Raw genomic sequence first — 144,179 nt, 5'->3', positions numbered from 1 at the left:
AAAAGACTAATGGCTAACATAAAGGGAAATTTCAAAAGTATTCTATTGGCATATAAACAGTAAAGGGGAGGGAATAGGAGAAATGTGCTGATTAAGGAGAGAGGGAATTTACCCACGGAGACAAGGAGCACAGCTAAGATATTAAATGAATACTTTGCATTTGTCTTTATCAAGAAGGATGATGCTGCAAAAGTCAATTTAAAATTGATAAGAAGGAGGTATTTGATAGGCTCTCTGTACTTCAAAGTTGATCAAACACCAGACCTGGATGAGATGCATCCTGAGGGAGTGAGGGTGGAAATTGCAGAGGAACTGGCCATAATTTTCCAGTCTTTCTTAGATTGAAGGTAGTGCCAGCGGGCTGGAGTATTATAAATGTTACACCCTTGTTCAAATGAAAGGGTCTAAAGGTAAATCCAGCAACTACAGATCAGTCATTTTAACTTTGATAGTGGGGAAGCTTCCAGAAACAATAATTTGGGAAAAAATAATAGTCACTCGGGCAAATGAGGGTTAATTAAGGAAAGCCAGCATTGTTTTGTTGAAGGCATGTTGTGTTTAATTAACTTGCTGGGAGTGTGTTGAAAAGATAACAGAGAGGATTGATGAGGGTAATGTTGCTGATGAGGTGTACAAAGACTTCCAAAAGGCATAAGAGTCACACAATAGATTTGTGAGAAAAGTTACGGCTCAGAGAATAAAAGGGATTGTAGCAAAATGAATACAAAATTGGCTTAATGACAGGAAACAGAGTAATGATTAATGGATGTTAATTGACAGGAGGAAAGTTTTTAATGGAGTGCCCCAGGAGTCAGTGTTCAGATACTTTTCCTGATATTTCTTAATGACCTTGATTTTGATGTACAGGGCTAAATTTCAAAATTCACAGGTGATTTGAAATTCAGAAGCATTAGGAACTTGATTTGATCTATTACTGTCACATGTATTAACATACAGTGAAAAGTATTGTCTCTTGCACACTATACAGACAAAACATACCGTTCATAGAGAAGAAAACGAGAGTGCACAGAAGGTAGTGTTACAGCCATAGCTAGGGTGTAGAGAAAGATCAGCTTAATGCAAGGTAGGTCCATTCAAAAGCCTGACAGCAACAGGGAAGAAGCTGTTCTTGAGTCAGTTGGTACGTGACCTCAGACTTTTATATATTTTTCCCGAAGGAAGAAAGTGGAAGAGAGAATGTCCAGGGTGCATGGAGTCCTTAATTTTGCTGGCTGCTTTGCTGAGGCAGCAGGAAGTATAGACAGAGTCAGTGCATGGGAGGCTGGGAAACAAAATTACTATAATTTCAGCCACATTTTTTTCTTTCCAAATTTTTACTTCATTCTTAAAGTTACAAAACTTGAGCAGACAAGACAAATCCGAATCCATCTCATTGCTCCAAAAACCAAATTCAAATTGAATCTAATTCATAGCCCCCACAAGAGAGATATGCAAGATCCAAGCTGATAAAAAGATGCATTGCATCTCATCTTGAGCTTGATCTGATGCTTGATCTTAGCCAAAAGGCTGAGAAGTGATTGCCAGCCTCCCCCACCAAATGAAAATTGCATGTGACACAAATTGTGTGATGTTCCAGTGCCACTATTTCCTACCTTCCTTTTTAATTGAGATTGTCTTTATTTGCACTCATTCAGATAAATCAATCCTGATTAAAAAATGTGGAAAGGAAGGATCAGTTGGATCAGGTGCAGAGCTTTGATATAGTGGCAACACTCCTCATGTCAACCCCAATGACAAACATGGACATGGTTTGCATTCAGGTAATCGCTGGACATGTTTGCTGTTATCCATGCAGCACCTGTAGATATGGCAACTCATTTGAAACAGAAAATAACTGGTGGCTCTTAGAAGCACAGAGCTGTCCTCTTCAAACATACATGCTGACCCTAATGAGAAATTTCTTATTGTCAGAAGACCACCTCAGGGTGCAGTTGCAACCTGCAAGAAGTGTGTGACAATGATTGTATACGGTGTTATAAACTAATGTGATAGTTCCCACTTTAGATTTATGTGATGATTCAAGAACTGTAGAGAAAAGTTTATAAAAGTGAAGGCACTTTTCTCCATTTTCCTCCTGGTAAAAGCAGCTTTCTTGTTCATTTGTCCCCATTTGCAGTGGACCTTAGTAACTACTTCAACTTCATCAGCTACCTATATCTATGCAAATAGCACTTCAGTTTTCACAGAAGGGTGGCCATATATTGCAACCAGGACTATCCTTCTTTGGTTTGCCTGCTGGGCAGACCAATAGTTCTTCAGCATTAAAAGGAGCAAATTGCCTGTTTCTCCATTGTGGCTTTGTGGAAAATTAATCAACTTTTCTATCCTTCCTAGAAGATACCACATTTCATTCTCTTCAGTCATGTGTTCTGCAAACCAAGCTCTTTTGTCATGCATTCATTTGCCAGTAGCTTATTCAAGTTAAGGGGGAAGGTTATGTTCTTATGTTCTTATGTATTGCCATATTACAGAGAGTATGGACAGGGTGAGTAGGGAGCAGCTGTTCTGTTTGGTTGACAGTGTCAATCACAAGGGGGCATAGTTTCAGGATGAGGAGAAGGAGATTCACTCAGGATTTAGGAAAAAACCTTTTCATTTAGAGGGTGGTGGGAATCTAGAATACACTGCCTGGGAAGACAGCAGAAGCCGGAAACCTTACAACCTTTCAAGTGCTCATCCAAGCACTTGAAGTATCATAACATTCAAGGGTATGGGACAAGCACAGGAAAATGGAATTAGCACGCTGTTAGTGCAAGTTATCGTTGGTGCAGGCTCGATGGGCTGAAGGACATTTTTTGCATTGTATGACTCTATGGGTGGGATTTTCCAGCTGCATTCGACCCAAACCGGAAAATCCCACCTGAGGTCAACGGACCTTTGCATAGTCATTGGCCTGGATATTAGCAGTAGCGATTGCATTGACAGGGAAGTGGAGTTTTGCTTGGAGTTTTAGCTGGACAGCGATGGTGGTAGCTCAGATGACAGTTAGATTTTGGCAGATCAGGGAGGCAATCCACTTCTCCCGACCCAAAAGCAGTGCTGTAAAAGGCACTTCTTCCTAAGGTGCCCCTTGTGTGCCCTTCAGTTACTGAGTTTCCCAAGGTCTGGGGAAATCGGCTGCAAAGCAGTTTCAAATCAGAGGCTGCCAACCTCAACAAAATATTTAGCATTCCAGCCTGCCTGGGAGCAGGTCAGTTGCCCTCCCCTTGCTCCATCTCTATTAACACTGGAAGAAGATGGGTTGGCTTCAGATTTGAGATTTTCAAATTTTAAACTGAGCCCAATCCATTCCTTTTTTGGGAGTTAAAATTCAGCTGTCCTCACAGAATCAGGGTAGCCGTGTTGGGTAAATATTTACCGATAACAATTTAGAACTTCAGCATAATTAAATTTGACTGGATCGTCTTTCAGCAGATGGTTAAACTGATGTTTTCAATTCATTGACATGACAGATTCACTGCAATGTCAAAATTTGCGAACCAGCAATTGTACTGCTCAAATGTGCCTTGATGCATAGGATGCAATTTTCTGCAGGGCTTTACTCCAGCGCTGAAGTGACTGACATCCAAGATATTGCTCCGTAGAAAGTTTGATTGATTTTTTTTCGCTTTGCAGTAGAAATGGTTTCTAAAACTGGCAAAATTGATCTAACAGGTTTAGGCCAACCTGCAGTTTTCATTCAATGGTTTCACCGTAATGAGGAACCATTACGCTTTCATGCCATTGAGAAAGCACCTTGCAGCCAAAAGAAAAGTACTGACTTAGTTTGTACATTTCGTTCCTCGCTCCTTTGATAAATTGAAATCCTTTGGAAAAAGAACCCCGCAATAGCATTCACCGCATTTGAGATGTTTGTACTTTCTAGGGTTGTTCTCCACTAGAGCATTAAGCAGCTGGTATTATGAAAAGAACAGTGGCAGTATAGCCTGGCTGATTTGGTAGTTTGATATAGGAATATAGTAATGTATAGTATTAGAATTGGAATTAATAAGAAATTAAGCAATGAACTTAGTGGCCATTCATGGAATTGCCTGCAATCTGAAAAGAGCCTTAAAACATTTGAAGGGCCTATGTGATCTTGCAGTGATGAGCATAAAAAGAGAAGTCACAATTTATTGAATAGTGGAACAGAATGAAGGGGCTGAATGGCCTATGTTTTTATGTTTCAATTTGGCTTGACCTCAAGTACAAAAATACCATATGTAATTTTACTTTTTAGCTGTTTACTCTGACAAATAATATTCCAAATTATTCCTGAATTTACCAAAACAATCTGCCCCCGTTATCTCCCTGAGCAGTCTGTTCCACAGCCTCTCTGTAAGGAAGTTAAATCTAAACTGTCTCTTCACCTTCTCTGCTGCTAACTGCCAACCTGTCCAATAATCTACTTGCTCTGTAGGCTGTTAAGACATTTCTGAAATGCACACCAGACGCCAAAACCTTCCTTACAGAGCAGAAGCAATGTGGAGTTAGTGGTTGTGATAATTATTAAAACTTCTAATGAATTTTCATTAGCAAAAAAGGAATAAAAAGCAGACTCAAGTGTGATCACACCTCTTTTCTCACTTGGGTTTGGACTTGGCGAAAAGTAGCAAATCTACCCTCATATCCAATTCCAGCCCTTACTTCTGAAGTCAAAAACAACTGAGTAGCATGATGAGACAGGCAAAGATTTGCTGCCAACATTTATCTAACTGTAGTTGCTGAAAGCTTGGAAGCTGCTGAAGTTATAGAAACAATTTTCGCAATGTAAAAATATTTTCAATATTAAAAGTCTTCTACACTTCAGAAAGGTGCTTGGAACTCTTACCATGAAAAACAAGAACCTTAGTCATCTAACTTATATTGTCCGTCACACAGCACGATCACAAAGTCATGACAGTGAGCCTTTGGTCTGTAATTAGATAGCCATAGAACCATAGAACATCACAGCCCTTCTTGGCTGCGCCAAATCATTTTTCTGCCTAGTCCCACTGACCTGCATATCCCTCCACACTCCTCTCATCCATGTACCTGTCCAATTTTTTCTTAAACGTTAAAAGTGACCTGCTTTCACCACTTCATCTGGCAGCTCATTCCACACTCCCACCACTCTCTGTGTGAAGAACCCCCCCCAATATTCCCTTTAAACTTTTCCCCCTTCACCCTTAACCCATGTCCTCGAGCATGTCCTCGAGTTTTTTTCTCCCCTAGCCTCAATGGAAAAAGCCTGCTTGCATTCACTTTATCTATATCCATCATAATTTTATACATCTCTATCAAATCTCCCCTCATTCTTCTACGCTCCAGGGAATAAAGTCCTAACCTATTCAACCTTTTTCTGTAACTCAGTTTCTCAAATCCCAGCAACATCCTTGTAAACCTTCTCTGCACTCTTTCAACCTTATTAATATCCTTCCTGTAATTAGATGACCAAAACTGCACACAATACTCTAAATTTGACCTCACCAATGTCTTATACAACCTCACTATAACATTCCAACTCTTATACTCAATACTTTGATTTATAAAGGCCAATGTACCAAAAGCACACTTCACGACCCTATCTACCTGTGATGCCACATATTATTCTTATAAGGCTTGTCCAGCCTGGTCAGGTAGACTTGGTCAAGAATCAGCACTTTGTTTGTAACATATATTGCTAGCTAAGTACCCCTCACCATTAGTCCATTATTGGCTCAAGTTTGTGTTGGCTGCTCAAAAAGAAAATTGACTGGAACTAAAATGCCTTTACATTCTTGAAATGGATTCAAATGCTTGAATGCTTGCCAGCTGCATTAGTAGCATACAACTTCTTAATTATAACAAGCTCTCATTGGTCCACCATCCAAAATCCATTACATAGAAGACATTGTCTAAATTTTGATTGTTACAGTTAAGTGTAACATAAGGTCATGGAGCACCAAAGAATATTGATAGTTTTTTTTTATACGACTGACAATGACAGTTGGTTCTGTTAGATACAGTGATGATAACATTCAGTAAATTGGTAGTGAGCCCAACATGTCATACCCTCCCAAGATCACACTCCATCTAGACTAATTGAAAGTTAATGTTTGTAATTAACTTTACTTTTTTTCTGTGCTCACTTTTGCCAAATCACAAAAAAAACTTCTAAATGCTTTAAGGGAACCTTTCCATTAATTTAGTCTGATCTAACGAATATAGAAACACAAAACATGAGTAAGTCCTTGGAACTGTTTCATCAAATCAATTGGATCACAGTTGATGTCTAAAATTATGGAATACCTACAGTGTATAAGAGGCCATTCAGCCATTGAGTCTGCACCGACTCTCTGACAGGGTGTCTTATCTAGGCCCTCCTCCCAATCCCCCACCCAAACCCCATCCCTGTAATTTCACATATTTCCCATGGCTAATCCATCCAATCTACACTTCTTGGGACACTAAGGGGAAATTACCAAGGCCAATCCATCTAACCTGAACATTTTTGGACTGTGGGAGGAAACTGAAGCACCCAGAGGAAATCCAGGCAGACACGGACAGAATGTGCAAACTCCACGTAGTCACCCAAGGCTGGAATTGAACCCATGCCCCTGGATCTTTGCAGCAGCAGTGTGAACCGCTATGCCATCCACCTGACCATCACCTTTGTCCCATACTTTGCTACTAAATCTGAGCAAAATCTAAGAATTTCAGCTTTAAAAGCTCCAATTGTCCCAACACACACGGCTTTTTAGGAGAGTGCTTTCCCGATATCTGCTATAAACTGCTTCCTGATTTGCCTCCTAAATGAATCTCTAATTTTAAGACGATGGGCAGAATTTTATGCCTTCACTCATCCTGAAACCATAAAATCCCATCCCTGAGGTCAACAGACCTTCCCATGCTCTGTTCCTTGCCTGTTCCAATTCCCATGGTGAGTGGGGTGGTAAAATTCTGGCCAATGTCTCCATCCCCTTTATTCTCCCTAAAGGTTTCTCCAAATCTACCTTATCATTTCCTTAAAACAGTTTAAACACCGTAACACGCTTAAACATCCATCAACCTGCTATCTTCCAGGAAATACAGGTTTATGCAAACTGCCCTTATAACTTTAAAAACCTAAGTTCCAGTCTCATCCTGGTGAATCTGAATATGGGTTCTGACGGGTACTATACAAATGAAGCATAACTTCCTTCCCTTCGAATTCCAACCTTCTTGAGATAAAGAACACCATTCTAGTAGCCTTTTTGATTGCTTTTTGTAGCTGTGTACTCCTTTGGCAGATCTTCGGGATTGAGGATGACTTGCTTCCACTCTAATTCAATGGGTTCTAAAGTAGTTTAAAAGTCCAATGTGTGATCTGTGAATTCTGTAGGTCATTTGGTGCTTAAGAGTTGGGTAGATGGGTTGTTTGGAAGCTAGTGCATGACCTAGCTTTCAGTCATTTGTGCACGTGAACTCCCAAAGCTCTTTGCTCTTCCAGTTTCTAGTTTCTCACCTTTAAAAAAATACTAGTATATATAGAATAGAATCCCTACAGCACAGAAGAAGGTCATTCGGCCCATTAAGTCTGCACTGACCACAATCCCACCTAGGCCCTATTCCCGTAACCCCACATATTTACCCTGCTAATCCCTGGACACTAGGTCAATCAACCTCACCCACACATCTTTGAACTGTGGGAGGAAACCAGAGCACTCGGAGGAAAGCCACGCAGACACAGTGATAATGTGCAAACTCCACAGAGACATAGTGTCACAAACCAGAAATTGAACTCAGGTCCCAGGTGCTGTGAGGCAGTAGTGTTAACCAATGTGCCACCGTGCTGCCTTTCTTGAATCTAATTCAAGAATGACCTAATACCTACTAACATTACACTCCCTTTTCCATCGTACCACTCACTCACTTACTCTGCCTGTTCCTTTGCTCCCATCCACCCATGTTCCAATCTGCACTACTTATTATCCCTCCGAACATAAACCGGAATCTTATCGCCATTCACACCGGCGGGATTTTCCCAACCTGCTGCACTGAATGGAGATTTAGTTGACCATCAAATTCTCCAGCCTTGTTGCAGCAGGAGTGTGGCGTGAATGGCAGGTAAGATTGTGCCCATAATATCATCTGCAAACTTGGATATGGGGCTTGGTATTCCTTCATCCAACTCAGTAACAGAAGGAAAATTTGAAACTCAGAGCAGATCTCTGAGTTATCTACTGTCCGCATGTTCTATCTGCTATTTCCCAAACAATATTCAGCAATGAAAAGGTTACCTCCAATTAAATCATAGATAGAATCGCTACAGTGCTGAAGGAGGCCATTTGACTCATTGAATCTGCACTGACCACAATCCCACTCGGGCCCTATCCCTGTAAATACACATATCTACCCTGCTAGCCCCTGGCACTAAAAGGCAATTTATCATGGCCAATTCACCCAACCTGCACATCTTTGGACTGTGGGAGGAAACCCATGGAAACATGGAGAGAATGTGCCAAGTCCATACAATTACCCAAGACCAGAATTGAATCCGGGTCCCTGGCACTATGAGCCAGCAGTGCTAACCACTGTGTTTCCATGCCACCCCTATGTGCTATCATTTTTGCTATTAATCTTTGTGGAACCTTCTCGAATGTCTTCTGGAAAATGCATAATAGAAACTGAGTAGGCCACATCCAAGCCCGGGAAGCCTGGGTGAAGAAGAGCTGATTTCTATTTTGCTCATTTATTTAAGGGCTCCTCATTATGCCCTTTATTTGGATATTAAAGGGGTGAATGCCCATTTTAGGCAGCCATGCTGCATGACTGAAAACAGACTTGGGTCGGAAGTTTCTCAGGCAGCCTTGGTTTATTAGTCCCTGAAATTTGGCCTCATGTCTTTAGACTCAGTTTCTACCCTAACGTTCCTCCAAATCCTATAATCAAAACAATCATTTTCATCCATCAGTGATGTCTTTACTCCCTATGTCAGTAGGAAAATTCCAATTGATTTTCAATAGATGGTTTTCTGACTAGTCTTATTTTCCAAATGTTCATTAAGTTCTACTTACAAAGAGATCTTTTTGTACTTTGTCTATATTGGGTTTCAATTTAGTTATTTTCCAAAGTAAATTTGTTCTTTTGGCATTATTTTAAAATGTGTGTTATCAGTACTACATATACGTGGTCAGAAAGATCCTACTTCCAGGGAAATACTTCAAGACCAATGGAAGGACCTCCAGGTAAATTGGAGTCTGTCCATTATTGGAACCTTTTTGGGGCCGTGCATGCAGCTGGCATATTAAAAGAGGTAAGCACATGTGGAGGAGCAGTGAGAGCAGCACAAGGTAAGAGTGCATCCAAAATTACTCAGTTTTGATTTGATTTTGGTTTTGCAAGCATAAACTGTTATGATCTCAGCTGCTACCAGACTTTTGAATGGCTCTACCTTGCATTAAGTTGACCTTTGTCTATACCCTAGCTATGACTGTGACATTACATTCTGCACCCTCTCCTTTCCTTCTCTATGTATGGTATGTTTTGTCTGTATACCGCGCAGGAAACAATACTTTTCACTGTATACCAGTACATGAGACAATAATAAATCAAATTAAAAGCTAATGTTAATACTGAACAAATCAAGTCCCAGAGTGCAACATGGATTCTAACTCTTTGTTTAGAAACTGTGAAGGACAGTTACAGAACACATTCACAGGAGTCTGCTAGCATAATTTTAAGACAACGAATAAAATGTTTATTAAACACAAAAGTGAACTATATTACATTAGAAAAAAAGATTGAGAAGATTTCAAAACAAATGCCAGTAAATGCTTGAAATCACATTATTCCTACACCCCAACTATTCATTTACAGAAACATACAAGTTCATGAAGTTAGCACAATTTACAATTTCTATCTTATACTCAAATATTTAGGGTAAGTATTCACTGCAGTTGAACCAACAGCTGAAATGTGGATAGGCAAATCACATTCCAAAATAAATGGCAGATGGAATCAAACCACAATCTATGGATTTCTCAACAACACACCCAGAAGCTTGTCACACCATTAAGCAACTTGTTTAACTGAAACCCTGTGTTGGTCACAAGAGCTTTGAATCCCATGCTCACAGAATTTGCTTGGAATTCTCTCCCAAATATCACTTCCACTTGGATGCCTTCGACAAGGATCCATCTCCAGGGTTTCAGTATTGCCTTCTGATGTTACTTTCACCTGGATCTTGACCTACACTTGAGCTTTATCTTCTAAACACATTTTCAGGTGTTTGGCCATGCCAAGTAGAACAGCATTGCTCCAAAGGCCTGCAGTAAGGAGTCACCAAACTTCAGCTGCCTTCTAGGATACCCTGACTTCTCTCAAGCCAACTTTGCTTCAATCTGCTGCCCACATCTTTCTGTTTACCTTGGAGCCAATTAAGAACATAAGAACATAAGAAATAGGAGCAGGAGTAGGCCATCTGGCCCTTCGAGCCTGCCCCGCCATTCAATAAGATCATGGCTGATCTGTCGTGGCTCAGTTCCACTTTCCCGCCCTCTCCCCATAACCCTTAATCCCCTCTCTTATCAAAAACCCATCAACCCGCTTCTTAAAAATATTTAGCGAGGCAGCCTCCACCACTTCAACGGGCAGAGAATTCCAGAGATTCACCACCCTTTGAGTGAAGAAGTTCCTCCTCAACTCCGTTCTGAACCGCCCCCCCTTTATCTTGAGGCTGTGCCCCCTAGTCCTACTGTCTTTTTTGAGCGGGAAGAGTCTTTCCACCTCTATCCTATCCATCCCATTCATCATCTTATACGTCTCAATGAGATCTCCCCTCATTCTTCTAAACTCTAACGAGTACAAGCCTAGTTTATTCAGCCTCTCCTCATAGCTCAACCCCCTCAACTCCGGTATCAGCCTAGTAAACCTCCTCTGCACTCCCTCCAAGGCCAAAATATCCTTGCGCAGGTGCGGCGCCCAAAACTGCACACAGTACTCCAGCTGCGGCCTCACCAATGCCCTATACAGCTGCAGCAAGACCTCCCTACTTTTATATTCAATCCCCCTCGCTATGAAGGCCAGCATCCCATTCGCCTTCCTGACCACCTGCTGCACCTGCAGGCTGGGTTTTTGCGACTCATGCACAAGGACCCCGAGGTCCCTCTGCACCGTCGCCTGCTGCAGTTTTTCGCCACGTAAGTAATAGTCCTTCCTACCATTCTTCCTACCAAAGTGGACCACCTCACACTTGCCAACATTAAATTGCTCTGCTCCTTTCTCTTAACTTTGTTCAATAGAATCTATTACTGACCTCTATTTTGACCTTTACCTCAAACTGTCTTCTGTGATCTGCTTCTGTCTTTGTCCCTGCCTGGGACCTTCTCTCTGTTCCCTGCCCCATGGGATTCTGATGGCACTGCTGTTCAGGTCACCTGACCTGTGATTTTTCATAAGGCTTTGTCACATAACATTATGATTTCAGAACTTCAATTTACTTTTCACATAGGTTTTAATACTCTCCATGAAAGCTAAAGTTAACTTTTACATAGATTTGGTTTCCCATTTTCTCATTCCCTTACTGAAGCTACTGATTCTTGCTCAGGTCTGGTACCCTGGCTGCTGACAGTCCAGGATATGAGCCCAGGAACTTCAGATCTGCATTTGACACATTAATCCACTGAAGAATGATAATGCAATTTTAATCTATTAAAACCTTGCATTTGTGTGTACCCCCTCGCAAAATGGATGGCATAGTGGGACAGTGGTTAGCATTGCTGTCTCACAGCACCAGGGACTTGGGTTCAATTTTGGGCTTGGATGACTGTGTGGACTTTGCATATTCTCTGTGTCTACATGGGTTTCTTTTAGGTGCTCTGATTTCCTCCCACAGTCCAATATTATGCAGATTAGGTGCTTTGGCCACATTAAATTGCTCCATGGTGAAAAATGCGTAGGATAAGATTAGTGGGATAAATACGTGAGGTTATGGGGATAGGGCTTGGTAAGATGCCCTGTTGGAGAATTGATGCAGGTATGATGGGCCAAATGGCCTCCTTCTGCACTGTGGGAATTCTATGATTCTATTTTATATTATAAATTCCTACATCCACATTTGTAATGGCACTGGGGATATAGAACATCAGTTAAATGGGGAGGTGAGAAAAGCTGGGGTTAGTGCAGAATAAGTTATAGGCAGATTTAATACATGTACTTAAAATTATGAAGGGTATTAATTCGGTAAACAAGAAGAGCTGTTTCTGGTAGTGAAGGGTCAGTAATCAGAGGACACAGATTTAAGATAATTGGCAAAAGTACAAGGCTAGAGCGGATTTGCAGACCCAGCAAAAAGCTGACCTACAATTCTGCTGGTGGACAGGATTGAAACATCAAAGGATAAATGTTGCTACCTGCATCAAGTCCCACGGTATGTATGACTGAAGGGCACAAGCAATTGCAGCTTAACATTTTGAGGTGGAGATCTCAACAATTAGTCCTTTATGCACTTCCAAAAAATAAGAGTTAAGAACTTATCTTGTGTTCTTGATAAAGGTGCAATTAAGGTTTAGGTTTTTAAAAGAAAGATGATGAATAATTGAACACATTGAGTAAAGTTAAAGTTTATTTATTAGTCATAAGTAAGGCTTACATTAACACTGAATTGAAGTTACTCTGAAATTCTCCTAGTGGCCACAGTCCGCCGCCTTTGTGGTATTCAATCATCTTTAATTATAGGAATATTAAAATACAGTACAGCACGGACTGAGAATTGGAGGAAGCTAGTCAAACAGCTCCCTCGTGGACTAAACCTGCGAAAGCCCACAAATGCTCACATCTGCTAAAGACATCAGTATATATATTCAAATAGGAAGATGCTTACTATAACACTCTCAAACACTTCGCCCCTCTTAATTTCATTCCCCCATAAGGAACGAAACATAATGAAGCTCACGTCTCAACTATTTGTCAGTCTTTCAAGAGATTTGTAACTCTGATGGGACCTGTACAGTACCATTGGTAATTCAGTAGACACTGGTGAGGCTTGTTTCAGTGGAGCTGGACTTGTGGGCACTGGGAGAGGCCGAATATCTCTGCATGAATGTTTCTCATCCTGTCCTGGAGTAGAGTCCACTGGAAATCCTTCTATATCAGGAACCATTTCCTGCTGAATGTTCACTGCTGCATTTCCGTCTATAAGATTATCTGGAACTTTTGCTGTCTCTGAGTTATGGTGTAGACAAATGTGATCCTGGTATCTACGAATGGTTTCTGTATGATGTGGGAACTGGTGGACCCTAGGGTTCATCCCAGTGACCATGTCTGCAGTAAGTGCAGGTTGCTGGAGGAGCTCCAGCTCAGGGTAAATGAGCTGGCCTCTGAGCTACAGACACTGAGGCTCATCAAGGGGAGAGAGGGTGCCATTGTCAATGGGGTGCAAGTGACATCCACCCCCTCTAGACTGGCTAACTCTAAGGGTCAGGGACAAGAGGGGGCTACTGGGAAGAGGAAGGGGGGTGAGGAGCGGAGGCCTCAGCCTCTTAATCTGCATAACAGGTTTGAGGTTCTTGCTTCCAAGTTGGACGAGAACGAGGCAGGTGAGGTTGGTGAGCAAGCTGCACATGGTACAGTGCTGCAGCAGGACATAGGCAAAGAGAAAAGGAAAAGGAACGTAGTAGTGATTGGGGATAGTGGGGTGAAGGGTATTGACACTGTCCTTTGTCACAATGACAAAGTGCACAGAAGGGTGTGTTGTCTGCCTGGTGCTCGGGTACGGGATGTCGCAGCTGGGCTGCAGAGGAACCTGGAGTGGGAGGGTGAGAATCCGGTCGTTGTGGTACATGTGGGTGCCGGCGACGTAAGCAAAATGCAGACTGAGGATCTGGGGAGGGAGTATGAAAAGCTTGGAATGGAATTAAAAAGTAGAACCGACAAGGTGGTTATCTCTGGGCTACTGCCTGAACCGTGTGCAGATGGGCGTAGGGTTGACAGGATTAAGGAAGTGAATGGGTGGCTCAGGGATTGGTGTGGGAGGAATGGGTTTGAATTTATGGGGCATTGGCACCAGTATTGGGGTAGGTGGGACCTGTTCGGGAGGGATGGGGTTGGTCTGAACCGTGCTGGGACCAGAGTGCTGGCGAATCGAGTAAAGAGGACTGTAGACAGGGCTTTAAACTAATTATGGGGGGGGGGGGGAGGGTGTGAGGGTAGGTGACCTTACAAGGTCTAAAGTTAAGGAGAGTGTACATGTAAGGGAAGAGGCCGAGGATGTCCCAATAATAGAGGGAGTAGGGGGCGTGAGTATAGTTGGTGGCGTTGCGGCAAATAGGGTCCAGGTGAAGGCTGGGATGAAAGCACTTTATCTGAATGCACGAAGCATTCGGAATAAAGTGGATGAGCTGATGGCGCAGATCGACACAAATGGATACGATCTGGTGGCCATTACAGAGACGTGGCTGCAGGGTGACAGGGACTGGGAGCTGAATGTACAGGGCTATCAAGTGTTTAGGAAGGATAGACAGGAGGGAAAAGGGGGGGGCGTAGCTCTGCTGATTAAGGATGGCATCACGGTGGTAGCAAGGGATGATATTGGAGCCAAGGAGCAGAGGGTGGAATCGTTGTGGGTGGAGATTAGGAACAGCAAAGGGAGGAAGACGCTGGTGGGTGTCGTCTATAGGCCCCCGAATAATGATCTGGAGATGGGGTGGGCTGTTAACGCGCAAATAAGTGCGGCGTGCAGGAATGGGACGGCCGTAGTTATGGGGGATTTCAATCTGCATATTGATTGGTCGACCCATGTTGGACGTGGGGGGCTCGAGGAAGAGTTCTTGGAATGCTACCGGGATAGTTTCCTCGAACAGTGTGTGTTGGAGCCGACGAGGGAGCGAGCTATCTTGGATCTGGTGCTATGTAATGAAGCGGGTAGAATTAGGGACCTTGTGGTGAAGGATCCTCTTGGGGAGAGTGATCATTGTATGGTGGAGTTTGTGGTGCAGATGGAGGAGGAGAAAGTGGGTTCCCGGACACGCGTCCTTTGTTTGAATAGAGGGAAATACGGTAGGATGAGAGAAGAATTGGCGAATGTGGACTGGGAGAGCGCGTTGGAGGGAGGGTCTGTTAAGGAGCAGTGGAGGATCTTTAAGGAGATCTTTCTTGGTGCTCAACGGAAATTTATTCCGATGGTCAAAAAGGATAGTAGGAGGAGAGGTAATAAGCCGTGGATAACGAAGGAGGTGAAGGAAAGTGTTAAACTAAAAGCGGAGGAATTTAGAGTAGCTAAGAGTAGTGGGCGAGAAGAGGATTGGGAGAGGTTTAAGTGTCAACAAAGATTGACAAAGAAGTTGATAAGGAAGGGTAGGAGAAACTATGAAGCTGGGCTAGCGCTTAATATAAAAAAGGATAGCAAGAGTTTTTATAAATATATAAAAAGGAAGAGGCTGGCTAGGGTGAATGTTGGTCCTTTAGAGGATGAGAAAGGGGACCTAGTGGTAGGGGATGGGGATATGGCTAAGGTATTGAATAACTTTTTTGTTTCTGTCTTCACGGAGGAGGATGTGAATAATTTGCCGGGTGTTAGCGATAGAAAGGTGGTAGGACTGGAGGGTCTTAATGACATTACTGTTACTAGAAAGGCGGTGCTCGACAGACTGGAGGGGCTGATTGTGGACAAGTCCCCAGGACCGGATGGAATGCATCCGAGGGTTCTGAAAGAAATGGCGGAGGTGATAGTGGATGCCTTGGTGGTTATTTTCCAAACGTCGCTGGATTCCGGGGAAGTGCCGGATGATTGGAAAACGGCTAATGTTACGCCGTTGTTTAAGAAGGGTGCCAGGCAAAAGGCGGGGAATTATAGGCCGGTTAGTTTAACATCTGTGGTAGGTAAAATGTTAGAATCTGTCATTAAGGAGGAAATTGCGAGGCATCTTGAAGGGAATTGCTTGATAGAGCAGACGCAGCACGGTTTCATTAAAGGGAAGTCGTGTCTGACAAATTTACTGGAGTTCTATGAGGATGTGTCTAGGGCGGTGGATAGAGGAGAGCCGGTGGATGTGGTCTTTCTAGATTTTCAGAAAGCGTTTGACAAAGTGCCTCACAAGAGGTTATTGCAGAAGGTCGAGGGACATGGAGTTGGGGGTAGGGTGTTAGCGTGGATAGAGGATTGGTTGTCAAATAGGAGGCAGAGAGTGGGGATCAACGGGTGCTATTCGGATTGGCGGATGGTGACTAGTGGAGTGCCCCAGGGGTCGGTGCTGGGGCCTCAGCTTTTTACCATTTATATAGATGATCTGGAGGAGGGAACCGAGTGTAGAGTGTCGAAATTTGCTGATGACACCAAGATTGGGGGAACGGCAAATTGTGCGGAGGGTGTGGAGAGTCTGCAGAAGGATCTAGATAGGCTGGGCGAATGGGCCAGGAAATGGCAAATGGAATTTAATGTTGGCAAGTGTGAGGTGGTCCACTTTGGTAGGAAAAATGGTAGGAAGGACTATTACTTACGAGGCGAAAAACTGCAGCAGGCGACGGTGCAGAGGGACCTCGGGGTCCTTGTGCATGAGTCGCAAAAACCCAGCTTGCAGGTGCAGCAGGTGGTCAGGAAGGCAAATGGGATGCTGGCCTTCATAGCGAAGGGGATTGAATATAAAAGTAGGGAGGTCTTGCTGCAGCTGTATAGGGCATTGGTGAGGCCGCAACTGGAGTACTGTGTGCATTTTTGGGCGCCGCACCTGCGCAAAGATATTTTGGCCTTGGAGGGAGTGCAGAGGAGGTTTACTAGGCTGATACCGGAGTTGAGGGGGTTGAGCTATGAGGAGAGGCTGAATAAACTGGGCTTGTACTCGTTAGAGTTTAGAAGAATGAGAGGAGATCTCATTGAGACGTATAAGATGATGAATGGGATGGATAGGATAGAGGTGGAAAGACTCTTCCCGCTCAAAAAAGACAATAGGACCAGGGGGCACAGCCTCAAGATAAAAGGGGGGCGGTTTAGAACGGAGTTGAGGAGGAACTTCTTCACTCAAAGGGTGGTGAATCTCTGGAATTCTCTGCCCGTTGAAGTGGTGGAGGCTGCCTCGCTAAATATTTTTAAGACGCGGGTTGATGGGTTTTTGATAGGAGAGGGGATTAAGGGTTATGGGGAGAGGGCGGGAAAGTGGAACTGAGCAGCGACAGATCAGCCATGATCTTATTGAATGGCGGGGCAGGCTCGAAGGGCTGGATGGCCTACTCCTGCTCCTATTTCTTATGTTCTTATGTTCTTATGAATGCCTCTTTCATTGGTCAATTTCACTACCAAAGGCTACTGGACTGCTTCAATTGAGAATAACTCCAGGCAGTCAATGTTGGTTATTGCCAAATTTCCTTACATAGACACAATCATTCGAGTTGAAATGTGTCTCCTTAACGTGGTAGTCATGTCCCTCCTTCTGCCTTTTCTGTCTCCATCCCACTCTCGTTTTGACTCACTCTCTGATCTGGATGTAGCAGATGCAGGTGAGACTTTGGCTACCTACCCACCAGTAATTCAGCTGGTGAGATTCCTCTTGTTGTTTGTGGTGTGATATGACACTGGAACAAGAACCATGAGAGCTCTGTTCTCAAAGTATCATCTCATATTCTCTTCAATCCTTCTGTTAGTATCTGAGCAGCTCTTTCTGCTAAACTATTTGAAGCTGGATGAAAAGGCACAGTTAGCACATGGCGTATTCCATTCCTTCACATAAACTCTTGGAACAAATCACTTGTAAACATTGTATCATTATCAGAGACAAGAGAATCTGGTAAACTGAGTTGCAATAATTGGCGTAGCTTCTCTTTTGTAATGAGAACATAAAGGTTGCTTATGTGTACTTCTAACCATTTAAACTGTGCATTCACGATGACTAGAAATATATGACCCATAAAAGGCCCTGAAAGTTCACAAGATGCCTAAACCACAGATGATCATGCCACTCCCACAGATGTGGTGGTGCTAGTGGTACCATCTTCTGGTTAATCTGACATCAGAACAGGATTTAAGTTTGCTCTCCAAGTCTTGATCCATTTAAGGCCATCAAACATATGACCTGGCACCCGAGTGAGCTTCAAGAACTTCATCCAAAACGTCTGAATGACCAGGGGATGGGACAACTATTCTGGACCCCCAAAGGATACAACCATTCCGCGCAATCAGCTCATCTTTCCGTTTTGCACATAGTTCTCAATTCATCATCCCCTTTAACATAAGGAATCTCTTCACCTGAAACAGGACAGAATTCCTGTCTGTTCACTTCTTAATCTGTTTAGCATTCACTGAAGGATGCGAAAGTTTCTCAAGTGAGAGAACTGTCTCTCAAGGAAGACATCTCAAAGTGTCTGCATTTGCATTGTCCTTCCCTGCTCTGTACACAATGTTATATTGGTAGGCTGACAACATGAGCCCAGTGCTGTATTCTTCCTAAGGCCGTGGAAGGAATGCACTTTGAATCATTGAAAATTGACTTGTAGTCAGTACGTGCAGTGAATGAATGACCATAAGGAACTGATGAAACTGCTTCACAGCAAAGATGATAACTAGACCTTCCTTGTCTAACTGCAAGTACCTTTCTCAGTTTTTGTCAGCGTATGTGATACAAAACCAATAGGGTTTTCTGACCTGCCCTCCATCAGATGATAGAGTACTGCCCTGTGGGTCAAAATATTGCATGACAGAAAGTGAACCAGCAGACTAGCTGATTGTAACAGCGCTGTCACATCCTTCAAAGCTTTTTTTTTGTACTGACCCCCACTTACATTTGGTTTCTTTGTGAAGAAGCAGATGTAGTGGCACCAACACTGTTGAAAGGTCGAGCAGAAACTTCCCGGAAATTATTTACTATGCCCAGAAATGACCTGACCTTGGACATACTTGTAGGATTTGAAGCTTCTTTGATGGTTCTTACCCAAATATCCGACACTCGATGCCTGAAAGATGCACTTGCCGCACTTCAGGCGCAGCCCTGCCTCTGAAAATCTCAATAACACTAGTTAAAGGCTGCTGCAACCAACTATCCATAGTCCTCTAAAATTGCAGGACACCAGAGACGGTTGTATTTGAACAAATCTTTGAGTGTTGACAGTAACATACTGCTTTGAGTCCTCCTCTAACAAAAGCTGTCAAGCTTTAGGAACATTTGCTTCCTGAAAGAATTGAAAACAGGTATTCCACCTGCGGCAATGGATAAGCATCCAACTTGGAGGTCTGATTCATGGTAAATTTGTAATATACAATATTATCTCATTTAAGAACAGAAACAATTGGGGCTGCCCTGTGAGAACTGATTCCAAGCCTCTGCAACTCTTCCTCCATTTTACCCTTCATGGCTTAGGGCACTGTCCTGGGCTTGAAAAAAAACAAAGTGTAGCTTGAGGATCTACGAACAACTTAACTGTAGTGCCTTGAAATGTACCCAGCTCATCTTTGAAAACATTAGGACATCCTCTCTCACTTGTGCACGCTTAATCTCACCCCAGTTCAACAAAACTTTACTGAGCTAGTCATGCCTTAGTAAACTTTGGCCCTTTTCCTCTTACACCAGGAGTCGTGCTCTTGCTTCTTGGCTGTTGTACGCAATGTCCACCTCTAAAGCTCTTAGCACAAGTTCACCCTCTCCAGTGTCCGTCCAAAGTTGGAACACTGCCTGAGTAAGGGCGGGGGCCTGCTCAGAACCCCAAGTCTTCCTGTAGGTCTCCTCACTAAATTACAGATCCAGAGGTTCCAGTGTCCACCTCCAAATTAATTTTTTTCCATCGACTTCCACTGTAACAGAGACAGGCTATCCCTGCTCTGAGCTTCCCAGGTAAGACACAGTTGACTGAGGCTTTTTCCAATTTGAATTTCCCTGCTCAACCTTCGACTTGTTCTTTGCACCCCTGCATTTCTTAGTAAAATGACCCTTTTTGTTGCAATAGCGACAAATAGCATCCCTAAATTTACAATGATTCGCATACTGTCTCTCTCCACATCTGAAACACTCTGCTGCTTTCACCTTTTTGCTTGCAGCCTCATTCTTTACTTGATGCACTACCTGTGCACTGCCATTGGCCTTTTGAATTGCTGGCACCATTTCCATACCCTTAGGAATTTCTAGAGCCTTCTCGAAAGTCAGTGTGGCTTCTTCCAACAAACAATGATGAATGCTGTCCTCATTTAGGCCATAGACTAGTCTGTCCTGGATCATGTCCTCCAATACTGCTCCAAATGCACAAACTAAATTGTCTTAATTCAGAAAAATGTTAGCTACAGACTGTCCCATTTTCCCCAAAATGGCTATGGAATTTGAAACATTGGACAATCGTTGAGGGCTTAGGATTGCAGTGATTCTGAATAAGTGCAAATAAATCCATAAGTGAAATGTACCTCCAGTCTCTGTTGTGTTGCTAAATTCCTCAGTAGCTTGGAAGACTTGCCCACGCACACAGAATTAAGCACTATTTAGCAATTCCATTTGCAGAGAAAAATAATTCCAACCTTTCCATATTCAGTCCAGTCTGTTTTTTTTCCCCAAAAACTCACTGATAGTCCTGAATGTAGGCATGGTGCTGCTAATCTGTTTTTTCACCAAACACAGGAACCTGTTGATCAGAACCCTCAATCACCCTCCAGTTGCAAACTAACTAGTCATTGTGCAAATCTTTATAGCACCTCAAATTCTTCTTTTCCTTTTAGAATCATGGAATCATAGAATCTCTACAATGCAGAAGGCGGCAATTTGGCTTATCAAGCCTGCACTGACAACAGTCCCACTCAGGCTGTATCCCTGTGACCCCTTCTAATCTCCCTGGCATTAAGGTGCAATTTAGCATGATTAATCCACCCAATTTATACATCTTTGGAGTGTGGGAGGAAACCCATGCAGATACAGGGAGAACATGTAAACTCCAATTTTATCATTATTTTGCTGTTCCGCTTCATCAAAGGGACTAGCAGACTCATTGCAATCCAGCCAAAAAGGTACTGGTGAGGGTTGGGGGAGGGGGTCCTCCCAGCCCATTGCGCTGCAGGAGACTCAAGTGGAGGTCGTTTAGCAGGCTTCCCGTTGGTCGCCACGGCCTCCGCGAGTCTCCAGGCACCAGATTTTCACTGCCGTCAATTCCACTCTATGTAATTAGTAGGCCAGGGATTGAAGAGGCTGCCAGTGGGCATGGCGGGGGGGTGGTGCGAGATCAGGATTGCTGGAAGTGGGGTTGGCATTGATCATCTCTTGGCCCAGCCACATCTAGGGGACAGTGATTGTGTTTGGGGGGTGGGGGGAGGAGGTGGCGGTGCCACTGATGCGGGATCAGCTGGCCAGTGATCTAAGCATTGACAGATTGGCACACGCAGTGTGCATTCAGTGCAATGCTGCCAACCTCTCCAGTGAGAATAGACCTTGCCCACTGATATTTTGCAATATTCCCGCTGGGGCACTCTGCAGTGCACAGAGCATGGGAGCTTCATTTTGAAAACCCTGCTGTGTTTACTCCAGTTTTAATGCAAATTCAACACTTAGAATTTTCTTTTTGCGAGAATCAGCAGCCACACTCACCCCAAAACTGGAGAATCCCACCTGAGATCATTGGACCTTTGCGTAGTCCATTCCCCGCCCACTGCAATTCCCATGGCTGGCAGGACGAGAATTCCACCCCCCCCATGCTTACTTTAGTCATAAATAGGTAATCGAATGTCTTGTAATATTCAATCTTCTTTACTTATAAAAATATTAAAATACAGTACGGCATGGACTCAGAACTGGAGGCAGTTAGTCACACAGGTCCTTCATGGTAAGACTAAATCTGCGAAAGTTTGTTCTTTCAATGATGTCACTCACACATGCTCATACTCACCAAAGACATTGGTATATCAATTCAAATAGGAAGATGCCCACAATAAAAGTCTATAACTCACTATTACACTCTGTGCAAAGTAATTGAAAGTGAAGGTTGTGTGGTTTTAGATTAATGTTGTGGGGTTTCAGAAAATTAAAAATTAGGGATGTTTTCTCTAGTGATGGTGGAACAGATAACATTTGCACTTGGTAGCATCTTTTTTAAACTATGCCTTGAGGTTATTAAATACAAGCTCCAGCATTGAGAAGTTGAGAGAGGAAACGGATCACTGTACATTCAAAAAGATGTGATAACTACCTCTGAGATGTGTTTTGGTCTCTCTACACTCTCTTTTTCCTTCGCTGCTTTTCCCTTGGTGATTCTTGCAAAACCACATTGTAGATCAGAGAAAAGCTGCACTTATACTGGCAAAACAAGAGCATTTGTGCTTTGAGATATCCAAAACTGCAGCCTAATCAGATAGCACTGCTTCGTATCTTGAGGTGGATGGGGAGGATGGGGTGGGGGGGTTGCTCAGTATCTCTGAACAATAATATTTACAAATCTGGTATCTTTTAAAAATATTTGTTTTTTCTAATCTTATTATCAAACTGAATAACTTTGCATTTCCCTACATTATACTCCATCTGCCACCCTGTTACCCACTCACTTAACCTGTCTGTATGTTTTTTGAAACCCTTTTATTTTCTTGTGCATTGTAAAGCATTGCTATCTGAAGGGAAAGATGTGGAAAACACTAGGTGGGTGGGAAAATTGGCAATGGGAATCTGAAAAACTGACAATATTTGTAATAATTAGTCCTCTTGCCTTCCTTATTGTGAGTTCCTATTAAGTACAAATAATGTAAACCAAAGACATCGACCCAGCTTGTGGATGATTCATGGCTATGAGCAATAATCCAGATTTGGGAACCTTTATTAAGGTAAGTTTAAAAGTTCTTACCCATGACTCCTCATGATCACCATAGGATCGTAGAATCCCTACAGTGCAGAAGGAGGCCATTCAGCCCATTGAGTCTGCACTGACAATAATTCCAGCTTGGTCCTATCCCCATAACCCACATATTTATCCTGCTAACCGGGACACTAAGGGGAAATTTAAAGTTTTAAAGTAAAGTTTATTTATTCATCACAAGTAAGGCTTACATTAACACTGCAATGAAGTTACAGTGAAATTCCCCTAGTCGCCACACTCCAATGCCTGTTGAGGTCAATGTACCTAATCAGCACATCTTTCAGACTGTGGGAGGAAACTGGAGCACCTAGAAAAAAAAACCTGCACAGACATGGGAAGAGTGTGCAAACTCCACACAGACAGTGACCCAAGCTGGGAACCAAATCCATGTCCCTGGAGCTGTGAGGTAGCAGTGCTAACCACTGTGCTATCATGCCTCCCATAACTCCATGCTCCTTCCATGCCTCCCATGCCTTCTTTGCCTGTCACACAATATGTACAAAACCAATGAGCCATATGATTACAATGGCAAGTCCCAAAATACAAAATGGAGAAAGAAAAATGTAGAAATCTGGTTTGAAAAATCTCAACCCTATAAAAGGTCAATCCAACAGAACCAGTCATAGTATTCAAGGTAATAGAAGCTTTCCCTTACTTTGCACCTCTTCATCTTGTCCAAATAAACATATAGCCATTTACAAAACAGAATAAAAAATAACTTATTTTAACTTCATAAATATGCCAATCAAAGCAAATGCTCCACTTCCACCTGTCAAAACAGAACCCTTGCTGAGCTAATCTATTTGAGAGTCTTGGAGCTCAGCCAAGCAATTGTATTGCAAATTGTGTCAACACAGAGACAAAATAGCCAGACATCTGTTTCTCCAAATTGGCTCAGAGCCTTCTAATCAGGCTACTTAGGCACTTGCCCACACCCATGGCCACATCCAAACCGCTTCTGGGGTCAATGGGTCTGACTTGATCCTGTCCCCACCTCCCTGAATAAAAATTGCATGTGACAGGATCTTTTATGTTTAGGCAGGTCTGCTAGGTCGGGAAATTTCCCAAATCAAACTATCTTACTTCAGTAGTGAAAATAAATCCCACCATCATCTAATGAAGCATCATTTCCAGTGAAGAACATTAAATATCATCTCCTGCATTGGGTATGAATTAGATTATTGTGTCTTTCTTCTTTCGATTTTTAGCTCCTATCCAATCTTGCTGAGAATCTATAACCAAAAGGGATGTCACAGCTGATCGTAATCTTATCTGTACCCAAGATTAATATATACTTCACCAAGTGGTAGCAATCATGTGCAGGATGTGAGTTCTCCTTTCCTCTCTAGCCCAGAACTATCAAGGGTATTTGCAATGCCAAAACTGCTGTACCAGCTAAGAGCAATTATCTACAAATGAGCATACAAACCTATGAATTAGGTGTTGAATAAGGCCATTTGGCCCCTGGAGCCTGCTCCACCATTCAATGAGATCACAGCTGATCTGATTATAACCTCAACCCCATATTCCCACTTATCACCAATAACATTTCACTGCATTGCTTATCAAGAATGGATCTTCCTCCGCCTTAAAAATATTCAAAAAATCTGCCTCCACTGCCTTTTGATGGAGTACCAAGGATTCACAACCCTCAGAGAAAAAAAAATTCTCCTCATCTCTGTCCTGAATAAGTGGCTCTTTGTTTTTAAATAGTGACTCCTACAATCTCCCATAAGGGGAAACATCCTTTCCACGTCAACTCCTTCAGGATCTTATATAGTTCGATCAAGGCATGCCTACTCATCTAAACTCCAGTGAATTCAAATCTAGTTTTTCCAACCTATCCACATAAGACAACCTGCCCATTCTATGTATTAGTCCAGTAAACCTTCTCTGAACTAGTTCCAATGCATTTATATTCACCCTCAAATAAGATGTGCACAAATCTGGTCTCACTAATGCCTTGTGTAACTGAAACATAATCTCTCCATCTTTGTTTTTAATTCCCCCTGCAAGAAATGATAACATTTTATCACATTTCTTAATTTCTTGCTGTACCTGCATTCTAACCTTTTGCGATTCATGCATTAGGACACCCAGAGCCTTCTGCATCTCAGTTCTCTGCAATTTCTTATCATTTTGATAACATGCTTCATTTTTATTTTTCCTGCTAAAATGGACAATTTCACATTTTTCCACATTATATTCCATTAGCCAGGTCTCTGCCTGCCCAACTAACCTCTCTATATCCATTGGTAGTCTCTTCATGATTTTTTTTTACATCTTATCATCTAGCCATCTTTGTGTCATCAGCATGCATATCTTTAGCCTCTTAATCCAAGTCATTGATATTAAAGTTGTAAAAGACGAAGCCCCAGGCCTGACCCGTGTGGCATACCATTTGACCCATTTGTGACTACTCTCTGGGGCAACTTCACCATTGTGTTGTGCCTATTTCCTGGCACGAAACCTTGGTGAAGTCAGACATGAAGCGATTAGCGTGATCTGTTCCCACTTTCACACCGGTTCTCCCTTTACCAAGGCCCGAAAATGGCCGCAATCGGCACCGTGCCCAAAACGAGTGCAACGGCCATTTAAATGTATTTGCATACATTTCAATTCACTTTATGGGCTGCACGCCCTATATAACCAGCACATTCCCCTCTACCACAATGTTCGCTTATCTGGAATCGGCTTGAAACAGACATGCTCCTCATAAATCTGATTTGGGTGCTCCATCAGTGAGGGTTAGTGAGGAGATAGGGGCCTAGCGTCCGACAGTTGTGTGTCTTTTATTGCAGCCATTTTGTTTTTCAGGGTAGTGGGGGGTTGGTTGGGGGGGGGTGGGGCTCTGTGGGTGATAGGCTGCTGCTCAACATTGTGTCCAACGTCCAATTTGCAGCATTGACCTTGGGACTTGTGGATGCTGCTGGGTCCTAGGGCACTCGGCACTCTTCCAGCTGAAGGATGTGCACAAGGCTCTTGGAAATTGCAATGCTGCAGCCTTAGAACTTTTGAAGGAGCTGTGATTCTGGGGACCGTGTGGGTGGGGATAGGGGTGTGGTCTGTGATTCTGGGGGGTACGTGGCTGGGGATGGGCAGGGTCTGTGATTCTGGGGACCATGTGGGTGGGAGTGGGGTGCTCTGTGATTCTGGGGGTTATGTGGCTGGGTGATTTGGGGGGGGGGGGGGGGTGTTTGTGATTATGGGGGACATGTGGCTGAGGGAATGAGAAGTCATAATTTTGGGGACATGTGGCTGAGGGAATGAGGAGTCATAATTTTGGGGACATGTTGGTGGGGAATGGGCAGTATGGACAGTGTGTGTTGCTGGGCTAGGGGCAAGCAGCATTCCTTAACCTCTACGTGTGTTCCTCTACTTCTCCAATCCCCGTCCCCTCCTTCAGAGTGATGAGATGACTTTTGTGATGCAACCGATTGATCTTGCTGTTCTTTTAGATGCTGCTAGAGCTGAGGAGGAGGAGCTGGAGGAAGAATTGTGGGCACAGGAGGCCCAAGCCTTATTATTTGCAGGAGTAGAGAAAGATGACCACCAGAGGCAGGAGGTACCACTATTCGTTCAGAGTGAGGTACAGAAAAAGGGTGGGGGTGGGGGCACCCACTCTCAGTGACTGTCAAATTAATGGCCGCTCTGAAATTTTATGCAACTGGCTCCTTCAGATCCCTAGCAGAGATGTCTGGGCATTCTCCAGTCAGCTGTGCTCACCTGTGTCAAGCAGTTCACAGAAGCCTCGTATGTCCAGGTACATCAGGAAGCCCAGGCTGCAGGGTTCAGGGCCATTAAGGGGTGGTAGTTATAGGACTGATGTCAGAGGTAGGTTCTTTACCCAGAGGGTGGTGAGGGATTGGAATGCCCTGCCTGCTGCAGTTGTAAATGTGCCTAGTTTGGGGGCATTTAAGAGATCCGTGGATAGGTTTATGGATGGAAAGGGATTGGTTTAGGTTAGAGGGTCATTGCTTTTTAATTGGTCCACTGCAGATTCCACAAAAAATTGCCAACAGAAGGGGGTTCCATTCCCTAAATGTCCAACTGGCATGTGATCATAATATGAACATTATGCACATCTGCGTGAGACATCCAGACAGCATGCACGACAGCTTCATTTGCAGGAGCTGACATACCGGAGGCCTTTGAGGAGGAGTCTAGGCTACAGGGGTGGCTTGTGGGTGATGTGGATTATTGCTTGGGACATGGCAGATAACTGATGCAGTGATCCACTATAATGAGGCCCAAGTAGCCACCCACGCGATAGTGGAGAGGTGCATTGGGCTCCTCAGAACGTGATTCTGCTACCTGGATCGCTCTGGTAGGGCTATACAATACGGCCTCAGATCTCTTCCCACATTGTGGTGTTGTGCAAGGCACAGCACAATCTGGCACAGCAGAGTGGTGACCTATTGGAGGATGAAGTGGAGGCTAACCAGCCAAGCATTGCTGGGGAGGAGAGTGCCCAGCAGGAATGGGGAGAAGAGGAAGAGGGGCACCCAGGTACTGGATGGCTGGCAGCTTGAATGAGGTATACAAGGGAGGCCCTGATTACCAGGCACTTCAGTCACCAGGGCCTTGTGTCTGTAGGTTCCATTCCTTTCCCCATCAAAGACCTTCCATCTCCTGCAACATTGTTACAGCAGAGTGGTGAGCCTGGGTACTCGCTGTTAGTGAGATTTTTGGCAGGCAGGAGGGTGATGACGATTCGCTAAGCACCATTATGACGATTCCCCGGTACAAACTAGTCTGATTCCTACATGAGCTCCACAGGCATTTTGGCACCTGGGCCCATATCTGTATAGGGGGTAAGGGATCTGAAGGGGAGAGGGGGGTGCAGCAGAACAGGAGGGAATCACTCATGGGGTATGGGGAACCAATGGTTTCATTTTCTCAGTGACACAGCATTGAGAGGCCTCCCCAACTGACATCAACATGAAGCATCCCTCCGGCGAACACCAGTGGAAGAGGATTCGTGTTCGAGAAAAAAAGTAGGCACAGGTGGCTGGTGAAAAAACATTTAATGACGACAAAAGAAGTGTTTAAATAATAAGTTCTCATAAAAACGTGCAAACAATACATTAAGGTGCTTAAATATCTTTCTAACTAGTGCAGCCCTTCACCCATGCCATCTCAGTTCAAGTACAACTTCCTAACCTTACACAGCCTACCACTACAGCGCTGAGATTTCCCCAGAATATACATTGGAAGTGGAGGGGGCCAGCTGCCTACCTCACCCCATGGCCTGTGATGTATGTCAGCCGTCCTCTGGAGGCCCTGGACCTTGAGGGCTCTGGCTGGTTTCCAGGTGTCTGGGACATGGCCATGACATCCCACTGCCCCGAGGTGTCCTGGTGTTAGGAAGTGGGGAGGCAGAAGGTTTAGCCACAGCTTTCTGGCTGAAAGGAGCCGGTGTGGGCTCGAGCTCGAGCCCTTCCTCCTCCCTCATGGTTTTTGTGGGCCGCTGGATCACTTCATGGGACGGCGGTGCTTCTGCAGTGAGCTCCAGAAGCTCTGACATCACCTAGCAGTGCCAGTCCTGGAGGATCATCTGTGTCCTACCCATGGTCGTTGAGCCGTCTGCAGTAGCAGATGGTCTCAGGACGGCCGGATCTGTCCCTGCAACACAGGACACAAGGTTAAGTGCAAGAGAGAAAGGAATCTGGGATGCAAAACATGTGATTCACATTTCTCCACTGAAAATGGAACAACACAAAAGAAGATCATATCACAGGACCAGGCCCTTTGGTTCTAAGCCTGCAGCAACCAGGCTGCCCATGCGAATTGTAATGCCCTACCATTCCTGGGAGCATATTTCCATCCCATTCACATAGTAGTAAACACCTCCTTTAAATGTCAGTTTTGTGTCTGCCTCCGTTATGTTCTTCAGCAACAGGTTCCAGGCACCCACAATCCTCTCGTGCGAATGAACAAGCCTTATACATCTCCTTCAAAACTTGCCCCTCACATCCAAAACCCATGCTCCCTAGAAGTTGCCTCAATTTGAGAGAAAGATTGACAGGTGCTCACTTCTTGACTCCAGCCTGACCAGGCTGAGCTAACAGCCCGCATCTCCCCTTCCCTGCCCACGCCTCAAAGGGGCTGAGGACCCAGAGGCCTGCCTCACCACCCCCTCTCTTGGGTGTTATGGTTGGTCTTCTCTTGTGGGGACAGAAGCAGCCATGAAAGAAATAATGCATGACTCCTGCAGAGTATTGGGTGGTGGCCCTTAGAGCAAGCGCAATGCTACACTTGGTGGGAGAATAGGAAGGAGGTGCTTGGGGGTCAGGATCTGGAAACATGCAGTGCGCTGAGGTTTGGAGAATCGGGAAGATGCTAGATGGGGTTCAGCACTAACTTTTGCTGCTAGGATAAGGTCATTGACCTTCTTGCAGGGTGGGGAGGGAGGGAGGCATTATTCAGCCCAGGAGCAATGTGGCAGGGGAGCCACATTCTATTTTGTTTTTGCACATGTGCAGTTGGTGGCTCCAATCGGAGCTGCAGTGTTTTGGATGTGTCAAGCCTCACCCACAGGCTTCTGCAATGCGATTCGGACTCACTGATACCTTTTCAGGCAGAATGCACGCGAGGGTCTAAAAAGTTGGACTTGAAATACTCCCAATTTCAAGTCTGCCCAACACTTAAAATGAAAATGTTAAAATAGGGCCCTCTGTTTCCTGTTAACTAGCTTATCTCTGTTTGGGCTGAGAATTGAACTAGGGGTACCTGTATTCTGAGTCAGCCTGGATTATATTAAAGAATCTCTTTTGGGGGAAATTGGTATTAATGTTTGGTTAAAGTATTAGTAAACAGCTTTTCACTTGATTATTTATCTGGAAAGTTAAAGTATTAGGCACAAGACAGACTTATATTAACACAGCAATGAAGTTATTGTGAAATTTCCCTAGTCACCACACTCTGGTATCTGTCTGGGTCAATGCATACACGTTTTTCAGACAGTGGGAGGAAACTGGTCCCCACACAGACATGGGGAGAACATGCAAACTCCACACAGTGACCCAAGGCAGGAATTGCACCCAAGTCCCTGCCACTGTGAAGCAGCAGTGTTAACCACTGTGGTACCATGAATACTGTGTGCTACCAAGGATAACTTTAGTGAGGCAGATATTAGGCTGTTCTCAGTCTGGGAAAATAAGCATTTCAGTAAGTATTAATGATCAATCTGAGCATTTATTATTGTTTGTGAGGCCATTTCCAAAACTGCTGTGAAAGGTTCAAGCTTTACAGAATTAATTCACAGCATTTCTATCGAGTAATCTCTTCCACACCAGAGAAGCAGTATCTGAGTATTTTGGAAGGCCATTATGTATTTCTCCAATCTGTGCAAGTGCATCCTGTAAAAAAAAAGTAGAATTAAAGGAAAAATTACAAATGCTAAATATCTGAAATAAAAACAGGTCTACCAATCTATTTAAAAAGAAATGACATGCTGTGACATTTCAGGTGTATACAACTAATCTGAACCGACAGTTGAGAGGAACACATTCTAGGAAAGTTGGAAAGGTAGATTTTCCAAACTCAATAAGGACCCAATTCATCATTCAACCTCCAATCTGAAAAAAAAAAGTACATACCCGAGCATGCACATATTCTGCAGCAGAACATGCATCCCCTCAACCATCTTGCCATATTGATACAGGTAGAATCCAAGCTCTCATCTGAAACAGGATCTGTACACGTGGGGGTGGAGGGCATAGTGGGTGATGGGGCAAAGGGAGTCTAATGTTTGTGTCAGGCCCCCTTTCAGATTAGTTTGTGACTGGCTGCAGTATGGGGCCACATGAGATGTGCAAGTACTCTCAGCAGCCAAACGAGCTATCTTTAATGGGGGCAACTGGAAAGATGAGTTTTAATTCACAGTGGAACTGGGAAGTCAGCAGTGCTCCTCCTGGCTTCACATGAGATTTGTGCTTCACTGCCTGCTGAGACTTGCTCCCCTATTCCCAGGAGCTGCTTTGAACTTGGGCCAGATTCATTCCTCTGAGGATTAATGATTTGCCTCTGGAATTGCAAGGCACAGATAGTAAACTGAGGCCACTGTGGAACCACTTGGTGTGATCTTGTTACTGTCTGCACCGGGTGAGTGTGGTGCACTAAGTTTCTGGCTGGATTTGGAGGCAATCCAATTGCTTTTCCACACATGCTGATTAACCTACTTTCTTTACCCAGTAATTTCTACTTGTGTATGAAAAAGAAATTAGAAAACAAGTTTTCCTTTCAGATGTTACAAAAGCAATATAAATTTCAAAATATATTAAGGTTCACACTGTTAAATCAAAACTAGCAGCACCCCTGATGACAAGACTGAAGGAGTAACACAACTGTGCAATCCAAACTACAGCCTGTGGGCCATTTTCAGTTTATGAGTCCTGTCTGATGCTGCTGTCAGTTTGACTACGTGGGTGTAATCGGACTACTTGGATCTTTCCAAATCTTGCCACTCTTTAAAATTGCAATCTCCATAGTGCTATTGTTTTACAACGAGGCAGTGGTTGGTTGAAATATTCAGTTCCGGCAAATAATGAATGTACGATCTGCTCCAGCAGCTGTGCAGAGTTGGCCAGCCAATGTAATGATGTCTCAAGTGGTAGGCTTGAATCAGACAATGAGCAAGAATCTTGGTGATTTTTAACCTTTACATCTACCGACTTGTGGTGAATTGGGATGCAGTTTGGATTGCTGCATGTGTCTTCAGTCAGTGATGGTCTCCCTGGCAATAGCAAGACTGTTAGATAACTGGAGGCAGGAGCAGCTCTGCTGTGGGGCTACTGGTGGTGCCTGAGCAACATGGTCTTCCAATTCTTCTTCTGTAAAAGAAAAGCACTTGTGCCTTGTCTGAAGTCACAGGAGCGAGGCTGCGGAGGTTGAAGGGCTAGTTCAAATGTCAGGAAAACTGGCAAAGTAATGCGTCCCTTTAACTCAGCTGAGAAAACACAATTTTATAAATTATCAAAGTGATATTTTCCTCCTTGTGAGAATATCACAAGCTGTCCATTACAAGTGTAGAAGTCAGGGAATTCACTTTTTCTTGATACGTGGTCCTGGAAAGAGAATAGAATAGAATCCCTACAGTGCAAAAGTTGGCCATGCAGAAGATTGCATCTGCATCTTAAGTAAGTCCAAGTCTTACCCTATCCCTGTAACCCCACGCATTTTGCACCAATAACCTTCTAATCTACAAGGGGCAATTTAGAATGCCCAACCTACCTAACCTATGCATTTTGGGATTATGGGAGGAAACCAGGATGCCCAGAGGAATCCCATGCAGACACGGTGAGAATGTGCAAACTCCATACAGTGACTCAAGGCTGGAATTGAACCTGGGTCCCTGGTGCTGTGAGACAGCAATGCTAACTACAGTGCCACCATGCAGGAAATATTTATTTATACCTCAGTGGTCTTAAAATCACTTCTAACTTTACTGTTGTGAATAGCAAGCCATTCTAATTTTAGGGAGATTAATAAGAAAGACCTCAAAAAGGTAATTATCTCCCAATTGCTTGCGATGCTACATGCCAGTGAGTACAGAAATAGAACAGGTCCATTGAATGTGTGGTTGGAGAGATGGTGCAGGAAGATGGAATTTAGTTTCCTGAGAAACTTGCACCAGTTCTGGTGAAAATGAGAACTGTATGGGTCTGAAGGGTTGGACCTCCTCAAAAGGAGGAGTTATACTAATATCATTGGGGAAGTTTTAAACCAATCAGTGGTTAGCACTGCTGCCTCACAGCACCAGGGACCCAGGTTCGATTCCTGGCTTGGGTCAGTGTCTGTGTGGAGTTTGCACGTTCTCCCCATGTCTGCATGGGTTTTGTCTGGGTATTCCAATTTCTTCCCACAGTCCAAAGATGCGCAGGTTAGGTGGATTGGTTGTCTAAATTCTCCCTCAGTGTACCTGAACAAGTGCTGGAATGTGGCGTCTAGGGGATTTTCACAGTAATTTCACTGCAATGTTAATGTAAGCCTACTTGTGACTAATAAATAAACTTTTACTTTAATTTTTAATTTTGCAGGGGGATGGTCAACAAGATGCAATAATAGAAAGGAGAAACAAGGTGCCCAAAAGAACAGGACAGATAGCAGTAGAGGAAGAAATGGTTTATTATTAAATAGGATCAAGCAAAGAGATTAAACCCATCATGGATTTTCATGTATTATGAGTGTAGATGCAAGGAGCATGGTAAGGTTGGTGATCTGCAGAAATAGTTCTATAGAAATACAAAATCATGGCAATTACAGAGCCTGGCAGGATTAGGTCTGAGACATTCCTGGCTACATAGTGTTCAGGAAAGATAGCAAAAGGAAGAAAGGCCAGTGATGGCTCTATTGTTTTGGTGGCGGGGGGGGCGGAAATATTACGGTCCTGAGAGAAAGGATGCCCTGGGAGGGGTCAAGAACAGAATCTCTTTGGGTAGAATTGAAAGAACTGCAGTGTTGCCCAGAAGACTTGGATGCAGTGCCAGAAAAAAAAAGGTTAATGATTTTCTTTGTTCTGACAAAATGATTTCAATGTGACATCCCCATGACAGGCTTCCATGTCTACAACCCTCAGACGCTCAACAGCCGGAGGCCACATGGTGTTCATGAACTTAGGAGAAATGCGAGCCCAGAATAATTATTGACCTGTCAGCAAGGCTTAAAGGTCTGACGCTTTTGAGGACTTGACAGCACTGATAGATGCAGCTTCTTACTTAAATGAGCTAGTAGAATAAGACAGCATGGTGGCACAGTGGTTATTCAATTCTGGTTCAATTCTGACCTTGGATGTCTGTGTGGAGTTTGTATCTTGTCCCCATGTCTGTAGGGGTTTCCTCCCACAGTCCAGAGATGTGCAGGTTAGGTGATTTGGCCATGCTAAATTGCCCCTTAGGGTAAATATGTGGGGTTACAGGGATAGTGTGAGGTCGTCGTCAGTGCAGGCTTGATGGGCTGAATGGGATTCTGTGAGGGGCAGCCTGCAATGCCTTATTTTTCCTCACTCGTTTGTCCTTACAGGGTAGAGTACACAATGCGACAGGGAGGGTTTGCACAGGCAGAGGAGCACTACTTGCCATCCTCACAGGCATAGACATCACAAGGGTGGCCCCACATAAACAGATGGGTGATAGAAAGGTGAGGAATCCTGTAGAAAAGGGTAAAAAAAGGTATTAAGTTCTACAGATGAATGGAATGGATGCAATCCTCCCATTCAACACAGTGCCAAAGACTCGTGAAAATAAAGCTGCATACCTTGGTGTAAATGTGTTTCTCTATTTTTTCTTGGAGAGAAGCTTCTTCCAATTGTATCTTCTTAATGCGGAGGAAGTTGTGTTCTGCCAGCTTACTGACCTTCTCAAGGCAGGCAGCACATCTGGCAGGTTGGTGCATGCTGGTTTCCACAATCTAGAAAGGCAAAAAAAAGAGTAACAATGACAACAAAGCAAGACCCTTCCTCTGTTTCCTCAATAATCATAGAATAGAATCCCTACAGTGCAGAAGGAAGCCGTTTGGCCCATCAAGTTTGCACCGACCACAATCCCACCCAAGTTCTAAAACTGTAACCTCACACGTTTACCCTACCACTCCCCCCTGACACAAGGGTTAATTTAGCATGGCCAAATCAACCTAACCCACATATCTTTGGACTATGGGAGGAAACCGAAGCACTGGAGGAAACCCACAGACATGGGGAGAATGTGCACACTCCACACAGGCAGTGGCCTGAGGTTTGAACCCAGGTCCCTAACACTGAGGCAGTGTTAAATCACTGCGCCATCCCATATGCTGATTCTTGTTGAGTTACAGCACCACAAGTACTAAGAGCCCTCCAGTCCCTCCTTCAAGTAATTTTCTTCAGCGTACAAGGTCCATGATCATTCTATTCAACCACAGGTGACATTACAGCTGAATCCTGTCTGGTGCTTATCCATGTCCACATTAACTTTTCATTGTGCACCAATTGATTGCAGCTAGATGTGTGAACTTTGGCTGAATAGCTTTTAATTGTTCATTCACAAGTTTTTCAATTATTACGTAATTTACATAGTTAGTATAGAACACGTGCATGTAACTTTGAGGAACTAGACAGACATCCAAACATTGTAACCTACATATTTGCTTTTGATACCAATACATTAGCAGCTTAATTATCTGCTATTTTAGGGACATAATAACCCACTTACTTTAAGTGGGTTGCAACCTCAAAGATATCAGTAATTTCATTGAAATTATCTAATAATTCATTTGTCAATTTTATAATGCATTCAGTATTTCTCCAGTGGAACATACACTTGTGGAAATTAAAACAGAGGCCTCAGCCATTTGCCATAATGGAAAGGCCCTGCAGTAGAAATTTGAAATACTGGTAGATAATTAAGAAAGCTTGAATATTGGTTTCACATGCATACCTTCTATCCTATTACATAAATGTTGGTTTTGTAAATATGGGACCAGCAAAACCCTTAGCACAGGAATGAAGAGCGTACAGCATATAACTGGAGGAGATAGTGACCTATGGTATTATCGCTCAACTATCAGAAGCTCAGTTAACGCCCTACAGACCAAGTTCGAATCCCACCATGGCAGATGGTGGAATTTGAATTCAATAAAAAAATCTGGAATCAAGAAGCTGCTGATGACCACGAAACCATTGTTGATTGCTGGAAAAACCCATCTGGTTCACTAATGCCTCTGCGGGAAGGAAATCTGCCATTCTTACCTGGTCTGCTCTACATGTGACTTCAAGGCCACAGCGATGTGGTTGATTCTAAACTGCCGTTGAGGAACTAGAAATGGGCAATAAATGCTGGCCAGCCAACGACACCCATGTCCCATGAATGACTAAAACAAAAAGGAGCAAGATTTTGCCCCTAGCTTTGTGATGCCAATGTCAGAAACAATGGGATTCCAAGCCTACACTTGTCAGCAGAAAGTCTGCCACAGCAATCTTCTGGGCTTCCAAATTGAGCACGTCCATACTTGCTGACCTGTTAAGCAACCCTGAAGCCTCGGCAGCCCCATCAGGAGAGGTGGGCTGCTCAGGAGGTTGAGGATTAGAGAGTCAGCCTTGAGGCATAGATCTAAATTGAGCAGAAGGAAACCTTTGAGAGATTTGATTAGACTGAGGGCACTTGCTAGGGGCAAAATGCTGGAAAGCTGGCAAAATACCTCCTAACTGAGACCTTAAACATCTTCTCTGATACTCAAGATACTTGAGGAAACAAGCTGAGACTAAAGAGTCACTCCTCACAACCTGTATATGAAATGGATTCAAATGCTGACCACAAAGAGGTCACTGCATACCAAAATGGTTGTAACAAATGTCCATCCAAAAGCCATTTTCTTTTGAATGTATCTTCTGAATCATTTGTATTTTATCTTTTTTGCCTTATTTTTCCCTATCTCCACCTCCATGTCTCTTTCAATCAGATTTCCCAATTTCACTGCAAATTGCTCAAACTGTTTTATCAGTTGTAAGATGGTAATGTGAGTTCATCTGCATTTCATATCAGAAGCTGACTCCAAAGCATGGAAGATTCTTATTGCTCCCTTCCATGTTTTCTGACATAGGAGGAATGTGAGGAAAAACCTTTTATACAGTGAATGATAACATCCTGGAACTTGCTGCTCATGAGCGTGCAGGAATCTATGATTTCAAAAGGAAACTGGTTGGATACTTGAAGGAAATAAATTTGCAGGGCTCCAGGAATAGCCACAGGGGAATGAAACTGATTGACCTCATCATGGGGTGCATCAGAAGGAATGCAACCATGTTTGCATCCTGCCAGGACGCCTCAAAAATGGTGCCACACATGATATTGAGCAGGGGAGTGGTGTCAGCTATTAGCATCCTATCTTGTCTGTGGGTTCTCCACAGTACAAGCTGTGTACTGCTGAGGCTTGAATTAAAAGACTTTTCTACATTTTTGGGGCTTGATGTTCTGCCATTTCTGCAGACAGAGGGAGTGGGTTCAAGATCCCACCTTTTGATTGACAGTGTTGAGGGAATATTAAAGGATTAGCTGTCTTTAATCACAAAAATAAATTCACTAAGCACATCATTGTCCCTTTAAGGATCAGAGTAAAGATCATTGGAGGAACCAATTGGGGAGCGGGGGGGGGGGGGGTGGGGTGAAGGTGAAATCACCATGTGACCTCAGTTTTCTGTTCCAGAACCCTCAAGAGCTGATTGCAGTCATGAGACTGATACATCTCTGTATAGTTAAGCTGTAAATAAAATGTGTTGTTTTTCCTTTAACTAGTGAAAAAGAATTATTACAGTTTTTATAATACTCTTACTGCTTAAGGGAATTAAAATCTTTGGATAGGTTACACAAGTTAATTTTTCTCTCAGTATTAAGTATGTAGGAGTGAGTACTCTGATTGTTAATTTAGTTTATTCTCATCGCCACATGGCTCCTGAGGTCTGTCCATGGTAGATACTAAGTGAGTAGCCATGGAGGAAACATAGGGATGAGGGGCTGAGGAAGTGGCATGGACATGTGAGGTGACATGGGGTATGTGGAGGCATGGAGGTAGTATAGGGGTGTGAGGAGGGATGGGAGCTAGAGGACCTTACAACCTTTTATAAAGCTGAGCCAAAGTCTTCTAAACCGCTCATTTTGGCACTTGCCCATCTTTGTTGCTGCCTCCAACCTGACCTCAAAAAGGCAACAGGTCTGACTCAATAATATTGATACAGGGTTGTTTCATTGGGGATAGGTCTGGGGTGTCAGGAGGTTTTCTGACTTGAGCTTCCTGCCTCCATGGTGAAAATCTTGCCTGTGGAGTCTGAATCAGGAGCTGCAAAGTTGAATAATAAATTCAATGCCAATTCATGTGACAAAGCATAATGAAGAGAGGGAAAGAAATATTGGTCAAAAAAGGATTGAACAAAAATGGTTTTAAAACCAACATTTTTTTAAAAAAAACCTGCAATAGCAAATGAAAGCTGAAGGAATGAGGCTCTGATTGCAATTATTAATTTTAGTGCCAGTATGATTGCTTGGCTGCAATTAACATTTAATATGCTATTAACAAGGGTACTTAGATTGAAAGGGACAAGCCCTTACTTTGATCAATAGCTAAGTCAGTGTTAGTAGGCCAGGAACATTAGCCATTCCATGAATTTGAGTAGGGAATGAGAGGGCATCTTCACACAATTTATGGAAGAGGTGCATCTCAGAAAACTACTTCTGTATTTTTGTGTTTAATTGCACAGTGGCACTGAATTGAGGTTGTTGTCCAATTAATGGATAAATAACAGTGATGCTGTTAACCTCAATTTTTATGGTAAATTCAATTTACAATTTTTTCTGTCTGCAATCTTTTTAATGGTTCTGGCAAATCCAGCATTTGTTGCTCATTCCTAATTGCTCTTGAGCAGATGGTGGTGACCCTCCTTCTTGAGCTACTGGAGTCTATAGTTGAGGATACACATATTGCTATTAGGAAAGGGGTTCCAGGACTTAGACCCAGTAGCAGTGAAAGAACAGCAATACAGTTTCAAGCCAGGATGCTGCAAGACTTGGAGGGGAGTGGAGGGGCAGGGCTGGTGCTCCCATATTTCTGTTACCCTTGCCTTTCTAGGTGGTACAGGCTGTGGATTTAGAAGATGTAATAATTTTGAAGGTGACTTGTTGTAGCTTGAAGCAATAATTGATTAAACAACAATATACATAAATAAGGGTCTGACAGAATTGCAATCCGCATCTACTCTCTTCACCTCTCTGGCTCCAACTGAGGTTCCTCCCCATCCCAGGGCATGCACCCAATTGGCTTGGCCACCATGGGGCCCATCCATATGGTCTGACCCATCACATGGCCCTCAAAAAAAAAAAAAAAATTGCCCCCTTAAAGGGATCATGTTACCATAACAGATGATGCCAAAGAGCCCGAATGACTTGCTGTAGAGAATCTTGTAGATGATGCACACTGCTGCCACTGTGTGTCAGTGACTGAGGAAGTGAAAATTTAAAGGGTGGTTGGGATGAGAATCAAGTACAGTGCTTAGTCCTGGATAGTGTCAAACCTGAGTGTTGTTGGAGTTCCACTCATCCAGGAAAGTATTCAATCACACTCCTAACTTGTGCCTTGTAAATAATGAATAGGTTTTAGCTAGTCAGGAAGTGAGTTACTCACCACAGAATTCCCAGTTTCTAGCTTGCTTTGGTAGCCAGAGTATTTATGACTGGTCCAGTTAATTTTCTACTCAAATGATAGCCTCTAGCATGTTGATGTTGGGGGATTCAGAGATGGAAATCCTGATAAATGTCAAAGGGAGATAGCCAGATTCTTTCACGTTGGTGATGGCACTAATTTCATTTGCCACCTATCATGCCCAAGCTTGAATGTTGCCTAGGCCTTGCTGTATGTGGATATAGATGGCTTCAGCATTTGAGGTGCTGTGAATGGTACAAAATCCTTCAATCATCATCATCATCCTCATTTCTGACCTTCTGATAAAAAATCCAGAACCCAAACTGAGCATCAATGAACATGTTGCTGCTGAACAAGGATAATTTGATAACATTGTCGACAGCATCTTGACAGTGACCAACTGAAAATTGTCACTAAATCAATGAGATATAGAAAGTAATCTGTTATACCATAAGAGCACAGAAATTCAAACTAGGGAGTATTTGAAGCAGTGACCATGCAAAATTTAAAGAAAAGTTGGATAAATATTTGAAGTAGAGGAAAGATTATGGCTAGAGAGAAAGATATTGGTTCAGTTTTGGATTGCTTCAGCAAAGTGTTGGCAGAGATATGATGGATTGAATGCCCTCTTCTATAAGATAATAAGAAATAGGTGGTACAGGCTGTGGATTTAGAAGATGTAATAATTTTGAAGGTGACTTGTTGTAGCTTGAAGCAATAATTGATTAAACAACAATATACATAAATAAGGGTCTGACAGAATTGCAATCCACATCTACTCTCTTCACCTCTCTGGCTCCAACTGAGGTTCCTCCCCATCCCAGGACATGCACCCTTGCTCCCAATTGGCTTGGCCACCATAGGCCATTCAGTCCCTCACACCTGCTCTGCCATTCAATAGAATCATGGCTGAGCCAACATTCCTCACAATCACTTTCTTGTCCACTCCCCATAACCCTCAATTTCCTTACTGATCAAAAATCTACCTATCCCAGCCTTATTTATACTCAAGGACTCTGTCCTCACAGCTCTGTGGTAAGGCATCCCAAATGCTCATAATCCTTGGAGAGAAAAAGCAGCATCTCATCTCAGTCTTAAATTGGCACCCCTTTACTCAGACTGCGCTCTCTGGTCCTAGACTCTCCCATGAGGGGAACATCCTCTCAGCTTTTACCCTGTCAAGCCCCTTAAGAATTCTATATGTTTCAATGAGATCACCTCTCATTCATCTAAATTCCAATGATAGAATTCAAATTTGTTTAACCTTGCCTCATGAGACAATCCTTCCACACCAGGAATCATTCTAGTGGACCTTCTCTGAATTGCCTCCAAGGAAATAACATCTTTCCTTAAATAAGTGGACCAAAACTGCTCACAGTACTCCAGATGTGCTGTAAACATCTACAGATGGAACTATGTTCTGTGTAAGGCTGGATAGCATGAAAATTATAGTGAATAATAGAAATATGGATAATGAAAGTTCTGTAATATTCTTAGTGTAACTTTTGAATAATTTTAGCACCAGTTTCACATAATCTACTTGTTCAACATTTGTGATTTAAACTGAACATTGAGTTTTTCTTCTAAACATATATAAAGCCCATCCATTTCTTGAATGACATTTTACTAGCATTATGTCACCACCAAGCTCTATTACAGTTTAACTGATTTAAATAATATTTAATTTTCAGATTGAATGTCATTCCTACCCATAAGTAAAATTTTATCTTGGGCTGACACATACCCAGCTTCAAATAATCAAAACTATATTAAACAAAAATCATCTTCTTGTCTGTGTCAATTTATCTGAGCTAAAGCAAGGTGGTGGTTGGGCATTAACACTTAATGTCAGCACCTCAGGGGCTAAAAAGGAGGGGAGGGGGGGAAAACAAAATTAAGACTCTAATCCTGATTGCTATCTAGTGACTTCAGGTTTGATCCAGAGTGATTATTCTGTACGTCTGGTCACTTGAGTGAGAAGGTTATTGGTGTTTGTGTCTCATATGATTGAACTTTGGCAAGCTACCAGTATGAACTAATGCTCTTCCTTAGTAGCTTACCTTAATGGGAAGGAAATTGAGCTTTCCTGATTCCTGCCCATCTCAAATGGGAGGTACAGCATTCTTTGATTGTATCACAGCTTGGTATGGCTCCTGCTCTAAGACCACAAGAAACTGCAAAAGATTGAGAATGTAGCCCAATCCATCATGCAAACCAGCCTCTGATCCATTGACTGTCTACACTTGCAGCTGCCTTGGCAAAGCAGCATAATTAAAGGAGCCCACGCATTCTCTGTTCCACCTTCTTCCATTGGAAAAGGATAAAAATCTAAGGACATGTACAACTGATTCAATAACAGCTTCTTCCCTGCTGCCATCAGACTTTTGAATAGACCTACCTTGCATTAAGTTTATCTTTCTCTACACCTAACTGTGACTGTAACACTATATTCTGCATGCTCTCCTTTCCTTCTCTATCATATGCACTGTGTAACATGCAAGAAACAATACTTTTCACTGTATGTTAATAAATGTGACAATAATAAATCAAATCATTTTTGTTGCAAAGATTAAGAGTGGTTAAAGAGCTTTATACTAGTAGTTGGAAGAGGTGCTGGAAAACATCCCCAGATTTGCTGTCCTTCACTTAGGATGTCTTGGTCATTAGAGAGGGGGAGGCATTCTTCCCAACAGGAACTAGAATGTTTGCCAGGCTGGTTCCCAGTCTCAGTGGAAGAACAAGTAGATCAATTCTAGAATCTTTGCAACCACAATTGGAACTGTAATGATGAAAAGGTTCAATGATCTGAGTAGCCCTAAGGTATATTTCCACTCTCTGTATTGCAGTAAACCACCTGTAGTCCTAGCTGTCACTTGCCTCCCCTCACCTGATACCTCTCACTCTCCTCCAGTCACAGCCACATAACTGCAGTTACTGGTAAGAACAGAGTAGAACATTGAGCCCTCTGTGCATGCTCTATCATTTGCTTGTAGCTGATCTGTGACTTATTTATGTGCTTTGGTTTCATATCTCTTAACACCATTACCTAAAAATAATCTGTCAACCTCAGTTTTAAAATTTCCACTCTGGTAGATTTTACGTTGTGATGGAAATAATTGGAGCCTTTAATATCACTCTCCATAGCCCCAGGCATGTAATGGTGGCCTTGATGAGACCACACTCTGGACTATTGTATAAAATTTGGCACCCTTACCAAAGAGGATGTACCAGCCTTAGAGAGGCTGCAGTGTAGATTTCCTGGACTGTTTCTTCAGGAATTGTCCTATCAGAAGAGAATGAGTAGACTAGCTCAATGTTCTGTAGAACATGCACATAGTAGTGCATGTTGCCACAACAAGTTGGACTCCTGGGGGGTGGGGGAAGGGAGGGGAGGGAGGGAGGGCATTGACTCAGTTGATTGGTGTGGATCATTCAGCCCTTCAAGCCTGCTCTGCCATTCAGTACAATAATATCTGATCTTTTACCTCAGTTCCACTTTCCTGCACCAACCTATTTTCCCTTAATTCTCTTTGCTATCAATCTGTCCAGAACATATTTAGTGACTGAGCAACCAAAGGGGCAACGAAGCACTTCAAAGACACACAGATCACAGTGAAAAATATTTCCTCACTTCAGTCTTTAGTTAAAAACTTTATTCTGAGACTGTGACCTCTAATTATAAAGGGAAACACTCTTGCTGCATTTACCCCATCAAGTCCTTTAAGACTTTTAAATGTTTCAATGAGGTCACCTCTCATTCTTCTAAATTCCAGGCAACATTGAGCCAGTCTACTCAATTTCTGATTAGGACAATTCCTGAAGGATCAGTCCAGGAAATCTACACTACGGTCCCTCTAAGGCTGGTACATCCTCTTTGGTAAGGAAGCCAAACTTTATACTGTACTCCAGGGTGCAGTCTCACCAAGGCCCTTATAATTGCAGCAAAACTCCTCCACTCATTCTCCGTTAAAAAGACTGACATACTCTGATTCCTAATTATTTGCTTACTTGCATGCTGTGATTCATGTACAAGGACATCCAAGTCCCTAAATACTAATATTTGCCAACTCTCAACATTTAAAAACTAATCTGCTTTTATATTATTCCTCCCAAAGTGGAAAAATCCCAGAATATGAACTGGATTTTGCGCTTCCCAGCCGGCAAGCTTGAAAACATGGAAACTTGTAAAATCCAGTGCATGGCCTACCCGTCTTCCCTAATCTTTCTCAAATTTTAGAGGGGGCAATAGGTCTGTTTTTGGACCTATTGAGGCCCTTATAGTCTCTTAAGAAACTCATCCTGCCCTACTGCTATTTCATCCACTGCAGGATAAAAAAACCCCACACCATCTAAGAAATCACATAATTTACCTGCATAGGCTGGTATCAGGCAACTGTGGGGGAGCCACTTTTGCAGGTTTCCTCAGCTCAAAAGAGCTCCCCTGCACAAAAATCACTCTTCCCCACCCTTTACCTCCCCTCTCCCATCTCAGTCTCTCAATTCCCACTTTTCTCATCTGGAGCTGCCAGCCTATCCCCAACAATATCTTTCACTAATCTTAAATATAGTTCCAGCAGTGGCCACTTTTCCCACCTGGCAGTGTTGGGACAAGACAGCTGCCAGCATGCAATTGGCTAGCAACCATCTAAGATGTGGCTAACTCCCGAGAAAGGAGAAGTCTCATCTTAAAGTCATTAGTACATTAGCATTAAACTGCTCAGGGCCAGCCAGCCAAATCAACCTTTCAGCCAGGCAGCTGGAGATCAAGGTATTCTTTAAATCTAGTTTTAAAATTTAATCTGTCATGTACTTGGCCAGTCTATTAACCTGCTACTTAATGATATCAACTGTAGCTCAGTTGGTAGTACTCTTGCCTGAATCAGCAGGATGTGTGTCAGGTGTCATGACAGGATTTGAGCACAAAAATTTTGCTCAAGTGCTGCGTTGATAGAGGTGTCAATTTTTGGATGAGACATTAACTGAGGTCCTGCCTACCCATGGGCTTCCTCTTGGTGCTCCAGTTTCCTCCCACTGTCCAAAGTGGTGTAAATTAGATGGATTAACCATGATGCATGGGGTTATAGGGATAGGCCTGGCTAAAATGCTCAGAGAATTGGTGCAGACCCAATGGGCCAAGTGGCCTCCTTCTGCACAATAGGATTCTGTGATTCTATACCCTCCCAAGTGAACGTAAAGTTCAATTGTTTCAACCCTTATGTAATTTTTACTAGCAGCGTTTATTCAACAGAAGTCCTCGGACATGGTTACTGCTGTCAAGTTACACTCTCAATTTCTCACTCAGGTCATGACAATCTTGATGGCACAGAATTCCCAGACAGTGACCCTTTAAATGGTCTGGTGGATTCTGGCAATACTGAGACAAAAGCAAAGGATCTTATTGAAATATAACCTGTTTTTTGCTCTGTGCAACTATATAAAACACAGTAACACTGTCTGCTCTATTCTCAGAACTTATTCAACACCAGAATCTGTTTGAAGACAGCTAAACAGAAAACTGTCCCATTCAGTGAGAACATTGTTTGTTTCCTCTTTACATGAATTCCAGCATGTTCTGAATTGCCAGACAGAAAACAGAGTAAGCCAATCCAACGGCAATTAGTTTTCAAATTAACTTTTGATTCTTAGCTGGTAGGATATTTCAGAATGAACCTTTGATTCTTAACCCCATGGTAGCCTCAGATTGCATAGTCAATTCTCAGAATCTAATGATTTCTGAATAAAGAAACCAAATAACTCTTTCAGAATGCTGTCCAGTCCACTTAGGTCTCAAAGGGACATTGCACAAAAGAAAATACAGGCTTTTCCCAGCAATTGGGGCATCACACACTTCATTATCTGGAATGTGCTTTGAGATAGCCTGAGATTATGAAAGGTTCTATCAAAACCTTTATTTTCATATTCCTTTGCATCCTCTCTATGTCCAACTCACAGCTTACTTTCCCACATAACTTTATACCAGTAACAAACTTGGCAACATCATACTCAGTCCTCTCAAAGTCATTGATGTAAGTTGTAAATAGCTGAGCCTTCCAACCTGAAAATTGCTGTCACACAATAGCCAAGAGAAAGCTGTAGCTGCACACTGCAGATAAAGGCATATAAATCCATCAGAGCCAGCATGCTTTTATGAAGGCTAAAATCATGTTTGACTAATTTGCTAGATGTAAAGACCGAAGTGGATATGGGGGTCCTGTAGATGTAGTGAATCTGGACTTCCAGAAGGCACTTGATAAGATGCTGCACAAAAGCTTAATACACAAGATAAGATCTTAGCGTCGTGGGTAATAAGATTGGCTAGTCAATAGGAAGCAGATTGATCGGATAAATGGGTCTTTTTCTAGTTGGCAAGCTATAACTAGTTGGGTGACAGGGTTTGGTCCTCTGATCCCTCAACTATTTACAATCTATATTAATGACTTGGATGTAGGGATAGAATGTACTGTAGCCAAATTTGCAGCTGACACAAATAGTTGGGAAAGCAAGTTTCAATGAGGAAATAAAAAATTTACAAATGGTTCTAAATAGATTGAATGAGTGGGCCAGAATTTGGCAGATGGGATTTAACATTGGTAAGTGTGAAGTTATCCATTTTAGATCAGTGGAGTTATCTAAAGGGAGAGAAACTTCCAAGTACTTTGGTACAGAAGGATGCGGGGGTCCTTGTGCATGAATTGCAGAAAGTGTAGGTGCAGCAGGTGACAAGGAAAGCAAGTGAAACTTTGACATTTATTGCTAATGGAATGGAGTATAAAAATAGAGAACTGCTATTGCAACTGTATAGGGCATTGATGAGACCACATCTGGAGTACTGCACACAGTTTTGGTCCCATTACTTGAGGAAGGATGTAAATGCACTACAGGTGGTTCAGAGAAGATTCACTAGGTTGATTCCAGAGATGAAGGACCAACCTTATGATGATAGATTGAACAGTTAGGCCTATACCCACTGGAGTTAAGAACAAGAGGAGATCTAACTGATGTAAAAGAGATACTAAAGGAGATTGACAAGGGCAGACAAAGTGGATGTTTCCCTTTGTTGGACATTCTTGAATGAGAGATTGTAGTGTTAGGCAAAGAGGTGGCAGATTTAAAACAGAAGCGAGGAGGAATTACTTCCCTCAAAGGGTCATGAATCTGAATTCTCTACACTAGAGTGGACACCAGAATACTAAACAAATTTAAGGAGGAGATGGATAGGCTTTTAAATAGTAGAGGAATGAAGGGTTATGACAGTTGGAAATAGACTGAGATCAGATCAGCCATGATTGTATTGAATGGCAGAGCAGGCTTGAAGGGCTGAATTGCTGACTCCTGCTCTAGTTCTTATGTTCAATACTACAATGGTCAACATATTACAAATTGTGTGGCTGTTGCCTTTATTGTACTCAAGACACTGACAAAAAGCATGAACCTTGGAAGTCTGCCAGCAATATTTTGAATGCATATGACTTTGCTTTGTCACATTGTAATTTTACATACTGAATGGTGCTCTGTAACTGAGCAGAAACCATCTATTGATGTGACATTGTGATACATTTCAATTACTACTATGTCTATGATAATGCAGATTTTATCAATGAATAACATATTTACAGGCACTTTAAATAATTCTCATTGCTTAGCCTAGTAATAATATAAATTATGTTATCATGGATATTGTCAGAACAGTGAAGTGTTATCTAATGCATCTTTATATCGCATATCTTTGATAATGCTGTCAAGTAGAAGATAATTTCACTTGATACACTGTTGTGTCTAGGCAAGCTTGGACAAGTCCTGCTACAATTTGGATGGGTTTCTGTAACAGCCCAAAAATAAGTTAATATAGTCAATTTGTAAGTCATGCATGGCAGAATCCAGTCCAATTTCCCAATGCATGTGTATCAATAAAAGAAAGATTCATTTGATCTTTGATGACTGGTAATAAGTTATCTAAAAGTGTTTCAAATCCAACAGCGCAGATTATCTCTCCTGAGTCAGGTAGCATGAGTCAAGAGAACTCCCACCCCAATCTCAGGAGAAACTCACCAGAATGGTAGGTGTATGCTTCCGGCAGTGAACGTCTGATAGAATAAGACTTGCTGTCCCTGGACACAGATCGAAGGCAACAACATGGGCAGCCGAGCTAGACTTGTTAAAAGGTTTGTTTTGGGTTTTTGCAACTTTAACATTAGACACTCTAGTCCAGACATCTCACAGCATCAGCTTCCTTCACTCTGCATGCCAATTCAAGCTAATCCATGCTCCCCACCCACCCTCATTGTAGTCCCTCAACTTCCATGTGAACTTATTCCAACCCATGCTAACCCCATGACCACTTATAGCTCCATTTCATGACAACCCAACTTACCACTCTAGTTCTTAACACCCTCCATTCCAACTCAGCCTTTATCCAGCATGAGCAAACCATGGGAGTCATGTTGATGTGAAGTAAAAATAAAAACCTAAATACATATTTACTGTGGGAAAAAAAACTCAATCGAGCCCATTTAAAACATTTAAATTGTTGCAAGTACTTAATCCCTTATAGAAACTGACATGCATTCATAACCCATCATTTACAGCTAATGTTTGAGCTGTCATTATATTTGTGGACTTAGGAGCCCTTACTGAGGTAATAATAAGTTGTACAAAGCAGCTAAGCATTAAAGTCATAATGCTAGCCCTTTGAGATATGTCAATAAACTACTTTTGTAACTAACAAGCCAGAGTTTATTCAACATTTAAAGATTATTTTGCAGGACGTGAGCATCACTGGCTAGGCCAACATTTATTGCCATGCCTAATTGCCTTTGAGAACATGGTAGTGAACTGCCTTCCTGAACCATTGTAGTCCGTATGGTGTAGGTAAACGGGCAGTGACGTTAGAAAGGAAGTTCCTGGGTTCAACTGCACTGCTGTTGCTGGGCTGAAGTCAGAACGGTGTGTGGTTTGGAGTGAGACTTGCAGGTGGTGATGTCCCATGCACCTGCTGTCCTTGTCTAGATGGTAAAGATATTGGGTTTGGAAGGTATTGTCAGGGGAACCTTTGAGAGTTGCTGCAACACACTTTATAGATAATCTATACTGCTATCACTGCAGTGTTAATGTAAGCCTACTTGTGTCACTAATAAACTTTACTTTTACCAAATGTGATATGATGGTTGTGCATAGACTGGCTTAATTTCAGACTTTTGCTAGGAAGCAGGCTGAAGTTAGTAATTAGAGCAACCAAAAGCAATGTTTTTCAGTCTTCTCAATATTTAACCAAGGAAATTTCTTCTCATCCATTTCTGGATCTTGTATAAGCAGTCTGATAATTTAGCATCAGTTGAATTGAGTGGGGGAATTCTCTGGCTGTTTACACTGGCACAATTCCCTGGTTCTGCTGGAAGTGCCCTCCCATGGGTTTTGCCACGGCATGGGGTGACATCAGTGGGAAATTCATTGGCAGCAGCAAGACCAGAGAATCCCACTGCCAGCAAACATCACATCATTTCCCACCACCAAGAAACACACAGCTGGGAGGTCAGAGAATTCCCCCCAAGGAGTTTAGAGAGGTGATAATGAGGTAGAGCTGGCTGCTTTCAGCACATTTGTGAAAATGATCTTTGGATAATGTCACCAAATATTTGCATATAGATGAGAACTAGGAGGGGGCAAGCACTGATCATTTCTGGACAGAGTCAGAAATGCAAGGGCAGGGTAAGAAATCATAGCATTGACGTAATGGATAGAGAAAGACGCAGAGAGGCATTATGATATTATTCCTGAGTCATTTGAATATTCAAGTGTAGGTGGGAAAAAGCTTTCTGTATCTGCCTGTGAGCCTAATCAGAATGGGTATTATGGAACTCTGGCTTTGTTCCGAGGGGAATGAGCTACTTTACATGGAAGAAACAGAGGATAATTGTCCCCTATATTTTGGGTTATCTTTTTCCAATTCAGTAGTCATCCAGAAAACATCAGAGAATAAACTAAGTAGAAAGTTCAGTGGTTAGCAGTGAAAGCTGTGATAATTTATGGTCAGGCACCTTGCTTCAGGTACAACCCTACACTGTTTTCGTGGAAGCTACTTGGCTGTTTTTCACATTTCATACTCAAAGTAGTAATAAATAGACTTGGCCATTATTTATCTATTTACTGTTAAATTTCTTAGTGACAGTTAGTGAAGGAGGCCAGAAGTTAATCTTTACTCAGTAAAAGATTTATGCACACACAAACATTTCAAAAGTAAAGCTCCCATCTCTACGGGCCCCAATTTTACCATCACGTTGTGCCCAATTTCAGGCGTGAAAATTTGGTAAAGTCGGACGTGAGGCAAGTAGTGCGATCCATGCCTGCCTCTGAGCTGGTTCCCCCCTTACCAAGGCCCAAAAATGGCTGCGATCGGGACCGTGCCCAAAATGGGCATGACAGCCATTTAAGTACATTTGAATGCAGTTAAATTGAATTAATGGGCTGCACGCTCAACTTTATCAGCACATCCCTCTTTACCACTGCATTTGCCAATCCAGAAATGGCACAAAACAGACATGCTCCATAAAAGTCTGATTCAGGCGCTCCATCAGTGAGGAGGTAAGTCTATAGCATCCGAAGGCTCTGCTGTTCACGGGTGTCCTTTTGTTGCGGCCATTTTCTGTCCTGGGTTGGTGGCTGTGTGAGAGAGGGGGGTTGTTGCTTAGCAGGGTCTCCAATGTCTGACTTGCGGTTGCGGCCCGGAGCCAGAATTCAGCACTGACCTCACGTCTTGTGGTGCTGCTGCGTCCTAGTGCACTCAGCCCACTTCCAGTTGAAGGATGTGCAAAAATTGCACTGCCTCTCAACTTTATAAGGAGCTGAGATTGTGGGGAGCATGTGGCTGGGGAAATTGGGGGAAGGGCTGTGATTATGGGTAGTGCATGTCTGGGAGAATTGGGGGTGCTATGATTGTGGGGTCCGTGTTGCTGGGGGTCTGTGATTGTGGGGAGCGTGTGGCTGGGGGAACTATGACCATTGGTGGGCTAGGGGCAAGCAGCATTCCTTAACGTCTACATGTGTTCCTCTCCATCTCCCCCTTCAGAGTGACAAGATGCTTTTTATATGTTGCAACCAATTGACCTTGCTGTTCTTTTGAATGCTGCTGGAGCTGAGGAGGAGCAGGAGGAAGAATTGTGGGCACAGGAGGCCTGAGCCTTGCCACTTGCAGGAGTAAAGGGGGACGACCACCAGAAGGAGGAGGTGGCCGCTATTCACTCAGAGTGGGGGGTACAGGAGAAAGATGGAGCAGAGACCCTGGAAGTTCTGTGCACAAGTGTCATTTGAACAGATGTTAGACACCATGCGCCACTGACATCTCCACCTCAGAAAGGAGACAGTGCAACACCCCTCACCTGTTGTAGGACCTGGCACCTAGAGGTGTGGGGGTGGGGGCCACCCACTCAATAGCTGTCAAATTGACAGCCGCTCTGAACTTGTGTGACTGGCTCCTTCCAGACCCCTAGCAGAGATATTTGTGGCATTTCCCAAACAACTGTTCACACCTGTATGTCCGGGCTGGGCAGGACATCAAATTTAACCTGGACCAGGCCCAGCAGGAAGCCCAGGCTGCAGGATTCAGTCATTGCAGGGATGCCTAATGTTCAGGGGACCATCGACTGCACCCACATCACCCTCAAGGCCTCCCAACAGAATCTGCATTAGCAAGTTTTTTGGCAGGCAGGACAGTGATGACAACTCATTAAGCATCATGATGATGATGCCCTGGTGCAAACTAGTCTAACTCCTACCTGAGCTGCACATGTACGCTGTATAGCGAATAAGGGTCCACATCTGTGTAGTGGATAAGGCATCTGAAACCCCCATACAGGGCCCCTGAGGCAGGTGGGGTGAGGACAGGAGGGAATCACTCATGGGGACTGGGGAACCAATGTCTTCCTTTTTTCAGTGACACAGCATTAAGGGGCCTCCCCAACTGATCATCAACATAAAGCATCCTTCCAGCAATCATCAATGGAGGAGGATTCCTATTCCAGACTAATCTGAGACAAATTAGTCACAGGTGGGTGGTGAAAAACATTTAATTGCAATAAAGGTGTTTAAATAAGATGCTCTAACACAAAAACTTGTTAACAGAAAATGTGATGATGCTTAAATATCTTTCTAACTAGTGCAGACTTTCACCCATGCCATCTGTGTAACTACAACTTCCTATTACATAGTCTACAACTACGTCTCAGTGACCCCCCAGAATGTACATCAGAGGTGGAGGGGGCCAGCTGCCTACCTAGCCCCAATGTCCTGTGCTGGTGGGCATTCTCTAGAGGCCCTGGCCTGCTTCCAAATGTGTCCCACTGCCAATGAGATGCCCCAGCATCAGGAAGGGAAGAGTCAGAAGGTGAAGCCACAGCCACAGTCTCCAGGTTGGAAGGCCCCAGCATGGGCTTGAGCCCTTCCTCCTCTTGTGGGGTTCCTGTGGGCCCCCAGGACATTCCATGTGATGGCAGTGCTTCTGCAACGAGCTCCAGAAGTTCCAGCATCACCTGGTCCTACCAGTCCTGGAGGACCACCTGCCCTTGGTGGTCAAGCCCTCTGTGATAGCCACTTGAGTTGGGGGCTACCTGTCAATGGCCACAGCAAGTGCCCTCTGAGACTGGGCCACATTCTCAAGGACTGTTGCCATAGTCCGTTGTGTCTCAGCGCTGTCCTGAGTCTCCTGCAAGCTCTTGAGCCTCTCAGCAATAGGTCACAGAATCTCTAGAAGTCTGTTTAGTCCCTCAGCTGTATCTGTTGTGACTTGTCATCACTTGGAGCCTGTGCCACTCATGGCAAGGATCCTCTGCCCCAGGCTTTCCACTGCAGATGTCACTCTTGCAGTGTTGGCCTGGGAATCACACAAGACAGGCAATAGCTGGTCTGCCTGAAAGCTCCAGGATTCCTCCCAACAACCTCACAGGCAGTCCAGTGTCAGCCCCTCCTGCATTCCCTGGCTCTGTTGCTGCATCTCCAGCAGTTGAGGGAGAAGTGATCTCAGAGGCCCAGCATGTAGCCTGGGGCCAGCTGAGTCCTCGCCTCCAGCAGGCCCTCGCATGCCAGACATTCCCTCCTCCACCCAATGTACATTATCAGATGTGTCGTGCTCACCAGAGAGAGTGATCCAGAAGCCTCACCACTAAGTGCAGCCACTGACATATCAGTATCTGGGATGGCAAGTTGAGATGGAAGCTGATGCCAAAACTATGCCACTCTTGGAGGTCCCTTCACCCATATCCTCCAAAGGCTCATCCAAGGTGTGTTGGGAGCTGCAGAAGAGCCTAGAGTCCAGAAGTTCCCAGAGCGTGGGGATCTGTCCCTGCAACTCAGGACAGAAGGTCAAGTGCAAAGGAGGGAGAGGAATCCAGAAGCCAAACGTGTGATTCACATTTTCCACTGAAAATGGAACAAAGCACCAAAAGGCACAAGCCCTTTGGCCTTCCAAGCCCGCAGCAACCAGGCTGCCCATCTGATTTATAACCCCTTTTCCTTCCAGGGACCATATGCCTCTATTCCCATCCCATTCACAGCTGTAGAGATGCCCCTTAAAGATCACTATCGTATCTGTACCCACGACCTTCCCCCAGCAGCCAGTTCCAGGCACACGCTACCCTCTGTGCAAGTAAACATGCCTAGTACATCTCCTTTAAACCTTGCCCGCCACACTCAAAACTCAGGCCGCCAAGAAGTTGTCAAAGCGAGTGGAGGAATGACAAATGCACGTCTTGACGGCAGCCTGACCATGCTGTCACCGGCAACTTGTACCTCCCCTTCCCTTGACAATTCCAGCACCCGCTCTTCAAAGGGGGCAAGGACCCAGAGGTATATACTCTTGCAACTTGGCTGATCTTGGCTACCTGATACGCTGCAGGAAAGGATGTCCCGAGGCATCGTACGTTGGGGAGACCATGCAGATGTTACAACAACGGATGAATGAACACTGCTTGACAAATCACCAGGCAAGGCTGTTCTCTTCCTGTTGGGGAACACTTCAGAGGTCATGGGCTTTTGGCCTCTGATCTTCAGGCAAGTGTTCTCCAAGGCTGCCTTCACGACAGCGCAGAGTCACTGAGCAGAAACTGATAGCAAGTTCCGCACACGAGGACAGCCTCAACTGCGATCTTGGGTTCATGTCACACTATCTGTAACCCCCACAACTTGCCTGGACTTGCAAAATCTCACTTACTGTTATGTCTGGAAACAATACATACCTCTTTAACCTGTGCTTAATGCTCCCTCCACTCACATTGTCTATACCTTTAAGAATTGATTAGCTGTAAAGACTCACATTCCAATCATTATGCATATAAATTGAGTTTGTGCCCTGTTTGTGATCAGAACTGTAAGAAGTCTGACAACACCAGGTTTAAGTCCAACCAATCTATTTGATATTAAACTCAAGCTTTTGGGGTTTGCCCTTCATCAGGTGAACTCTTGTTTACCCTGCTGTGTTTATCCCAGTCCAACACCAGCCTCTCCACATTGTGATCAGAACTCCCTGCCACCTGAAGGAACAATGTCTTCCAAAAGCTTAAAGCATTCGCTACAAATAAACTTGTTGGACTTTAAGCTGGTGTTGTGTGATTTCTTTGAGATGGAAGGAGCCATGAAAGAAATGATGGCATGACTCCTGCAGAGTATCACATGGTAGCTCTTAAAGGGCAAGCACAGTAGGGCTCTGGGGTGGGGAAATCAGGAGAAGTTTGGGGGAAGATGCAAAATGGGGTTCAGCACTCACCCTTACTACACAGATGAAGTCATTGACTTTTTTTTTTCCAGTACTGCTTCCTGGTTTGGATGGCCAGTGCCCTGGCATTGACTGAGGTGGCAACTTCCTCCCAGACTGCATTTCCATCATCTTCCATGGGTCTGTATACTCCTGGGGGAAGAGGGTGTCTTGCCTCTGCTACATCCATAACCTCCCCAGATCATCCTCAGAAAATCAGAGGACTGGTTACACACACATTTTGTGTAGGAATGCCTACCTACCTACCTACCTACCTACCTGCCTGTCCACTCGAGTTTTATTGGAGTTGTCTCTCATTACGGAGATCAGCTGCAGGCAGTTTGGCAGAACATTCCAGCAAGTTTCATGTGGTTTGCTTGTTAGCATTCAGGGGAAGGCAAGTCAGCACTTGCAGGTGTGCTGATGAGGAGGGGGGGCAGAAGTGGATCAGTGCCTCAATGATTGGGGATAGAAGGAGGTATCACATAGCCATCAGAGTCTGGAGAAGATGGGGGTCTTGTGTGGGAGGGTCCAGGGTGGGGGTGAGAGAGTTCACCCTGCCTGATATCTGTAGGATAGAGAGGGGAAGGGTGCATCTCTCTGCCTGAGATCAGTGTGGGGAAAGGGGGGTCCACTGCCACTCTGCCTGAGATCATTGGGGAGGAAGGGTGGAGGGGGCTGGGATCACTCTGGATGTTGGGTAAGTGGGGGGACAAAGGGGTCAATAATTTTGTGAGGGTGGGGCAATGTCAGTGGGGGATAGGGGGAGGCATTATCTGGCCCAGGAGCAAAGTGTCATGGAGTATTATTCTATCATTTTGTTCCGCACGTGCAGTTGGAGGTGCCAATCAGAGCTGCAATATTTTGGGTGTGATAAGCTCCACCCACAGATTTGTGCAGTACGATTTGGACTTGCTGATATTTTTGCAGGCAGAGTGTGTGTGGGGACACTGGAGAATGGGTCTAAATGTCAGATTTAAAAACACTCCCAGTTTCAAGTCTACCCAGCCCTTAGAATCAAAATAGTAAAATAGGGCCCAATGACCCATCACCAGTGTCAATAAGTTTCCCTTTCTGCCCCTTTGAGTGTGATAGTTAACCAAATAAACCAATGGACTAATGAGTCACCCATTAAAGGGCACTGTAACAATAGCACAAAATTTTAAAGGGAACTTAACAATTCAAATTAAAATATCATTCTGTGGGGAGATAATGCAATCCAACCCCTGCATTGCCCACTACTTTTGAGGCCCACTTGCCTCATAAGTAGTGGAGGACATAATGTCCCCCCCCTCTCCAAAGACACCCAGGCATGGACATAATCACAAAAGAGAGGCAAATGGTTGGGTAGAAAGTTGTCTTTTTTTTTGTGCATAAGTCCAATGAGTGTCTCCCAACCCCTCCCTACCTTTCAATTTTAATTTATCTAATTAAAATTTGCTGGTAATAAGTGTTAGTTTATAGGTCAACCACAGTCTGATCGGAGTGTTTATTTTTTCTCTGCTTTCTGAAGTCAAGGATGTGTGGAACATATTATAAATTTACTAATTCGAATCTACTGACAAAGGATCTCCGATCAGTATCTGTTCTTGGTAGAATGACCTGGATATTGAACAGGTAAATAGTTTCTCTGGTTCCTAGGGAATGAGGGCTTTTTTTTGATGGGAGTGATCTTCAGCAGTGAAAACAAGCAAATAACCTGAGGTAGAAGTTCAACGAGACAAGATTGATATCATTGGCTTTTTACACTTGCTTACAAACAGTAATTGGTTTCTCACCTGACATATATCAAGCTTCAAATAATCAAGGATGCATTAAAGAAACTTTTTCCTGCATACAATCTCATTTTACTGATTCAGACTTGCTTCCTGAGACTCTGAACATTGTTGATGACAGCAGTATCTAAAAATAGTGCACCACTTTAGCAGCTCTTCCCAGCAGCATTGCAAATTTAATTGTTTCATATGCACACGAGGATGAGTTCTGCCATAGTGCCAAGAATGGAATGTAGGTATGATTTGCAGTAATTTTTAATTATCCTGTACAATGGATAATCCCACATGAAAGGTATATCACAGCTGCACAAGCTGGTTTCCAATTCCAACATTCTATTCACTGCAATGCACCAGTGCAGATTTAATCGCTTATAATTCTGGAATTGCTACACAGCCATCCGACTTTTCTCTCCACTGTGGTCTCCATATCACGGAGGTGCTTGTGATATTTGGCTGCCGCCAGATGAAGTGACAAGAAGGTTTGATTAAGGCTGATTGTGCGGAATGCATCGTGAAACTCAGGAATCAAAAGCAATTAGAATCAAGTTGGAAAGTGCTATCGCCATAAAACCAATTGCTACAAGGGCAACCTTTGAAAGTTAAGCTGCAAAAGAAAACTGATTATGCTGTTGCTTGCAAGTCTTATCCTGAATTTTAAATAAAATGCCATATGTCCCTGAAAGATGACTGTTTTGGTGTGGTTGCATTTGCTGATCTGAGCCGGGTCTGGGCTGGGTACTACATTTAGGCAGAACCCATGGTTAAGAGTCAGGACTTCTCTTCCTGGTCATCGATGACTGCGGCTACAGAGTAAGCAAAGATGAAATTAGTGTCTTGATTTTAACTCCTGCCTCCTAGAGTAAATAGTGCAAATTGTGGGGGTTAAGATAGATAAGGGAGTTTATGCTTCTTTCCTGTCCCAACACCTTAATTTGGCTGACCTCAGGTCCCAGAAGGCTGCCTATCTTAGAGGGTAGACATGATGTAGGGATGCAGGCTTTAGACTGGGGTAAACACAGTAAGAAGTCTCACAACACCAGGTTTAAGTCCAACCAGTTTATTTGATAATAATCCCACAAGCTTTCGGAAACGGTGTTCCTTCGTCAGGTGTTTGGAAGATTCTGATCAGAGAAGGGCATATAGTCACACACAGTTTACAGAATACTGATTAGAATGCAAGTCTTTACAGCTAACCTGCTATTCAAGTCTTAAAGATGCAGACAATGTGAGTAGAGATAGCATTAGCATAGGTCAATGAGATGTATATCTCTCCAGACAGGACAGTAAGTGAGATTTTGCAAGCCCAGGCAAGTCATGGGGGTTATGACGCTATGACAACAAATGAATGAACATCGCTCGACAATCACAAGGCAAAACTGTTCCCTACCTGTTGGCGAACACTTCAGTGGTCACGGGCATTCAGCCTCTGATCTTCGGGTAAACGTTCTCCAAGGCAGCCTTCATGACACGTGAAAGCGCAGAGTCACTGAGCAGAGACTGATAGCCAAGTTCCACACACCTGAGGACGGCCTCAACCGGGATCTTGGGTTCATGTCGCACTATCTGTAACTCCCATGACTTGCCTGGGCTTGCAAAATCTCACTTACTGTCCTGTCTGGAGACAATACACATCTCTTTAACCAATGCTTAATGCTATCTCCACTCACACTGTCTGCATCTTTAAGACTTGAATAGCAGGTTAGCTGCAAAGACTTACATTCTAATCAGTATTCTGTAAACTGTGTGTGACTTTATATGCCCTTCTCTGATCAGAATCTTCCACACACCTGATGAAGGAACAGCGTTTCCGAAAGCCTGTGGGATTACTATCAAATAAACTGGTTGGACTTTAACCTGGTGTTGTGAGACTTCTTACTATCTTAGAGGGTAGTCATGATGTGGAGATGCTGGCATTGGACTGGGGTAAGCACAGTAAGAAGTCTCACAACAACCAGTTAAAGTCCAAATAGTTTATTTGGTAGCAAACGCCACTAGCTTTCGGGGCTTTGCTCCTTCTCCAATCACCTGGCAAAGCCCCGAAAGCTAGTGGCGTTTGCTACCAAATAAACCTGTTGGACTTTAACCTGTTGTTGTGAGACTTCTTGCTATCTTAGAGGGCACAGTAAAAGTTTCAGGTTAAAGTCCATCAGGTTTACTTGGAATCATGAGCTTTCAAAGCACTGCTCCTTCATCATGCCATCTTAGAGGTGTGGGAGTCTAATTCAAATAGCATAATCACATCCCACTGATGGCATTGGAACACATGGAACATTGTATCTGTGGACCTGACCAGCTACCAAATAGTCACACAACCAGGAGCAAAAATTAGCGACAGCAACACTCCTAGCTGAAGGAGTTAAAGGTGCTCTTCTTAACTCAAAAATCCTTGGTCAAGATTTCCCTCCCTCCCTTGGGTATGGACCTCCACAATTCCCCCTTCTCATCCGTCTGGTTAACCTTGCTGAAAAACATTTCCAGCAGGCTCAGCAGCAGCAGACCTACACCACCCATCATCCCAGCCCATGTTCCACCGAATTGCAATTCCTACTTGCTGAAGGTAATAACACAGTTGCCAGTGTTGTTAGCATGATGTTGTGGGCAAGAGCTCAAATCTTCAAGGTTCACCATTGAAGAGATCGGACAGATCCCCACATCCTTCAACAACACACTCACCATTCCTGTCCCAAGTTGCGGCTCAAGTGAGGTCAAAATTTGAGTCACCTGACCTCAAAGTACCACCCACTTTTCAGCCGGGTGAAATGACAACACTGATTGTTACTGCTCTGATGTTAGCTGTGTTTGCTCACGACAACTGGAGCGTCCCGGCAGCTGCTGGAGGTCAGACTAGCTAAAACATGACCAATACAGAGTTCCTGATGCGTTTGGAATTGTGGACCAGAAATAACTTTCTTGAGAGGAGAAGAGAAAATGACAATTATATAACTTATTTAATTGCCACTCCTGTGCCTTAACCCTAATTCTAGTAGGATGCCATATACTTTAATCCTGCTGTAACAAGTAGATGAACAATGATTTCACTAAGAATGTAACATAATCTGGAGTACCTGTTTAACAGTCTCTGAGATGCATTTAAGCCGTACTTGGTTTATTAGATGCTGAGGCACAATGCAGTTTTGTTGAGGAGCAGGCTGTCTTTTCAATGGCCTGGCTGAATGTTGCTTTCCATGATTGTAGGACACTGATTTTTTCGCTTGTTGTTGTTGAAGTTGATCAATTTTCATACGGCAATACATTCGCAAAGGTGTTGATTCTACTGCAGGAGGCTGAGTAATCTCTAATAAGGAAAGAATGCAAGATAAACCTCAGAAGAAAGAACACTAACACCAAAGCCTGTTTAGAGAAAAAGTAATCTGATGGGAGCAAAACACACATTTGTGGTGAGAAGGGGATAGCTCTGTCACTCATAACTTGACCTTGTTATATTATAAGCACATGTAATGCAACATCCTTTATTAAAAATGGGTCATGTTTCTACCAATACTTAGCTGGCTTTAGCTGTAGTCTCACACTGTTGGTCATAAACATTAAAAGAGTGATGCATTGTAGCACCTGGATCTCTTTTTCACTGCTGACTTCAATTCTGCACCCAGTAGGGTGGATGCATTTTATCTTTTGATCTTCCCACATACAGAACACTACGCATTTCTAAGTTGAACATCATGTGCCAAGCATGGGTCCATTCCCAATGCAATGTGATCTACCTAGGGTGGGCAAGCATCTTCTACAACTGTATTACTGGCACATATCCATAACCTGCATCAGTTATGAAAGTAGTAAATAACAAAGGACCTTGCATCAATTCCTGAAAGACATGACTGAGAACCAGTCTGCAAGCAGATCAAAATACATTGACAACAATATTCTACTTACAGACATTTAACCAATTCTCAATTTATCACTGCAGATTACTGCAAATTCCACCAGATAAGTCTCTTGTAAAAGCTTTTGGAAAGAATGTATGTTGGGTGGTGGTGGTTGTATTGAGGCAATGTTGCTAGACTAGTAATCCAGAGGCCTAGGCTATTGCTCTGAGGACACAAGTTCAAATCCCACCGTGTCAGCTAGTGGAATTTAAATTCAATTCACGAATGTGGAATTTAGAGAAGCTTGTCTCGTTCATGGTGATCATAACTTTGTTGATTGTCATAAACTCCCATCTGAATCACTAATGCCCAGTGGTATACAGTCAGGAGAAAATTGTCCTGGGATTGATTCTGGATCCCATGAAGACTAATGGTAACAAGTTAAACATGTGCAAGAAAACTATACCATCTACTACATCCCAAAACCCCCTCCAAATGAATAAGTACAAAATCACCCAGCACCCTCCCTCAGTTGATAAATTAATATATTGAACTTCAATTGGAGAAAGCACTGGTAGTTGGAAGGGCACTGATTCAACTCTGGATGGGTGACTTCAATATCCGTCATCAAGAGTCCCTTGGTAATATCATTACTGACAAAGCTGGCTCAGTTCTAAAGGACATATTTGCTGTACTGGATGTGGCAAATATCTAGTTCATGGTCATGTTAAAATTTTAGATGTAATTATTAATTAGGGAAGAATAAAGTTGAACTGTAGAAAATAGGAAAAATGCAACTAAAGCAGCTTGAATTCTATTACAGTTAAGAGATCGAGGTCATGTTGACTTAAGGAGTTAACAGTTATAAAAATATGACACCAAAACAGTATCTTACTTAGCCGAGAAACAGAGACGTACTGCTCCCAATGAAGTACAACCCAGAGAAATGTTTTGTTTTGGGAGTTAGAGATAAATTGGCTTAAAAGCAGATTGTGAATCCTAAAAAAAGCTACATTGTCATGGAGATAGGTAGAGCTAAGGAAGGCTCTCAGTTTCTATTTACCTGTGCATTTGTTGGGAGAGAGGATTCCATGCTTGAGAAAATTAAGGCTTAGAGAGGTCCTGGGGAGCTGAAACGTGCTGGAAGGCTGTTGGTTTCATGCAGGAAAGGGTTAGAGCTCAGAAGAAACCCTGCAAGGTATTTATAGCTTGGTCCTGCCAGGAGACTGGAGTTCAGGGAAATCCAAGGGCAGTGCCAACTTAGTGGTCTGATAGAGTTGGAAACATGTCAGTAATTAGAAGCAAGATTTCAGATTTGTGAATCCCATGGAATACAGTCCTAGGAGAAGATATTTAAGCAACAGGAGGTGAACAGTCTTTGAGGCAGTCTGAGGGGGTAGGTTTTTTTTGGCATCCAGAGGCTAAGGTGGGGTATTACAGCCTTGCTCATCCCAAAAATGTAAAATCCCACCCGAGGTCAATGGGCCATCCCATTGTCTGCCCCTTGCCCACTCTGATTCCATGGCAAGTGGGATGGTAAAATTCTGGCCTAGAGCTTTGAAAGTGAAGTGTCAAAATCTTTCATGTGGGAGAGAATTTTGTCAAGATTTTGTGACTAACAATGGTCAGTGCCATCTGGGTGAATTGCTGAGCTATCTATGGGATCTGTCTTGCTTGCTTCTGCCATTTAATGGACAGTGTGCTGTGTTTGCCTACTCTTTGCAGGATAATTCACATTCACCACATGCTAAAGTTGAACGTCAGAGTCCAAGATAGATATTGTAAATTATTTTACTTTTCTGATTTTGTATAATTAGGTTTAATTTGTTTGCTCAAAACTATGGTACATTGTTGTTCTATTCTCTGAGTGAGTAACCAAGATTTCAAACTTTGTCTACTTAAACCAAAAAGTTACTTGTTCCTCTTTGGATGGTAACATCGCTCTACAATGTGGGAACCAACAAGAAAGAAAAATATCAACTTGACTCATCCTCACCAAGCTACTGCATCTGTCCATGATTGGTAGGAGTGACCACCCAGCAGTTCTCGTGAAGACTGAGTTCTGTTACCCTCCATCATGTTGTTTGGCACTATCGCCAAGAGAAATGGGATAGACTCAAGACTGGGCACCCGTGAAGTGCTGTGGGCCATCAGCAGCAGCAGAATTGTATTCATCCAGCACATCTTTAATGGTGGGAGAGCCCAGTAAATCCATGCAAAAAAACCATCTTGAAACCATCTTCAACCAGGAGTACCAAGCATAGGATCCATTTCAGCCTCCTCCTGAGGTTATTGCAGTGCAAGTGCCAGTCTTCAGCCAGTTTGATTCTTTCCACATAACATTTAGAAACTACCAAAGGTCTTGCATACTGCAAAGGCTGCATGCCTTGACAATATTCATGGAATCATAGAACCATAGAATCCCTACAGTGCAGAAAGAGGCCATTCAGGTCATCAAATGTGCACCAACTCTCCAAAACAGCATCGTACCCGGCCCTATGCCTGCACATTTAATTCACTTAATTTACATATCATTGGACACTAAAGGACAATTTAACATGGCCAACCTAACAAACTTGCACATCCTTGGAGTGTGGGAGGAAACCCACACAGACACAGGGAAAACATGCAAACTCCACACAGTCATCCAAGGCCAGAATTAAACCAGGGTCCCTGGCACTGTGAAGCAGCAGTGCTAACTGCTGTGCCACTGTGGCAGTAGTGCTCAAGGCTCTAGAACTAGCTGTGCCCTAGCCAAACCGTTCCACACCACAAAACTGACATTTACCGAGGTATGGGAAATAAAATATGGAAAATTGCCCAGGCATGTCCTGTCCACAAAATACAGGACAAATCCAACCAAACCAATTAATCCTTCATCGATAAGCTCTTGACTATCAGCAAAGTGATGGAAGGTGTTATCAGTTTGATTTGATTTATTATTGTCACATGAATTGGTTTACAGTGAAAAGCAACTCACACTTACATAGCAAAAACCTACTCACTGATGTTCAGTTTGGATTCCTTCAGGGCCATTCAGTTCTTCATCTCATTCAAGCTCTAGTCCAAATATGTAGAAATGAGCTGATTTCAAGATGTGTGGTGAGATTGACTGTCCCTGACATCAAGGCCACATTTGAGAGTGTGGCATCAAGAAGTTCTAACAAAGTGGAATTCAGTGGAAATCAGGTAAAGTTTTCCAATGGTTGGAGTCATACTGGACACAAAGGGAGATGATTGTGATTCTTGGAGATATATCATTTCAGCCCCAGGATATCACTGCAACAGCTTTTCAGGGTGTACCCTAAATCCAACCATCTTCTGCTGTTCCATCAATGACCTTCCCTCCATAATTAGGTCAAAGGTGGAGATGTTCTCTAATGATTGGATAAGTTAATAACATGATTCATAATTCCTCTGATCATGAAGCAGTCCGTGTCTATACATAACAAGACCTAGGCAAAATCCCACAAAAGTGCCAGGCAATGACCATCTTCAGCAAGACAGAATCTAACTATCTCCCCTAGACCCACTTAAACTACATGACCATTACTGAATCCCTCATTATTAACCTCTGGGAGTTACCACAGACCAGAAACTGACCTGGACGAGCCAAATATGGCTATTAGTCATATAAATACTGTGGCCAGAAAAGCAGATCAGAGGCTGGGAATTCTGTGGTGAGTAACTCACCTCTTGACTCTTCAGAACCTATCTATCATCTACAAGGTATAAGTCAGCTGTGTGATGGAATACTCTCCACTTGCCTAGTTGAGTGTCATTCCAACAACATTCAAGAAGCTCTACACATTCCAGGGCAAAGAAGTCCATTTGATTGGCATCTCAACCACCATCTTCAACATTCACTCCCTTCATCACCAATTCACGGTGGCAGCAATGTTCACCATCTACAAGATTCAATGCAGCAGCTCCTTTAGCAGCATCTTCAAAACTTACGACCTCCACCAACTAATCAGACAGAACACCACCTGCAATTTCCTCCCTAAGCCACACACAATCTTGGCTTGGAATTACATCACCGTTTCTTCACTGTTGCTGTGTGAAAGTTGTGGAACCCCCTCCCTAACAGCACTGTGAATCCATACAGACTGCAATGATTCAAAAGGTGGCTCACCTCCATTTTCCCAAGGAAATTAGGGATGGGCAACAAATGCTGGTCTTGCCTCTGGCACCCACACCCTGTGAAAGGCTAACAGAAACGCTGGTTATTTTCCCTAAATGTTTAATCAAATTAGTTAAACACAACATCCTTTTCCAGAAGCTTTCTCTCTTTAAGTGGTCATGTAAGGCACTTCTAAGGATACAAGGAGTACTTTACCCATTACTGGAGTTGAGCTAATGAGCTTCCAGTTACCCCGGGGCTTTGTTTTAAAATTAGGAGTCAACCTTTTAAGACAGACATGAGGAGAATGTTTTTCTCTTCGATGGCTGTGCTACGTTGAACTCTTTGCCTTGGGAGGTAATTGTTGAATATTTTTAAAGTGGAGGGAGATAGATTCTTGTTAGGTAAAAGAATCAAAGATTATTGGAGATAGATGGAAATGTGGAACTTGAAACACAAATAGAACAACCATATGTTATTGAACAGAGGAGCTTGAAGGGATGAATGGCCCATTTACGCTCCTATTTGTACGTTTGTACCTTCTGTATTATCACACTTCTATAAATACTAAGATAATATCGGCATCCTTCCAACATTTCGGAACATTGCCATTCTTTGTGAACTGTTAAAGATATGAGCAATCAGCATCTGCCCTATTTCTTTAAGGAGCCTTGGGTAGCTATCATTGGAATTGACACCATTTTAAGGTTCCTTATTCCATCTAAGATGATAACCCCATGTGTTTTAATATTAACAACTGACTGTTAGTAGCAACGCTTAATACTCCCAATAGAACATCATCTTCAAGATAAAGATCTCAACAAATGCTTATAGTCATGAACCTGAGAGCCCGTTTTCATCTGTGTTTGAGCATCTTTCAAAGGCCCAGTCATCTTTTGATCGTCCTTTGACTCTTAACCCTACTGAGAAACTATTTCTGATCACTGCCACTGTTTCCATTCAACGTGTCCAGTTTCCAGCATACATTGCCCACTATTGCTGCTGCTGTGGCCATGTAAATGTAATTATTGTACTCGGAAATTATTTGTTTATTTATTAGTGTCACAAGTAAGCTTACATTAACACTGCAATGCAGCTGCTGTGCAAATCCCCTAGTTGCCACACTGCGGCTGGTGCCTGCTCAGGTATACTGACCGAGAATTTAGCATGGCTAGTGCACCTAACCAGCATGTCTTTCGGACTGTGGGGGGAGACTGGAGCATCCAGAGGAAACCCACAGGGAGAATGTGCTGACTCCACAAAGACAATGACCCAAACCAGGAATCAAATATGAGCCGTTAGTGCTTTGAGGCAGCAGTGCTAACCACTGTGCCACCGGGCACCCAACTAATTAATCATGCATAAAGCACATTAAAAATGCAAGCAGATGGACCAATAGGTACTGTTCTCTATTATTTTTATATGTACGTATGTCATAAATCATATTTCCAAGCCCTTAATTTCACCCCTGTCGTGTCAGTGAATTTTTTAAAGTGTCTGTTATGAGCGATAGCCAATTAAGTCAGAGAATTACAGAAAATTACAGTGCAGAATAGGCCCTTCGGCCCATCGAGTTTGCACCGACATAGGAAATATCCTGACCTGCCCATCTAATCTCACTTGCTGGGACTTGACTCATAGTCTTGAATGTTATGGTGCCCCAAGTACTCATCCTGCTATTTTTTAAAGGATGTGAGGCATCCTGCCTCCACCACCCTCTGAGTAAAAATGTTTTTCCTTAAATCACCCCTAAACCTCCCACCTCTCACTTTTAACTTGTGTCTCCTTGTAACTGACCCTTCATCTAAAGGGAACAGCTGCTCCCTATCCATCCTGTCCCTGCCCCTCATAATCTTGAACACCTCAAGTAAGTTCCTACATACAGTAACAAGATAAATGACCAGAGAATTATCTCAATCTGAATTTAATGTACAAGTTACATTTTCAATTTTTCTGTTATTGCATTAAAAATTAAACATGATTTCAATGTTTAATTCATTTTAAGATCTTGTGAATAATAGAAATATTCTGTGTCTGGGAAAAAAATTCTCTTTTCAAACAATACTCCAGAGCTTCATGCATAAAGTTGTGCTCTAAAGTTTTGTCTTTCATTTTTCATTGGAAAACTTCATATCAATGTCCCTTATTAGCCACAGTATGGATAATTTTATCAATTTGCATCTCTGCTGTGCAAAGCTTCGTCACAGTGGACGCCAGGCATTAGGACGTAATGTGAAGCAATGCAGACTTAGTGGCCCATACTCAGTTCGTGGCTTGTGTTGAAATTGTTCAGCTTGGCCAGAGGAATTATTGGATGCCAAGACACCAGGGAGCAATCAACTCAGAATCACACCCATGTCTGCAGTGACACCTGCTGGAAAGTGCATGTGCAGACATTAATTGAGGATTGGACCAGGTTAACTGTAAGACCTGCCGCACAAATGGGGAATGGACAAGAAAATGGACAAATTGGCGGAACAAAATTCAGTGCTTTGATGAGAGGAGCAGGGATGGGGACATTGGACAGAAAAACGTTGTATTCTTGACATGAAAGTCCATTGCCATCAGTTGGATTCTGCGATGAATAAATAACACGCAATGCACAAACATGTTTTTTGTCACAAATGAATTTAGCCATAATACAGAAGACATAGTTTGTGATACCTTCAATGCAACCACATCTAAGTCATCCACAATCCATTGGTACAGAGCATGCTTACCAGTAGAATTCCCCCTGCAGCTAAGATGGGGAAAAATAAATGATGATCAAGTGTCTCAACATTGGAACAGAGGCGGAATTTACAAAGATTCTGACAGACTTCTCTATGGCTCATGAACCAGTCACCTTCTGGTACTTATGTAAGTCTTGTCAACTTTTATTTATCTGAAGTGATTCTCACTCAATTTGTTTTAATGATGTAATCAATTTTAATTCCTCTCACATGCTCCAAAAATTAATCACAGCTCCATATGGGCCTTCTTTAGAAATGACTATTAAAATTCACCTATTTCCATGGTTACTATCATCCAGCAATCAAACTGCACCTGGGTCTCCTCTAGCTGGAACTGTGCCAAATTAATGCTATAATGTCACCCAACACCCTGGCCATCAGTATCCTTACTGTTAGTCAACTTGAAAGTTTTCACCAGCTAACTACCTGCATAGTTCATCAAGGGCTGTTAGCATTCAAAAATTCAACAGTTTATTCACAGCTGTGATAAGAACACAGAATTCCTTGGAATATTTACAACTTGAAGAATGGTTTATTCTCCATGGTTTACGTATTCTATTTTAGATGGATCACAAGGTAGATACAGATAAAAGAAATCCCTTCAACTTTAAACAACCATTTGCACTGCATTTTTCAATTATTTTGGGGTTTTTTTGCCTCAGAATGTCCATTCTACACAAGCTTTAAACTTTGTGTGGAGAATTCCCTGACATCAGTTTACTTTCTGGAAGTTTAAACCTGTGGCCTTTTGTGTAATTGTCACAATGTAATTTGAAATAGTGTTTGATCTATCTTTTGTGGATCATTTACATTTCTGTATCTCTGTGATACCTCCTTGCCACTGTTTTCCAGGTTGTAGACCTGCACCTTGAGGACCAGAACCTGGCACTAATCTCAACATCTCATCTCAGAGCCAGTTCTAACTTGAATGTTATTATTTTGTCTTTTTGTTTGCTACTTGGCAATGTTTGGGCACATGAATGTTGACTATTAATATGCTGACAACACTTCCTTCTTCATCCTTAACTATTTTAACAAGATTCAGATTATGTATCCTATTTCTCTTCCTATGTGCATTTTTCAGTATGAAATTGTATCTGGCACTGATTTGCATACCAGCACATCAAATGTGTTCAGCCTGTCACCTAGGCTGTGAAACAACCTTTAGATTACAATGCAGTAGAACACTGGAACTCATCCAAACATGACAGCCCTCTGCAAAATGTGCTCAGATTTTAGCCTGACAGGTCTGATGACAAACCACACACAAAATGCATTGTAACGTACTTCTCCTCTGCCACCACTGATGTTAGATCACCCACTGATTTTAGACTTCCATCCAGGTCAGACCAGCAAGGTACTATATCAGATCAAACCCTAGCAAACCACTCCACTCACAGGAGATCAGATCACTCCTCCCTGTATCAGAGCAACTGTTGATGTCAAACACACGCCTGCAGTTGGGACTATACAGAAATGGATAGAAAGCCATTGTGGGTGGTATCACACCAGCCACCCAGTTTTAGCTTGATTGTTATTTATTCTAATGCTATCCATATTGGGTTGGCCATATAACACATTTCTGTTGCTATACTGCCCAAGATGAATTTCAAGTCCTTCATCATAAAAATCATAGAAACCCTACAGTGCAGCAGGAGACCATTAGGCCCATCCAGGCTGCACCGACAACAATCTCGCCCAGGCCCTATCCCCATAATCCCACCTATTTACCCTACTATTCCCTCTAACCTATACATCCCGGAACGCTAAGGGGCAATTTAGTATGGCCAATGCACCTAACATGCATACCTTTGGACTGTGGGAGGAAACTGGAGCATCTGGAAGAAACCCACATAGACACAGGGAGAATGCGCAAACTCCACATAGACAGTGACCCAAGCCGGGAATCAAACCCAGTTCCCTTGAGCTGTAAGGCAGCAGTGCTAACCACTGTGCCACCAATTGTGTCACCATGCTGCCCATAATGTTGGACAAGTATTTCCTGATGTCAGATGTCCCAATATCAGATCAAATGTTTTGGTAGATTAGTGTCAGAAGTAGCAAAGTGATAATGTTACTGGATTAATAATCCAGAGGCCTGGACAAATGAGCTACAGGCACAAAGTCAAATCCCATTATGGAAGCTGGAGGGATTTAAGTTCAATTTATTAATAAATCTGGAATAAAATGTTAGACTCATTAAAAATGATCGTGGATCTACCAGATGGTAGCAAAAAATCTGATTCACTAAGTTCCTTCAAGGAAGGATATCTGCTAGCCTTAGCCAGTCTGGCCTAGGTGCGGCTCCAGACTGACTCTGAACTGCCCTCAGAAATGTCCTAGCAGGCCATTCAGTTGTTGGCAGCTCCCCACAATCTGTTCCAGGGCAATTATGTGTGGGCAATAAACTGCCAGTGATGCTCACTTCCTAAGATCTAATTTTGAAAAATAATCATAAATTTAACAATGATTCTCAAATATAAAAAAATTAAGTAGGAGCTGTCTTTGTGTGCTTGGACATTAGCCATTAACATCAGGCCCTGACTCCACCCCTGACAGGAGGGTTCGTCATAGTACTCTGAAACTAGGCTCAAACATCTGCCACCACTTCCGTTATGAAAGTGAAATTGGGCTCTGATGTCAGACTCAGACACTGAACTGTGACAATGGGTTCTAATATTAGCACTGGCATCTGGCTTAGATCAGGTTCAAACATCAGATCCAAGGATCAGAACTTGACAATGGGCCCAGACATTGCAAGCTCTGACATTAAACCCAGACTGTGAATTCTAATAGTGAAACCTTGAGATTTGACTCTTTACCAAGCCCTAATATCAGCCTGCAAAATTAACCTGGACATTGCACAGTACAGATTCAGAAAACAGACTCTGATATCAGGCAAATATATCAGGAAGACATTGGGGCTCTGAAATTGAACTTTGACATCAAGACTCTGAAATCGAGTTCTGACATCACAGGCCCCAATGTTACAGGCTGTGACATCACAAGCTCTAACATCACAGGTTTTGACATCACAAGCTCTGACATCATGGGTTCTGATGTCACTGGCTCTGACATCACAAGTTCTAGCATCACAAGTCTGACAACACAGTTCTGACATCATGGGTTTTGATGTCACTGGTTCTGACATCACAAGTTCTGATTTCACGGGCACCAATGTCACGGATCTGACATTGCGGACTCTGACATCATGGGATCTGACATCGCGGGATTTGACATCATTAGCTCTGACTAGATAGGATCTGACATCATAGACTCTGACATCATGGGCTCTGACATCACTAGCGCTGACATCACAGATTCTGACATGACATGCTCTGACATCACAGGCTCAGACATAGTTTCACATTGAAAACTTTGCTAAGAACTGTTATGCTTGGTAATAGTGTCAAATTATGGGCAGTGGAAGCAATTTGACAGCTAGGGACACATCTAACCTCTGTGTTGTGCTAAAACAGCCTCAGAAATAGACAGTTTCAACTTGTACACAAATTAACAGTAGGTACGAGTAGGCAAATTCTTTCACGGACATTAAAAACAACTGACAAGCCCTTTAACGAGAATCTCTTTTCCACTGGCTACTTTTGTTATTTATATCCCAGTATTTTACACATGGGAAGAAATTAAACTTAGACAATAAAAATGCAGTTGCAGCCCTGTAAGGAAATCTGACAGATTCCACACTAGTTAGTGCATTCCTAACATCCCCTGAAAGGTGACAGTTCTGCCTTTAGGCTGGAAAATGGCAAATGACATCAGGGAATGGTAAAGCCGAATAGAGTTGAGTAAATGTCTGAAAGTGATGGATAGCAAACAAGTCTTATAAGCTGCTTAGCCTATTCCACTGACAGGAACATCAAATAAAGAACTAATTATGCTTTGGGGTTGTCGCGATGTGCATAGTCTCACTATGTTATTTTACTCCACAGCTACCTTCTCTTTGTTTAAACTTTATCTTTTAGAACATAGTTTTTTTTAGTTACCTTATTCAAATTAACCTATAGTTAGGAAACAATACCCAGTCATCTGGACACAAATGAATGGGTTATGTAGGTGGGGGCAGAATTTTGGACAGAAAGTTTTCCACATGCTGTGCAGTTTTAACTCCACTTCGTGCATTTTATGTCCCAGAAATCAGTTTAATTGACAGGCTTGTAGGGATGAGAAGGACTCCAGAGCAGGTGACAGGACCAGGTTGGTCCAAACACCAAATCTGGGACTGGGAACCTGATCCCAGAGCACATCCTTCTAATTCCATAGAAGGAGGAGATTAAATTCCCAACCTGGGAGACGGGAAACCAATCCCAGGGAGGGGAAGGCCATGGGGGTGGAGAGCCAACCCCTGACCCAGGAGTCTTCGTAGGAGGAAAAGACCTGATAAGTGCGGTGTTTGGGTCATGGGGTTTCTCCTGGCCCACAACCAGTGCCATCCATAGGAATGCAGGTCACCCTTGTTCTACCTCCATTAGACTGAAGTGAGTTGTTTGGAGGTGGATTGAATTCAGGTGCGATTTCTTTTTAAAAATTACCCTCAACTCAATCCAGACACAGTCATAATTTTCTGGAGCTAAAATTTAGCCCAGAAAATTATGAAGTTGCAAAGAACATCTTGAGAAAAATTCAAAGAAACCAGTATTTTACTGACACAAACTCTAAGGTCATTTTCACCAGTGGTGCCTGGTTTACTGAATCCCAAAGTCAGTAGTGTTTTGGAGGAATAGGTTGTTGGAATTGCTTGGCACATTAGACATTCTCTGCGTGGACCATATCTAGCTTGGGGTGGAAAAATTATTTTTCTGTCAGCTATCAGGAGCAAAAAGAATTCCGGTTCCTCATAAGCAGAAGTATTGGAAGCTTTATTGTGCTATCAACTAACTGTAACTAACTGAGAAAGCCTGGTTGAGTTCCAAAATGGATGATCATCATTAGAATCATAGCATCATTGAAGCTTACAGCATGGAAAAGGCCCTTCGGCCCAACTTGTCCGTACCGCCTTTTTTTAACCACTAAGCTATTCCCAATGCCAGTGTTTGGCCCATTTCCCTCTATACCCATCTTACCCATGTAACTGTCTAAATGCTTTTTAAAAGGCAAAATTGTACCCACATGTACTACTACCTCTGGCAACTTGTTCTATGCACTCACCACCCTCTGTGTGAAAAAATTGCTCCCTGGACCCTTTTGTATTTTTCCCCTCTCACCTTAAACCTATGCCCTCTAGTTTTAGACACCCCTACCTCAACACCAACCCCTCAAAAGGAAACCTTTCTGTCTTGTCCTTCACTGTCTTAATCTGTCACTTTCATGAAAACTATATACACAAAAGAAAGCAAATGTTTTACTCATGCTATTGATTTCTGAATATTAGTCGTTAAATAACATGCTGGTTTAAATTAGCATTACCAAAAGAGTTTGAAATCATAAATTTGAACAACTTTTCCCAGATGTCTTACCTTTTTGAGATGCTATATATTTTTCCTTTTGAGCGTGTGGAGTTGAGTCAAATCTGTTACTGTTCAATATACCAAGATGCTTCTCTAAAAATGTTTCTTTGGCGAGTAAATCTTCAGGGTCTTCACAGCATTGAAATTTTTCTTTAATTTCTAAAAAACACCAATAGTTGCTTCATAAAATAGGCAGTTAAAAAGCTTCGCAATATTAAAAAAAACTAAATTGTCATTGTTAAGTACTTAGCTGAGGTTTTATTAATCCAATAGTACTTCATAGGGGTTATTTCCACAATGACATCTTTTGCATTTATATGGCACCTTTAATCTAGAAAATTATTTCAAGGAGCTTCACAGGAAAGGGATAAAGAAACAGGTTTGAATTGATTTTGAATAGCAAAGAAAGAGGTAACAAGATAGAAGGGTTTAGGGAGAGAGTTCCAGAGAGTGAGACTGAAATGGTTGAAAGCTCAGATGGGAAGAAAGATACACAAAGACCAGTGGAAATGAAGGAACGGAATAGGATGCAATGTTGATGGACATTGCACAAGTCGATGTAGCAAGGGCCATGGAGAAGTATTGTAGGCGAAGGCAATGATTTTATATTTTATGTAATTGGGGCACAGGGTGTTAGTGTGAGTCAGTGACAATGGGATATTGAGCCTGTGGGCTTAATTGTGGCTAGCGGAATTTTGAATGATTAGAGACAGGAAGGAAACAGAGTAAGGAAGACTAGAATGGACAGATTTACAGCCATAGCAAACGTGAAGTAGCAGCAAAGATGGGGAATGTTGTGAAAGTAAGAGCACTGTGAGTTGCAGTTCTAACGATGAAATGCTAAGTATCACTCAACCAAAAGTTCCAATTGATCTTGGAGTTCTCCCAATAGCTAAATGGGTAAAAACATCACTGCGTGTTAACAAGTTAGAAATAACAGGATGCTGCCATATCCACTTCTTGTTCAGTGGTGAAGTAACTGATCACAGTAGAGAACAGAAATATTCAAAAAAGAAATTCAATCTTCCAGTTGATAGCTAAAGGAATCTCACAACAAAATATAACAACATTTCCTGTTTTAAAACTCCTATTATAACAAATGGTTGAAGTAAACCACCATTGCAGAGACCCTGGGGGCGATTTTACCTTCTCACCCCGCTAGCCGATTTCTCACTTCTCATGCTCTTACCGGCAGTGGCTATCCGGCGATATCAGCCTTGCGCCTGAAAAGGACGCAATTATTAAACGCTATGGTAAAAAACACTTAAATTTTACAAGTGAGCGCAGGACACAATCACCTGGGCTCATTTGCCTCTGTGGCCTCATCAGTGAAGATCTTCTCCGGCGAGGATCATGTGTGGACACCCTCAATGGGGACCAGATGCGATGACCTTACCAGGAGGACCAGAGGCCATTTATGCCCCCAGGGAGGTCAAGACAGAAGGGGATGCCCCTTGGGTACTGCCAGCTTGGCACTGCCAGCCTGGCACCTAGTTACTGCCAGACTAGAACCCTGGTACTGTCCACCGGGCACCCTCATACTGCTAGTTGGACACCCTGGTAGTGCACACTGGTCACTGGGAGCTGCCAAGGAGATGGCATCAGACAGGGTGGAGCCAGACAGGGTAGGCTGATCAGAGGGTGGGCCTCTGTTCACTCTGCAACAGCGATCTGCTGGTCCATGAAGTGTGGGCAGGTTTTGGCCTTGATCAGTCCCTATACGGGTGGTGGATCAGACAGCTCGTGCTGGGGGTGGGGACAATTGGTCCAGCCAGGGGGCGAGAGATTGGGTCCAGGCTGGCAACAGGAAATTGGCTGTGGGAGTGGGGAGGAATTATCCAGAAGGCTGGGAGAGGCAGTGACTGTCAGATCTCTGTGTTCTGCGAACAGAGATCCGAGCATGTGCAATTGCGCACTCAGCTGCTATCAGTGGGTCCTGCCTACTCCCCCTGCTGGCAGAAACAAATTAGGCCTAATTTTTTTTTGACAGAGTCAAATAAGAGTCAATTTTTAAGTCAGCCAAAAAAGTATGCAAATTACTCCCATGTGTACACTTATTTGGCAGTTAGAATGTTTTTGGTAAGATCGCATTCCCTATTTTTGTAGCAAATTATACTTTAAACTATAGAAGTCCACATCTGAAGAACAGTGAGATGTGAAAGGCATGTGCTGCCCATTGAACTTTATCCTGGTATTAAATCAACAGCTTCAGGAATGGAGAAGCGGGAATGGAGACGTGAGATACTTTTAAACCCAATTATAAAACTACCTTTGAATTGTCCTTGAAAATTATGTCAGAGTAGCAGGAAGATCATTTTGGTTTGGACCCAATGAAAAGACCCAGTAACATAGAGGAACAAACACCAACAGAATGTTGACATTAATTCACAAATTCTCATAAACAAAGAAATATTAGATGAGAACAAATTCTCTGCTGATGTTTGCTGGGATGTGGATCAAAAATTTGAAGTTACATGAGATGTAGAAGTCAGGTGTAAGTCAATCAGGCCTAGCCTCAAGTACTAAGACAAAACAATTTTCACACACAATACTTTAAAACATTTATTTTCCTCGTAATTGCCTGTCATGATAATTTTTTTTCCAATAATATATCAATTTATTGCATTGTTCTTCATATGAGCAAGTACAGAAAATAAACTTATTTTTTAATCTTTCTTTTTCACTGCAGGCTATTTGACAGTGGAATGCCTCACAGGAATTTGATGCTGTCCTCATCAGATATCCATAAATCTGCACACTCTAGCTGTAATCAGCAGATGGTGGATAAAAGTAGGATCCCTGACTGATATTTCCTCTCCTTTGCTTGGACTATTTTAAGCATTTAAATGTAGTCCTGTCCAACATGCAAACCAGCCTCCCATCCATTGAATCTGTCCACACTTCCAACTGCCTTGGAAAAGCAGCCAGCGTAATTAAGGACCCTGCACATCCCTTCCACCTTCTTCCATTGGAAAAAAGATACAAAAGTCTGAGATCACGTACCAATCAACTCAAGAACAGCTTCTTCCCTGCTGCTAATAGGCTCTTTACCTTATAGTAATTTGATCTTTCTCTACACCCTATTACAAGAGCAGGTCAGAAGCTAGAAAAACTGTGACAAATAACTCATCTCCTGACTTCTCCGAGCCTATCCATCATCTACAAGTCACAAGTCAGAAGTGAGATGGAATACTCCCCACTTGCCTGGATGGGTGCAGCTCCAACAACACTCAAGAAGTTTGAAACCATCCAGAACAAAGCAGCGCGCTTGATTAGCACCATATCAAAAAACATTCAATCTCTCCACCACCAAAGGTCAGTCGCAGCAGTATTACTATCTACAAGATGCACTGCAGTGATTCACCAAAGATCCTTAAGCAGCACCTTCCAAACCCACAACCACTTGAATCTAGAAGGACAAGGGCAGCAGATAAATGGGAACATCACCACCTGCAAGTTTCCCTCCAAGCCACTCACCATCCTGACTTGGAACTATATCACAGTTCCTTCACACTCATTGGCCAAAATCCTGGAATTCCCTCCCTTACAGCGTTGTGGGTCAACCCACAGAACATGAACTGCAGCAATTTAAGAAGGCAGTTCACCACCACCTTCTCAAGGGCAACTAGGGATGGGCAATAAGTGCTGACCAGCCAGTGACGCCACGTCCCCACGAATGAATAAAGAAAACTGACTGTGACACCATATTCTGCACCCTCTCCTTTCTTCTCGCCATGTACTCTATGAACAGTATGTTTTGTCTGTATAGCAGCAAGAAACAATACTTTTCACCGTGTGCCAAAACATGTGACAATAATAAATTAAATTAAATCATATCAAATCAAATCACTTAAGACTAGCAAAGCAATCCTCAGCTATGCCGATCTTTCTCATCTCACAGTCAAAGCCCTCTGTAGAAAAGATCCTAGTCCAATTCCAAGTCCGATTGGGTCAGCTATATATAAGCAAGGGTATCAGTTGAAGTATTACTTCAGTGCATTGCTGTTGGAGAAGGAAAACGTTCATTAGGGTTCTGTCAATGGTGAAATCAGAACCAATCATCAATGCGTACTTCCACAATATCACGATACAGAATAGCCTCCTTTGGACTGAAAATACAGTCTTGCTAAATGCTTCTTGAACCAATGCATTTTAGGCACCATATATAACAGACTGGGCCATGCTCAGTGTACATGATGCACTCATGCTGTGATCTTTGGAATTGCTCTGAGTGAATCTCTTTTGAAAGCAGTAAGTTGATGGTACGTAGTAAAATCAAGCACAACAGTCCAGCTGCAATTAAGCTAGGTTACCTTTGTGAAAGGTCTGGATTAACCAAGAAAAGATATTCCAACTGTCCCATGCATCACCTATTTGCAACAGACACTGAGCAACAAATGTGCTTTTGAAGCATTGTCCATTACAAATGAGGTTTTGCTCAGTCTTTGGTTAGTACACGTGGTTATAATACCATAGGCTCTTCATGCCCATGCTGCCCAATGCTCAATGTACATGGTACTGCTCAGCCCCCAGCTTCTGTGCTTCATAACATGGGTGTTGACATTCAAATTGCAGTAAAGCTTTCTGGATTTGCAGGTTGTATTATTGATCCCACAGAGAACGAGCACTCAAACAAGACACTGGAGGGCTTCTAAAACATGAAACTGTAACCCAGGAGAAGCTTATTCCTTCAGATGAAAAAGAAAAGAAGTTGGGGAAAAATAATAACAGTAATTTCCTTTTTTCTGCTGTCCAATCTTGATTGATATTTCTCAAGTGTTGATAATATAAGAACCTGGCTTGTAATAAATACTGCGCCGGAGGGAATGAGAATGTTGAATTAACATTCACAGCTCAATCACTTCTGCATCAATGACTATCTCAGCTAATGACAATTTTCTTCCTGGAGCAGGCACATTCAGTGCCCTGGGAAATATTCAGAAATGAACAGAAAAAACAGCAAAGTTGGATGCTAATGTTGGCTATCCTCCCTAATCTTTTGTTCCTCTTCTCCTAATGGTTTTAATTTGAAGGAAAGTGTCCAGTGATGTTTCACAGGCGCGTGCATCAGGATCGCAGCTTTTCATTCTTTATATTAATGCCTTGGACCTGTGCGTACTTGGAGGTATTGTGAACTGTGAGGAGGATAGCGGTAGACTTCGAGAGGACATAGGCAGACTCGCAGAATGAGCAGACAAACATAGAACATAGAACATAGAACATTACAGCGCAGAACAGGCCCTTCGGCCCACGATGTTGCGCCGACCAGTTAAAAAAAAAACAACAACAATGACCCACTAACCTAAACCAATCCCTTTTCGTCCATAAACCTGTCCACAGACCTCTTAAACGCCCCCAAACTAGGCGCATTTACAACTGCAGCAGGCAGGGCATTCCAATCCCTCACCACCCTCTGGGTAAAGAACCTACCCCTGACATCTGTCCTATAACTACCACCCCTTAGTTTAAAGCCATGCCCCCTCGTGCTAGATTTTTCCATCAGAGGAAAAAGGCTATCACTATCCACCCTATCTAAACCTCTAATCATCTTATATGTTTCAATAAGATCCCCTCTTAGCCGCCTTCTTTCCAGCGAAAACAACCCCAAATCCCTCAGCCTCTCCTCATAGGATCTCCCCTCCATACCAGGCAACATCCTGGTAAACCTCCTCTGCACCCTCTCCAAAGCCTCCACATCCTTCCTGTAATGTGGGGACCAGAACTGCACACAATACTCCAAGTGCGGCCGCACCAGAGTTGTGTACAGTTGCAACATAACGCTACGACTCCTAAATTCAATCCCCCTACCAATAAACGCCAAGACACTGTATGCCTTCTTAACAACCTTATCTACTTGATTCCCAACTTTCAGGGATCTATGTACACATACACCTAGATCCCTCTGCTCCTCCACACTATTCAAAGTCTTCCCGTTAGCCCTATACTCAACACATCTGTTATTCCTACCAAAGTGAATTACCTCACATTTCTCTGCATTAAACTCCATCCGCCACCTCTCGGCCCAGCTCTGCAACCTGTCTAAGTCAAGTGGAAGACAAAATTTAATGTGAAAAATGCAAAGCGATCCAATTTAGTAAGAAGAACCAGAGAAGCAATATAAAATGAAGGGGACAATTCTACAGGAAGTACGAGAATAGAGAGGTGTGGAGTATGCACGCTCAAATTGTTGAAAGTGGTAGGGCAGATTCAGAAAGTGGTTAGAAATGCATGCAGAGATCTTGGCCTAATGAATCGAGGCATTGTACACAGACAAGGTGAAACCTCACCAAAACACTGGTTCAACCTCAGCTGGAGAAGTTTACCCAATTCTGGGCACCATATTTCAGGAAGAATGTGAAAGCTTTAGAGAGGCTGTAGAAAAGATTTATGAAAATGGTCCCAGGGATGAGGGGTTTCAGTTACAAGGATAGACTGGTGAAGCTGGCGTTGTTCACCTTGGAGAAGAGCAGATGAAGAGGAGATTTGATAGAGGTTTCAAAATCATGAAGGAGTTGGGCAGGGTCAACATGGAGAAACTGTTAACTTTAGTGCAGATGTTGTGAACCTGAGAACACTGATTTAAGGTGATTCAAAAGAACCAAAGGTAACATGTTTTTAAATATATTTTATGGGATGTGGATGTTGCTGGTGGTCAACATTTATTTTCCCTCACTAGTTGCCCTTGAGAATGTGGTGGTGAGCAGCCAACATGTACCGCTGCAGTCCCTCAGTTGTAGATACACTCGCAGTGTTGTTAGGGAGGGAACAATGATAAATTTTCAAGTCCGGATGATGAGTGGCTTGGAGGGGAACCTCAAGGTGGGTGACGTTCCTAGGTATCTGCTGTTCTTGTCCTTCTAGATGGCAGTGGTCATGTGAATTTTGTTTTACATAGCAAGTGCTTAGGATTTGCATTGTCTGAGAATGTAGACTGGAGGCAGATTCAATTGTCGATTTCAAAAGGGATTGGATAAACACTTAAATTTTAAAAAGTGTAGCATTATGAGAAAGGGTTGGGGAGTGGGATTAGCTGAATTGCTGTTGCAGAGAGTTAGCATAGGCTTGGTGGACTGAATGGTTGCCTTCTGTGCAGTGACCATCCTTTGAAACTAGGTGCTAAGCCTTGCCTGGTTCAGAACAGAGTGTGTGTATTTGACCACATCCAATCCGTACGCTTAAAAAATGGACTTCGTGTGAATGAAACCATTGTAGCTTCACATATACTTTGTCAACTGTATTAATCTTAAAATCCATGTGCATTTGTTAAACTAAAGAAGAAGTAAAGGAGTGTTGTATTATAATCCAATTTTTCACGTTTAATAAATGTTTATTTTTTTAGTGTTAAACTAATTCATAGACCTGTGACTCTGTTCCTTCACATTTGATTTAAAAAAAAATAGTTGCAGGCTTTTGAGCGCACATTCCATTCTGGGACCTTCCCATCCAGTTATTCAATCAACCAGGGTTGAAGCAGCGTCAATGCCAGTTGGAAATATATAGAGTTTGCAATACAGCATAATACATCATTAAAAGTTATAACATGACGATGGGTCAGTGTTCTTAGTTTGACCAAAGCAAAATGTTCAAACGTTCCACTTGACCGTGCTTTTTCACCTCCTTTTCCCATACAGGTAAGTGCAAAGTTCAATCACTGACTTGCAAGTTTAACTAATGAACTATAAACATAAATCTGGTATATCCCCTGTGCTATTAGATAATATCAGTTCTGCAACACTAAGGAATGGTACAATTGCCCTCAGCATTTGTGTGTGTGTGTGTGTGTGTGTGTGTGTGTGTGTGTGTGTGTGTGTGTGTGTGTGTGTGTGTGTGTGTGTGTGTGTGTGTGTGTGTGTGTGTGTCAGGGGGAAACCAGTCAGTGTGCATGTGTTGATGTTGACTGAAGACAGGAAATGGCTTAGATCTGATGCAGGCTACGGCTAAGTAGCCAGGCAGAATTTACGATCCAGTGAATAATAACCATTTGGGTGATATCTCTGAGGGTTCTGTGTGCTTTATTAATCACTTGCTAAAGGGAATTGTTACCTCTGGAAAAGAGGAGAAGAAAATGAAAAGAAAATGTTTAACAAAACATAATGTAGAAAACAAAGATCAGTTATCCCTATGGTGGCACAGTGGTTAGCACTGCTGCCTAACAGCGCCAGGGACCCAGTTCAATTCTGGCCATGGGTGACCATCTGTGTGGAATTTGTATGTTCTAGCTGCATCTGCATGTGTTCCTCCGAGTGCTCCGGTTTCCACCCACACTCCAAAGATGTGCAGGTTAGGTGGATTGGCCACGTTAAATTGCCCTTAGTGTAAGGGAAATTAGTGGGGTAAATACATGGAGTTATGGGAATAGGGCCTAGATGGGATTGTTGTCAATGCAAGCTCAATGGGCCAAATGGTCTCCTTATGCATTGTAGGGATTCCAAGCTTTTAAGTTTATTTATTAGTGTCATAAGTAGGCTTACATTAACGCTGCTATGAAGTTACTGTGAAAATCCCCGAGTCGTCACACTCTGGCACCTCTTCAGATACATTAAGGAAGAATTTAGCTTGGCCAATGCACCTAACTTGCATGTCTTTCGGATTGTGGGAGGAAACCAGAGCAACCAAAGGAAACCCATGCAGTCACGGAGAGAACATGTGGATTCTGCACAGACAGTGATCCAAGCTGGGAATTGAACCCGGGTACCTGGCGCTGTGAGGCAGCAGTGCTAGCCACTGTGCTGCTCTATGATTCTATAATCTAGAAAATATCCTGACAATGTTCTGTGTTCTGAGTTCTATGTAAATATAAATCTTTTTCTAAAAATATTAAATAATGTTCCTCTTATGTGATAAAAGCTGCACTGTCAGTTCCATTTCTCGGAGACATGTGAGTTGTTTTTAAGAGTTATATTCTTGTCAATCCACTATTTACACATTCAGTGCACAGCTGAGAAATAGGATCTTTCATATAAATGTGCCTGTCAAATCCAGTTACTTCCTGCTAAAAGACAAATGACAAGAAAAATAAGGCAATATGTAGATAAATGATTTTTTTAAAAAAAACTATTAGGAGACTTGCTATGGCATCCTAGCGCAGATAATAACTTGATTAAGTATCTTCAGAAACAGGCAACAACTATTGAAATAAATACAGAAAAAATGAGGCTCGCTCACCTGTAAAAACAGGGGAGAGAGAGGCTGCTTCCCTCATCGATCACCTGCCCTGGTTAATCCTCAGAAACTAATACTTGACAGCCTGCCAGCAACATGCATCTTCTACGGCAAAACCCCAGAAATGAAAGCAAAGCACTTTCTCCTCTAAAACCTGACGTTGCAGCCTACAAGCTCAGGGAAAGTGGGGGCAATTCTCCCAAAGGTGCTGAATTGGTGGGAAAACTGACCTAGATCACGACTGTTTTTTCAGTGCAATTTTAGGCCTGAATCCCCCCACTCTGTGCAATGTAGAGGTCCCAGTTATGAATCTCATTAAAAACCCAGAGAATCTATTCGTGGCCAGAGGATGACAGTTCTGGAACTCTGTGCATACGTCGTGGCCCAGGTCTGTCAGTCTCCCCATTTGCTGGCCAGCTCAATCGCCGGCCAGCCCAGGACCCCCATAGTGCTGCCCATCCGGCTCCCCCCACAGTCCGATCATGGCCTCCCCAACAATTCCCTGGCCAACCTAGACCACCCTCCGTAGTCCCCAGAGCGTCGTGATGTTCAGCCCACTCCCACCACAATCCCAAGTATGGGCCATCTCCCCACCTCTCTCACCCTGGCAGAACATCCCCCCTGCCCCGCTGAACCCATATAGACTCGCCCTCTCCCCCCCCACCTCCGAGGCAGATACCCACCCTGGCAGACCACCAGCCCCCGCCCCAATCAAAGGCCTCTCTCCAGCCCAGACCGATCCCCATGCAGAGTGGCAGTGGGGCCCTCAACCCCAACAATCACCTGTAGGCCCCGCCCACAATAGTCTAATGACACAAAGATAGACGGGGCTGGTAAGCAGTGTAGATAAAAGCAGAAAATTACAATAATATATTGATAGACTAAGAGAAGGGACAAATTTGTGGCAAATAGGTAATAATAGACATCCATCTGTGAATTAGGGATACACGCACATAGATGCTAAAAATGCCACAATCAGATTTATGAGATAACCAAAATGTCATTTTAATGGAAGGCTAGTCTTTATTTTTAGAGGATCAGAATACTAAGCAAATAAGTTTGCTTCAACTACATGCAACCTTGGTTAGACCACATTTTAAGTACTGTGAGCAGGAATATATCCTCAGAAAAAATATATTTGCCTTGGAGGGAGTACAGCATTTAGCAGAAAGATATCTGGATTCCAAAGTTAGTCATGAGGAAAGAATAAACAAACTAGGGTTGTATTCCCTGGAATTTAGACAGTTAAGGGTGATTCAATCAAAGTTTTCAAGATATTAAGGACAGCAAATATAGCAAGTTTGTGAGAAACTATTTCCACTGATTGGGAAGTCTTGGACTAGAAGCATAATCTGAAAATTAGATTTGTGAGGAATGAAATGAAGAAATATTTCTGAACTTTAAGGGGGGTAGAAGTTTGGAACTCTTTTTTCTAATGACAATTGGTGCAAGATCAATTGTTGATTTTAAAACTGAGATTTATGGATTCATATTAGCCAAACATATAAAGGAAAGTGGTGCAAAGACAGAAAAAAAGATCATTTACCAACAATGATCTCACTGAAGACTCAAGCAGCTAAATGGCCTGCTCCTGTTCCTATTCCTATTTTGCTAAGAGAAAACTAGGTAAAAATGAGGGGGAAGGAATGTTTTGATGTGCTGGTAAGGTTAGATAACTTAGGATGGAAAGAGGCTTGTTTGTATCATAAATCCCAGAATAGATAAGTAAGGCTGAATGAACTATTTCTGTGCTGTAAGTTATATGTAATGTTTCCTACCACCTCTTCAACATAGATTCTCAACTGAGTGCTTCAAATTAAAGTCAAAATAATGGTCTGTCCTGCTCCAATTGTTCGTGGTCTTCATTAAACACTAAAGCAAAATTGTTTAAATTTTAAAATAGCGCCCTTAGATTTAGAGCTGCTCAAAACTGCTATCCTGCTGCTAGAGTAAAATTAAGTATGATAAAAGAAACTTAATGTGACATTAGTATCATATCTGGTGGACCCAAAAATCTTTGCTGAAACCATGTTAAGAGAAATTTAGCCCTAAGACAGTCCCTCACAATGAAAGGCCATCTCCAGCCTCCCAAATGATTGCATTCCCTACTGATAAACAATACATTATTGTTCTGTTGAATTTCGCGAAACTTTATAAATTTACAGTTTTACTGATATTATACAAAGGGTATTCTGAAGGTGCTCAAATAGTTAATGGTCTTTGGGCAAGCGGTGAGGGTTCAAGGTGAGGACATCTGTCTATACCAATGATTGATAATTTGACAGTGAAGCAGACAGAGTCAAATGGGTGACAGTGAGTAACTGGTTTTATTATACATCTGAAAGCCTGAACTCAGAAAGGATCATGAGTGAAAAGGACATGTGAAGGGACACATGGAACACATTAGCACATAAATATTCTGGATATTATCATGGAAAACACCACACCATTGGACACCTCAGCAAAAAAAGTTCAGAGGAACAAATATTATTTTGTAAAAAGAAATCATGTGCTCATCAGAGTGAGATATGTTAATGCTGGGAAATTAAATATTTGTACCTAATAATTTGCCATACAACATTTGTTTTTCAGATATCTAAACAGGATGACGGGAAGTTCATTAATAATTGTGAAATTTATTGTTGCCATATTGATGCCAACAAAAAAATGGTCTTAGGGCCTACACCTGATATAGCTATTAATCCCTTTGCATTGTCAAATAAGTGATCTGTCACCTGTTTAAAATTCCGTCTTTGTGTTGTACTTAATACAGCTGACGTTAAGTTGGGTGTATTCCAAGAAGTCAAGTCACCCGCCTGTGATAGCTTTAATTAACTTTAATTAGTCCTCCAGCTGCTGTGGATGTTCAGCCAGCTCACCTGGTTCAGTAATGGAACCTGGACAAGTAGCTTTCGTTAAAGTCCCACAGAAGACACTACTGACAAAAGGTGAAGCTCAAGGCATTGAAGGCAAATTGTCAATCTGGTTAGGAAATTGTCTGAGAAGCAATGTAAGTGGAATCACATCATTACAAAGAAATATTGAGAAATTTAATGAATGATTAAAACTGACAAATAGATTTCAATGTAGACAAATTTGAGGTCATCTGCTTTCGGTCTAAAAAGGATAAAACAGTATATTTTAAATGGGGAAAGTTAGAAAAAGTGATTTATGGAAACTGCATATAGATCATAAAAGTGTCAGAAAATAATCAAAGAGCAAAAGGAATTTTGGCCTTTATATTCAGAGAATGAGAAACCATCCTTCAACTCAACGCTAACTAACTTTCTAAAATGTTGGTTTAACCTCAACGGAAGTATTGGCCAGAATTTTACTATCCTGCCCGCAACAGGAATTGGAGCTGGTGAGGGACGGACCATCGAAAGGTCCATTGAACTTGGGCTGGATTTTATGGTATCAGAACGAGTCAGGCCATGAAATCCCGCCATTGAGTTCAATTCTGGGAAGAGTAATTTATGAGGAACTGTTCAAAATGATGTAGAATTTTGACAGAGTAGTTGGCGAGAAACTGTTCAACTTGGTGGAAGGGCTGACGAAGGGGCAAACCCTGAAAGCTTGTGAGTTTACTATCAAATAAATTAGTTGGACTTCAACCTGGTGTTGTGAGACTTTGTACTGTGAAGGGCTGAGTACCAGAGGACACAGATACATAGTAATTGCAAAAGAACCAACACTGCAAAAGGATAGGATCAGGAATGCCCTGTCTGACATCATGGTGGAGGCAGATTTGATTCTGGCTTTCAAAAGGGAATTAGATAAGCATCTGAACAAAACAATATTGCAGGGCTAAAGGGGATGAGCAGTAAAGTGGAACTAGCTGAATAGCTCTTGTAAAAAGCCAGTGGGATGGAGCACATGGTTTCCTCTGTGCTGTAACTAATCTATGACTCTATGGTTTGAAAACACCGAAAGGATTATGAGCAGTTCTGGCATTGCACTTATGAAGAGTATATTGGGCCTTGGAGAGAGTGCCGCATTGATTTTTTAGAATGCTATCCCACTCCACAGGTTAGCTTACAAGATTAAAAACAACTTAGGTTGTATTCCCTGGAACTTAGAAGGTTAAGAGGTGATTTAATCAAAGTTTTCAAGATGTTAAGAGGAACTGATAGGGGCTTCAGAATAAACTAATTCTGTTAATTGGGGTCTCTTGGACTGAGGGCATGGTGTAAAAGTTATAGACAGACCTTTTAGGAGTGATATTAGAAAGTATCTTTTCATTCTAAGGATGGTAAAAGTCTGGTACTCTCTTCCACAAATGGCAATTGATAGTTGATCAATTGTCTAATACAAAATTGAGACTGATAGGTTATTGTTAAGTATAGGTATTAATCGATATGAGACAAAGACAGGAAAAAGATTTAGGTTGCTGATTAGCCATGATCTCACCGAATGATGGAATAGGCTCACAAGTCGAAATGGTCTACTCTGGTCCTGCTGTTCCTATATTTACACAATTGGTATGTAGTATATTTTGCAGGAGTCACTGGGCATAAAATAGGGATAAAATTGGAATGGTAAGAAAATTCAAAGATAGCATGTTAAAGCTTGCCCAATAATGCATCTTAACAATTGATTATTCTCCCTCACCTTGTTTGACATTTGGAGATTCCATTTCAGATTTGACTGTAATGGTTACTGATTCTGCACTTGGTTCAGAATCCTCATTGAAAGGATGATAAGATTCAAATGATTGACTGTAGGATTGACTACTCTCCTCATTTTCATCAGTGTAGGACGCAAACGAATCATCACTGTATTTCACTATACTGCTACTGCGGCTGCGATACGATTCACAGGAGTCATTGTCAAGGTGCTTCAGTGGAATTTGCCCTTCATTAGTTTCTGTTTTGTTTGCCATGGGTAAGAAGAGGGCACCTAAAATAAAAAGAATAAAGATAATTTGTAGGTGACAGCTTCCCTCATGTTTTAAACCCACTCTAAGCACTAATGTGTACGATTGAAGTCAGATTAAATTCCTGGCACATCCCGAGTTTGATAATTTCAGGTGGGATGGCAGTATGTTCTTCTCAGTTCCCTGGGCATATAAGCACGAGCTCACCTTGCCAAGAGGCTTCTGCTGCAAAGTACATGTCTATCAATGTCACAATAAGGTTCAGCAATGACTTACCCCCATGGTTAAATAATCAGCCTGCCCTTGTTAGCTAAACTTATGCATGAAGAATGATCATTTAAAGAAGGTAACAGAGAGTTCCTGGCCTCCAACACCTTGAAAAGAAGGCTAAAACTGTGAGACTGAATTCAGAAGGGATTCTGTGCCTTGCACCAAACTGTTCCCAATATGCTGTATTAATGTATTAGCAGATCTCAGCTGCATTAACAGTTAGTGTACTATGTAGAAACCCAAATTAGCAAATAAAAAAAGTGCCCAGAGAATCCGCTCTTTTTTCAGTCAAATACCCCAGCTGGAAGTGTATGAGTTAGGATCAGGTTCAGCTTTTAAAAACCATCTTTTGCCACCCCCGTCACACACACACACCTCTCCCTCACACACAGTCCTCCCCACACACATCCCTGCCCTCACACACACATCCCCACACACACCCCTCCAGCCACACGCCTCTCCCCCACACACACACACACACCCACACACACACCCCTTCCCCATATACACCCCTCTCCCACACACACACCCACACACACACCCCTCACTACACACATGCCCTCATACACAGACCCCTAAACATTCCCCCACACACACAACCCCCCCACACCCCTCTCCCAGTCCCTCACTATGGTCAAATAACAGAAAGTTGGAAAATGGGGTGGGGGGGTGTGGGTGGTTGGAAATTACATTTTCAAAAACAAAATCAAAAACTGTTAGAGTAATTCGATAATTTATCTCTGCCAGAAGGTTGCCACAGATACCAGGATCAGGGTGAGAGGGCGGAAAAATTTGTAGCACTGATTCACTGACTCATTTTCTCTGCCAGCACAGGAGAGTTCAGAATTAGCCCAAATGTCACAAGAGAACAGAGAAAATTAGCTGTTTAATATACAGCTCAACAAAGTCAATGAAAGCTGACATGATGGACCTGGGGAGTGAGGCTGAAAGTACAACAGTTTGAGAGTTCAGGAACTGAGCACTAGCTGTCATAGAAAGCTAGTGAAATCATTCCTGCCTCCATTTTCCTTTGGTAAACCACCGTAGACCGAAAGTGTCGTCTTGGTAACAGGCATGTTATCTCGTCTCACCTTTCGGCTCAGTGAACTGTGACCCTTGGGTGAGAGACATTTAGTGGTTTCCTTCATGGGTTCAGTGGGAGATTATGTGCTGTGCTGTCTAATGCCTACCGTTCACTCAGGTCCCTGAGAACACAAAGTTAAATAATAAATAACTGAGTTCCTGTGAGCTGCTGGGCTTTCTCCCCGGCCTCACACTGCTGCATAGTTCTTAAAGGAACTGGAATGTTCCATTCCACATGTGTTCTGAGGGGAGGAATTTCCCTAGAGTCTCAACCGAGGCATTTGATTTTATAAGTAACCTAAATAAAGGTCTGCTGGAAATAGATGTCATGTATAATTGCTTACTGTTAACACATCCTGACTTAAATGTACAGCTTCCCTGTTGCTTGAAAAGCTGTTTTATTTCCTTCACTATATTAAAACATGAGATCAGCTTAAGCCTCCCACGTGATTCTCCATAATGTCAATTAATCCCTCCTACTCTAGTTAAATGTGGTTTCAATATTCTAATTGTCAGTTACTCTATATGTACCAGGAATTTTGCTTATGCTTATTTCATTTTAACATATTTTGTTAAAAGTTAGGCTCATTTACTATTTTAGGGCTTTGCGGGACAATAAATAGCAAACTTGTTTGTCTAACTAATAATATTGGCCACTTTGTGCTAACTTGGTGATATCATAACATGCACTATAAATGTTGTTTTCTTTAACTAGACCACACATAAGTCTGGTAGAGTTGGTCAAGTAACGTGAAGATCCTGTGGAATTGATGGATGAAAATTCCAATGTTACAATCCTGTTAGGAGCTGTTAATATTTAAAGAAGAAATCTAAATCATTAGCAATTAGTCAATAGGACAATGTCACAAGTTTTCACTTTATAAACAAATTAAATAAAGTATTAACTTAGCACTACGTTAATAGATACAAACTTGTGCTATATCTGTGCTACTGTTTTACTTCCTCACAAGTGTTCTTTTTGTCTTAAGAAATCTTTAAAGGTTCATTCACTTTTCCTGGGACCAATTCAAAGCTGTGTCACCACCTCTCTGGAATTCATTCAGATTTCTCTTCAGTGTTCCAGCTATCCACCAAGGTACAAGATTTTATGGGGGTCTTTCCATTAGCGTTTTGGTTTAGTGGCTCCAATTTCTTGACCGGCTTCATGACTCTGGACTCCACAGTTCTGGTGTAGGCAAAGTGTTTTCAGATGTCACAAAACACTTTTGCTTTCCAATAGCCCACTTCTATAATTTCAAGCTGCACCCAAGCTGACTACTTCCAGAAGTTCAATTATAACAAGGTTAACTGCCTTCTATTTAGGATTACTGTTGATTTCTTCCTTTAACTTCCAGCTAAACAAATCTTCCAGTCGTTTTTCGCTTTTCTGCCTTTGTCTTACCCTGAATGCCAGATCCCAATTGCAGGCAATATCACGGATGATAGGTCTAGCATTTAGTCCACTTTAGTTGTAGGTCTGACTTTATCTCTCAACTTCCAAGAAGTTCTAGATAAGCTACATAAGACCCATATCTAACACAGTCTCCACTGCTCACCCAGTTTTGTCTGCTGGCCATTGCCTAATTCCAGTCTCAAAGATAATCTGATAAAACAAACAAACAATCTCACCTCCCTGACAATATGACACCTGCTTGCAGGTAAAAATGGAAATTAACTACAATTAATTCCAAAGTTTTCCTTAATTCTGAGAAACATGAATAGCTTAAATCCTTTACTGGAATAACCTCATGTCTCCAGTTCTTTAACTAAGTAAGACAACTTGCAGTTTTATGACTCTAACCCTTCTAGTCTGACTTTATCCAGTAAATACAAAATTACCTTTTGAATTGTAATTATCTTAAGTCTGTGTGGTTTTCCAGCCTCTAGATGTTTACCAGTGTTCGACTCTCCACTGAACTTACATTTAAAATTACACTTCTAAAACTCAAAAGTTATACTTCTAAAACATATGAACATTAGGTATACATAACATTATGCACTCCCCACCTTCTCTTTCAATCATTAAAACAGATTAACTCATCATTCATGTCATTGCTATTGATGCAACACATCTGGCTTGGATTGAGTATTGTGTTTTCATGTATAACAAAAGTATGTGAAATGTCGCACAGGGAAAAAAATAGCTGGCGGTCCATACTGGCAAAATAACTAGATAGCTCTTTGGGGCTGTTCCTCTTCTGCCAGCATTTTCCGGAAGTAGGTTGGAAAGCTCCCAGTATGGGTGGCATGGTGGCATAGTGGATAGCACTGCTGCCTCACAGTGCCAGGGACCTGTGTTCAGTTCCTGGCTTGGGTCACTATCTGTGCAGAGTCTGCACGTGCTCCCTATGTTTGTGTGGGTTTCCTCTGGGCACTGTGAGTTTCCTCCCACAGTCTAAAAGACTTGCTGGTTAGGTGCCATTGGCCATGCTAGATTCACTCTTAGTATGCCCAAACAGGCACCGGAGTGTGGCGATGAGAGGATTTTCACAATAACTTCATTGCAGTGTTAATGTAAGCCGACTTGTGACAATAAATAAATAAATTTTAAACTTCTCAGCCATTGGCTCACTGTCACAAATTGGTAGTATGCCTGCAAGCATCGGGAAGGCCATTCTATGCAACTGTTTACCCACGCAGCACTAACTATGAAGGGATGCCTGATATGTAAATATGCAAAGATATTCTCATCCATGGCCAAACATGCAGATCTTCCTTAAGTAAAGTTGATTTATTAGTCACAAGTAAGGCTTACATTAACACTGCAATAAAGTTACTGTGAAATTCCCCTAGTCGCCACACTTCAGCGCCTGTACGGGTCAATGCACCTAACTAGCATGTCTTTCAGACTGTAGGAGGAAACTGGAGCACTTGGAGGAACCCACGCAGACACGGGGAGAATGTGCAAACTCCACACAGACAGTGACCCAAACCGTGAGTTGAACCCAAGCTTTGGTGCTGTGAGACGGCAGTGCTGGCCACTGTGCCACCATGCCACCCCCATCTTTGTGTCAGCATCTGACTATTGTTTAACTTTTCCAAAGCATGATTCAAGCCTTCACTGAATCATAGAATCACTACAGTGCAGAAGGAGACCATTTGTCCTATTGAGTCTGCACCAATTCTCACAACAGCGCACCTTACCCAGGCCCACTGGGTACTCTATATCTAGAACTCACGCATTGATCCCATTAATTTCCCTAACTTACACATTCTGGGGCACTAAGGGATAATGTAGCAAGGCCAATCCACCTAACCTGCTCATCTTTGGGCCATGGGAGGAAACCAGAGCACACAGAGGAAACCTACACAGACACAGGGACAATGTGCAAACTCCACACAATCACTCGAGGCCAGAATTGAACCTGGGTCCCTGGCACTGTAACAGTGCTAACCACTTGCCACTGTGCTGCATGATGGTAAGCTCAAACACCATCAGAGTCTATAATAGTCTGCAATCTCTGAGGAATGTATCAGATTAACTGAAGAAGTTAATCTTGTCCTTTCCACAATTTGTTAAAATTAATCAAGCAAATAAATTCCTTTTAAAAGAATTAATGAGCAAATGCTTTATAAACTGTAAATAAATATAATGAAATCAATCTTTTTGATATGGTTTGATTTAATTAGTTTTATTATTGCACATGTATTAGTATATACTGAAAAGTATTGTCCCTTACGGACTATGGAGATAAAGCATACCATTCACAGAGAAGGAAAGGAGAGGATGCAGAATGCAGTTTTGGCTAAGATGTGGGGAAGGATTAACTTAATCTAAGGTAGGTCCATTCAAAAGTCTGATGGCAACACGAAAGAAGCTGTTCTTGAGTCAGTTGGTACATGATCTCAGACTATTGTATCATCTTCCCAAGGAAGAAGGCAGAAGAGAATATGTCTGGGGTGCATGGGGGCCTTGATTATGCTGACTGCTTTTCCAAGGCAGCGGGAAGTTTAAAGTTTACAGGTTTGAAGTTTATTTATTAATTATTTATTAGTGTCACAAGTAAGTTTACATTAGCATTACAATGAAGTTACTGAGAAAATCCCCTAGTCGCCACACTCCAGCATCTGTTTGGAAACACTGAGGCTGAATGTTGCATGGTCAATGCACCTAACCTGCACATCTTTTGGATGGAGCACCCAGAGAAAACACATGCAGACACGGAGAAAATGTGCAAACTCCGCAGAAACAGTGACCCAACCGGGGAATCGATCCCAGATCCTGGCAATGTGAGGCAGCAGTGCTAACCACTGTGCCGTCATGCCATGTAGACAGTATATTGAATGGATGGCAGGTTGGTTTGCATGAAGGACTGGGCCTAATTTCCTTCATCCTACGCTCAAGAAATTTACACTTGGCAGTGAAGGTAAGAAGAAAATTGGCAGAGATTACTTAAACTAGTTCTCCATTCTTCCTGGGGCTTTTGAGGATGATGCCACTGACGTGATCGGAAAGTCCCTGCCTCAGCAAAGCAGCCAGCATAATTAAGGACCCCACGCACCCCAAACAGTCTCTCTTCCACCTTCTTAAGTCGCGAAAAAGATACAAAACTCTGAGATCACATACCAACTGACACAATAACAACTTCATTTGAATGGACCTACCTTGCATTAAGTTGATCTTTCTCTACACCGTAGCTATGACTGGAACTCTAAATTCTGCACTCTCTCATTTCCTTCTCTATGAATAGTATGCTCTGTCTGCATAGCAGGCAAGAAACAATATTTTTCACTGTAGGTTAATACATGCGACAATAATAAATCAAAAAAAAATTGTTCAACCCCAATGTTGCTGTGATAACTCGGTGGCAATGGCCATCCACTTGTTTTCCTCCATCTACAGTCATTGGGCTGCCATGTTTCCTACATTACAGCCGTGATTAAAATTCAAAAGAATTTGACAACGCAGAGTGCAATGTGATGTCTTGAGATCAAAAAAGAAGCTACATAAATGCAAGTTGTTTCTTTCTCTTTCATACTTGGATATTTATAGTAATGGGTAGAAATTCCCGTGGTCTCCATTATGAGAATTCTTTCTGCTCAGTTTTAAATCTACAGATGTCACCAAGGCAATTATTCAATACTTGCTAAAGAGATTATTTTACCTGTAGCCTCCTGTTTCTGCAATTTTACTCATGGCCAATAGATGGCAACCATGTTTCAAATTGTAAGTATTTTCTCATAGCAGTCTTAACAACACATACAAAGCCAGCTTTGTACAAAACCAACATGTCTGCATAATGCAAGATAACTTAGAATCCATAGAATCCTTACAATGCAGAAGGAGGCCATTCAGCCCATCAAGTCTGCACTGACCACAATCTCATCCAGGCCCTATTCCTGTAACCCCACATATTTACCCTGCTAATCCCCTGACACAAGGGTCAATTTAGCTTGGCCAGTCAACCTAACCCACACATCTTTGGACTGTGGGGGCAAACTGGAGCACCCGAAAGAAACTCACGGAGTGAACGTGCAAACCTGACATAGACAGTGACCCAAGGCCAGAAGTGAACTTGGGACCCTGGCACTGTGAGGCAGTAGTGATAACCACTGTGCCATCCTTCATTTGCATTTCAAAATATCTCTCAAAGCACCAGAAAAAGGACTTAGTTTACCCAATGCTATCAATTAGAAGACTGTTCTTTGCTCTGTTCAACACAGGGGGCTGAATGTTTAAAAGAGTGACTATCTGGATCAGAGGTGGGCTACCTGCAATTTAGTGCCTTTGGTCTCTGTGCTGATTCCCCCTTCTTAATCCCAAGTCATTTTGAGATGGGCTGACTCAGGTTCAGATTAGCTGCTCTGTAAGATGATTAAGAAGCCTCATTCTTGCATCGACTGCGATTTCCATTTGGCAATGCAGGCAGCTGACATTGGCCTGGATCATGTGGTGGGAGGTGGGTCTCTTGAATGTTGGTGACTCAGCTGGCTCCAGGCTGAATTTGGTGATCCTGCTTCTTTTGGCACCGAGCTGGTTTAAATTGACAATTTATCTGTTCTTCTGGAGACAATAGCACAATGTTGAATTCTGTTTGAAATCTCAATCTGCAGCATATGGATCGTCAGAATCAGTGTTCAAAAACTTGCATGTTGGATGGAGTGAAAGAAAAGAGAAGAAATCACTCAGAATTTTGTTCATTCAGCATCGCGGTTTTGCAGAGAAAACAGGTGCTTAAAACAATCAAAGTATTGTCACGTGGCTTCTTTCAAACTATGATGTGGAGATGCTGGCGTTGGACTGGGGTAAACACAATAGGAAGTCTCACAACACCAAGTTAAAGTCCAACCAGTTTATTTGATAGTAAACCTACAAGCTTTCGGGAACGGTGTTCCTCCATCAGGTGTGTGGAAAGTTGTGATCAGAGAAGGGCATGTAAAGGCACACACAGTTTACAGAATACTGATTAGAATGCAAGTCTTTACAGCTAACCTGCTATTCAAGTCTTAAAGATGCAGACAACGCTATCTCCACTCACTCAAGACGTTGGCAGTATTCTCTCTCCACTGATGCTGTCAGACCTGCTGAGATTTTCCAGCAATTTCTGTCCATCCTACCTTCACTTACCAAACTTTCACATTGGTCCTGCCGCCTGATTGCACCACTTGCCTCTCTGACTGTGACTGTGTCTGTTCCCTCTTATCACCGGTACCCTGAGTTCTCCCCTCAGGATGGACCTTTGTCACCACTGACCCCTGCCCTCTAAGACACTCTCCCACCCGCTCCCCAGATACTCTCTCCACAAACTCCACCCTCCCCCCAGCCCTCTCCCCCAGCATCCCCCCGCTGCTCCACTCCCACTACCCCACCAGCCGCTGCTGCTGCTTCCTTCCTTAGCCTGCCTCTGGAAGCTTCTGCCACTGGTTCTCAACATGAGTGAAATGATGCGCAGTGCCCAAGAAGGCATAAACAGCACCTACTGATATCAAAGTCTCGGAAGAAGTGAAGCTCACTGGGTGCAAATCACATATACAGCCATAAAACTTGAATGTTACAAATTCTCATTGGCAGGAAACTTAATTTGGAGGGTGAATTTAATTCCAGTGAGATGGCCTTTTAATGAGTGTGCTCATTAAATGCCACTACATAAAAATGGACATCCTGACATTGATTATCTTGAAACTCTACCAGCCTTTAACTTGCCTTGAAAGCTGGGAGAACAAAATTCAAACATTTTATCCTGCCATCACAAACGTTTTTTTTACTTTGCACCAATTTAAGTGCCTCACCCACCATGAATCCTGATTCTCGTGGGAGCAAACATTTCTGCCCATTCTCTTTCAAGGTCATAGTTCCTGTTGCAGCTTTTCAGACAGATTGTCTCCATTTCAATGGGTTTTGGAATGTCGAAGGTACAGTGATGCAAATGTACCAACATCTTTGACTGTGATCCTAAGTCACTGGAATGTGCCTTTAGTCTTTTTTTAATATTCAATTAGGGGTCTCCAGCCAGCAAATTCAAACATCTTTTTAAAAAACAATGCATGGTTTCACAAGTAGTTTTAAGTTGATAATTTGCCATTTACAGGCATTCCCAATTTAAAGACAATTAACCCTTGACCTTTGGCATCTATGGCCTATGGTTCATACTTTCTGGATAAATGCTAAACATGGGTTTCTATCTGTACCAGGTCATTACAGAAGAAAAATAAAGATTGTCCATACAATGCCAGATAGAAAGGGAAGATGCTCTCATAGTTCATGAGTTTCTATTTAAATACTGCCCATGTCCTACTCACAGCATAAAAAAGAGTTAATATCTTCAGGAATTGGGGTTACTTGCTGTTATAGATTACTGTGAATACATATTACAGCTTATGCAATCCTCACTGTTTAAATGTAGCAGCAAGCTTCACCTGCCAGAAAGGATTGGATAACAGATTGGGGATTTCAGAGCCACATTTCCACAATAAAAATTATTTGAATGGTTTATTTCTCTTCCTTTTGATATACGTTTATCACAACAAATTAAGGGCCACACACACAGGAAATGTCATTGGGTCAAGGTGCATCTGTACTCTGTAAAACAAAGCTGATGTGCAATGTAATTCAATGCTTGGCATTAATTGAACTGGAATGTGCTGCAATCGTAGAATCCCTACAGTACAGAAGGAGGCCATTCGGCCCCTTGAGCCTGCACTGACAACAACCCCACCGAAGCCCTAGTCCAGTAACTCCACACATTTAACCTGCTAATTCCCCCGACACCAAGAGTCAACTTAGCAAGGCCAATCAACCAAGCTGGCACATCTCTGGACTGTGGGAGGATACTGGAGAACGCGGAAGAAACCCATGCAGGCATGAAGAGAACATGGAAACTCTACACAGATAGTTATATGAGGCCAGAATTGAACACTGGCGCTATGAGGCAGCAGTGCTAGTCACTGTCATGTCCTTTTATGTCAATTAACCGCTTTCCTTTCCTCTTGTGAAGGTGCTAACTGGTCTTAAGTACAGTTCTGTGGAAGCCAGATAACTACTGACACAGGGTTTACAAGACTGTTCTGCATGAACAAGTCCAAATATTGTGTCTTTACTCCGGTGTGGATGAGTGCTTCATTGCAGTAAGATTACTGGTGACACTAATAAATAATCTTTATTATCAATAAAGAACTAAATACATTTTAGAACTGAATATATTTCAGAACTCTTCAGCTCAGAAGAAGAGACATCCAGACATTAACTCCATTTTGCCTTCACAGATGCCGTCAGACCTGCTGAGTTTTTGCAGCACTTCTGTTTTTGTTTCAGATTCCAGCATCTGCAGAATTTTACTTTTACATTTTAATCATGTAGCTTTGCACCTGCTTACAAATCTCAAGGTCATTTCCACAAATTGTGTGTGCTATAAGTGGATAGGAATTGCATCAATATTGTTCAAATATAAAATTGAAGTTTGGAGTTAAAAGTTCAAGTAAACATAACAATTGTTGTCCAGGCACCCACCTAAACAAGGAAGTACAGGCTAACAGCCATGGTTTTAAGTCAGAGTGAGATCTGTGTGCACAGGGAGCCTGGTCGAGTGACAAAGGTACGTGCCAAGTTAAGAGAAATTTTGGATGAAATCTTACTGCTTTAGTCTCTGCATATCGGTGGGACCAGGTGGCACAGTGGCACAGTAGTTAGCACTGCTGCCTCACAGCACCTGGGACCAGGGTTCAATTCCAGCTTCGGGTCACTATCTGTGTGGAGTTTGCACATTCTCCCTGAGTCTCCATGTGTTTTCTCCGGGTGCTGTGGTTTCCTCCTGATTGCTGTGCAGACACATGGATTTGGGCTGGTGTCTGCGGGAGTTTGCGCATTCTCCCCATGCTTGCGTGGGTTTTCTCTGGGTGCTCCGGTTTCCTCCCACACCCCAAAGATGTGCTGTTAGGCTGATTGGCAGGAATAAATTGTCCCTAAATCAGTTTCCCTCAATCTGGATGGCCATAAAACACTAGACAGGGGTCATGGGTAGAGAGGTGGACTGGTGGTGTTGAGATGGCAGCGCGGGCTCGTTGGGCCGAAGGGCCTGTTTCCCGGGCTGATTTTGTTCTTTGTTCTTTGTTCTCCCACAATCCAAAGATGTGCTGGTTAGGTTGATTGGCCATGCTAAATTGACCCTTAGTGTCAGAGGGACTAGTTAGGGTAAATACATGGGATTATGAGAATAGGGTCTGGGTGGGGTTATGGTTGGTACAGACTTGATGGGTCAAATGGCCTCCTTTGCACTATGTTTTTCAGCTTGTGAACCACATCTCAAATACATCTGGCATGCTCTGTAGGGAGAGGAAACCTTTCGAGTCCACAGAACCCTTTCTCAACTAAAGGGAGGGAAAATGTGACTATATAAGAACATAAGAACATAAGAAATAGGAGCAGGAGTAGGCCATATAGCCCTTCGAGCCTGCCCCGCCATTCAATAAGATCATGGCTGATCTGTCATGGCTCAGTTCCACTTTCCCGCCCTCTCCCCATAACCCTTAATCCCCTCTCTTATCAAAAACCCATCAACCCGCGTCTTAAAAATATTTATAGAGGCAGCCTCCACCACTTCAACGGGCAGAGAATTCCAGAGATTCACCACCCTTTGAGTGAAGAAGTTCCTCCTCAACTCCGTTCTAAACCGCCCCCCCTTTATCTTGAGGCTGTGCCCCCTAGTCCTACTGTCTTTTTTGAGCGGGAAGAGTCTCTCCACCTCTATCCTATCCATCCCATTCATCATCTTATACGTCTCAATGAGATCTCCCCTCATTCTTCTAAACTCTAACGAGTACAAGCCTAGTTTATTCAGCCTCTCCTCATAGCTCAACCCCCTCAACTCCGGTATCAGCCTAGTAAACCTCCTCTGCACTCCCTCCAAGGCCAAAATATCTTTGCGCAGGTGCGGCGCCCAAAACTGCACACAGTACTCCAGCTGCAGCCTCACCAATGCCCTATACAGCTGCAGCAAGACCTCCCTACTTTTATATTCAAACCCCCTCGCTATGAAGGCCAGCATCCCATTCGCCTTCCTGACCACCTGCTGCACCTGCAAGCTGGGTTTTTGCGACTCATGCACAAGGACCCCGAGGTCCCAGCTGGGACAGCGGTTAGTGGAAGCTGAGAGGGATTTCAACAAAAATGTCGCAAAATTTAAGAACAAGTGAGAGATGGGGGAGGGAGAGGGAAGGAGAGTTTTTACATAGGAACAAAAAATGCTTGGGATATAAAAAAACTAAAAATGGACCAGAAAGTTCACAATCTAAAGTTGTTGAACTCAAAGTTGAGTTCTAAGGGCTATAACGTGTTTGATTTGATTTGATTTGATTTATTATTATCGCATTTATTAATATACAGCTTCCACTAACCGCTGTCCCAGCTGTTCCAACGCCTCTTACATATAGTCACATTTTCCCTCCCTTTAGTTGAGAAAGAGTTTTGTGGACGCGAAAGGTTTCCTCTCCCTACAGAGATTGCCGGATGTATTTGAGATGTGGTTCACAAGCTGAAAAACGTAGAATCATACACTGTTTTCTGCGCGCAATACAGACAAAGCGTAACGTTCATAGAGAAGAAAGGAGACGATGCAGAATGTAGTGTTACAGTCATAGCTAGGGTGTCGAGGAAGATCAACTTAGTACGAGGCAAGTCCATTCAAAAGTTGAATGGCAACAGAGAAGAGGCTGTTCTTGAGTCAGTTGGTACGTGACCTCTGACTTTTGTATTTTTTTCCAACAGAATAAGGTAAAGGAGAGAATGTCCATCTTGTGTGGGGTCCTTAATTATGCTGGCTGATTTGCTGAGGCAGTGGGAAGTGTAGACAGAGTCAATGGATGGGAGGCTGATTTGTGTGATGGGTTGGGCTGTATTCATGACCTTTTGTAGTTTCTTGCTCTGTTGGGCAGAGTAGGAGTAACTAGAAAGAATACTTTCTATGTGCATCTGTGAAAGTTGATGAGAGTCATAGCTGACATGCCAAATATAATCATCTGAGAAAGTAGAGTCATTGGTAGGCTTTCCTAACTATAGCGTCAGCATGGGGGGGTACCAGGCCAGGTTGTTGGTAATCTGGACACGTAAGTATCTAATCGGAAGAGTTGTGAGAATCAATATCTGGCTGGTGAGCACGAACTTCTGGAGCAGAAGGCTGATGCCAGGTACCCATAGGAATGGCTGCAGGTAGTCAGGGGTAATGGTGGGAGGGGGAGTTCTAGAGTTGATCACAATCAGGGGAAGGGTGGCAAACCTAGAGTAAGAAGGGCGGTAGCTCCCACAGTCCATTTTGCAGTAAATAGGTGTAATTGAATCTGTTGTCTTTTATTCATCTGCTTGATGTTCAGTCTATTGAAATGAATGGAACTGACTATTGGACAGCGAATCTAACTGGTGCCCCTGTTTTGTGTCATTGACCAAGATGAATTTCGACCTCTTCAAGACTTAATCTCACTGTTTTAATGTATCATCTCAACACGTTCTTGATGTTTCTGTTATTTGGGGAAGGGTGTAATGCACACACACAGCATGAATCAACCAGGCAATATAAAGGGATAGGAGAGAACAGGAAGTTTCTATTCTCAAAATGACCTTCTCTCTATCATAAGTTTGAATGTTCACTAATGATTGCACAACTTTCCACATCACTGGTGACTCCTCAGATATGGAAGAAGTCTGTGACCAAATGCGACGAGATTCAGACACTGTTCAGGCTTGAGCTGACAAGTGGCAAGTAACATTTCTTAACACCAATGAAACCATAAGACATAGAAGCAGATTTGGGCCACTCGACCATTGAGTCTGCTCCACCATTCAATCATGGTTGATATTTTTCTCATCCCCATTCTCCTGCCTTTTCCCCATAACCACTGACCCCCTTGTTTAACCAAGGACCTATTTATCTTTATCTTAAAGACATCCAATGACCTGGTTTCCACAACCTTCTGCAGCAAACAGATTCACCACTCTCTGGCTGAAGAAATTCCTCCTCATCTCCGTTTTAAAGGATCGCCCCAGAGGTTGTGCCCTCCGGTTCTAGTTTTTCTTACCAGTAGAAACATCCTCTCCACATCCACTCTATTCAGGCCTTGCAGTATCCTGTAAGTTTCAATACGATCCCTCCTCATTCTTCTAAACTTCAACGAGTACAGAGTCAGAGTCCTCAACTGTTTCTCATACGACAAGCTCTTCATTCCAGGGACCATTCTTGTGAACCTCCACTGGACCCTTTTCAAGGCCAGTACATCCTTCCTTAAATGTGGGGCCCAAAACTTCTCACAATGTTCCAAATGGGGTCTGACTAGATAATCTCATAGCACACAAGTACCAGGCAATGACTATCTCCAACAGAGAGAATCTAACCATTGCCCTTTGACATTCAATGGCATTACCATTGCTAAATCCCCCACAATCAAAATCCTGGGGGGCACTATTGGCCAGAAACGGAACTGGACTAGCCACATAGACAGTGTTTCAACAAAAACAGGTCAAAGGCCGGGTGGTGAGTAACTTACCTCCTGACTCCCCAAAACCCATCCACAATCTACAAGGCACAAGTCAGGAGTGTGTTGGAATACTCTCCACTTACTTAGAGGAATGTAGGTCCAACAACACTGAGGAAGCTTGACACCATCCAGGACAAAGCAGCCAGCTCGAATGGCACCCATTCACCTATTCATTTGCTCCACCAGCAATACACAGTAGCAGTGTGTACCATCTACAAGGTATACTTTGGAAACTCACGAAACCTCCTTCAACAGTATCTTCCAAACCTGTGACATCTACCATCCACAATGACAATGGCAGCAGATACATGGGAACGTCAGCAGTTGCAAGTCTGCCTCCAAGCCACGCACCATTCTAACTTGGAACTATATTGACATTGCTTCATAGTTGCAGAGTCAAAGTCCTGGCGCTGAATTCCTGTAAGTACACTGTGAATGTATCTATAAAGCATGCACTGCAACGTTTCAAGGCACATCAGCAGTACCTTCTCCAAGGCATTTAGGGATGGGCAATAAATGCAAACCTGTCCATTGACACCAACATCCCATGGTTGACTGCTATCAGCATCCACCTTGGCTATACTGCCAATGTATGGCTTCTCTTTTCATAATTCTCAGGAGAGTGATGGATGGACAGGGGCAGCCATGGTCACTGGAGAAGGTACTACAGCTAAGGGCTCTGTGGAGGGAGCTGTGAAGATGAGTGGGCAGAACTGCTCACAGCAGACTCACATTTCACTGCACCCTGCTCAACTGTGGGTGGGATTGATTGCTGGGTCATAGCAGTCAACCTTTCCAATTTCCATTGTCACCAGCGAGAACATCCTGTTATGGGTACACAGCTCCTCGTGCATTCCATGGAGGTTAGTGTTCAAACATTGAATGGACTGATCCAGCCCACTAAGTGAGCTTTGCTCCCTTTGCAAGAATTGAAGCTGCTCTTACATTCACTGAGTGTGATGCTGCTCGTGACCCTCCATGAGATTGGTAGTCAATCCTTTGGGACAAAGTCAAATTAATTGGATTCCTCCAATCACTGCATGAGCACACATTGCCTACATACAAACATACATATTAGAAGCGGGTGTAGGCTGTTTGGCCCTCAAGCCTGCTCCACAATTCAATGCAATCATGGCTGATCTGATTGTAATTCAATCCTATATTCCTACAGTGGCCCAAGCCAGGAACCCCTGATAACCTTTCACCCCTGTTCATCAATAATCTATCTAGCTCCACCTTTAAAATATGTTAGGACTCTGCTTCCATGCCCTTTAAGATAGAGTTCCAGAGGAATTGAAGATCAATCACCAAGAGACTTGTGTGCAACCCCCTGGAGAAAAACAATCATTGGGACATTAAACAGATAGTTTAAAAATACACTGAACATTTCTCTTCTCCAGATATAAAAACATTGAAAAGGGTGAGGGAGAAAGGCTATTTGGCTGACAGTCAAGCATCATCTGATTGGATAATGAGCCTTGTTGTTTTCTAATTGGCAGAGGAAGGCAGTACGTCACAAGGATGGATGTGTTGTCTGCTTAATGACTGAAGAGTGGGGGCAAGACATGTGATAAAATCTCCAGGAATACATTCAATTATAGTTGGCAACTCTAGGCCCAAGTCGTGAAAATTCCACCTCCTAAGTCGGTCCCACCTCCACCTCTGATGTATTTTGTTAGTTTGGCTAGCCTGACTCTAGCCTGAGTTCACCTCCTGACACTGAGGAACAGGTCTCCGGAGCCACTTCATTCCCAGACAGGCCTGAAAAGCCAAGGATTTTCCCAATTCCCTCTATCCACCTTGAGGATGAACAGTTAGTGTGATGTTTCAGATTTCTGACCTTTCATCAGAACTGGTTGTTCAGGGATGGTCTCTATACATTCATGTATCAGAATTAGGGGAAAATGGAGGAAAATAAAGTGAGACAAAGCGAATGCATTTTTATGCTTGGGTAAATTCACATCCCAATGAAGTGTAAACTTGAGAATCAGGGCAGTGCTGCAGCCCGAACAGTGATATTGATTCAAACCTGTTAGTAATAATTTGAAAAAGGGTTTATTTTATTCTCTGGTGGGGTGTAAGCATCATTAACAAAGTCAGCATTTGTTGCCATCTCCAATTGCCCTTGAGAAGTTGGATTTTTTTGTGAATTTGCAGATGTGTTTGTTGACATTTGTAATTTTTGTTTCCACTTGTATCTCAAGTTACTCAAATATCTGCAAGATTGATCTACCAAAATAAATCAATGTCTACACAATCAATTTCAGTCTCTGTGTTCTTAAACATTAGCCTGAGAGGGAACCTCTGTCTGGCCTTAAATAATAACCTTACAGTCTTCTTACCCAAGGGTGACCCCCACACCATTAAATCACAACCTCGTTTCATTTGAGAGACAATAGCATTAAAACCCTTGTTGTTTATTCCAACTTGGAAGTGTGTGTGTGAGTGTAAGTGTGCAGTATGTGTGTGTGCATGGGTGGGTGTCTGCTTGCATGTGTGAAGCTCTTCTCTGCTACCAAATTCCTTTTCAACCCGATTTTCAAGTTTGTTGATGATGTAGTGGGTCAGCTCTCAAACAATGACGAGATGGAGTACAGGAATAAGATAGAGAACCTGGTAAACTGGTGCGACAACAATAATCTCTCCCTCAATGTCAGTAAAATGAAGTAGATAGTCATCGACTTCAGGAAGTGTAGTGGTGTACGGGCCCCTATTTACATCAATGGGGATGAAGTCAAAATGGTCAAGAGCTTCATATTTTTAGGTGTCCAGATAACCAACAACCTGTCCTGGTCCCTCCATGCCATCAGTATAGTTAAGAAAGCCCACCAACCGCTCTACTTCCTCAGAAGACTAAAGAAATTTGGCATATCAGCTATGACTCTCACCAACTTTTACAGATGCACCATGGAAAACATTATTTCTGGTTGTATCACAGCTTGATATGGCTCCTGCTCTGTCCAGGACTGCAGGAAACAACAAATGGTTGTGAATAAAGCCCAGTCCATCATTTAAACCAGCCTCCCACCCATTGACATGGTCTATACTTCCCACTGCCTCGGAAAAGCCACCAGCATAATTAAGGACACACCCTGGACATACTCTGTTCCACTTTCTTCCATCGGGAAAAAGATACAAAAGCCTAAGGACTCGTACCAACTGACTCAAGAACAGCATCTTCCCTGCTGCTATCAGACTTTTGAATGGGCCTACCTTGCATTAAGTTGATTTTGCTCTACACCCTAGCTATGACTGTAACACTACATCCTGCACTCTCTCCTTTCCTTCTCCATGTACTATATGCTTTGTCTTTAAAGTTTATTTATTAGTCACTCGTAAGGCTTGCATTAACAATGCAATGGAGATACTGTGAAATTCCCCTTGTCACCACAGTCCAAGCCTGTTCGGGTCAATGCACCTAATCAGCACATCTTTCAGAATGTGGGAGGAAACCAGAGCACCTGGAGGAGACCCACGCAGACAAGGGAAGAAAGTACAAACTTCATATTGACAGTGATCCAAGCTGGGAATCAAACCCGGATTCCTGGTGCTGTGAAACAGCAGTGCTAACCACTGTGCTACCATGCCACTCATGCCGCCTATATAGTGCATAAGAAACAATATTTTTCACTGTGTACTAATACATGTGACAGTAATAAATCAAATCAAATCAAAAACTCCTACACAATTTGTAACTATCCCCTCTTTCCAACTTCCTTCCTCAATTATCTCTTCTCCCAAACTTCCCACTCAGTCAGCAGCTCCTCTTAACTCCCTCCCCTACTCACTAATCCCTTTCCAACCCCCTCCCTCCCACACCCAACAGCCCATTCTCCCAAAACCCCCAACTCACTCATTAACCATCTTCCCCGTCATTCATTCACAATCAGCCCATCTTCCCAAACCGCCTCTCCACTCAATCAGCAGTGCCTCTTCCAACCTTCCCCTCATCCTCTTACTCAGGGCCCCTCTTCACAAACCCTAGCCCAAACTTGCCGAACCCCACAGAAACTCGGGCTTTACTGATTTCTCCACCCCCAGTTCCACCAAATATAAAGCAGCAGGGCTTTCTATCTCTTTTCATCTCTCAGTGAGATGAGTGGAGGCTCCAAAGAGGCTGCTCCCAGTCTTACGGCAGAGATTTTCCAGACTTACTGAGACTCTCTTCCTGGCTTTGGTGTTTTGTGGCTGATGGGACACGGGAGTCAGAAAATAAAGGGGAACTTTCTTCCAAAAGCTGGAATTCCACCAAATGGATTTACACATCCTCTGTACAGAACAAAGTGGCAAAATCACTGCAGAACAAAGGGCTGGAAAATTCTCACACATTTTGCAGTGAAATGCAAACACTTCTAGCCCACTTCGTGGGGGTATGCACGTAGACAGGATTAATAATGGTGACATTTCAGTCCTATGCCCAGGATTTTTATCTTGACAATGTAAACATTATATATTGCAAATATTAACCCCCCCACACATTACTGAAAAAAAATCACAGCTCCTATCAAATCATCCAAGAGTACATGTTGTATGTTGTGAGGCAAGTTATTTTTAATTAAAAGCGAGCATCTTCATCTCTATATTCACTGGTGGTTCAGGGTAACTTCTAGTGAAATTGCTCAATAATGTTTTCTCGATGTTTGGCTACTCAGGACACAGTATCTGAATATCAACTTCAGGTCAAAAGAGAGATCAATAAAATCATGGAAATATTTGTATCTGTCCCCCATAAGAGTAATTGTGGGCAGGCTGTTTCAAATACTGAAAGCAGCCAGTTACTAGCGATTGTACTAATGGTTCTGTTCACCTAATAACTGGCATATTTGGACCAACCATTGAACATCACTGAAAGTAGCATCTGATTGGAAAAGTGCCGAGAGGTGAATGTAGTTGGACTCTTAACTGGCACCTGATTTGGTCAGGATGCCGACTTTCCGGTCATCTCATTATAAAAGAAGAAAATTTGAAACCTATCAAAGTATACCCGAGTGCTGAGAGTGGGCTGTGTTCACTTAACAACTAACCAAGCTCTGCAGGTTCCCATAGTCCAGTCAATATCAGCCGTAAACAGATGAATTAATTTGTAATTTCTTAAACACTGTTAGGTATTGAGTACACAAATTTCAAGGTGTAAAATTTGAAACTCACAAAGTACTGTGCTTGCAGGAGTGTTGGTGGTAAGCTAGTCTAGGCAGAAGACTTAGCTTAGGAGTTTTGCTTTGGAGTGGCACCAGGAATGAACCACAGGGGCAGATGAGCACCATGATAGCTTTAACACAGCCAGCTCTTTACTTCCCTGCCACTTTAAATGTCTATACAAATTCACACTTCTGGCTTTAAGTCCTGACTGTAAGTATAGGGATAATGACCAAATACAGGTTTGGATGTACGTGAACAAGGTGCTGGAAGTTGATTGATTGCAGCACGGCTTTTGTGAGCATTCCAGTACATTGCTGTACTTGAAATATTCCCAAGAACGTAAGAAATAGAAGTACACCATTTGGCCTCTCTGGTTGACTGTGCCATTCAATACAATCATAGTTTGTCTTAGCTGCTTGAACTTCACTTTCCCACCCATTCCCCATAGCCCTTGATTCCTGAGAGTTCGAAAATCTGTCTATCTTAAACTTAAATATTGTAAAGGATGGAACATCTATAACCATCTGGGGTTGAGAATTCCAGAAATTCCCAAACCTTTGAATGAAGATGTTTTTCCTCACCTCAATCCTCTTAGATTGGCCCCTTACGATGAAGTTGTGCACCCATGTTCCAGATTCCCCAGCCAGAGGAAAGAATTATCCTGTTAAGCCCCTTCAAAATCTTGCATGTTTCAATGAGACCTCAAGAGAATAGGCCTATTTACTCATCCTTGCATCATACACCTTTGGGATATCGCTTTCAATGCAAGTATATCCACTAAGAGTTGGTGGTTATAAGGAGAGGCTGGATAGACTGGGGCTTTTTTCTCTGGTGCATAGGAGGCTTAGTAGGTGATCTTATAAAGGTCTATAAAATAGTGAGGGGCATAGATAAGGTAGACAGTCATTTTTCCCCAAGGTAGGAGAAAACTTGAGTGCATAGGTTTAAGGTGAGGGGGGAGAAAAATCAGAAGGGTCCAGAGGGGCAATCTTTTCACACAGAGGGTGGTAGTGTCTGGAATGAACTGCCAGAAGTAGTAGTAGTAGAGGCAGGTACAATTTTGTCTATAAAAATGCATTTAGACAGCTACATGGGTAAGTTGGTATAGAGCGATATGGGCCAAATGTGGGCAATTGGGACTAGCTTATTAGTAAAAACTGGGTGGCTTGGACAAGTTGGGTCAAAGGGCCTCTATGACTATCATCATGTTCTTGCTGCTAAAACCATATAAAGTTTTACAGTGCAACTCGGGTGCTGGGGAATGCTTTCATTATCATGTGCTGAAATACTGTAATACAACAAGACAACTCTAAGCTCTACTAACTGTTATAAATGTAGGGAAATAAGATTTATAGCGAGGGGGATTGAATATAAAAGCAGGGAGGTCTTGCTGCAACTGTACAGGGCACTGGTGAGGCCGCAGCTGGAGTACTGTGTGCAGTTTTGGTCGCCGCACTTGCAGAAGGATATATTGGCCTTGGAGGGAGTGCAGAGGAGGTTCACTAGGCTGATACCGGAGATGAGGGGGTTGGCGTATGAAGAGAGACTGAATAGACTGGGTCTGTACTCGGAGTTTAGAAGGATTAGGGGGAATCTTATAGAGATGTATAAGATAATGAAGGGGATGCTTAGGGTAGAGGTAGATTCTTCCCGCTTAGAAAGGATAGCAGGACTAGAGGGCACAGCCTCAAGATAAGGGCGGGGCAGTTTAGATCGGAGTTGAAGAGGAACTTCTTCACTCAAAGGGTGGTGAATCTCTGGAATTCTCTGCCTGTTGAAGTGGTGGAGGCTACCTCACTAAATATATTTAACTCACGGGTAGATAGGTTTCTGATAGACAGGGGAATTAAGGGTTATGGGGAGAAAGCGGGAAAGTGGAACTGATCCACTTCAGATCAGCCATGATCTTATTGAATGGCGGGGCAGGCTTGAGGGGCTAGATGGCCTACTCCTGCTCCTATTTCTTATGTTCTTATGTTCTTATTGACATATGCAATGTATCTTAAAAGGGTTGTGAATGTAGCCCAATCACACAATACAGCCTCTTGTCCACTTCCTGCTGCCTCGGAAAAGCGGCCAGCATAATCAAGGACCCCATGCACCCCGGACATACTCTCTTTCACCTTCTTCAGTCGGGAAAAGATACAAAAGTCTGAGATCACATATTAGCCAGTTCAAGAACAGCTTCTTCCCTGCTGCCATCAGATTTTTGAATGGAACTACCATATATTAAATTGATCTTTAGAACATAGAATATATAACAGTACAGCACAGTACAGGCCCTTCAGCCCTCGATGTTGTGCCAAGCTATATCCAAACCCAAGATCAAGCTATCCCACTCCCTATGATTCTTGTGTGCTCCACGTGCCTATCCAATAACCGCTTGAAAGTTCCTAAGGTGTCCGACTCCACTATCACAGCAGGCAGTCTATTCCACATCCAACCACTCTCTGAGTGAAGAATTTACCTTAGACATCCCTCCTATATCTCCCACCATGCCCCCTAGTAACAGCTACATCCACCTGAGGAAATAGACTCTGCACGTCCACTCTATCTATCCCCCTCATTATCTTATAAACTTCTATTAAGTCACCTCTCATCCTCCTCCGCTCTAAAGAGAAAAGCCCCAGCTCCCTCAACCTTTCCTCATAAGACCTACCCTCCAAACCAGGCAGTATCCTGGTAAATCTCTGCACTCTCTCCAATGCTTCCACATCCTTCTTATAGTGAGATGACCAGAACTGAACACAATATTCTAAATGTGGTCTCACCAAGGTCTGGTATAATTGCAGCATAACCCCACAGCCCTTAAATTCAAATCCTCTGTTAATAAACACTAATACAGTATAAGCCTTCTTCACGGCTCTATCCACTTGAGTGGCAACCTTCAGAGATCTGTGGATATGAACCCCAAGATCTGTCTATTCCTCCACATTCCTCAGAACCCTGCCGTTGACCCTGTAATTCACATTCAAGTTTGTCCTACCAAAATGAATCACCTCACACTTATAAAGTATCTCTATACCCTAGCTGTAACTGTAACACTACATTCTGCACCCTCTCCTTTTCTTCTCTCCTGTGTACTCTATGAATGGTATGCTTTATAGCTGACATAAAAATACTTTTCATGTATTAACACATATGGCATTAATAAATCAAATCAACTTTTTTGTTTCTTATCTGCTATTCTCTCTCTTGCTTGAAGGCTCTGACTCCTACTGGGACACAGCTCCAATGACGCCAGTTGCTCTCTGGAATTTTACTCTTGGATGTATGAAATCAAGCAGACAGTGCCAGCAGATTTCAAACAGTTAGTGAGCATGACATGAAAATCAGACACTTTCCAACATGACAGAAATGACTTCTGTGCAAAGGCAAATCATTGGTAGCAATTTATTAAAAATAAGGTGTCTATCCATCAACACTGAGCTAAGGAGAATTATTTTATCTCAGGAGGTGATTAGTCTTTGAGGCTCTATTCCCCTAGAGCATGGTGGAGGCAGAGGTAATGAATGTTTTTAAGGGAGAGGTAGATAGATTCTTGGCTAACAAAGGAGTCAAAAGATATTGGGAGGGTAGGTGGAATGTGGAGTTGAGGCCACAATCAGACTAGCCATGATCTTATTGAATGCGGAGCGGGCTCGATGGGCCAAATGATCAGTTCCTGTTCCTGATTGGTATGTTCGCATGAACGTTCATGTATTTTGGGACAGCCTGAATTTGTGAAGATGCCATCTAAATACAAGTTCTTTCTGTGACAGTCCATGGGCTAAATAAGAAGAGTAGCTGTCAAAGGACATGTATCTTCCTCTGAATTGCTGCACAACTGGTAACATTGATTTCCTGCAACAAGAAGTTCCTGTTAACAAATAATGCTGTACATAAAATAATGAATGACAGATTCTGATATGTCAGACCCACAATCAACATAACTTGAATCATCTGTTTTTCTTCCTTTTGATTTCTGTTTATCAGAACAAATTGAAAAGGTCATTCTGCACAGGAAACAGCATCGGGTCAAGGTATTTGTAATTTGAAACAGATATGTCCTGGAATGCTATAAAATTCAGCCTTGAATTGGAAGATGCTGTAATCATGCTTTGTGCTTCCACCTTCTATACTCTTTATCCATTTTATCATCTCTTCTTATTCCATGGTTACCAACAGCCAATGGATCCAATCTACTTGAGTGAAATAAACAGTAGAGGAAAGTTTAACCTACAAGAATCAGTGGACTAGGTCCAAGTTAAAATTTCTGAGATTTGGAATGCGACCCAACTCCAGTGTATCCACTTCCAGGTTTAACAGAAGCATGTTTGGATGCAGATGAGAATCTTGATTGCCAAAGTCAGGGATTTAATTGTTTCAGGCAGATGGGTACTTATTTGTGTAACTGATGTCCTTAGCAATGTTAATGAGATCTTTGCAAATTGCTTTTCATTTGGCTTCAAATTTAACTTGTGGATCAGGGGTTTGCTGCAGTTTGGGAAACTAACCAGTGAAACAGAAACAAGTATTGAGTAGCAATTCAGGTTGGCATTTGAACTTGACATTGCCCCATCTGAATAAAAGCTCACCATTGCAGCTGTGGCAAACATTTGGCAGAGAGTGCTTGTGTGGATATTGCTTTTCCAATACTGGGGCTTTGAGACTGAAGATCAAGACAGGAAGGGTGCTGGATGCATTTAGAGCAGATCAGAAAAGTAAGGTAATAACCATTCACAATACAGACAATAAGCTGCGGTGGGAACAGCACATAGACAGCAGAGGGAACATTGGAAGGAAATGCATGAAAGAGGGGCTGAAGTCACAGGATGCACTATCTACCACAGGATTTACAGACAGAAGGTCAGTTTCCTTGAGCTCTTGAAAGAGTCATGTCTCTGCAGGCTGAGGTTGTCAAGTCGAATGACATTGTAGCTGGCGGCCATACATTACTAGGGGTGGTCAAAGTGATCACTGCCATAAATCTTCTCTTCTCTGGATCCTTCCAGGGTTCTACCAGAGATATATCCTGAAATTCCCAGTTGGCTACAGATAAGGCAGGTGACAGAATGGATTATTTGCCAGGATTGGCAATTGTGTAATTCTTCCCTGTGATAATAATAGCCAGGAGATTCACCTCGCTGTCTGTATTTCTATGGGTGCAGGGTGCCATTGACTGCATGCACCACAGTAACCCAAGAATTTTTAATCAGCTACATGGGATATTTGTCCAACAATAGACAGCTTTTGTGGGAAACCACAAGAGGATTGTGTTAATCTCCCTATAACAGTTCAATCTCTAGGTCTTCACATTCGAGGAACATACTTAATGACTGGCATGTAAGAAGCAAGGAATACCACTTTCAAACTTGGTCCATGACACCTATGGGCAACCTCACCAATGAGATGTAAGAACATTACAAGAGTCACATATCGCCATCAAGTGAACAATTGGAATTTTTTATTTCAGCTTTCCAACATCTGCTTTTGTGTTTTGGCATTCTGGAGATATACTTTAGGTAACTAGAAATGCGCATTAGTTCTCACTAGCAAAATATCTAGGTGATAGCAATGTATAGTGTTGGACAATGGACAGTATTGTAGGTGGAAGACTAAGGGGCTTTTTGCTCAGAGTTGGAAGTGGAGAACCTCATAGCGGGGTTGAATATAAGCACCCATGCTACATCAGCTGCTTATATTGGTGCCAGGTATCCCAAGAATGTCCCAATTTTTTAAAGATTCAGGTTGGTAATATACCTGAAATGACATCCTCAGCTGGGCTATTTGTGACAGCCCAATTTCCCATTCGTTTTGCACTTTCTTCTCTATAAGAGACAGGAGATCAGACCCGAGAATGACACTCAGTAAGGTATTCAACCTGTGGGTGCACTGCATTTGGATAGCATGGCTATAAGATATAGTCCAGCCCCTCCCCTCCTCAGTTAAATCCAATAATGCCTCTTTGGTGAGAGCACAGGTTTTTACCTCCCATTACTAAGGAAAATCCTGTTCCTCCTGCTACTTCCAGAAAGATGCCATTGAATTTAGGTGCTGCTCTTATCCTCTGTCTACCATCCATCTTAAACTCTAATTTCCACTGGTGCACTATCCTTTTAAGTACAGCTGAGATTGCGTAATGTAGGCAGGCATCATGCCTGCTGTGCAACTTGGACATGTGAAGTCCAGAAGTCAAATTTAATTGGCACAGTTAAGTAGAGATCACAGACTCCTAACAATTCATTTGACTTCTGAGATTTCTCTTACCAATTCCACTTCACCACTCGGAAGCCTGTTTCTATTAACATCAGGGTTTGTGACTAGAGATGATTCTTTGATCATGGAGACAGGGGAAGGAGATTGAACCACAACCAAGTCTTATCACATTCACACTGCACATTTACATTAGCATATTTTCCAGAAGTTGTCACAGGACAAAAGTAGGATCAAGAATCCGGGCTAATTTACTGACTAACCCAGGGAGTTAAGGTCGATAATAACAGGTAACTACTCTTACAGTGGTGTCGAGCTGAAGGCACTATTACATTGTAACTGGGCAGCCAACTGTTCCATAGGAAATTTTTTAAAAATGTAAACTTCCTTTTTTCAAGCAGCAATGGAGACCTATTTTCTTCACAAGGTTTTTTTTGAAATTGTGATTCCCCTTTTCTGTTTTTGTCAAGCATCTAAATTGAGTACCATGCCAGTTAGAAATGTAAATGGCCAACATGGCACTTGAAAACCATGCATCTATAGGGGAGGGAATAGGCTAGTGGTATTATCACTAGACCAGAAATCCAACGACTGTTTTGGGGCCCCAGTTCGAATCTCACCACAGCAGATGGCGGATTTTGAATTCAATAAAAAAATTTGGAATTAAAAATCTACTGATGACCGCGAAATCCATTGTTGATTGTCAGAAAAACCCATCTGATTTTTAGGGAATGGCTTTTAGGGAAGGAAATCTATCATCCTTACCTGGTCTGGCCTAAATGTGACGCCAGAGCCACAGCAATGTGGTTGGATCTCAACTGTCCTCCAAGGCAATTAGAGACGGGCAATAGATTTTGGCCAGTCAGTGACGCCCATGTCCCACAAACGGGTAATAAAAGATTCCTGAAGTCAGAGTATTAAAGTAAAAGTGCCTTAACTCAACATATACAAGGTTCACCCAATGTTTCAGAGCTTGCCAGGAATCTCATTGTCCACGTTGTTCCACAGGTTCAATCATCAGGAGGAATGCCTGGGCTTCCAAAGGTCATAGGGAAATAAGGGGAAGTCAGTTGAGATTAGCATTCAAACTAGAACTCTTATGTGGAGGCCCAACTATCTATTGTCATAGCAACCAGACTGTCTCTGCATCTAACAACAAAAAGCCATTACCATTTCAGTTCGAGTTCCATATTTCTGATTGGTATCACTTCCATGATAATTTAAACAAATATAACTTTATTTTAATGATCCATTCTTTCTATCCAGTGAATAGTTACACACCATTAATCCTGATTTGAGTTGGATTCGTTAGTTTCTGTCAGCAAGAGCAGTGCAGTCACATCACAAGCAGCCTCACCATCCCTGAGGTTAGAAAGGGGACATTGATTGCTGAGTATTATCAATAAATCATTGCTGGATGGTGTGTCTGTGTATGTGTGGGTCATACCGTCAGCCCTCTTTGATTGTTGCTTAGTGTCTCTGGGAAATAAAGGCGAACATCCAAGACACTGCTGTGGGCAACTTGGAAGAAAGATCATAGCAGATATTTAAAAAAAAATCTTTTGTACATTCATCTTGAAAATATTGGAGATGGGAAAAATGGCTACTTGAATGGGTGGGCGATTAGAAGCGGGAGGTCATATGACAAAAATCTCCAGGAATAATCCAGTCAGGATTGGCAATCTAAAATATGGCGATCCAAGGATGAAGGAGATGTTGGATGAAGATAGAATCATGCTCGGCTAAGACAACAATCTCCACATTCTGAAAAAGTATCTTATTATACCACACTTTCAAAGGAATATACATATGAGCCATTCACTGCTCAAGCATGTTTCACCTTTCAATGAGGTCAGGGCTGATCTGTGACCTAGCTCCATATAACCTTTACTCCATATCCCTACCTTTGGATAACAAAAATGTCATCAATCTCAGATCTAAAACTCAACCTTTTGATTTATTATTGTCACATATATTAGTATACAGTGAAAAGTATTGTTTCTTGTGCAGTATACAGACAAAGCACTGGAGTTCTATGAGGATGTGTCTAGGGCGGTGGATAGAGGAGAGCCGGTGGATGTGATCTTTCTTGATTTTCAGAAGGCGTTTGACAAGGTACCTCACAAGAGGTTATTGCAGAAGGTCAGGGGGCATGGAGTTGGGGGTAGGGTGTTAGCGTGGATAGAAGACTGGTTGTCAAATAGGAGGCAGAGAGTGGGGGTCAATGGGTGCTATTCGGATTGGCGGATGGTGACTAGTGGAGTGCCCCAGGGGTCGGTGCTGGGGCCTCAGCTATTTACCATTTATATAGATGATCTGGAGGAGGGAACCGAGTGTATGGTGTCGAAATTTGCTGATGACACCAAAATTGGTGGAAAGGCAAATTGCGCGGAGGGTGGGGAGAGTCTACAGAAGGATCTAGAGAGGCTGGGCGAATGGGCCAGGAAATGGCAAATGGAATTTAATGTTGGCAAGTGCGAGGTGGTCCACTTTGGTAGGAATAATGGTAGGAAGGATTATTACTTACGTGGAGAAAAACTGCAGCAGGCGACGGTGCAGAGGGACCTCGGGGTCCTTGTGCATGAGTCGCAAAAACCCAGCTTGCAGGTGCAGCAGGTGGTCAGGAAGGCGAATGGGATGCTGGCCTTCATCGCGAGGGGGATTGAATATAAAAGTAGGGAGGTCTTGCTGCGGATATATAGGGCATTGGTGAGGCCGCAGCTGGAGTACTGTGTGCAGTTTTGGGCGCCGTACTTACGCAAGGATATTTTGGCCTTGGAGGGAGTGCAGAGGAGGTTTACTAGGCTGATGCCGGAGTTGAGGGGGTTGAGCTATGAGGAGAGGCTGAATAAATTAGGCTTGTACTCGTTAGAGTTTAGAAGAATGAGGGGAGATCTCATTGAGACGTATAAGATGATGAATGGGATGGATAGGATAGAGGTGGAGAGACTCTTCCCGCTCAGAAAGGATAGTAGGACTAGGGGGCACAGCCTCAAGATAAAGGGGGGGCGGTTTAGAACAGAGTTGAGGAGGAACTTCTTCACTCAAATGGTAGTGAATCTCTGGAATTCTCTGCCCGCTGAAGTGGTGGAGGCTACCTCGCTAAATATTTTTAAGACGCGGGTTGATGGGTTTTTGATAAGAGAGGGGATTAAGGGTTATGGGGAGAGGGCGGGAATGTGGAACTGAGCCACGACAGATCAGCCATCATCTTATTGAATGGCGGGGCAGGCTCGAAGGGCTGGTTGGCCTACTCCTGCTCCTATTTCTTATGTTCTTATGTTCATATCATACATAGATAAGGAAAGGAGACAGTGTTACAGCCATCCTTAGGGTGTAGAGAAAGATCAACTTAATGTGAGGTAGGCCCATTCAAAGTCTGATGGCAGCAGAGAAGAAGCTATTTTTGAATCGATTGGTATGTGCCCTGAGACTTTTGTATCTTTTTCCCAATAGAAGAAGGTGGAAGAGAGAAGGTCCAGGGTGCGTGGGGTCCCTGATTATGCTGGCTGCTTTTCCAAGGCAGTGGGAAGTGTAGACAGAGTCAATGGATGGGAGGCTGGTTTGAGTGGTGGACTGGGCTTCATTCATGACCCTTTGTAGTTTCTTGCATCTTGGTCAGAGCAGGAGCCATACCATGCTGTGATACAACCAGAAATAATGCTTTCTATGATGCATCTGTAAAGGTTGGTGAGAGTTGAAGCAGACATGCCAAATTTCCTTAGTCTCTTGAGAAAGTAGAGGGATTGGCAGGCTTTCCTAACTATGGTGTTGGCATGGGGGGGCCAGGTCAAGTTGTTGGTGATCCAGACACTTAAAACTTGAATTACCTTATACATCACTTTGGCAGGGTACTAGGGGATGGTTGGGGCGGGGTGGGGCAGAGTGTAGTTACTGGCGCCAAACAAATTGTACATCTGAATGGAGTCATCTTCAAAGAGGAGCAGGTGGGAGTGTGGAGTTGGCAGAGGAAAGATGCTGAAAACAGACATAATTAAATACATATATCAAACAATTCTCACAATAATGATCATGTTCCTATTATATATTTTAAACTCTGGCATTAGAACAAGGTATATGAGCTAGTATTTGTCTAAAAGTGTGTAAACTGTTCATATAATCAATTTCCAGGACGTAATAAGAATATTTCCCAGCTTTGGAAACATTGGGCAGAATTTTACAGGTTCACGCTGGGGGGTTTGCAGATGGGAGGCCCATAAAATTTGCTGGTGGTCATTGTGTTACATTCCCAACTGTCCCCAAACTGTCCACAATTTCATGGGGTGCATATGAACATACCAGTTCAGAGCAGGTATAAGTCATTCGGCTCCTCAAGCCTACTCCATCAAGGTGGCCCAGCCCACCCTCGCCCCAATTAAGGCCCTTAAGTGACCAATCAATAGCCACTGATGGGACAAATCCTGCCCTGGGTTCAATTTTGAAGCCACCAGGAGAGATTCCAGGCACAGTAGGGGAGTCCCGCAGGTTACCCTGCTTAGGCTTCAGGCAGATGTGGGGGGCTTCAGAGGAAGTTGGGGGCCTCCAATACCAACTATTTTTGAAGTTTGTCCATTCCACCCTCCCCAGATTGGTTCCCCTGGTGCTCCTTCCCAATCCTGCCCTTCAAATTGCATGCTTGCAAGGCATTCCTGATTCAGACAGAGTAAACAGAGAAATTACTTCTGACAGTGGACAGGTTGATGTCCAGAGGACACAGATTTAAAGTAACTGGCAAAAAGAACCAGAGGTGAGGAGTGGTTGAGATTAGGAACGTGCTCCCTGATACTGTGAAGGAAGTAGAACAAATAGTAGCCTTCAATAAGAAATTGGATAAATAACTGAAGGAAAAGATTGCAAGGATATGCAGAGAGCATGGAGAGTTGGCACCAACTCTGTGAAATACAGGTGCAGACAGGGTGAAGCAAGTGACCTCCTTCTGTATCCTATGATTCAATGATTACAACAACAAATTACATTTATATAGAGCTGTGCTTCTCAACCTGTAATCCACGAAGCACTGGTGGTCCGTCAGGGGATTGCAGGTTGTTCATGGGGAAAAGTTTCAAATAATACAGTAGAATCATACAATATCTACAGTGCGGAAGGAAGCCATTCAGCCCATCGAGTCTGCTGTGACAACAATCTCACCCAGGTCCAATTCCTGTAACCGCACATATTTACCCTACTAATCCCTTGACATTAGGGTCAATTTAGCATGGCCAATCAACCTAACCCACACATTTTTGGAGTGTGGGAGGAAACTGGAGCACCCGGAAACAATCCTGCAGACATGGTGAGAACATGCAAACTTCACACAGACAGTGACCTGAGGCCCGAATTCAGCCCAGGTCCCTGGCGCTGTGAGGCAGCAATGCTAATCACTGTGACACCTTGCTGCCCAGTAGCTCATATGTATCATAACTATGCTAAATTATTATTTGCAATGGAATTGGCTTGTCAAAATGTGTGGGAATTAGCGCAGACAGAGCCCGTGCAATGCTAAGACAACACAGTGGAGTTGTTACGCATGTAAAAGCAATGGCTCCACTAGCAACATCCATTCACTGCACCATCCATAGGGAGGTAAAAATAGAAAATGCTAGAAAATCTCAGCATCTGTGGAGAGAGAATAGAGCCAATGTTTCGAATCTGGACGACCCTTCGAAGGGCTTGACCTGATGCTTGATCTCATTGACCCTGACTGACCTTTGTGTTAAAGTTGCTTCAGAATACCCAGAGCTGTTCAACAAGGCAGTAAAGTTTCTGATGCCTTTACCTACAACCTACCTTTGCAGAAATGGATTTTCAGGGCTTATCACATTGAAGACCAAATATCGGAAGAAACTTAATGTTGAACCAAATGTCCGATTGAGACTGTCATTTCTGGAGCCTGATACTTTGCGCTTGACGTCTGCAAAATAACATCAACCTTCTCATTGTGTAAGCCTTATCTGTTTCCACTGTAGGCATCCTGCAAGTAAATGTGCTGTGATAAGTGCAATATAATGGTGAGTGTGCATCACGCTATCAAAAATAGCTGAGTTTTTAATACCCGTTGATATGAGTTTGAGTACTGTCCTGTTAACTGTAAGCTTTATAAAAAGAAACGTTTAAAACAGCTTGCATACAATGTGGTTCTCAAAAGCTTTTGATGACAATCAAGTGGTCCTCATAAAGGAAAGGTTTGGGAACCGCTGATGGAGAACAATTAATCTAACAAAATGTTCCCGGGTTAATGCAAAAGTGACATCAATAAAAAAAACACAGATCGAACCACAGGAGATATTGGGGCAGATGATCATATGCTTGAAAAAGAGCTAGATTTGAAGGAGCATCTTATAAGAGGAGAGAGAGGTAGACAAAAAGGCTATTTAAGGTCATTAAAGTTTTAAAGTTTACGTAATTGTGTAATTTGGTGCAAAGTAGATGACGTTCTTTTGCATTTATACTCATATGCACAAAGATGTACAGTTCAGGTGGATTGGCCATGCTAAATTGCCCCTTTGTGTCCAAAAATGTGCTGTTTAGATAGATTAGCCGTGGTATATTTGTGGGGTTACGTGGATAGGGAAGGGGGAGAAGGCCAAGGTCAGACATTCTGTCAGAGAGTCACTGCAGACTCAGTGGGCTGAATGGCCTCTTTTGCACTGTAGGGATTCTGTGATACTTGCTTAACAGCTGAAAGGTGAAGTCATACAATAGTTTACAGAGAAAATGTGATAACACAAACCCTAAAAGGGTGACAGGATGTAAAAGAAGCAAAAAGGAAGACAGCTATAGAAATGGAGATCTGAGGAAATACTTGAAAAAAATAAATCCCAGTTCTGTTTCCTGGAGCACAAAACCTTTAGCCTTAACTTTTTGGGGGGATTCAATCGCAGGGGCTGCAAAACCCCTTTCTCTCTTCATCCACAAGTACCCATCAGCAGGAGTCATCAGGGAAATATTCAAATCAGGAACTGTAGCCAATTTTTCACTTTGGTATAACAGAGACACACTATAAATTGTGGCAAACCAGCAGATTAAGAATGGAACCTTGTACCTTAATGAACAAAGTAACACCAGGCATTGCATTTATCCATCAGGGAATCCCATTTCACTATTCAAACTTGTGACAATACCCAAACCCAAACTTATACTATATTTGTGGTTCTTTGTTTCTATTTCCTAGAATACAAAGGTTTCTGACCTTTCTCCTTCTACTGCAAAAGTCTGAGGTCAAGTACCAACTGACTCAAGAATAACTTCTTCCCTGCTGTCACCAGACTTTTGAATGGATCTACCACATATTAAGTTGATCTTTCTCTAACTCCTAGCTATGACTACAATACTTCTGCACCCTCTCCTTTCCTTCTGTCTGAACTATATTGGGTGGCATGGTAGCACAGTGGTTAGCACTGCTGTCTCACAGTGCTCGGGACTTGGGTTTGATTCCCGGCTTGAGTCATTGTCTATGTGGAGTTTATATGTTTCCCCATGTGTCTGTGTGGGTTTCCTTCATGTGTTCTGGTTTCCTCCGACATTCTGAAAGATGTGCTGGTTAGCTGCATTGACCCTAACAAGCACTGGACTGTGGCGACTAGGGGAATTTCACAGTAACTTCATTAAGTAAAGTAATCCTTACTTGTGACTAATAAATTAACTTTACTATGTCTGTATAGTGTGTAAGAAACAATACTTTTCACTGTATACTAACACATGTGACAATAATGAATCAGATCAAATAATTGTGTACACTGTGCATGCTACTTTAGGAGAAACTTAATGTAGAATTGGACAAAATAAGTGTGACAAACTCAAGGTGTCAAGTTCACCTAAAGAAACCAGACTGAGGGACAAATTGTTGTATTCAAGGCGGAATTCAGTGACATTTAATCAGATTCCACCCCAATACACATGAGGTAGATTTTTTCTCTCTCAGTGAGTGTGAATAGCAAGAATTGAATTTCAGCTCATTGAGCTCAAACGAGCAGGCCAGCAGGTCCAACTGCTCATGTTTCCGTGCAATGATTCTATCAATCACTCGGCGTTTATCAGGAAAAACCACTAGATATTGATGACTGGCCTCCCACCCCTCCCCCGCTCCCCCTCAGTGCCAGCCCTGCAACTTTACCCCGGCTCAAGATTACAATCAGACAGCAATCAGACAGAGACAACAAAGGCCCGGCTGTAAGGAAACACTTTTAAGAAGCACTCAGGATCTGAGAAGAATAACTCTCATTTAAGACCCAGGCTACATAAAGAAACTTTAACCACCAGCAGAAAGGTACAGCTTCCATGGTGCTTGCTTCACTGCTGTTGTACAGGGAAAATACAAAAACGCTGAGCAGGCCATTTTATTTTTCCTTCGAACAACACTGGCCCGCTCCAGTGCCACAAGTGCTCTCTTTTTATGGGAGCAGACATTTTAAACAATAAATTCATTGAAAAGTAAACTTGTAAAATTAAATCATAATATTTCATCATAGCTACCACATATTCCATGGTGTGGTAACATTGCCCACTACTTTTTACTTGGTATTTGCCCTTCTGCTCCTTGTATCAGTGTCAGGAAAGAGTCCAAACTACATTTTTCTGCTTTGTATCCCTTTCTTCTTTATAAACGTATTCAATTTAATTTTGAATGTTGGCATACTTTCTGTTCCGAGCACCTGATGAGCCTGATAGCTGCCTGATGTAATTTTCAAACAGGCCTTAAAGATGTTCCCAGTAGAAAGAATCATAGAATCCCTACAGTGCAGAAAGAGGACATTCAGCCCATCGAGCCTACACTGACAACAATCCCACCAAGGCCCTATCCCCGTAACCACACATATTTACCATGCTAGTCCCCTGATGTTAAGGGGCAATTTAGCATCTACTAATCTATCTAACCCGCACATCTTTGGATTATGGGAGGAAACCAGAGCATCCAGAAGAAACCCACACTGACAGAGGGAGAATGTGCACACTCCACACAGCCAGACAAGGCTGGAATTGAACCCGGATCTCTAGCACTGTGAGGCAGCAGTGCTAACCACTATGCCACTGTGCCACAAAGCCTTATTATTCAATATAGGTTGAGATCCCATAGAGTGCCTTTAAGATGATTATGTCATTTCTCTCATCACTCAATTGCTAAACCTAATCACTATCCATGTGACATATTGGGGGTTGGGGAATGGAGTGATGTTGGCAGGAAGCAGCCAGATCCCATGCAAGTTAAAGATATCAATGAAAAAAGTTCTGGGTGTATTATTAACTAATAAGGTAGCCAGACTTAACAGTTTTGCTGGGACAGTCCCGATTTATCATTAGATATCCTGGCATCTTGAGAAGTTCCTACAAATCATTCAAATGTCCCAGTTTTCTTCTTTCCCTTTTGTCAAATGTAAATTGTGCCCTGGGGAAAGAACAGAAAGAAAATTTGAGTGAAATTTTGTCCTTCTTCCTGTTAACATCCAACACATTGCATGCAGGGACATCTGTTTCCCTCTCCCCACTGCCCTTTGACCTCTCCAATGGAGCGGCCACTATCCTATTGGTGCCAACAGCTCCACTGCTGATGACATCTTTTACACAATCTACAGAATAAGGTTGCCAACTCTAAATGGATATATTCCAGTGTCATGACATGACCTCCCAGCAGGCTCCTGCCATTGGTCACTCAACATGTCAATCATCACAACCCCACCCTCACATGATTATCAATGTGTACTGTTTTGATTTTTGAAAATCTGGCCACAACGTTAATTAATTAATTTCTTAGTTTGGAACCTTCAGGATTATTTAAAATGTTGCTTCTGTAAAATCTCCACTCTCATGATTTAAGTCCTTAGTCATCCCTCTGATTCTGCCCAACTCATCCCTTTAATGGAATGCTGTAGGCCCATGCTCAGGAATAGGCTCACTGCCCCAACCCCCACCGCTCCTCCCTCACCCCCACATCACTTTCCCCCATCACCATCCTTCCAAAACTCAAGCCAAGGTGGCAAGGTGGCACAGTGATTAGCACTCCTGCCTCACAGGGACCCGGGCTCAGTTCCCGGCTTGAGTCACTGTCTGTGGAATTTGCAAGTTCTCCCTGTGTTTATGTGGGTTTCCTCTGGTTTCCTCCCACATTCCAAAGATGCGCGGGTTAGGTTGATTGGCCATGATAAATTGCCCCTTGGTGTAAGGGGGACTAGCAGGAAAAATAGGCAGGGATGGGAACTAGGTGGGATTGTGGTCTCCATATGGCCTCCTTCTGCACTATAGGAATTCTATAATTCTAGGAGTGCAGCACAGCAATTACATTTAAGTGAAATCTGACCACCCCACTGGATGGAGTCTCTTGTGCACAACATCAGATAGATACTGCAATCAAATTGCCCAATGTTCAGTTGATGTATGTTAAAGATCAAAATTAATGCTATAAATTTGTGTTTTTGCATGATCTCCCACCTCATTCCCTTAAGAAAACAGACATGTGCATTTATATAATATCTTCTACAGATTCTCAGATATCCCAAAACACTTTACAATTAATGAAGTACCTTTGAAGTGTAGCAGCTGCTGTAAGATTAGAAATATTCAAATACTTTGGTAGAATCTTTGATTCACTCTGCCACCCCTTCTCTCCAATATCCACTCTATTCCTTCAGATCACTATGTAAAATGTGCTTTCGAGATAAATGGTTCCTGTCAATAACATAGTAGAAACAGGAATTTATTAGCTTGCTTAAGCAGTACAAAGCTGAGTTATACATATCACAAAATCTTCTAATCTTGGTCCTTTGTCTTTACTGAGTTGTCTGGGACAGCAATAAAACAACTAATTTCAGTGCAGCTACTTTAAAAAGGAGAAAATAATTTGATTTGATTTATTATTTGTCATGCATTGGTATACAGCGAAAAATATTGTTTCTTTTGTGTTATACAGATAAAGCATACTGTTCATAGAGAAGGAAAGGAGAGGATGCAGAATGTAGTGTAACAGTCATATCTAGGGTGTAGAAAAAGATCAACTTAATATAAGGTAGATCTATTCAAACGTCTGATGGCAGCAGAGAAGAAACTGTTCTTGAGTCAGTTGGTATGTGACCTCAGACTTTTATATCATGACAGAAGAAGGTGGAAGAGAGCATGTTCATTGTGCGTGGTGACCTCGATTTTGCTGACTGCTTTTCCGAGGCAGCGGGAAGTGTAGACACAGTCAATGGATGGGAAGCTGGTTTGTATGATGGACTGGGCTACGTTTATGATCCTTTGTAGTTTCTTGCAGTCTTGCTCAGAGCAGGAGCCATACCAAGTTGTGATACATCCAGAAAGGATGCTTTCTATTGTGCATCTGTAAATGTTGATGAGGATTGTAAATAGACATCTGAATTTCCTTAGCCTCCTAAGGAAGTATAATCGAGAATAAGCCAGAGTTCCCATTCTTGATCACTATGCATGGACCCCTCCAACAGCAAGATCCCTGAAATAACAGAAGAATGACTAATCAGTGTTAGGAAAACAAAAGTAGTTTTAAGGGATTTAGATTTGTATTGGTAAACATGAGAAATAAGGCATAGTTTTATTTGGGTTTAATTTCATGTTTCTGTGCCTGAAAGAGTAAAACCTCGATTTAGATTCATACTGGACAATAGTGTTTCTACATGCTTTTCCCTTATGTTTAGAGATGGTTACGCTGTGAAGAGTAAATACAATAGCAGTGGTTCCTAAGCAACTGGGGGTCTTTTAAGGTGGAAAAATTTATGTTCATAGTTTAGCTGAATTTGATTGAAGTTGGAGAGTGGAACATCTCTCAATTTTGCCAGAAGAAAGACTAAACAAGATAAGGGAAAGAGGTAAGCTTCCCAAAGAACTAGATGCAGTCCAGCTAACCAGAAAATTGGGACATTAGAAATGTTTGAAGAGCACTGAAATAAGAGAACAGATTTCAATGTAATGTTCAGCAGAATTCAAGGGGAAAAGTAAACAAAGCATTCTGAGTTAAAGAGACAGTTGCAGTACCCAGATTTAAGGTTGGAAAGCAGACTTCATATGTAAATCAAAAGTTTGATGCCATTTAATGGCGTCTTGGAATTGAGAGTTAAAGCACTTATGAGCAGTTTGTACAACAGTCAAGACAAAGAAATCCTAAAGGGGGAGGTATGAAACCTAGATACTAGATTCACTGTTAAAAGTAGAGCAGAAGCTTTGTTTAAAACAACAATTTGGAAAACCTAATCTGGATTTTGGAATGCAAGCCAGTAATGGAATGCATTATTGTGAAATAATATTATAATATTATATATTTGGGGTGGAGTTTGGAAACTTTCGTGTTGCAATCATTTTGGCAGATTCTGAGAAGAAACCCATAGACATTCACTTGAGGTTCAGAGTGGGGAGTGTACATGACTATAGCCATCTCATGTGTTGAAAAGGATATTGTGTTACTGAGACTGTTGTATCTCAAGGTATACTTTGTAATCCATATTAATCTTAAAATCTATGTGTATTTGATAAAATAAGGATGGAAATAAAGAAATATTGTTTCTTATTGGAAATAATCCAATCTTTTCATGAGTTTTTTTCTTGTTAAAACTAATTAAGAACATAATAAGAACATAAGAAATAGGAGCAGGAGTAGGCCATCTAGCCCTTCGAGCCTGCCCCGCCATTCAATAAGATCATGGCTGATCTGTCGTGGCTCAGTTCCACATTCCCGCCCTCTCCCCATAACCCTTAATCCCCTCTCTTATCAAAAACCCATCAAGCCGCGTCTTAAAAATATTTAGCGAGGTAGCCTCCACCACTTCAACGGGCAGAGAATTCCAGAGATTCACCACCCTTTGAGTGAAGAAGTTCTTCTCAACTCCGTTCTAAACCGCCCCCCCTTTATCTTGAGGCTGTGCCCCCTAGTCCTACTGTCCTTTCTGAGCGGGAAGAGTCTCTCCACCTCTATCCTATCCATCCCATTCATCATCTTATATGTCTCAATGAGATCTCCCCTCATTCTTCTAAACTCTAACGAGTACAAGCCTAATTTATTCAGCCTCTCCTCATAGCTCAACCCCCTCAACTCCGGCATCAGCCTAGTAAACCTCCTCTGCACTCCCTCCAAGGCTAAAATATCCTTGCGTAAGTACGGCACCCAAAACTGCACACAGTACTCCAGCTGCGGCCTCACCAATGCCCTATATAGCTGCAGCAAGACCTCCCTACTTTTATATTCAATCCCCCTCGCTATGAAGGCCAGCATCCCATTAGCCTTCCTGACCACCTGCTGCACCTGCAAGCTGGGTTTTTGCGACTCATGCACAAGGACCCCGAGGTCCCTCTGCACCGTCGCCTGCTGCAGTTTTTCGCCAAGTAAGTAATAATCCTTCCTACCATTATTCCTACCAAAGTGGACCACCTCGCACTTGCCAACATTAAATTCGATTTGCCAGTTCCTGGCCCATTCGCCCAGCCTATCTAAATCCTTCTGCAGACTCTCCACACCGTCCGCGCAATTTGCCGTTCCACCAATCTTGGTGTCATCAGCAAATTTCGACACCATACACTCGGTTCCCTCCTCCGGATCATCTATATAAATGGTAAATAGCTGAGGCCCCAGCACCGACCCCTGGGGCACTCCACTGGTCACCAACCGCCAATCCAAATAGCACCCATTGACCCCCACTCTCTGCCTCCTATTTGACAACCAATCCTCTATCCACGCTAACACCCTACCCCCAACTCCATGCCCCCTAACCTTCTGCAATAACCTCTTGTGAGGTACCTTGTCAAATGCCTTCTGAAAATCAAGAAAGACCACATCCACCGGCTCTCCTCTATGCACCGCCCTAGACACATCCTCATAGAACTCCAGTAATTGGCAGCTCTGTGACTCTGTTCCTCTACATTTTATGAAAAAATGTAAAAGTTATCGGCCAGTATTCTCCGGCTGTTCACACCGGCATGGGGTGACCTCAATTAAATTCCCATTGATAGCTGGGGCACCAGAGAATCCCACCGCAACAAACAACGCGTGACCTCCCACCAGCGGGAAATACACAGCAGGGAGCCTGGAGAATCTTGTCCAATGTCTTTTGAACCAGGGTGCCTTTCTGGAGTCTTCCCATCCAGTTATAACATCAGCTAGACTCATAACATTAGTCCATTTGCTCTTGGTGGTTTGATTGACATAGGAATTATTTCCAGGTTAGCTTTCTGTTCTTCATAAAGTGCCATGGTACCTTCAAGACCCATTTAAACCTGTGGACCAAGCCTAGCTTCATATTTCATTCAAAAACCAGTGCCCCTGACAATGTACCACTTCCTCACTGATTATCAGGTCAAGGCCGGAATTTTCTAGCCGTACTCGCTAACAGGATTCTCTGGTCTCAACAGCACGGGTTCGCTTTGATGGGAATTCCCATTGACAGCGAACAATGTGCCGCCTCCCAACTCTGAGAAAAACATTGAGTGGGGGCCAGAAAATTTCACCTGAAGTCATGATGAAGAGCTTAAATTTACAACTCTCTAAATCAGAGAAGAAAGCATGGTAACAGAGCCAGGCTGACACTACTGAAAATTTAAATTACTTACTGTGGATTTCCAGCTGCCAAGTGTTTATTCCTTTCCAGTTGATCTAAAATATATGTTTAACGTGATTGTTTGATCTCCGTGTTTGATCGGCAGCATCTGGTTCATTTTTTTTTGCTTGTACCTTTTATTGTGATCCTTAGAAATTGATGCCTTTCCTACTTTTATTTTGCTACCATACAAACCTCACCTGCATGTTATCTGCTATCATCTTTCTGGACGCAACTGATGAGTTTTTTTTCCCCAAATATACAAACATTGCTAATTCACAGCTTGAGTACAAAGACTTCCGATCTTTTATTCTCTGTCATTTCTCCCTCCTTTTTCTTCAGGTTTCCCGTCTCCGTGCTCACTGTGCTATAGATTCCACAAGTACCAGCTGCTGAAGCTTTCCACCTAGAATCCAACCTAGGATAAAAATTAAACAATAGAAAAGCAGACATTCAGTTTAATAAAGTTTATTATTATTTATATACAAGTAGGCTTTTATTAACACTACAATGAAGTTACTGTGAAAATCCCCTAGTGCCACACTGCTGCACCTGTTTGGGCACACTGAGGGAGAATTTAGCATGGCCAGTGCACCTAACCAGAACATCTTTAGTACTGTGGGTGGAAACTGGAGCACCTGGAGGAAACCCACTCATTCACAGGGAGAATGTGCAGACTCCACAAAGACAATGATCCAAGCCAGGAATTGAACCGGGGTCTCTAGCACTGTGAGGCAACAGTGCTAGTCACTGTGCCACCTAAGACCCTGCAAGTGGTGTTACGGGGCTGATCTTCAGCCTCAAAGGACCATTTGCTTCTCAGGAAGACCAGAGAGGTTTTTAAACCTCAAAAGAAAATCACTGAGTGAGGAACCTATTGGCAATGGTAAGTAGTGTAGAAAAGATAAATTCAAAGCTGTAAATTTCAGCTGCATGGTACTCCTGGAGTTGGGGCTACATGAGCAAGTGTCCCTTAAAATGGCAGGACTTCTGGCAATGCCCCTTGTTAGGAAAGGGTCTAGCATAACACACTATATCTACAGTAGGCAGATTTTAGGCTGATTGATTAATTTTCTGCTAATTTGGACTGTGTTGGTCCAAACACTGCCATGTCCTAATCTGTCACATCCAGACACACATTCAGTTGCACCCAACACTCATTCAATTTATAGGGCCTGCCATTCAACTTGCATGTGAGGTGCTTTAGATTTAATTTTGCTCTTCCGTGTGGACCTACTGTAGCGTGTCCTCAGAGGAGTTTTGGTGACTTGCTGCTTTTGAAAAAGACTGTTGCTTCACCCTGTTGGGCAGCTCAGAGGATATTTATGAGCTATCTGCAGAAAGATTGCAACTGTTATGGAGGCTGGAATTACAGTCCCGCTTGGCCTGATCCCATTGGGAGGAGAAGCTGTGTGTGGAGTGAGGAGGAGGACTCTCCATAGAAGACTCCTGCCAACATCACTTCAACCAGGAGTCATGTTTTATACACCCTTCCCTCCACCAATCGTATTGTCAACTTCTTCAGAAGAACATGCAGCCTCACCGGAGGGTGATGAGGGCAGTACCAATCGCCTTCAAGGTAATTATCACTCTCAACCGCTATGCAACCCACATCCTTTGGGAAAACGTTTCCCAATTTATCATCTACCACTGCACCTGAGAGGTGGCCGAGATCTGTATCATTGAAGAGGAGACTTCATGATGTTTCCTCTGAGCGTAGAGAAGCAGGAAGAGTGGCCATGTGGCTTTATCAGGGTAATGGGATTCTGAATGGTACAGGGAGTCACCAACTGCTCTGTGATCCCTAATATAAATGGGGAGATATATGGGAAATATAAAATGTTCCACCTCACTAGTGTGCAGTCATACCCAGACAATCATGTTGGCAAATGACCACTATCCATTATCAATCACAATACGTTCTACTGTTCCCAGTGTTCTCAGGTCATTAGGGAGAACCAGAGGATGACCACTTGGAAACAAGATATGTCTAACCCCCCTTACATATTGTTGACAACTCCCCCTTCCCACATTCAGTCACACAAGAACAAGATGCTCACAATGAAAGTCAGATTATCACCAGGAACACTGTGGAGCTGATGATTGGTATTTTCAACAACAGTTTCTCTGTCTGGACCACTCGGTGGTATGGGGGAACTCTAAAGCACTTGCCAGGGAATGTCTCTATATTGATGGTAGCCTACTGCATCCTGCAAACCATCACTGACATGAAGGTGCAGCCCTTCCTTCAGAAATACAAAAGCCACCTTTGGAGAAAGAGGAGAAAGGGGAAGAGGAGGAAAGGAAGAAGGTACATAAAACCCCTTCACTCCAATCAGACTGTCCATGAATTCCTCCATTACCCCATCACTACTATTATTCAACAATTTGCCACCTTCCAGTCCATCTGCTATCGTCCTTCATCATGCTGTCTTGGGCAAACTCTTGCCATAAAGGTCACCAGCTAAAAACATTCCACAATGATGTTACCAACAGTGGTTTTTTCCAATTATACAAAACTTAACTATTCACATTTATGCTTTCCCTTGGTACCTGCCTTGCAGGTCCCTCACCTGTCCTAGTTGTTCTCAAATAGTCTCAAACAGTAGCTTCAGCAGGGTTGATGAACTGCTGCTGACATCCAATGATAGAGATTGTAAATGGCCCTGAAAGATATCCTTGAGCTGTTCTAGGCCTTAAGAGCCTTGCTTAAGACTGCACTGCCTCAACATTTGCGGCAGCAGTCTGGACTGGCTGGCTGACAGGAAACAGCAAGCGTCCAAACAAAATGGAAGTGTGGGAGTTTGAAAGCCCTCATCCTGAGAATGAACATAAGGTTTGTACTCTACGTCACTGCCACTCCTCTGGGATGGCAATGTGAACAATCCTAGTAATCTGTGGGATGACAGATTGCTGGCCTGCTTTGTGAGCCTGCAAACTTCTGTCAGGACTGAGATCCATTGCTATAATAGCAGTAGTCTGACTTTGCATGGCAGCAAGTATGGATCTCATGACCTCCACCTGAACTTCCAGTGCAACTCTGAGATGTTGCAATTTCCACCAGTACTACAATGGAAGCTAAGACATCAGCCACCAGACACTGCACCATAGTTGCGTCTGCAAGTGCCATCCTGGAGCTGACCTTCAACTCCACAGTAAAAATGGTGGTCTCCAACTCTGTGTGAAACCCTGTGCCAAGTTAAACTGGACTTCCCCATGGTCCTACCAATGACCAGTGGCTGATTGCCAAGCCTATGAATGGGCCAAACATCTTGGTGTGCAGACACATTGATCTTCTCTTATATGCATCCAAATGAAGATTTCATTTAATTTGATTTGATTTGATTTATTATTGTCATGTGTGTTAGTTTTGCAGTGAAAAGTATTGTTTCTTGTGTGCTATATAGACAAAGCATACCATTCATAGAGAAGGAAAGGAGACGGTGCAGAATGTAGAATTACAGTCATAGCTAGGGTGCAGAGAAAGATCAACTTAATAGAAGGTAGGCCCATTCAAAAGTCAGATGGCAGCAGGGAAGGAACTATTCTTGAGTCAGTTGGAATGTGACCTCGGACTTTTCTATGTTTTTCCCAACAGAAGAAGGTGGAAGAAAGTATTTCCAGTGTGCATGTGGTCCTTGATTATGCTGGCTGTTTTTTCAAGGTAGTGGGAAGTATAGACTGTGTCAATGGATGGGAGGCTGGTTTACGTGATGGACTGGGCTTTGGTCGTGGCCCTTTGTAGTTCTTTGCAATCTTGAACAGAACAGAAGTCATACTAAGCTGTGATACTACATGAAAGGATGCTTTATGTGGTGCAGCTATAAAAGTTGGTGAGAGTCATAGTGGACATGCTGAATTTCCTTAACCTCCTGAGAAAGTAGAGATATTGGTATGCTTTCTTAACTATAGCACCGACGTGGAGGGACCGGGACAGGTTGTTATTAATCTGGACATCTAGAAACCATTTCCACTTTATCCCCGTTGATGTAAACAAAGGCATGTCCTCCACTGCGCTTCCTGAGTCCTGTGCAGCAAAACTCAACTGTGACTTCATCCTCTGGTCCATCAGTGTCCTTTTCCTTCAGGCCTGACTGCAGCCCACTCATGCCCAGTGACTCACATGGTGTGCTGACTCTATACCACCCTCTGAGGTACACAATGTATCAGTATTTGAACAGCTGGTTGCAAGTATCAGAACAAGTGATGATGCTTCTTCTTCAGGGGCTGCAGCAGATCTTGCCCATCTTCATGAGGCTGCAGTATGGGCTTGGATATCGAAAAGCAGAAAATCGGAAAAGAAAAGTTTGGGTGAGTGAAGTGCATTGCTTGGAAAGCAAGTCCATGGTCACACCATCAACAGTTTTCAGTTCACGCCAGAAAGCAGGGTAAAGGTGAGGTGGGAGTTGAGAAAGGACATCAAGCAGGAATTTACTGTCATCTTAATGTTCTCAGCATCTTGAATGCTACACACACCATTATGGCTGCCCCCTTGAAATGGCACAGCCCTCCTCTGAATGTGAGGCATTCTGTGTCCCCATTGCTTCTACTCAACTGTATATCATATTATTCTGCAAGAGAACAAGAAGAATGAGCTTGGTGCAATCTGTTTTGGTGGTGTGCATTCGCTAGTTGAATAGCTAGATGCAGTAAGTAGTCTCACAACACCAGGTTAAAGTCCAACAGGTTTATTTGGTAGCACAAGCTTTCGGAGCGCTGCTCCTTCATCAGGTGATGAAAGCCGTGTTACCAAATAAACGTGTTGGACTTTAATCTGGTGTTGTGAGACTTACTGTGCCCACCCAGTCCAACGCTGGCATCTCCACATCATGAATAGCTGGAATGTGGATACCATGAAAAGTGGTTGTGTGAGAGCGAGGTGGAACATCTGAGTTATAGGCTCGAGCCCCTGACTGTTAGGGAGTGTTAATGGGTGAGTGATGAGCACTGCATTGCAATGAGCTGCTTGAGAACTTGTTGGTACAAATTGTCATTCAAAGGTGGATTCACAGAATTTGACCACCCATTTGAGATGATTGAATTTCTTCCAGTATTGCTGCCAGGTACTCGGAGCTGAAAACCTGACCCAATGGTAACCTTCTCTCAATCCTTTATGAGGATGATCTTTGAGGGCTCTCACAGACCCTGTCCTCCTGTTAACCTCCATTGGAGCGGTGGCACAGTGGTTAGCATTGCTGCCTCACAGCATTATTCCTATGAAACTCATCAACAAACTCTGTGGCCTGGGCCTCGGCTCCTCCCTCTGCGACCGGATCCTGAACTTCTTAACCCACAGATCACAATCAGTAAGGATAGGCAATAGCACCTCCTCCATGATCATCTTCAACACGTAAGATTGTATTCTCAGCCTCCTTATTCATTTATGACTGTGTGACCAAATTTCCCTCCAACTCAATTTTCAACTTTGCTGATGACACCACTGTAGCGGGTCAGATCTCAAACAAGACAGAGTACAGAATGAGATGGGGAATCTGTTGAATTAATGCAGTGACAATAATCTCTCCTGCAATGTCAACAAAGCAAAAGAGATTGTCATCAACTTCAGGAAGCGTAGAGAAGACCATCCCCTTGTCTACATCAATGGGGACAAAGTAGAAAGGGTCAAGAGCTTCAGGTTTTTAGCTGTCAAGGTCACCAACAACCTGTCATGGTCCTCCCATGCCAACACTGTAGTTAAGAAAGCCACTAATGCCTCTACTTTCTCAGAAGATGAAGGAAATTTGGCATGTCAGCTACAACTCTCACCAACTTGTACAAATGTACCATAGAAAGCATTCTTTCGGGTTGTATCACAAGTTGGTATGGCTCCTGCTCTGCCCAAGACCGCAAGGAACTATGAAAGGTCGTGAATGTAGCCCAATCCATCATGCAAACCAGCCTCCCATTCATTGATTCTGTCTACACTTCCCACTGCCTCAGCAAAGAAGCCAGCTTAATTAAAGACCCCATGCACCCCGGACATTCTCTCTTTCACCTTCTTCCTTTGGGAAAGAGATACAAAAGTCTGAGGTCACGTGCCAAATGACTCAAGAACAGCTTCTTCCCTGCTACTGTCAAATCTTGAATGGACCACTATGCATTAAGTTGATCGTTCTCTACACCCTAGCTATGACTGTAACACTACATTCTGTACTCTCTCCTTTCCTTCTCTATGATTGGTATGCTTTGTCTGTATAGCATACAAGAAACAATACTTTTCACTGTATGTTAATACATGTGACAATAATAAATCAAATCAGCGCCAGGGACCCGGGTTCAACCCCTGGTTTGGATCACTGTTTGTGTGGAGTTTGCACACTCTCCCCATGTCTGCATGGATTTCCTCTGAGTGCTTCAGTTTCTTCCCGCACTCCAAAGGTGGGTGTGTTAGGTGGATTGGCCTTGCTAGATTGCCCCTTATTGTCAAGGGGACTAGCTAGGATAAATGCATGGGGTTATGGGGTAATGGAGATAGGATCTGGTGGGATTGTGTTGGTGCAGACACGATGGGCCAAATGGCTTCCTTCTGCACTGTTGGTTTCTATGATTCTATGACGAAGACCTCCAATGCTTCATCTGAGAACACTCTCACAGGGCTGTTGCTCCTTTTGATGCTGTTCTTCTTAAAACCAATTGCACTGCAGCAAACAGCAGCACTGCCTCGTGCAATGAATGAAGCTCCCTTTTAAGAGGGGGGGGCGAGCTGTCTTTGAAGGAGGCAGGCTAGCTGAATCATGTGCTCGCTGCACTTACTGCTGGACCACTGCTGGCCATTCAGCTAGTAAGCAAGGGTCGTGCTTTGCTGAATGTGACAGTCATTCAAAGTTTGCATGCTTCCTGCCTTAAAGAACCAGGCATGGGTTAATCATGAATTGTGACCATAATATAACAAAACTGGAGGAATCCAATTTTTACCCCAGAGCTACTAGTTAGCACAAAATCCACAGTTTCAAATGGATAAAAGGAATAAAAGACCTGATGTCACACAAAGGGTGATTAGCACTTGGAATGAATTTTAAGGTAGCAAAAAAACTGATGAATCAATTTAAAAATATATTTGGATGCCAAGGTTTGGAGGGACATTTTGGGTGGGTAAATGGACCCTTCTCATTTACATCAATCTCACAGAAAACATCTCACAGAAAGCAAGATTTGTGTTCACGACATTCAAGATAGAACTTATAGATTCTAAGTCCAGTGGAAAATCAGATGGGTGGCTACGGCGAAGTTCCTTCTCCAATTCCACTAACTTTGCACGAGTTGTGATTGAAATCTGTGAGTGCAGCATTCACCGAAAGGTGTTGCTTTCAGAAGGGGATCAGGCTCCACTGATACCACTGGGATCTGACTGCAATTTGAATCTGGGTTTTTAGGGGGAAGTTGTCCTGGGATCTAGTGGCAGGCAGAGATAACGCCTTGGTGAAAAGGTTTACATTGTGTATATGGCTAGAAGTTGCACCACTAAAAAGATGTTTGACACAGGGAAAGAGTATTTAATTAAATTCTTACTGCATTGGAACAAGACTAACAGGGAAGATTGTTGAAAAACAATACCCCTTGACCAAAGTGATTTCATATTTGTATTTGGCCCAGATCAAAAGGACATTTAGGGGACAAATAAATCCTTAACTGTTATCATGCACTCCCTAATTTTTTTTGTTTTAATCCTATGGGCATCATTCTTGAAAGAGCTTTTGTACGGATTGTGCAGGATTTGCCAAATGAACTACAGGATTAGTTGAGCTTCTCAATCTGGTTAGACCTTTTAAATGGAAAAAGCAGTTCTTGCTTTTGACATGATGGATGAATATATTATTTTTTCAAAGGTTATTTTTCTAAATGTTTTATTTTTGTAAGCAGTAATTCTCTTTGTATTGTGTTTGTCATAAATACATTTCAAGGGAAGCTTCCCTGAGGCTTTTCTGTTAATGGCATGTTCCAGCTGCCTTTCCTCACAGAAAAGTGAGATTTGTGTTCATCATATTCAAGACAGAACTTAAAGGGCTGATTTTAATCATAGTTGCCCAGTGGCTATGGCAAAGTTTCTCCTGCAATTGCAGCACCTTTACACGAGTTGTGATTGCAGCCAGCATAATTAAGGACCTCACGCAACCTGACATTCTCTCTTCCACCTCCTTCCAGCGAGAAAAAGATACAGAAGTCTGAGGTCACGTACCAACCAACTCAAGAATAGCTTCTTCCCTTCTGCCATCAGACTTTTGAATGGACCTTCCTTGCATTAAGTGGATCTTTCTCTACACCCTAACTATGACTGCAACATTACATTCTGCACTCTCTCCTTTCCTTCTCTATGAATGGTATGCTTTGTCTGTATAGCATGCAAGAAACAATACTTTTCACTGTATACTAATACATGTGACAATAATAAATCAAATCAAAATCAAGTCAAAATCTGTGAGTGGAGCATTCACCAAAAGATGCTGCTTTCAGAAGGGGATCAAATCCAATAACACCATTGGGATCTGACTGCAATTTGAATCTGGGCTTTGAATGGGGAAGTTGATCTAGGATCATGCAGTAAGCAGAGATAGCATCCAGTGATAACTACAGAAGTAATTTATTTTTAGTTTTTATTCCCCATTTCCTTGTAGTCCAGGGAAGAGGAAGAGTGTTCCTTCAGGACCCATACAGACACTTTGTGATTTCTCTGCACTGGGCATCACTCCTCCCTTCCCCAACAGGAACATCTTGACCCCACCATCCCCAAAAGACTTACCTGGCTGCTGGAGCCCAAGGACCCCTGACAGAAACCTACTGTCACCCAGCATCCCACTCCCACCTATTGGCCAGATAATACTTGCAACCAATTTTGGATGAGAGACTGACAATGCAGGTAAGGTCCAGGAGTTAAAATTGCTGGGGCCATCACACAGAGGTTTGTGGGGGGTGGGGTGCGAGGGGTGGATATGCAGCTGGGAGTTGGACTGTACCTGGATGACTCCTGCTGGGAAAAAATCCAGGCTTGAGCTTTCACTGTCACTACCTCAATAGCTCAGCTAATCCGGCTGAATTATTGCAGTATCCCTTCAACCATTTTCCTTACATCCATCTATCCAATATAATCTTCAGTGTTAATACATTATGCCTACTTCAATCACTAACCCTGGTAAGGGATTCCATGGTGTCAAAACTCTATGTACAAAAGGCTTCTCCTGCTCCCAGTTGTATGTCTCTTGTGCTCAATTCTGTACATTGCATCCCTCATCCTTTAACTACTGGAAAGTCTGTTTTGATCTACAGACTCCCATAATTTTATAATTTTGAACACTTCTATCACATTGCCCTATAATTTGCATTGTTGTAATGAGAAAGGCCCAATTTTCCAAGTGCTTAATCATAGCATGAGGCAGTATTTTAGTGACACTAGGATATTCCAATGCTGCAATGCTTCTTTTCCTGTGGAGCCCAAAGCCACAATTGGGAATTCTACCACCTCGTCCGCCGCAGAATCAGAGCGGGCGAGGGACGGACAGTGGAAATGTCTATTGATCTCGGGTGGGAATTTCCGGTCTGACTCGAGCGAGGCTGTAAAATCCTGCCCATGAGATCTTAGCAAGGTTTTATATTATTTCATTATTATCTTGTAGATTTTATATTCTGTAACTCATGGTGGAACACAGATTTCCATTAGCTTTGTACTATTGTTTTGGGGTTTGGTTTGACGAGAATATTTCCTGATCTTTTCAAAATAAATGAAGATCAATTTTCAATCCAGCTCTTGATGTTTACACTACTAATTGGATAAACGCTTGAAAAGAAAACATTTACAGGACTGTGGGAAAGAGCAGTAGAGAAGGACTAATTGGATAACCCTTTCAAAGGGCTGACACAGGCAATGATGGGGAGAATGGCCTACTCCTGGACTGTGACTCAACTCAGGTCCCTTTTCATCCAAGTTGAAAATTTGTAGACAATGGAGAAAAAAGAGGCCAAGTCTACAAGTCTGCTACCAGGATAAGGGGGATCGGATTTACTCACACAAGTGCTGTAGACTGACCTGGTTTCGGGTCATTCAGCATTGGAACTGAACTGCCCAAACTGAAACAGCACCCATGTAAAAGCAACTAAAAAGACTGCTTCATATATTCAACAGATTGCAGAACTGTGATCTGAGCTGGGAAAATAAATGCATTGTTATCACCAGTTTGGTTGAAAGCTAAAGGCCCAAGAGAAAAGTATTGTGCGATTTGTTCTTCTCACTTGTGTTATTTTTTTAAAAAGCAATCTGCAATAGCTGAGTGAGATGGACACCAGGTGACAGACTCTAAACCCACATTTTTTCACTGTTTTTTGAAGAGAAAGTGTCACACTTCCTGGGACAAGTCAAGGAGGAGGAACGTTTACGTCAAAGGATTCAGATGTAAGTTGAGGGAGGAGCAATTTTCAGGTCTCACCTCACCTGGCGTATATCGCATCTATCCCAGAACGTAGCGTGTGGGCCTAAAAATGCATTTCACACCTGGTGCCAAATGGTTTGCAGTCATCCTGGTCTCTTTCATCTGGCACAAACCAGATTGCCTCCAGAAAGGGCACATGAATGATCAGCATATTTAAAATAGTGTTTAAATAAGCTTAGCCCATTCAGCACCAGATTTTCTCAGCTCTTGGGAGCTTCTAACATTTGGGTATGGCAGGGGTCTGGTGAGAATCACTACAGGCCTCCACTCGCAGAGACCAGATGCAATGACCTCTCCAGGGGGCTCGGAAGCCATTGAAGGTGGTTGGGTTCATGGGTGGGCAATACCAGTGTGCCAAGGCAGTGCCAACAGGGTGGGCTTGAGTGGGGGAGGGTTAGGGAAATGGGGTTTATGATAGGAGCTATGATGGGAGGCTATGCAGGGGGACTATCCAAGAGGGCTTATGAAGGGAGGTTGTATAGGAGTGGGTCTTGAAGGGGCTCTTGAAGGGGTGGAGAATGAAGGAAGACTATGGCAGGAGTTATGAAAGGGATCCATTTGAAGGGCCCCAATGCCCTAATGCCAGGGGTGGCAACATGCTGTGGATGAGTAGGAGATGCGTGATGTCCATGTAGTGAGGGAGGTGGACTTCCAATGCACTAAGGAGATTGGGGCTCCCTTTCAAAATGGCACCCAACCACTTTGCAGCCAAGCTCGCTGTTGTGTTTGGGCCCTGCCCACCCCCACCCCCAACCCAACCCCCCCTCCCACCCCCTCCCCCTCCTCCCTCCCCCTCCCCAGAACCAGTGCACAACTCACCAGTCTCCCAAAAAATGACTAAGTGTGGGATGATTGTGGTCTGGTCCATACCAGACAGACTAGTGTGGATTGCTCTGGTTTTCTTGCCTTTATGGCACTTAGCCATTTTTTTTTAGGAAAACTCCATCCAAGATGGTGGGAAAACAAATATATGCTGCAAGTTCACAATGACATCCTTCTCTTATATACTGTTTGCAAACCTTACTATGAAGCCTTTAAATCACTCTTTGTTCTGAAAGTCACATTTGATCTTGGCTCCTCAACAACTCCTCTAAATTCCTTTTCTGTTTTACTCCCAGTCAAGCTATGCTTGCATGAATAAGAAATTGAACTGCATCTGAAATAAAAACAGAAAGTGCTGGATAAAACTCAGCAGCTCTGGCAGCATCTGTGGGGAGACAAACAGAGTTAACATTTCGAGTCCATAGGATTCTGCCAACAGTAGATGTTGTCATTAGTTTTATTTCTCCATGCATTTATGCACCCATCCGAGAGAATCAGTGAGTGAGTCAGAAATAAGTACACTGGGTAACACCCCATAGAATCCATACGGTGCAGAAAGAGGCCCTTTGGCCCATCAAATCTGCACCAACCACAATCCCACCCAGGCCCTACCCCATGCATTTACCCTGCTATCTCCCTGCCACTAATTCACCATGACCAATCAACCTAACCCGCACACTTTTGGAGTGTGGGAGGAAACTGGAGCACCTGAAGGAAACCCATGCAGCCATGGAGTGAGCATGCAGACTCTGCACCAACAGTGGCCCGAGGTTGGAATTGAATCTGGGTTTTCTGGCGCTGTGAGGAAGAAGTGCTAACCACTGTGCCACTCCTGCATCAAGCAGGGCTAGGGCTGGAACTTGAGGAGGAAAACATTGCTAACTGGAAAGTCACCTGCAAAGCTTTGGGATCAGTAACATTGTAATAGAAAAAGAAGAAAAAATAATTAACCTACTTTTGGTATTCTTGGGAAAGGAAGAGTTGGTGGAATGCCCTCCTTTTCTTCAGCCATTGAATTTTCCTTGAAGTTTTTAATGACCAAATGGACCAGCAAATCAAATCGACAAAGCCTGGATTTATTAACATATCTCTTCTCACCACACAGTATCCATAAACACTTGACAAAATGTGAAACTAACTCGTACACTCAGTCTCAGCACACTGAGACAAGACTGGCACAGATATTTAGCCTCTGCAGACAGCGTTATCTTCAGTTCTTGCATTTAGATAAATTCCATTTCAAGGCAATCATTCCCAATTAAAATCTATTTATCATGCTGATTTGCAATCTAAGTGCTAAGTATTCATGCGAACGGTTTAAGGTTTCTTGTTTTGTTTTACTTGACATACTTAAGCAGCTTTTTCTCCACAGCTCCACACTTCCAATTGACAAGCTGCCGTTGATGATCTGCTGTCCACTCATGTCATTGTTATGCATTTTGTACAAATCCCAATATACCTTTATCTTGGGCTATAGTTTTAAACCAAGAGGAAGATAGTAACATACATTTATTTTCTAAGTTTAAATCATAATCCTGCTATTCACCCCAGTTGGGGATTTGTAATTGCAGCTTCTTTAACCTCTTTTACATTGTGGCTGTTTCAGTTCAATTTAGCTCAGATTCTGACTAAACTGCAACCGAGTGCAACATTTAAAAGTTTTAAAATTTATTTATTAGTCACAAGTAGGTATACATTAACACAGCAATGAATTTACTGTGAAAGCCGTCGCCTATTCAGGTACACTGAGGGAGAATTTAGACTAGCCAATGTACAGAGCCAGCACGTCTTTTGGACTGTGGGAGGAAACCAGAGTACCCAGAAGAAACACATGCAGACACAGGGAGAATGTGCAGAATCTGCACAGACAGTGACCCAAGGCTGGAATTGAACCCAGTTCCCTGGCTCTGTGAGGCAGCAGCGCTAACCACTGTGCCACCGTGTCACCATCAGTAAGCTTTCAGTTCAGATGGATATTCGAATCCACACGTTTCCATAGTTTCTCCTCAGTATGGCTGTGCTTGTATTTTGGCAGGTAAGATGATCAGCTGAAGCTTCATCCACACACAGAACATGTTTCTTCCTATTCTGAATGGTGCTTTTCCCTTCCGTGTTCAAAATCCAATGATATTAAGGTTACAATAAATTGGGCAACTCTGTCCAATCCTGATGTGATGTTTGGTTTCAGTTATCTGACAGCAAACACTCTCCTACTAATACCTAATTGGACATCTGATTGCTGTCTCCCCATTGCCATTACTCCTAAGAGGATAAGAGGAAAATGTGGAAAATGGCTTTAAGGTAGAAGATCAGTCATGATCTAGTTCATGGAGGAAAAGGCTTGAGGGGCTGAGTGGCCTTTCCTTCTCTTATTTCCTAGGTTATTGCAAAAATTGGGTTACTTCTATTTGGATGGACAACCCACGATGCCAGTTTTAAGCTCAAGCAATCTATCCCCAAGATCAATGGCAGCACAATGGCACAATGGTTGGTATTGCTCCCTCACAATGCTAGGGTTCAATTCCGGCCTCAGGTCACTGTGTGGAGCTTGCACCTTCTCCCCGTGTCTGCGTGGGTTTCCTCTGGGTGCTCCAGCTTCCCCCCACGCTCCAAAGATGTGCAGGTTAGGTTGATTGGTCATGCTAAATGGATCCTTACTGTCAGGGCGACTAGCAGGGTAAATTCATGGGGTTAGGGGAATAGGGTCTAGGTGGGTTGTTATCGGTATAGACATGATGGGTCAAATGGCCTCCTTCTGCAATGTAGGGATTCTATGATCTGGTTTAAGAGCACTAGTTTTTCAGATACAAACCAAAACATAACTAGTATAAAGATACCCCAGCAAAGGAAGTTTAGAAAAAGAACCGGAAATGTGGTAAACTGAGAAAAAACCTAAGTGAAAACATTAATTTATATTTTCTCTTTCAGCCGTATACAGATGAGCCTGCTGTGCATTTCTGGCATTTCCTGTTTTCACTGCAAAAAGTTGGTCTGTTTTTAACTGTACATTTCCTCCACTCAAGAACCCCTTCTCCTGAAAGTCACAATTTTTTCTGCACAGGCAGTTCTTCACCAGTCTGAGCCACGAATGTAAACTGGTTATTCAGCAGTGGGCAGTATTACAGCTGAATATAATCTCATTCTTATCTGACGTCTACATCGAAGCACAGCAAACACCAAGAATATGCATGAGCCAATTTCCATCTGAGGAGACTCAGAAAGGACAGAAATTTTCAATGAAGTATTGTATACAAGCTAATCACAAAACAGCAAAGTATTACGGTGCTTGCTACAATTGTGCCCTATAGCTTCTGTTCCACAGATATAGAGTACGGGTTTTGCAAAATATGTGCAGTTATTTCCCAAAGGGTACAAAAGTTAGATATTTAAGCTGATAGGCAGACATGTACAGTATGGAAAATATACTTGGCACTTCTCTGTTTATTAGAAAACACTTTCCTGATTTGTTTCCAGGGAAGGATGGATAGGCTTCCTTCATTCACTCAATCACATCCCCCCTACTACTTGCATGTCATCTTCCTCCCAAAGAAAGAGCCACTGTGTTTTTCTAAAAGTTTATTTATTTATTAGTCACAAATAAGGCTTATATTCACACTGCAATGAAGTAACTGTGGAACTTCCCTAGTCGCCACACACCGACACCTGTTCGGGTATACCGAAGGAGAATTTAGCGCAGCCAGTTCACCTAACCAGCATACCTTTCAGACTTTGGGAGGAAACCGGAGCACCCGGAGAAAACCATGCAGACACGGGGAGAATGTGCAAACTGCACAGAGACAGTGACCCAAGCTGGGAATCGATCCCGGGTCCTGGCGCTGTGAAGCAGCAGTGTTAACCACTGTGCCTCTCTGTACCTGCAGCAGTAGGCCCTCCAAGCTATAATCAGTGAATAGGGAAGTTTTGCTTACATTTTCCCCAGTAGCCTATGCACACATCAAGATGTTCCTTGGCATCCCAAAATGGTCTCCCCTTTAAAATCCAGCAGCAGCACTTTTAAGAACTGGAGCCTAACAAAGTTTTTGCTACTCTCAATTTATGGGGTTGCTTAGCAGCATAACACCCCATGCAGATTTCCTGCCTGAATGCAGCCTATTCAAGGGAATGTAGTAAGGGTCAGACCTCTTTGCTACCAACATAGGGAATCTTTGGATAGAATTTTAAGGATGCAAACAATCAACACTCTACACCCCAAGAGTTGGCACCTAAAGTGTAGCACTGACTTGTGATCTCCCACTGCCATTTAATGCTCACTTTGCCTGGGACTAAAGGCGGTTTAGAACGGAGTTGAGGAGGAACTTCTTCACTCAAAGGGTGGTGAATCTCTGGAATTCTCTGCCCGTTGAAGTGGTGGAGGCTGCCTCACTAAATATTTTTAAGAAGCGGGTTGATGGGTTCTTGATAAGAGAGGGGATTAAGGGTTATGGGGAGAGGGCGGGAAAGTGGAACTGAGCCACAACAGATCAGCCATGATCTTATTGAATGGCGGGGCAGGCTCGAAGGGCTAGATGGCCTACTCCTGCTCCTATTTCCTATTTCTTATGAAAAGGTAAGTCCCAATGATCCCAGGAGCAGGAGTGTGGGAGATGCCTGAAGGATCGGGGTGGCAGCAATCACAGCATCAGGGGTAGGCTGGGAGGGACGGAGGGAGATGGGAAAGATGTCCCAGAGCTCCAACATCCCTCAGGGGAGGAGGAGGCCCACTTCTCAGGGGTCTTCAGTGAGATGTGCACAGCAGCATCCCCCACCCCCGCCGCCACCACCTTCCATCTGAGATTCTAAAAAGTGTAAATATCACATGCCCACCTACCTGCCAGCCTAAAATTTGAGGCTGGGCTGGATAAGCCCCTTAAATCACCATTAAGTGGCCACTTAAGTGCCTCACGAGGCAAATGGGTGGGTTTCGCGCCCAAGGCCCTGCCAGCCCATTGCTTTAGGTTTGGATGGATTCCTGGAGGAATCCCACCCATCCAATTTAATGCCTACCCCCCCCCCCCCCCCCACCCCCCGCCTCAGAACACACCTGAGGGAAGCATAAAACTGTGCCTTATATGACATAAGTGGGAGCAAAGTTTGAGTTTATGTAGGTGTTCCTCATCTGTCTAATTTTTTATTACATTTAGCAAAGCAGAGGATAATATCATTCTTACTATGCTGATGTGCATGAAAGTTATTGATATTTATAAATAATGAAGTAAAGAAATATCAAGTGTCTTTCAAGGATTAGAGTTCTTGATTATTCTGTATTAAAAAGCTTCCATTTATATAACATCTTAACACTTCCATCAGACATCTCAAAGTGCTGCATCTACGCTGAAATATTAGGATGATTCACACTAATCAGATTTTCCCATTATGCTGAAGCGAATGGAAATTCAGCTGTGCATCAAATTCTCTGACCTCACTGCAGCAGGAATGTGGCATGAATGACCAGTAAGATCACACCCTAGGCATCTATTTTACACACACCATATTCCACAAACAACTACAGAGTGATTTACCCCATAATCTAAACGCTCCTTAGTATGAAAGAGTGAAGGAGGAAATACAAATATAGAGGGAATTTATTTCTTTGATATAATCAGCAAAAACAAAATGTTTAGTTTTCGCACTTTATTTGCTGCATTTGCTGGCATTTTGGAATCTATGTGGACATTGCACTGTTTTATTCTATAATGGGAATATATTGAAAACTACCCTGTTATTTGTCATTTGCTGCAAAGGAAAACCAGTGACTTTTGGATTTTTAACAGGCCCCCAAAACCATCCCAAGTGTTCTCTCTCATATCCAAATCAATTGTTCTGATGTTTTGAGCTATTCAAACCTCTCCAGATCATGTTGACATTGTAACTATTCCAACTTTACCCTTCCAGTTCTCATTACACTCTTCTCCTTCTCTCCCTTCAGTTCAAACTGGAATTATGCTACATGCTGGATCCCTGAAGTCAGTACTGATATTTTCTCTTAGTTATTGAGAACTCTTGAAGAATTAAGCAAGGCAATTTAGGAAGCAGAGAGACACAAACCATACATTTCATATTGACAGTACAGTCTGAACAATCAGAGTTGTTGAAGAAAATGTCATGGAATCCGCACTAATGGATTTCTTAGGGCATTGTCTAAACTGAATGACAAACAAGGCTAGGTTTCATGGCACTTTTGAAAGTTTGGTGCATGTCAATTAACTCCTCTGAACAAAAAGCGAAAAACAAGCATTCGTATCATCCCACATGGCTTAGATTTTGAAGACTGTTATCTTTGGCAAAAAGAGATAAACTACTTAAAATATTAGGATGCAGTATTTGTTTATTACCAACAGCTCTCATGTGGTAACTTCATGCAGTCTTAAATAAATAAGAAAGCAATGGATCAAAAGATTAAAAAAAAACAAAGTGTTTAATTGAGCAATGCAGGTCAAGATCCCATTGTTCTAGTTAATCTCAGCTGGGGCTGGACTGTTGGAAAGTACTACTTGCACATTTATTGAGTGGGGGCAGCTGCCTTAAGTAGATACTCTAATATCAATAGACAGCATACATGAAAAATGGTCATTCAAGTTATTATGCTATGTTTCTACCAATTTATTTTTCTCCTAAGACAGTAAGAGATAGGAGGCATAGGATTGGGCCATTCAGTCCTTCACATCTAGTCTGTCATTCAATAAACCCATTACTGAACTTCAATCTCAACCCTAATTTCCTACCAAATCCCAATTTCCTTGGGGTCCCATTTTCCTGTAGGTGGCGGAAATTGGGAGTCTCTACTGAACTGAAGCTGCATTTCAGTTTCTGTCTCCTGACTGTCAGGGAACACGATTTTACAGTCGCAGGGTTCATAATTGTCAAGAACCAAATTGTTTATTTGTGGGCTCTTTGAAGTAGTCAAGCTTTTAAGTGTAGGTATAAGTATGTCACAATATTTAAACAGCTGCTTTCAAGCATTTATAAATACATAAAAAGCTTGATTGCATCCACAAGCCCATAAAATCCCCAAATAAATAATTTGACTTTAAGAAATCAGTGTCTAAACAAGAAAATTAAAACACTTTCAAAGCTTTTTTTTGAAAGCCAATTCAATCAAATCAAGTCCAATTCAGAGTCTCAACAAGTTGAGACATTCCCGATCCAAGCTGACAAGACAGGGCTCTCACCTT

At 42.8% G+C, this 144,179-nt stretch overlaps 1 protein-coding gene across 4 annotated transcripts; it reads right to left on the bottom strand.

Moving 5' to 3' along the window:
* Positions 1-29,945: 29,945 nt before the first annotated feature.
* LOC145342656 (uncharacterized protein C8orf48-like) lies at positions 29,946-87,141 on the bottom strand. Of its 4 annotated transcripts, none has more exons than XM_080188202.1 (6): positions 86,957-87,141; positions 85,331-85,618; positions 71,567-71,716; positions 58,479-58,708; positions 33,994-34,146; positions 29,946-30,098 (listed from the first exon to the last, which is right to left on the bottom strand). In XM_080188202.1, the coding sequence occupies exons 1-6, from the start codon at positions 86,994-86,996 to the stop codon at positions 29,994-29,996; spliced, it is 966 nt and encodes a 321-aa protein (XP_080044328.1). In that variant the 5' UTR covers positions 86,997-87,141; the 3' UTR covers positions 29,946-29,993. The 4 variants fall into 4 exon arrangements, with proteins under 4 accessions (XP_080044328.1, XP_080044330.1, XP_080044331.1 ...); XM_080188204.1 differs by having other exon boundaries at positions 87,056-87,140; XM_080188205.1 differs by lacking the exon at positions 86,957-87,141 and adding an exon at positions 85,872-85,958.
* Positions 87,142-144,179: the final 57,038 nt, after the last annotated feature.

The sequence above is a fragment of the Carcharhinus amblyrhynchos genome, chromosome 4 (genome assembly GCF_965287045.1).
Source record: "Carcharhinus amblyrhynchos chromosome 4, sCarAmb.v2.hapA, whole genome shotgun sequence".
NCBI lineage: Eukaryota > Metazoa > Chordata > Chondrichthyes > Carcharhiniformes > Carcharhinidae > Carcharhinus > Carcharhinus amblyrhynchos.
This window is presented reverse-complemented; position numbering and strand designations above follow the sequence as displayed.

Excerpts from the sequence above, each read along its gene's own strand:
- LOC145342656 (XM_080188202.1), bottom strand. The coding sequence starts at position 86,996 with ATGTCTCTCACCCAAGGGTCACAGTTCACTGAGCCGAAAG. Across the intron at positions 58,709-71,566 it reads ATATATAGCATCTCAAAAAG|AGATTACTCAGCCTCCTGCA; the intron begins GTAAGACATCTG and ends TTTCCTTATTAG. Across the intron at positions 30,099-33,993 it reads AGAAACACATTTACACCAAG|GATGCACTTGCACAGATTGG; the intron begins GTATGCAGCTTT and ends TTTTTTTTACAG.